The sequence below is a fragment of the Strongylocentrotus purpuratus genome, unplaced genomic scaffold (assembly GCF_000002235.5).
Source record: "Strongylocentrotus purpuratus isolate Spur 01 unplaced genomic scaffold, Spur_5.0 spur5_scaffold_6, whole genome shotgun sequence".
NCBI classification, from domain to species: domain Eukaryota; kingdom Metazoa; phylum Echinodermata; class Echinoidea; order Camarodonta; family Strongylocentrotidae; genus Strongylocentrotus; species Strongylocentrotus purpuratus.
The window spans coordinates 6,580,726-6,688,845 of record NW_022145612.1 but is presented as its reverse complement, the minus strand read 5'-3'; the positions used below and the strand labels follow the sequence as shown (position 1 = coordinate 6,688,845).

The 108,120-nt window shown below is 35.7% G+C and overlaps 1 protein-coding gene across 4 annotated transcripts; it reads right to left on the bottom strand.

Annotated features, from left to right (window-relative positions):
* Positions 1–21,205: 21,205 nt before the first annotated feature.
* On the bottom strand, positions 21,206–106,304 carry LOC580494 (diacylglycerol kinase beta). Of its 4 annotated transcripts, XM_011666197.2 has the most exons (24): positions 104,249–106,304; positions 82,600–82,676; positions 79,601–79,892; positions 67,198–67,362; positions 66,615–66,833; positions 60,440–60,489; positions 59,945–60,019; positions 59,235–59,354; positions 58,530–58,647; positions 57,789–57,877; positions 55,128–55,151; positions 52,649–52,699; positions 49,455–49,571; positions 48,140–48,238; positions 33,250–33,312; positions 32,027–32,149; positions 30,998–31,146; positions 29,974–30,059; positions 29,490–29,579; positions 28,431–28,591; positions 27,786–27,941; positions 26,722–26,950; positions 26,078–26,259; positions 21,206–25,564 (listed from the first exon to the last, which is right to left on the bottom strand). In XM_011666197.2, the coding sequence occupies exons 1-24, from the start codon at positions 104,499–104,501 to the stop codon at positions 25,433–25,435; spliced, it is 3,120 nt and encodes a 1,039-aa protein (XP_011664499.1). In that variant the 5' UTR covers positions 104,502–106,304; the 3' UTR covers positions 21,206–25,432. The 4 variants fall into 4 exon arrangements, with proteins under 4 accessions (XP_011664499.1, XP_011664501.1, XP_011664500.1 ...); XM_011666199.2 differs by lacking the exon at positions 33,250–33,312; XM_011666198.2 differs by lacking the exon at positions 55,128–55,151.
* Between the last annotated feature and the right edge of the window lie 1,816 nt (positions 106,305–108,120).

Genomic DNA, 108,120 nt, shown 5'->3' with positions numbered 1-108,120 from the left:
CCCAATTCAGCTAAACTATAAAAATCATACTCATTGAAACAGATGCCTATTTTGCATATCCATGAATATAATTATCATCCGTTTACCTTTATTGATACAATTTTGTTTTTCTTTCTTCAAATTTCTCCTTTTAGGCATGATCTATACTCATAAACATCCCGGATGTTTTCCGTTTTGAATTTTGATGGTATACCCTCAATAACACATAATTGTAACCATGAATTCACATTCAAAGTCAAATTCAAATAAGGCTGTATCAATAACTATCAAAGGTTGGTAACTGTGACAATATGAGACATATCTAATTAATAAATATACACGTTGGTTCATTATAGCTGTAGTCAAGATTATGTATTTATTTGAATGCATACCAATAAATGATGTTCTTTAATTTTGTCTTGTTCCATGACCCTTTTTTATACTAATATAATCATATTAATAAAACGGTTCTTTGATTATTGCCAAAATATGAAACATCATGTTATACACAGTAATAAATATAAGTCAAAGATTGTGCAATTATACCCTGCAATAAAATATTATGTACATGATTTTATTACATTGTCTTGTTTCGCACCCTTCATAATCATGTTGAAACTATGATAATAACAATTTAGGATTTTGTCAACTAATATGACACATCAAAATAATATAGCTATGAATTAAACCCCAGTCACACCGGCAAAGCGACTCCAAACAGGGGCGGGGGAAGGGGGAGGGGGAAGGGGGGGGGGGGGCAACATGATCCTAGGTCCGGTCTGTTGTTGGTCCGTGGTGCATATATGTTTTTCAGTTTTCTCATATTTTCTCATAACCTTTACTTGATACAAGAATACTGCGATGATAATGATAATCTGGAATCTCCGCAAAATGCGAAAAATTGAACAGCGTCGATTTTTTTTTCCCCCCTCCTTTTATGGTTGTTTCCATTTAAATTATAAAAAAAATTGAATTCGGCGTAATATTCACAATTGAATGACACACGCCCTTAAAACTAAACAACAACAACAACAAATAAGAATATCAATAAAACTGTACATGTCGTTATGAGTTAAAGATTACGTAAATGTACTCTACATCAAGATATTATGTAATTCATTATACTCCGTAAACTTTCATGGATACTAAATAGTATTCGACTATTGCCTAAATAAAAAAAAACATTATAGTAGAATTAAAGAAGTATAAATGCAGGTAGGAACGAGTTCTCCAATTACCATTTCCATTCATGGTTACAAGCATTGTTTACAGTCAAAGCAAAACAGTACTTTATTTTTTTTCTATGATAAAGTGATTTTATTCAATTTATTGGTCATAACAAAACATTATTAACAAACTTTTGATTTTCCTTTTCCATAAACGTATATTTGGAACATTTATGATAAATTCTTAGCAGTTTAAGTATTATAGTTATTATGTTGAATCATGCTAAAAAGCAAAATAGATTAGGGTAGATAATGTTAATTTCATGAAGGAAATGAAGGAGTTACAAAATTAGTATAAGATTTATAGACAAAATGTGCCAAAAATAAAATAGAATAAAATATTACAAGCATGAAATATCAATATTTTAAAGTTCTGATGGAGAAAATTAGACGGGGGAACAAATTGAATAGGTTGTTCATTGAATGAATCGCTTGATACATTGATAGTTTTGGCATATCGTTTTACAAGCTGGTACCTGACTAATAGTACGAGGGCGGACTGAAGTCTTCTCAAGATTTGTTGCTGGTACTATCAAACTACTAATTCGAATATTTAACTTAACATTTTGTGTTTTGTGTTTATACCAGTTCGTTCGTTCGTGTCTCCTTAGATCAAGATTAATGTATCTTGATCTTCGGAGTAGTTGCTACAACCGGCCGTATAACCGGTCTCTTTTTTATACCAGTATAACTTGCTATTTCCGTCATGGCTAAATTTAGATTTTTGGTAAAAGTATATCGGGCCGCCAATACTTATATTATTCAAAGTAAACAAATTAAATATATGTGTGTTTTCTCTTTTTATTTATCCCCTCTTGCAGACAGATTATCTTGACAGTTTCAAATATTGGGTGAGGGCTTGCCAGTTGACGTATGGATTCATATTTTATCTTACTTTAACGACAACGGTTGCTAATGGCGACCCTAACACATGGCAGACTTTTGCTGGACATATCAATAGTTTATATTTGTGGCTAGTCTGCAGCAGGCATTTTATTTTAATAAATTACAAATTAGCCATAAAGTAGATTTTCATTCTAATTATTATTTAATTTTTCTTTTCTTCAGTGTTTATTGATGATTTCTATTTTCTGTGAATGTAATGTTACATAATTCAACTTATATATATCTTTTTTTTTTAAATACATAATACGTTTGATTTAATCAAATTGATTTTAACTTTGATATTTGTCAGACCTTCACTGGGAAAATGCCACGTTCTTATTGCTTCATGTTATAAGTGCATTTTACAAAAACGGTTGTTGTTGTTATTTGTTGGTGTTTTTGGCGGTGATGTTTGGTCTTTCGTATATGGGACTCGTATGTAAAGGTCGGTGTTTTTATTTGATGCTAAAAAAAAAAAGCAATTTGATTTGTTTCATATGGAACATTGTTTGCCGGGGAGTGGGGAGGGGGGGGGGGGTAGCTGATGTCTCTTGCCCGAATATAACTTTGTTTCTTCTTTATTTTGCCATTCTCATGTATTGAATTACCATCAATGAAACCACATAAGATGTACAATTCCAAATAGACTACATTGCTACCCGAATATTGATTATTTCCAACTTTTGGGAGAGAGGGGGGGGGGGGGGGGGGCTGCAGCTCCAGACTTTCTGATTACATCGAATTACATAAGCCTAATTCAAAGTGAATGATCAAACTGAACTGCGACTCTATTGCATTGTTTATTATTTATATGCAAAAGGGTAGAAATAAAAGGTAAAAAGAAGAGAAACTACATTTTCATTCGTACCAATTTTATACGGATTTAATGTTTTACACTGCGTTGATGTATTGTATATATACCCAGGATATTTATTCTCACAACCATTAAAAATGTTAAATTTTTAAGCCAATTTGGGCTGTTCATTCACAATCTAAATCAAAACAAAATCTTGAATGAACATTGTTGTCTAATAAATTGACATAACAAAACATAACAAAAAACACCAACAAAGCGACAGGGCGCCCGCTGCGGCAAAGTATAGATGTTCGATTCATGTCACCCCGGTGTTTTATCTATTGTAACCGATAATCCCACCTAAATTCTCTTGTAAATCTCAGTCTATTATTTTTCTTCTCTTTCTTTCATTTTAGATATTTTATGAGTGCGTCTTCTCTTTCCTTTTCCCTCAATTTTGTTGGCATATCTTTCTTGTTGTTCAGTGTCAGCAAGACTATTCTTTTCTTTTCTATGATAAATTCCTTACCTTTTCCTTTTATTTGGGGTAATTAATTCGTCTTTGTTTCTCTCTCTCTCTCTCTCTCTCTCTCTCTCTCTCTCTCTCTTTCCCTTTTTTACTTCCCCCCCCCCCTCTCTCTCTCTATTTATCCTGTAATCTGTATCAAAATGCCCATGGCTTCTATTGTTTACAATGCATGGGCTATTTTCAATGTATTGATTTGGTGACATTTCAAAATATGATTAAAGTAGGGAAAGTGGGAGTGTTTTAGTGCTCTCTCACTTGACGAGAGAAAGATACCTGAAGGATAAGTGATTTTAAAAGATGTCATAATGTTTTTCTGTGAGTCTCCGTCTGGCAGTACACCGATAAGAAATTAGTCAATCATTGTATTTGGTTAATAATCAAATAACTCATTTATGAAGAAAAAAAGTGGATTAAAAAGAATTTTATGATGCGAGTACGAGCATAGGATATACAGTTCCCTTTATATGGAGTAAAAGGAAAAACATAATACTATCTTATTCCATTTTTATCCATCTTAGAGTGGAGCCTATACGCCCCCCCCCCCCCAATCTGGGCAGGATTCCGTTTTTTTTCCTTCAATTTCTGGATACGCCTTTGCATACTTATTCGATTTTCATATTTTACAAAATTGTGAACATAATATGTTCATGTCCACATACTAACGAATAATGAATATTGTGTGTAACGTTATACAAATCCAAGCATAAAGCCGATTGTAGGCCTATATCTACGTTCTGTACCCTAATCATCCATTTGTACCTTATACGTGCAAGAATTGTATATACATTAATGCACATTCACTGTTTCAAAGTTCTAACTCTTAAATTATACTTAATTTATTTAAAAGACATGTGAAGACTCATAATCTCATAATCGCTTCAACAGCATTATAGATCAAGAAAGTATCTACGTAATGTAAATGCCGATCAAACGTGCTTAAAGGAACACATTACGTTGCAATAACCAGGTTTAACAATCCTGTTGTGACCGAGTATATAGGGCAAAGGCAATATATGGCGAATTAACACCAAATAACAAATTGACGATTCAATACAAGACGAGAAAAAGAAGAAGAAGACAGAAGAAGAAAAAAGATCCTCATCTCCGTTAACAACCCGCGGACGCACATTATGGAGCAAGAAAAGGCGTTGTCCTGGCAACCATGACGTAGGTGAGGGCACATGTTGCATGCAAGAGACGTCTTAGTGAATTTTAAACGAATGGATCGAGAGCGTCTTCGACGGGAAAGGATTGATATGCTGAAGAAACAGAACGTTATGAAATGTTTTGATATCCATACATGTTGCAGAGTGAATGTAGGCCATCCCTTTCACTTTCATTTTGAACCTGATTTCTTTATTACTGTCAGTGCACTGGTCATCTTCATAATTTGGCAAAAAGATATTTCTTCCTTAAAATTGTAAGAAACGCGTTCATCAACTTCATCAGTAGCGTTTATGTTTATCATTAAGAATCATTGTCATCGGTAACCTTACCACCTTAGTCATTATATTCATCTTGTCTACAGTCATGAGCTCACTATCGTCACTACAAACGTCATTCTAATCATAACCCTTTAGAGATAATCGGGATGAAGTCCTCTCTGTTATTTAAAGGTCATTATTTTCCATTTTTGTCATCATCTAGTGCTACCAGTCATATCAACACAAGACCATCATAATTTTAATTACCACCATCATCATCATTATCATCATCATATTTACCACCACTACAATCATCATCATCATTGTCATCTTCTTCATCATCATCATCATCACCATCATCATCGCCGTCGTCGTCATCATCATCATCATCATCACAATCATCATCATCATCACCATCATCATCATCATCATCATCACCATCATCATCATCATCATCACCACCATCATCATCATCATCATCATCACCATCATCATCATCACCATCATCATCATCTTCATCATCATCATCATCACCACCATCATCATCATCATCATCATCATCACCATCATCATCATCACCATCATCATCATCTTCATCATCATCTTCATCCTCCACACTCCACATTTGATATAGTGCACTTCGCTAATAGTCTATTCTTGACATAGCGAAGAGCTGTCATCTCAACCTCGTTAATGTAGTGTGATGACATAAATGTTGTTTATTCTGATGCTGCTGCTGTTGTTGTTGATGTTGCCAAGATATACAAGTAATTCAAATTTATTTAAATAACATACTTAGGTACATTAACATAATGCAAGTGACACTAACATCCATTGCAAAATTTTTTTAAAATGCAAATAGACTTGACAGTTGACACTAATTTTATTTACATAGATATACTACTACTACATGTACTACTACTACTTCTACTACTACTACTACTACTACTACTACTACTACTACTACTTCAACTTCTACTACTACTACTACTACTTCAACTTCTACTACTACTTCTACTACTACTACTACTTCTACTACTACTACTACTACTACTACTACTACTACTACTACTACATGTACTACTACTACTACTACTACTACTACTACTACTACTACTACTAACACTACTTCTGTAATACTACTTTTACTACTACTATACTACTACTACTACTACTACTACTACTACTACTACTACTACTTCTACTACTACTTCAACTTCTACTACTACATGTACCTACTACTACTACTTCTGTTAATACTACTATTACTACTACTACTACTACTACTACTACTACTTCTACTACTACTACAACTAATACTACTTCTGTAATATTACTATTATTACTACTACTTATACCACTACTACCACAACTATACTCATTCTACTCTTCCTCTTCCTCCTCCTCCTCCCAGTTATACTACTGCTGCTGCTACAAATACTATACTACTACTACTACTACTACTGCTACCACCACTAACACAACTATGACTACCGATCATACTATACTGCTACTACTACTACTTACTACTTCTTCTACTATTACTGCCGCTGCTGGGGCAGCAATCTGTCTTACTTGTTGGTAAATGCATTCGATCGAGGGAAGGGGCGGGGCGGGGCGGGGGGCGGGGCGTGTCCCGTGTCTTATATATCTACGCCACTGCCTCCTCCCCTCCCATCATCCTCCTCCTACCACCACTATGACTAGTACCATCTTCCAACCAGCTATTACCTACATTACGGCAAATCGTACACTAAAGTTAGGAATCAGCTAAATTACCGCGTAGCAATTTTCACAGGAGCATGTGTCGTGCAAACCATGAGCTCAGTAGACCAAGATCGTCTTCTTAGAAATCCTTACTTAATACTAATAATAAACTCAAAGTGTATATACGGGAACAGGGCGGTGGATATGAATGTGTAATTGCTTAGCTGTTTGCCCACATTCACACCGTGCACATATTTGTATAATAATAATAACGATAGAAACACACATTTATGTTGTATATCGCTCTTTTTAAAAAATGTTTACTGTCTTGATTAACTGGCTTTGTCTTATTTTAAAACGTGAAACGACACCCTTGAAATTCTCTTCAATAACCCCGCCTCCTTGTATGCTCCCACAGTTTCCGCTTCCATACGTTGTCATGGCAACATATTACCAAGCTGTATCAATGTATACTTGGCGGAAGCTCGCATTGTGTAGTTTACTTCCTTCTCAATAAGTGATACAATTTTGAGGTTCTATGGTTATATGTGAATGAAGAAGTCAGCATCCACAATCAGGCGCGGATCCAGGATGTCTTAGGGGAGGGGCCCAACTTTTTTTTTTTTTGCTCCCGAATTTTTTTGGTCCTTGAAAATTAAAAATTTGCACCCCCAAAAAAGATAACAATCACGTGTTTTTACATATTTTTTTCTCAAGGGGAGGGGGGCCCGGCCCCCTGGATCCGCCACTGTCCACAATTAAACGGAAGAACATGCTGAAAGTCGTGCTGAGTGCAAAGAATATTGATATGAAAAGAATCTACGTAAGACATTGAACAAAATATGAAAGAAACAGATGAGATTCGTCTTTAAAGGGAAAATAGAGAAAGGCCAGTGTCTTTAATTGAGCAGATTATTCCATTGATGTATGAAGCGCCATGTTAAGTGCCAACCTCCCCATCCCAGCAATTTAACGATGTTTCTGTAACTACAGAAATCATCTCAACATGACACCATCGTCCCATTTTACTGCATTTGAATCTGAATTTATTAATTATAACACATCAAAATAATGACAGTATAATGAACAATCATACAATGCACAAAATAATACCGATATATGTATACATAACAGAAGAGTAATATTGATTGAATAGCAATGGTTTTAAAACGACATTTAGACATAGATCTGTATACTATTAAATTATCAAAGTTATACACGTAAAGATGTGTATTACCAATATTTAGGTGAAGTTGTTAATGGGAACTAGAAGTTAGCAGAAGTGCTAGTCGAGCGGGTTCCATTCTTTGGCAAGGTTTTTATATATTTTTAAAAAATATATATGAATGTTTAAAACGTGTATGTTTTGTATTTACATATATACCCCAAAAAAAGAAACACGGTACTCAAAACTGAACATTAATCCACCGGTTCCGTGACAACAAAAAGACCCCCCCCCCAAAAAAAAAAAAAAAAAAAAAAAAAAGAATGACGAACAGACAAAAGAAAGAAAGAAAAGAAGAAGAAGAACAACAACAACAAAAATATTAAAAAAACATAATAATAATAACAAGAAGAAGAAGAAGAAGAAAAAGAAAAAGTAGAAGAAAGTAGGTCCACTCAATAAGGTGAAGCTTACAGCTGAAAATGGCTATAAAATATAAAACAATAATATATTTTATAATTTTTGTCTCCAGCCAAATTACGGCGAGAAGAATGATATATTCCAGTATTGATTTCCTCCTGCTCTATCTTTTCGTGCTTTAAAAAAAAAATTGTTCACTCACTATTTTTTACCGGAGGAAAAGGACATGATGTCCTGGGATGTGGTGGTCTTGCCTTCAGCAACATCAACGGTTCCATCGCATTTCCTCAAACTTGTACCACTCGTTTCTTTTATTTTCTCGCTTCTACCATCGATCCCCTACTGGACTTCACTTGATATTAGGGTGCAACTCTTTTTTAAATTGTCAGGTATGATGTGCATAATATGGCAAATAATGCAAACCGCTTAATATTCTAAACCCATGTGATTGCGGGTGCATAATCGATGGCATGAGTAGGTGAAGGACTTTCGTTTTACTCCCTTGTTAGGGGCGGATGGGTGGTTTAGGGGCTCTGGATCCCCTTTATAGCTTGTCAGAGATATTTGGGGATTTTCCCCCTTCCCCTTCTTCTTCTTATTCATTCCTAAATCGTTAGACTCTTTTTTGTGGGGGGGGGGGGGGGGGGTGGAAGCGACGGGGTAATTTCCGGGGACAATTGTCCTCGGGGGGTAATTTTCCGGGGGGTTATTGTCCTAGGGGGTGATTGTCCCGCTTCTAATTGGTCGGGAGGTAATTGTCCAGGTTGTAGTTTTGTCCTATAGAACCACTTATATAACAGTTCGTGTGTGTGACAGACAGTGGGCTGGAAAAGAAATAATGATTTAAATAATTTGGACACGGAATTATAAACATGCCTGAGGGTCTAAAATGTAACAGAGAGAGAGAGAAAGGGGAGAGAGACAGGATAGAAAAGACGAGAGAGGAAAGAAAAAGAGAGAGTAAGAGGGAGAGAGAGAGAGAGAGAGAGAGAGAGAGATAGAGATCTATTCAAATCGTCCCATGCTATAACCAAGCCCAGGTTCTTTTTCGCAAGACACCACGAACAATAATAATACTTTCAGTAATTTAGTAAACATCGATACTACCAGGGGCATACGCAGGGGGGGGGGGGGGGGGTGTTTTGGGGGTTCAAACCCCCCCTTTGGTATTTTTATGTGTGTAAACCCCCCTAAAAAAAACTAAAACCCCCCCCCCTTTGTTTTTTTGTTTTTTTTTGTTTTTTTGTTTTTTAAATAAAATTAAAAAAAAAAAAAAAAAAAAAAAAATTATGCCCACGGCTAACGTTAAGTGACGACCTTACCCCCCCCCCAACGAAAAAATGTCAAATTTTAAAATTTCGAGACCAAAAAAAAAAGAAAAAAAAGTGTCCGCTTACCCCCCCCCCCCCCCCCCCCCACCCCCCCCCCCCCCCACTCCCCACTGAGCGACTTTTCGGCCGGCGCGATTTTCAAATTTTCGGGAGCAAAATATTTTGGGCCAGATTTTAAACCCCCCCCTTGAAAAAATCCTGCGTACGCCCCTGGATACTACTATAGAGCAAGGTGAAGGACGTTCTCTTAGTGACCTAGTGAATACAAAACACAGTGTTAAACATGTATCTCCATTTGTTCATTGCTTTGTTATTATCATTGCAAACAATTCGTTATTTAGGAAAGGTAACCAGATGGATGGCATAGAATAGACAATACCAATTAAAAATGTGTCGATGCCGCTAGAAATCTTGGCGTGCATGCAGCTAGACAAAAATCTTACAATGAAAGCTCAAATCAATGATATATGTAAAACCAGTTCGTTTGCTCTGCACAAAATAGGAAAAATCCGCCAATTCCTAACCAAAGAAGCTACTAAGCAGCTGGTTCATGCCCTGGTAATATCTCGAATAGATTTTGGTAATAGTTTACTTTATGCTCTTCCTGATGTTCACACCAATATATTACAAAGAATTCAAAACTCAGCAGCCAGACTAATCACTAGAACTAAACGCAGATACACCCATACTCAAACAATTGCACTGGCTGCCAGTTAAATCCCGTATTAATTATAAGATCCTTTAACTGACATATCAATGCATAAAAAGTACAGCCCCGTCTTACCTGCAAGATCTCATTGTACAATATACCCCTACAAAGAAAATTAAAATAGTAAATCCCTCCCTGTGACTCCAACTCTCCAAGCACTCAACAATATATTCTCGCTCTTTCAAAAATTCTTCAGCCGAATTGTGGAACAGCTTGCCTGATATTGCACAACTCTGATGAAGACCTATCTCTTCGTAAATTGTTAATTTCGTTCCAGCTGTTTAGTGACTTCTTTAGTTATAGCTGGTTATAGTATCATGTAGATATTTAATATTTAATATTTAATTTGATTTAATTTCCATTTTAAAAATTTGTATTTCCTGAATGTACAATCTATTACATAATAAGCTATATAGGAATTGTGTATCATTATTGTTGTTTGTAATTAATTATTTTCATGTATCAGACATAAATGTTCATTTCTTTTCCGCCCTAGCTCTATTTCCTTCTTTTTTAAGCGCATAGGGACTTTCTTTGTGCTAGTAATAATATACAAATAACGTTTATTATTATTATTATTATAATCATCTTTGAATCAATATTTCGAATATGGCAGTATATTGTGTTGAACACTTGTGTTAAAAGAAAAAAGTTGAAAAAATTAAAGGCGATATAAAAAAAAAATCCAAAGTAAAAACACAAAATCGTTTTCAAGTCTAATTGGCTGAACGCACCTCCCCCCAAAAAAACTAACAAATGTTTTATCATAGACGTAACAGAATTCTCCACCCTCTCTCGTCCTCTCTTTCTCTCCTCTCTCTGTCACTCTTTCTCTCTATATCTCCCAATTCATCCTTCTCCCTCTCTCTCTCCCTTAAGTCATCCTTCGATCTTGATTTGGGCACATCCAAAGAGAGAGAAAGAGAGAGAGAGAGAGAGAGAGAACAATCTAAATTCTTAGTTTATCGAGCAAGATTTCACACTTTAAAAATAGGATCACATTTCTCCCCGTAAACGTCAAATAAATTGGGGTCCAAACTGATTTTTAGAAGCAATGAATGACTGGCGCAGCTTGAGCCCAGTCATCAAGGAGGCACTGGGCATCATGGCAGGGGGGGGGGGTTGTGGTTCTATCGTGTTCTTCTTCTCATCCTCTTGCTGCTCCCTCTTTTATTTTCTTTCCTTTTATTTTTAGCCACTAATTTGATAGAAAAAGGTTGTGCCACGCCATGCCCCCATACCTACGCCACAGCAATGAATAAATAAAATCCCGTACTATTTGACAGATATTTTCTAGCCCTTTATACCTGGACAGATGGCAAATAATCAATTTAATCTCTCTAAATCGATCCAACTCTTATAATATCTAATCTAAAACTTGAAGAGTCAAGTTACCACTCTAATATCAAAACATACTCTTTATAGTGGAATAAGTTATAATAATATTTCTTAGAAACTCGATGAATATCAAAAAATCCATGAGGGGAAAATCCCTGATTGCATTTTCATAATATTAAAGGATGACTCGGGTTTTAGTCAAATTAGTAAATAGTTGTAATACTTCACCCAAAGGATCAAATGGATTTATTGAACTTACAGAAAATCGAGAAAAAGATTAAAAAAATACGTTAACGAGCGAATTGGTGTCTACAACATTAAAGTGTAATTTTGTAGTAAACTTCGGTTTGGTCGATAATAAACAACTTGTAAATTGCAATTGGTATCAAGCTTAATTTTTAACAGATCAGAGATATATTTTGGTGCAAATTTCATGAGATATTATACCAAAGCAAAAGTAATAATTAATCACTATTTCCACAACCACAGCCACACATACCATGACAAACTATAAACAATTAAGACAAAATTTGGCTGCCACTGAACCAACAACTACATAAACATACCACAAATAATACTCAACTAGTATTTCCACATGGCAACCACAATCATACATTCTATGTCAGTATTACAGACAAGGAGAGAATCCCAGCCCATGAAGGTGGTGCTACAATAATGGATGCCACGGCATCAACAACTGCAGAAAGTAATACCCAATCATAATTTCACACCACAACCACAACAAACATACATACCATGAAACCATTTAAAAACAACAGGGACAGAATGGGAAAGTCTACATGTACATTTTCGAGGTGTTGCCACAATAATCACTGCCTCTTAAGACTCCACCAACTGCAGAAACATACCATATGACTGTAATAACCAATCACTATTTCTACATCACACCCACAACCCAACATACCATGAAAACATAATCAACAACATGGACAGATCTCACTGAGGTGTTGCCACAATATTAATTACTACCACTGCACCATCGGCTGTAGTGGCATACCATAATAATCACATATTATCTCAACACCCACAGACACAACTGCAACTATGACAACACAACAAACAAGAACATTATAATGTGAAAGTTTACATTCATCCCACCAAGATGTTGTCAGAATAATGGCTGCCACTGCACTAACAACAGCAGTACCATACCACAAGCAGAAACAAACCCCAAGTAATAAGCAATCACAACTTCCATTACCCTAGCATCCATACCAAGGGCAGAGGGTGAAATTATATATGTTTACCGACCCACCAAAGTGTTGCCCGAATCCTTGCTGCAACAGCAACAAATCCAGTATCATACCACAACCACACATTCCAGGACAACATTACAAACAACAATAAGTGAATGCGAAGGTTTATTTCCCAGCCCACCAAGGTGTATATATTTCTATTTCTCATTCCATGACATACCTGTGTATGCATTGCATGTTTACTTAAAACACACAAGATTGAGCTTAACATCATAACCATCTCGTTTGTCTCAATTAATGTCAAGATAAAACACTAGAAGAATGACAACATCCAATCAACAATATATATTCCCACATTTGTATCTTCCTCCATTGACTTAGAAGCTACTTGCTCCTGTTAAACATATAGAAAATAAAACAATACAAAACATATTAATGAATTAAAAACACAAATATTTATACTTAAGAAGATAAGACCATTGGTTGCATTATCTTTTATCTCTCTTTCTCTCTCACTCTCTCTCTCGCTCTCTTGCTCTTAAAAACACCACTATGTAAATTGACATTGAGGAAAATAATTACACCCATGAAACGAGTTTCAGAAAAAGGAAACAGAACTAAAAGAATCATTACTAAATATTTGATATATCAAAAAATGATAGCTATTGATAGATAATATACCCATTCATATAAAACAATATCTACACACATCATTATCATGAATAAGAACAACAATAATATAGTAATTTTATAATGAACTATCTATGGAAGATTTGTGATCTTGTACAGTATTAGTTTTTCTTTCATTACATCTTCTCATCTCTCTCTCTCTCTCTCTCTCTCTCTCTTCCTCTCTGTGGGTTGACTTCTGCGAAAAATTAATATTCAGCAATGCAAAACACACAAAGGACACTTTCAAAAGAAAAATCCATAAACAATCTTATTTACACAATATATCTTGGTATATATACTTTTAAAGATAGACATATATTATCTATATTCCTATGTGATATATCTCCTCACTAATATCATATCGGATCTGATATTAAGGAGAGCTGAAGCTGTCATTCATATCCTAGTCTCTAAGCTAACTAAATTTATCACACCTGAAATATACTCTAGAAAATAGTCTACCAATAAAGGACAAATGTTATCCGAATAATCTAAGAATCTACATGCATCAACAAGGTCCATATCAAATACCTTTAGAACTAAACACATTCAAAAAAATATTCATGACAAATGCTATTTTACCCAAAGCAAATATTATTTGAAATGTAGCAAGGGATATACACATTAAAATGTAAAGAAATAATTATATTTTACAAGGCTAAAATTTCTCCATATTTTGAAAGATGAATGTTCATTTATGAATTCCTCAAGGATCAACTGAACTTAGTCATTGACATTGGAGAGCAAAGTCAGAGGAAAGTTAAAACAAAAAACAACACTTAGTGTAATATAAACAGTTTTAAAAGTACAGGATTAAGTTACAGGTACATATTATGCCCCTGATCTTGGGCATGTGGGTGGACTCACATACAAGTCTTACAGAGATTTGGTACAAAAAAAAAATCATATTGTTAGATTATGTGAAAACAAATCTACTGCTGAATAATACAAATATTACTTTACAAGCTACTAACAGCAACTTTCAAGGTTGAAGCTGATTCTATACCACCTTATTATAAAATTTCATTCAATTTCAAATACATATTAATGATCTAAGGTTCTGAGAATATTTTTTATGGATAAAACCAGCAAGAGAAGAGGGAACCATATGTTTGAAATAATGAAAGCTTGATCAAAGCATTTTGGTTTACCTCGTTGAGACCTTGTAATTCAGAGGCTGCAATTCTCTGATTTGTCTTTCAGCACACATTTTTTCTTTTTCTCATGTCGGGATGATATGCTTGAATCTTTTATAGTTAAGTAGTTTTTTTTTAGTAATTATTAGATGGTTGCATCTCCTTAGTCAATAAGGGGAGCTGAAATTCTGTGTTTGGCATAAGAAGATTCAAGATATGGAAATGTTATTGCTATGCACATGAATGCCCTGATAAAGATTACTCGTCCGTTTTGGAGCCAGAAGGGCACTAACTAATGTACTTTTACATGGAGTTAATGCCCTTCTGGCTCTGAACAGGTGACAATATGCCATGCTTCAATGCGTCTTGAATTGTTGACAAAACAAAATTCAGCAGGAAAATCATACTTCACAGTGTTTAGAGCTTTTTATAGACTAATGTCTCTTTGTAAAATATATCAACGCTTACCCCAAAATCAAACATCTAACTCACATTAAAACATCACCACACTTGACTCTTTTACATATCATTTCATACTTTGATGAGCTATTTTCTTTTTTTTTTACTGTAAAAATATGTGCAAGGTTTGCATGGTATAAATTATTTACTGTATCTTGCCCCATTTAGATTTTCCAATCTATGGTATAGTATAAAGTTGACATCATTACATATACATACAATACACACATTTTGACTCCAATATTGTCACATGGCTGGTAGATAGAAGAACCATTCTGCTAAAGGCATTAACGCATTATTAATGCACTATAGCATTAAGCAGAAGGTCATTAGCATCGGAATGCTTATAACTTATACATGCTTATTTGATATGAAACTACTCACTTCTCTGTTTTACGAGTCAATAAGAAGCAACCCCTGTCATGTTTAACAAATCGTCGCTGTTTTCACGAAGTGACGGTAGTGAAAAAAAATTGCATTCCCTTTGCGTTACGATTGTCCTCACTACCGTCACTTCGTGAAAACAAGGACGAAATATGGTACAATACGTATAGAGCAATCAAACCCTATTATAAGAAGCAAGTTAATCAGAAATTTTCTCTGCGGCATGCTCACATGCTAATGACCCTCTGCCAGTGGCATGACAACTTCCCTAATTTACAAACATTATTCTGCAATATAAACAACAAACAGCTCCTCAGATTTTCTATTTCTACATCAATCAACACAATGCCAAATGCCAATCTCACATATTTCTTATACTGTATAAACTATGTCGGTGGAGTTCAAACCATTTCATTGTAATGTTGTAATACACTAACTATCAATATTTTGAATCAATAATACACACAGTCAAAGAATAATTTCCTGAATAATGACAACTTGGATTCCTAACACCATACTGCATTACTGATATACCAGAAAGAAAATGTATAATGCTGGCAGACAACAAAAAACACAGACTTGGTTTCTCATTTTCTTACATCCTCACATTTTTGAAAAGGAAACATGCTTCATACTTAGTTTTAAAAACAATATTTGACCAAAGAGAACATTTGTAGGTGGGGTTGACAACTTAAAACAATCCCCTTTTCCCTTACACATATATGAGCTTAACCATTTGCATATATCCAAGATGATTTGACAATTGTCCAAAGCCAAAGTCTAATGCTTCTCATCAAACTGTGACCTGAAAAATAAACGAACCCTTCTAAACCTGAACAACTGACATTTCATAAATTGTCATGGAGAAAGGGAAAAGCGGATAGAGAATGGCAAGGAGAAAATGAAGAAGAAAAGAGAGAGGGGATATTACTGTTAGGACATGGTGGGCTATATTTATCCTTAACTCTATTGAGTCTGTCCTTATTGCAAAAGCTGTCTATTCATTGCTGCGTCTTAAATGTCATGGGGATTTGAAAAGGATAGAGAGGGGGAAATATTGAATAGAGCATTTGGGATTGAAAGCAATTGACTGATAGCTATTAAAAAAAAGAGAAGAGAGATAGAGAGGGGATTTGAGAAAACGTGGTGGGGGCTTGTTGGAAGATGGTCTGACCACTGCAGAAGTTGGCAATGGCAGAAGGAGTGGTGGAAGGTTCGCACCTTAAATGGAGGAGTGAAGGAAAGAGTATGTTAGAGAGATAGATAGATAAATAGATAGATACATACACACATACATACATATAGATAGAGAGAAAGAGAGAGAGAGAGAGAAAGAGAGAGAGAGAGAGAGAGTTGGACAGAAATAGAGAAATAGAGAGAGAGAGACAATGACAAGGAAAAAAGGGAAGGAAAGGGGGGGGGGGGAGGGGGAAGGGGGAGGGGGGTGGGGAGGGTGAGATATAGATTAATAGAAATATGTAGAAGAGACAGAGAAAAAACATCAAATAGAAGAAAAACTGTGAAGAAAAGATGATGTCAAAATGAAATGGGAGAAGAGGACAAAATAATATAAGGAAAATCAACTGATGATTTAACATTAATTTTAAGAGTTAAGACATAGACTAGAAAAACATGAAGAAACATGGATTGAGAATAATCAGAAGACCTAGGGTGTGAAAACAGGAGAAAGCCTGGATGAAAATGGAAACAAATAAACTGAGATAAAAAGAGAAGACAGAAAGAGAAACAAAATTCTGAAAGGGAAAACTACACTAAGATCAAGGGCAGGAAGGACAAGAACAGTAAAAAAGTAAAATTATGAAGAAAGCAAAGAAGGACAGAAACAAATAAAGGGAGAGAGAAACAAATAAGTGAGAAAGAGTGAGAGATGCTAAGTTAGCCAGAAGGAGCAAGGTTATGTTTCCCTTCATCTTTTTAATAAAATAAAAGAATCAGGGAAAACCCCAAATTACAACAAAACCCTCCATCCCAAATGACACCCCACAGCGGTAAGGGAGGACCAAGATATCACCTATAATAACTTGCAAACTTCTTCTTTTCCGTCATGTTTGGCAATAAACATAGCCTGAACACCATGACCTTTGGACAACCAAAGAGTGTTGTAAATAAAGAGCAGTCAGAGAGGTATCTCCGTCCCAGATAGGCGCGGCCGAACAATGCCCCTCTCTGCTGTTGAAATGTCAGTGGGACAAGCTCAATAGCTTCAAATGTCACTCATTGTGTCATCCTTGCCCTTTTATCTCTGACCAACATCAAGTTTTTGCTCCAAGAAAAAATAAGTATTATGCTTCTCTTGCCAGCAACAAAGGCACCCCTTTTCAATGTATCTTTTGAAAGGTGAGATGATATAATTCAGGGCGAGCATTGATCTGCCCTTTTCTTTTGAATTTGTCACGAGGGCGATATTAAAATGACATTAACTATAAATAGCAACCGTCATTTCAATCTTCAGCTGGGTTTGTCAATGATATGGAGGGGTCATAGAGGCAACAGATGTGATCTACTATTAAAAAAATTTATTTCATTTTCATTGAGCGGACTCATTTTTCACGTGTTTTGCAAACATGTGACAAAATTAGAATATTCTCATTCAGAACAATAACTTGATCTTCAGCTGTGTTAATCTATGATATGGACCGGTCATAGCGGCAACAGATGTGACCTCTTTTTAAAAGAATTTTTCATTTTCATTGAGCAGACTCATTATTCACTCGTTTTGCAAACATATGACAAAATTAAAATATTCTCATTTAGCGCAGTAACTTGATTCTCTTCTAAATGGGATGAATGTTTACCAACTCACTTTTTAATGTTAGGCATATCAGATTGACTTGCCTGCCTACATGTAGCAGACATACCAACTGAATGTACATGGGATGAGAACAGGTAAGCCTTTATCAGAAGCATTACTAATTTAAAATTTATCAGGGAACATTATAATTTCATACCAGATGAAACAATACTGCGAGGTTCTTCATGCTTTATATATCTTGAATGGAACACGATACAATACAGAAAGAGCACAAGAATATTGACATATTTTGATTGGACTAATGAGTGATTTTCTCCTTGTCTGCAGAGAGCCAGAAGGGCGTTAAATCATGTTTTACATTGAGCTAAAGCCCTTCTTACTCTAAGCAGTCAATATTCACTTGGTCCTTTGAGTTATCATCAAAACCTAATGATCAAGGTAGGGGAAGAGGATTAGTTTAATGAATAAAATTTTGTTTTCAAACTGTTGAAAACTCATTTTACTCAAAAAGTTACAGTAAAAATATATATATCTGTTTATTTCAATTATTGGTGCTTTGACATTCCTTACAGGTACTTAGGTCCTCATTAGGTAAAAAAAATTACTTAAAAGAAAAACAATCACCCATAAAAGTCAAGTTTATTTTTTCTGTTCACCCTCCCTTGCATATTTCAGAATGTTGTGGCAGTGATAATCTTTTGTTGATAAATTATCTATAACTCAATGAGTACTTTATGTCATAGGAGATCTTGAACACAAATCAGACAATTCAGGTAGCAGAAATGGAAGATCAAATCTTTTGATAGAAGAAACAAAGGAATACCACAGCTATGATTATACTCTGACTGACTCTGGAAGTAGGAACACTGACATATCTGTACAAAAACAGCTATAAAAATATACACTCTACACAAAATATTCTACTTAGACAATTCTGGAATAAAAATTTCTATTTATCAAGGAATGGAATAACTAGAGACTTAATGAAACCCACATTGTCTGACATTCTGTTTACCAAGTACGCGATCCCACTGGACATTGGTAAAAAGAGGATGATATTTCCTTGTTTGATCAATTTAACCAAAATATGGCACTCTATTCAATAAAGTAGAAGAGGTAGTAGCAGAAATGCATGATGTATCACCCTTTAAATCTCAGAAGAAGTTAGGGAAATTACCCTTCCTCTTACAGTATTGTTATCTCGTTCAAATGTATCATGAGAAAAAAGTTAGCTGGATAAAGTTAGATTTATCACTTTGTTTTCTCACAGAGGACAGGTGATGTAACGAGGACTTATTCAATGTGGGAATCTACATATGGTCTGTTGAGAGCCAGAAGGGTGTTAACACTGTGTTGAAGGTCATGAGGTAACAACCTTCTGGCTCCAAACAGACGACATTAGAAGCCAGAAATATGACTCCATAGCTTTTTGATTTAAATAGATGTGAGAAGAAATCAATCGGTTAGGAGTCACAAGGATGTTAAAGGTGATTTAAAGGTGAATTAAAGCTCATGAGTTAATGGCTTTCTGACTCCAAAGATAATGTTAAAAGCCATGAATATAGCTCTATGGCTTTTAACATGAATGGATGTGAGAATAAATCAATATTCCATCTGTTGAGTGCCAGAAGGGCATTAACTCTATGTTAAAGTATATGAGTTAATTCCTTTCTGGCTCTAAACAGACGATCAGATTGATAACATCAGTCTATCCATGGAAACATTATTTCTATGGAATGAACAAAGAGCTCAATCAAATAGACTAAAGCAAACACAGTGGGGGATCAAAATTGATGCATGAATACTCGACATGATTATTGATTTGCAATCTTTCTTTTATCTGCAAAAGTCGTTCATCCCAGATGAATAGATCATTACGTAGCTATCAATAGATCAGTGAAGTACATACAGATCATCATTAACCCTTTTACCACTCGGAGCTTTCCATCCCTCTACCTTATTAGCCTTCTCATGCCATGTGAGTCATCCTGTTACACGGACCATGAGAGAAATACTTCCATGGAACATATTTCAAACCAAATCTCAAAATTGAACTTTTACAAGTTTATCCACATTAACTTTTTTCTTACAGTTATAGGTATGGAATATTTTAAAGACCCCTCCAATTAGTCTCACATGTACTTGAGATATCTATATGCTAGAAAGTAATAATAATTATGACTTTTCATTTTCAATTTCATTTTCATTCTTTTTTTTTGGGGGGGGGGGGGGGGGGGGTTTCTGATGAACTTTGGAATCAAATAGCCATTTGAACGACTATTTATCATTTTGACATAATCGTGAAAGAAGTTGATATGTGTATCATTAATATATGAACAACATCCCTCATACTTTTAACAAAACTTGAGATCTATTCTTTAAAATGAAGAGTTTTAATTACAAGCATTTTTTTGTTATCTTTATCAATACACCTCTCTATGTGACCTCCCTAACAAATACCCTATATCACTTGCTGTCACTTGACAGTTAAAGAGACTACTTATTCACCCCATTGAAATGTAATTATACACCTGAGTACAAGGTATTCCAAGTGTGTCTTCCTGTCTGTTTTGAAGTATCATCTTCAATACTGCATTTACATTTTCCCTTGTGTTGAGCAAACATATCAGACCTATCATTCTCTTCATCAATCTCATTACAATTTTGCTTTTTAGTAATTCCTGCTTAAGGAGGGAGAATAAGAACATTTGCAACTGAGCAATTTGGACAGAATATATCTGTATAAAACACAACATCTTGGTTTGGCAAAGATCATCTAATACTCCTCAATGTAAAAGGGGTCCACATTTATGCTCAATACACATACACTCATATTCAAACCCACACTCACATCATAACTACATGTAGAAATAAAATTCACAGTAAAACATGACCAATGAGGGCGCTATTTGATAATGCTATTGATCAGGCCTGCATTCATAGAAATTCACATGCACCTTTGATGAGAATAAGATTTGAGGATATTAGACCTACAATTTCATATAACACTACAAATAATAATAAACAAGACTCCATGTTCATAACAGGTGGAAAGTACCCTTCATAAAAATATTCCATCATTTGTTTATTCTAGTCAAGATTTTGCTGTACATATTATCAATTAGACTCATGAAAACAGGCGATAAAAGATACCCAGGCTAAAAGTCACAATGAATTCAAACCTCAAGGTATCTGAGATAATTATTACATCGGTTGGAAATAAAGCGTAAAGCTCCATTCACACATAGCAGGGTAAACCCCCTTAAAAAACGCCATGGCAAAATACAAGGACATAATACGCTCACATGTTGTATATTGTTCATGTAATATGCAGACAAGTTGTATGTTGAGAGCCAAAAGGGCGTTAACCCTCTGTAAAAGTATGAGTTAATGCCCCCATGTTTTTTAGTGGAAGAATTAGAATGCTTTATAGGCCTTTATTGTGTAAAGCACCTTTTTCACCCTACATGCTATTAATTTACAGGTAGAATAGTTTATTTTGCCACAGCAGTTATTTGGAGGCAGTTTACCAAGTTGTGTGTGAACAGCGCCTCATGAAGCAAAGGTTCTTATTGTTACTATAAGGTGCCTTGTTCTTAATTTACACACACAAGTTTTTCTAAACCTTTTCTCAAAGAGGAAGACTATAATATAAAAACCCTTTCCCTACCTTCTCTCTCTCTCTCTCTCTCTCATTCATCTTTCTCATCACAGCATACAACTTCTTGGCAGTGATTTGAAGAAAGATGAAGGCAACCCAGTAAGAGGGAGGGAGAGAGAGAGAGAGAGAGAGAGAGAGCTCCAAACACAAATCATTTCATGTAAATAATATTTGTGGATTAAAGAATTCAAAATGGAGGACTCCCAATGCAACATATCCGGTACTCTTGACAGAACAGTCCATGGTTTGAGCTTTGTGAAAATCACCTACAATATATAATATAATTCACTTAAAGGAAATATCAGGTATCAAATCTTGTTCCCTTAATTTGAATGATTTCAATGATAAAGAGGAGAGGGAGAGAGAGAGAGAAAGGAGAGAAGGAGAAATTCATTGTGCTTAAACATCTCATACTAAAATGGCAGGGACCCGCTTACACCAGATGAAATATTGTTGTCTTCAAACTTAAGGATAACTAAAACCTATACTCAGCTTTGTTTACAAAATGATTTTGACTTCAAAGCCCAACACCAATTATACATAACATACAGTAAAGATTAAACAGAGTACAATTAGTTGTAGATGTTTTTAAAAGTATTAATTCAAATGATGGAACTATTGTTGTACCTTAAAAAAAAACCAAATTATACAAGGTAGTTTACATTCTGCTATCGTTATGTATATATAATCTTAAACTTAATCAACGCATCTAACCTAGAGATATTCAAATAAAACTTAAATGTTTGTATAAAGGCCATATTCAAACAGAGATTCTGAATTATTTTCTGAATAATATAAAATGATATGGACAGTGATATACATATATAGACTTTTCTTATTTGATATACACTACTACTATAGCTGCTAATATAATGGCATAATTGCTTGCTGAAACCTGCTCAGACAAATGCTTAAATAATAATGCTTTGAATTCTACAAAGCGGATAAACTGATATCAATTAAATATAAAATGGATATCATACAGAAAGCTCATAGTAACCAGGTATAATATCTAGCTCAATAAAAATACAACCATTATTCATTTTCTTTACGTCTTTCATATGTCTTGTGAATGATTTTAAATACATGTAACTATCAAATTTTGTTACCAATGCAATAACTTGGTGATGCAGACCATTAAAAAGATTTTCCGAAATAATTTAAAGAAATTAATGAAGCATAGAAGAACCTTTTCTCGTACGCAAAGACTCTGATTGTCAAAATATTAACAAGGCTATTCATAACAATACATATTAATGAAATTAAACAAAAAGTAAAGATTGTCTGAAAATTGCAACCTATCTGAACTAAGAATTGGAAACTAAAAATAGAAACCAAGTTGCACTGAAAAAAAGGCATAACTATTGTTGATTATAAATAAATTACAGGTACTTATCCAAGGTATTTTTAACTTTGATATTTAGATTAATAAATCTCATCAAATAAAAACAGGAACATCAATTAATCATTCGTTCAATGTGGATAAATACGAGTATAAAAGATTTGTAACAGAATTAAAAATGAAAAACAAAATACAAACTTTAAATTTATCAAGTGTAATCGGGTGAGTACAAATGAATCTATATAAATAATATGGCTAGCAACCCTCCACCGATAACCATATACAAATATTTCATTCGTGGGTGATACATGATATCAAAGAGCGGTATTACTTAAAAATCATCACAGCATGGATTTTATACAAAACAAATAAAAAGTAAGGAAACATACATATACTTTGAGTAAAACGTATTATCAATAAAAACCAAAACACATTTACATCCCTTTAGACATATGGAAAGACAAGTGACATATCTTACATAATTTCACACAGCAAATACCTCCACCATCATATATTCATACACATAGATTAAATAAACATCAATTGAAATACAATTTACAGTAATAAAATTTGTTATCAAATATATTTAAAACAGAATAAAAGGCTGTCAAAGTTAAAAATTTGTAAACTGATAAATATTACTTCAAATAATAAAAACTTGAAAAGCAGGGAACTTGCAGTCATATTTGACTTTAAACACTTTTAACAAAGTAAGAAAAACAGATTTTTTGCTATTCAAATTCATGTACCATTAGTTGGCACTTTGTGGATATGAGTTTATGGTGTTCACTTTTTATCATTCCCATAGCTGCCTTTTTAAAGGTTGATATTATTCTTCAAAAATTTGATCATATCTATTTTATGGACAACTTTTTCCTTCTTTTTAAAAATATAAATACTAAGCCCATTCTTTAAGCAGTTTCAGAAGGCGGAATTAATGATTGTTGGAACACAGTATTGTCATTTATTTTACACAAATTATTCAATTTGTTTTCATTGTGGTTGGATTTGCTCCTTCAGTAACTTGAATATTATTGTATAATGGATATACCCTAAAGGCCACATCCAGAATACATTTCACGTTTGTATTGTAATGTATTAAAAATGGTTCAGAACTAGATTTTGCAAAATAAATTGACCACTGTTTATCCTATGTAATAATTCACAACATATTAATAATGCATAACATTTTCTCTTCTGTACATATAGCAAGCACATTGTATACAAAATATTCATCAAAAGAAAAACATGATCTTACAAGATAAAAATAGAAAATAAGAAGTAACATGCATTATCATACAAACGCACATAGCTTCATTCACACCGTTAAAAGTCTGTTGCAGAAGACTAATTCAGATTATTATTCAAATAACATATCGTGCATGGAATGAACTCTCTCTTTGACACTTTAAAACCATTTTGTGTTCATCTGTTTGCATTGCACCTTCCATTTGATAAAATATCTTTATCTGCTATTCCAAACTTAATACCTTAGCCTAGTGGAATTCCTGACAACTTAAAGATTCTACTTGCATCCATTTCTGATGAGATTCTGAGATTTCCTATATTTTTCCATATCACAGCACCAACTATGTGTACTATCAGCACATATACCTATCAGTGCAAATACCAATCACTGATAAAAGATGCATTAAGAGGCTCATATAGTCTGCAGTGCTTGCTTGCCTCCAATTCCAACCCTCATCAGCTAATTATCTCTTCTTTACAATGAATAAGACTCTCTTATTCCTCTATTTCTTCTGTGAACATCCAGAATACATTTCATGAGTTCTGTGCCAGACAGCACTAATGTATTGTAGACTCCACCACCCAGACTCCTCATCTGAAATGTTTCATGCTCTGGAATACTACTTCTCAACCACAGGATGGAATGCAGATAGTCTCTCTTCCAAAGTTTGTTTGCGTAAGTATCTGTAACGTAATTCTGCACACCGATATCAGAGTCGTTTCCATCATGAACCCCATTTTTGCTTTTTAAACAACTCTATCACCACAACCATCATCATCATCATCATCATCATCACCACCAGCATCATCATCATCACTAGCATCATCAGCCATACAGGAGCAGCCATTTGATATGCAACTCTTCATCTCAGCTGGACTGCATCTTTACATCTTGTGGTATACTTGCACTCTCTCTCTCTCTCTCTCTCTCTCACTCGGGAATGGAAGGCAATATTTGAAGAGATTGGAGGAAGCGTTGGGGAGCTATCCTTACAGATCCAATCTTGGTGTCTTTTTGCATCTCCACAGTCTTATAGATGCACATCGCTACTCTCATCCACATCAATGCTCCCCTTGCCAAACAGTTTTCTGATCCCAGAGAAACTCTTCTTGGGTGGAGGTCCTTTCTGCATAGGTGTGCTGTTCTTGTGTGTTATCGATATCTGCAGAAAACATCAAATTCAATCAATAATGGTTATCCTGATTTGCAAAGAACATTTGAGCATCATTTCTAGAATTCAAACTAACTATCAAAAAGAATCATTCTTTTATCAAATTTCATCAAACCCGTCTCTAACAAAATATTGACCAACATATCGGTAAGCTTTGATCTATGTCATTTTTAAAACTTCACATATATGCAATTTTGCAAAAAGTGCTAAACTTTAATACATAAAATGTATTTCTTAAAAATTATTATCATTATCATCATCATCATTATCACCATCATCATCATTATTACTATTATTAACATCATTATTGGTATCATTATCATCAAATTTATTGCTATCATGATATTTATATGACTACGACTATTATTATTATCACTATCATCCCCGTTATTATCATTATTCCTACTAACACTATCATAATTATCTCTATTTAAATAATATTACTTTCATTACTATCATGATCATTACTACTATTAACACAACTCAGAATATGGTGATCCTAACCGTGCATGGAGGTTGAAGCCAAGGTTCTCCATCAATCTGCATTGGCACTCGTTTCCTTGTTCTGATGGTTACTGTCTGACATTGAGCTAACCTTCGACCTGATGACCTGATCCCCGCCTTGACTTGACCTACATGAAGTGAGCCCTCTAGGCCCACCACCTCCAACAGCTTGTCTCCTATCGCTACACAAAAAACAACAAAAATCAGGTAAATGGCAAATTACTTACCCTTTTATGCCTTTACATGTGGTTTGAACTGCCTAAATGTTGACTACTGCATCTGATATTATTTGGACAAGAAAAGCTTGTTTTTTCTTGTCCTTTCTTTTCAAAATTCAAAGCCATGGAATAGCATTTGAATTATTACCAAATGAGAAGAAGCAGCTGAATAGAGAACTTGTCTCATAAAATGTGATCTTAATGTTTTTCTACCGACTTAGTGGCACTTCATCATACAAATGTTCTCTTATATAATATCTCCCCACCCCTCCTCCTTTTCTTTAAATGGCATACTATGTCAACATGAGTTTACTCAATCAAATATCCACAAGTGAATTCTCCACCACTTTCTAAATCAAAAATGCAGCTAAAGCTTACTTATAGCCTGCAAAACATTACAGTATCTGAAAATTGATTCCCACTTACATTGCCTTGCAAACATGAGGTCAATGTTGGACTGCGTAAGACCCACGGTGGAATGGCTGTCACCATCTCGTTCTCGGTTTCTCTGGAGCTTCTTCTCCAGCTTGCGTTGTTTCTTCTTGCTGGGCGTGTCCCCCCAGAGGTTGGATCCTCCATAGATACTGGGGATGTTCATCACAGCGATGCCTTCCAGTGATGGGCCACTGGCGAGGTCTAAGGATACTCCATCACACTGGATTTAGAAATAATGCATTGGGTTAAGAATAATCACCATCTTAACTAAAATCATGCCATTCATTAATTCCTTTTTTTTTAAATTGAGTTATCTCCAGAAACATCCATCTCAAGACTCAAGTGAAGCAAATTTCAGGAGTGCCTAAGGTTTTTTAATGAAGCTTTTACTGGTATGCAGTGTTCATGTAAATTAATGCAGAAAGCAATCTCTCTCATCATAATATCAACCATTTTGTGCTCTCTGTATATTCATCAATGACAGGTAAAATACTGATTAGAGCAAATTCAAGTCCATTGGAATTGGAGAAGTAATTAGGCAATGATTTAAGTGGCTATATTTAGTCCATTGATTAGTGGAGAGCTATGTGTCAACCTCCTCATCTCGTAAAAATTAATTAGTTCTACACCTAAATGAACAAACAAAAACAACATATTAATGAAATCATTTTTGTATTCATTCAGTAATTTGTACAGTTATTAATTTGTACTAAATGAAGATTGACAATTGGTGCTTCATGATTTGAAGGAGTAAATAAGTCTGGTTTACCTTTGTCCAATTTCAATTCAATTCATTAGTTTTTCCTCTTTCAATTTTTCATATTTAAAATGATGGTACATTTTTACATATTTTCACATACCGGTATTAATGTACATATCGATGAATTTGCACAATACAATACATTAAAAAAACATGAAATTGAAAGAGAAGGAGGGCTGACTAAGAAGCAAAGTAAAAGTAATTAGTATAAATTATTATTTTATGAGAAAAAAACTTTCATGCATACAAGCCATAGATTACAAGATAACTCGAGGAGATAATGAGCCTAACTCACCATGATATCAATGTCTTCATGTAGGTTCTTGCAGGTTGAGGTGAACGTCTCTGAGGTACCAAACTCAAAGTACCACAGCTTGTTCTTCATTCGGCTGTTGAACTTCTCTGGATGCTTCTCCCTCATTGTGTGGAATCTGTGAGCGATCGATGCATCCTGAAAAAAAGAGCATCAAAACATTGTCTATTAAAGCCTAGAAATTGCATGTTTTGTTCATATTCTCTCTTCTTGGATTTTCAATGAAAAAAGGAAAATTGAGATCTCCTCCAGGTTTTTAAAATCTTTTCATCTCATCGTTTTTTTTAAGGGTCTTCCAGAATAAAATCACACTAACCATTTTCCCCCTTTAACTGGTCTGAGACTTGGCTTTGTTGAAAAAGAATATAACTGACACATATCAATATCCCACCTCACACCCAAAAAAAATGATCATAAATTGCCTAATAATCAAGAACATCTGGCCAATTCTCTTTAATATGTGGTCAGCCATTTTGTTTTAATAGAGTACAAAACAGATGCCAACTGGTGGTTAGGGTGATGGTTAGGGTGATGGTTATGTCTAGGATCTAAGTTAGTGTTTTTATTATTGTAGGACTGTAAAGCAACAGCTGCCACAGCATGTGTTGTAGAACCACGCCCACTTACCACTCCAATTGAAAAGTAGTTGTTGATGATGTTGTAGGGAACTGGATCTCCTTGCTCTGAAGTATCCGTTGTGCTAAATTCTATATGCCATCTATCTAATTCAACTGCGTCAGATACCTCAATGTCCTGCAGGATCTTTGGTAGACTACCGCCAGCATAACCTGATCAATAAAAATTAACAATCAGAAATATGGTGAGTCCATGATGTCTTAAAAGCTAATGGGTATGATGGAATTTCCCTTTCCTCAATGATAAAGGCCATCAAATGTGGTTACAATCATTCTGAAGTAAAGTATTTGAATTGTGCATGGATTTACCTAAAATTACAGAAATTTTGGAAAGAAAATTACTACAATTAGGTGTTTTTTAAAGAGATTTCTACATCTTTTATGTTTCTTTGTTTTTTAAGTGAAACCACTAAATGCACAGAGACAATAAAATAAGAATTATTTACAAATTTCGTCATTTTGTAATGAAATTTATTTTACTGTTTGTTTTGCTTGGATATTTGGCCATTCATAATCTTTTGATTAATCTAATACCTAAAAAGTAATATGTAACTTTAAAGTAATTCAGGGTACCTCTATTAGTTTTTACATATGATAATCTTGAATGTTTGAAGGTATAAAGATATGTTTTAATCTCAAGGTTTTGCATAATAACGGAGCACATATACCAATTTTCCTTGTACTATTTTCAGAAATGTTCAGAAAACAATCAAAATCACTTGATATGAAATGATATCATACCAAAATATTTGCTTTGTAAAACAATTGTTATTCTAATTAGTAGAATCACTTGACTCGAGGAAGGAAGTACTCAAGTGGGGAAATCAACCATTGTGCTCCTTGAAATACCCAAGTGAAAATATGCTTTCCCTTGCTATCAAAGAACAAATAATTACGTGGGAAAAATTTCAAAATTTTGCAAATGATTTTGTCTGAACAAGGCTTAAGAATGATTCTTAGCAAAAGTATTGCAGCAACAACACTTCTGATTGGCCATTAGAACGATACCGGTGTGTTAGTGACCAATCATGGATAAGATTAGAAAACTTACCTCCACCCCAATTGAGACACCTAGCTAGATCGTTGCCTGTACCTAAGGGAAGGATTGCTACTGAAGGCCTAGGTTCTATACACAGCTTATCTGAGAATCAAGCAAACAAACAAATACAAAAGTTGAATTTCATAATATTTTAAGTTAAGACACTTATGTATACCATTAACTTATACTTATCAAAGGATGGATTGCGTATCTGATTATACCAGAAGAGACATGCAAAAAGCACGATCAATGTTGAATTTAGCTTTAAGAATATATAATGAGTAAAACATAATAGTTAAAGACTTTCATGAAAACAACTCTACTTTTCATTATCTAGTGTGCACTGAAATCTTTTATCATACACATAATTACTTTAGGAATTACACAAATTTATCTTTTGCATGGTAGGCACAGTAGGAAAGAATGATGCACGGTCACGGGGTGTCACTTGACCAATTAGATTGCCTACATTCGTGAACCCGTTTGGTAAACTTACCTATACAATCTAATACCCATCCTACAGTACCATCACCACCACAACACAGAACTCGGAAGTCTGGTACGTCTTTGAAGAACTTTAACCTGAAGGAAAAATAAAAAATAAAATAAATATTTGGGATATAAAGTACACATGAATACCATTCTACTTGTTATTTCATTAGAACCATCACATAAAGATGAAATCATTGCAATTAACATGTTGACTATGACATCACTATTGCAATGGTTGATTAGTTTTCCTCATAATTATCAGCGCTTAAAAATTCATCAAAATATTGTTATTACCTTATTTGGTACGTCATGTATGCATCTTTCCTTTAATTTATCAATTCACCTTTCCAGCTTCTATTCTTTTCACAAACATGAATATGTAATATTAACGTATCATTCTTTCGCGATATGTAAGACCATGTATAGCCCTTGAATCTTCATCATCGTTGTCCTCTTTCATTTTGTATCCATGACAACATTCTCTTGCCTCTACCAGCTCGTTCCGCTGCTTTAGACCTCTTAATGTTTTAAATTCTGCTACTTTTTTAGGGCATTCTGCATTAATGTTTGTGCACACCTTAGCTTACTATTCTTTATTCATCAAATCATTTTTCCTTCTTTGCTATTTGCTTTTCTTCCTCCCTTCTTCTTCACCTCTCCCTTCCTTCTCTTTCTCTTCCTTCACCTATCTCCATTCCTTCATTAGCTAGTTAAAATTCTTTAACTCCATGCTTTTTTCTCTTTTCCCCTTCACCTTTCTCCTAATAATAATAATAGTAATAATAATAATAATAATAATAGCCTAATAGTCCACTCCAAATTTTATTAAACTGAAACAGAAATTCTTTTTGCCCAACTGATCGTGAGCCCGGCAGCCACTGAGCAGCGCCAGATCGACGTTGCTCCTTGTTTCCCTTACTTTTGCTACATTATTTCTAATGCTCTATCTCTTTGTATACCCTAAATGTCTGCTGTTTTTTCCCACTCCAGTCCCGATGCCCTCCCTGTCCCCTATTGTATGAACCTACCCTGCATTAGGTCCACCTTTGCCAAGATTATAGACCTGTCTGGGATTCAGAAGATACTGGAATTTTCTCATGATCCTTTCCCCTTGCCTGCCACCGCTCTTTGGATTCACAAACACTACAAGGGGATGAGTGCCGGGAAGAGGTGTGACCTAAAGAAACAAGAAAATATACAACCATGTCAATCAAACACATTTGATTACAATCTATGTTCCATTTCAATCTTTTCCCCCAAAGAATGGGCCATTAATTGCAGTCAAATTTTGATGTGCAATACTTCAAAACAATGTCGCATTCTTCGGATTGAGTTCCCAACACACAAAGACAAGGAAGGCGTACAACAATAGTTGCAAGCAAACTCTAGAAATTAAAAAGAAATAGAATTGTGGTTTTCACCCTGAAGCACCCCTGATATTTCATTTTTAATTCAGTTGGATTTCAAACCAAGTCTGCAAATTTTCTACCTTTGTGTACAAAAAGAGGATTTTCATAGATTTACTTTTTGATTTCAGAATACCACACGCAAGCAGTTAACTGTGCCAGCACCCCCTAGCTCAAGTTAGCAAGGGCATGGAAACACTTTTATGGTCAAAATCGTTTCAAGGAATTAAGGGTGCCCTTTTCATGAAGAATGCAAGATTAATTGATGTAAAGAGAAGTCATACAAACTACGGCTTCAATGCTTCTTGACATGATATTTAACTTATCTGACTAAAAGAGCGACATGATGGTGTTTCTTTAATTAATTGTGATCCTTCTACTTATATGGATTCCTTCTTTGGTGTAATATCATCACTATTGTGAACAGTAACTATAACCCCAACCAAGGTTTCTTTCTTCACAGTACAAGGCAAAATGAACAAGTTTCATTAAGTAATATTTCATTAATCAACATCTTGTACATAGAAACTCACAATACAGTACACAATATTTTTTAAACAAACTTGCTTCTACATAAATGCTTGAGTCCCCTAAGGACCTTTCTTTTTAAAAAGAAATCTTGATGACCTATGACCTTTAACATGACGTTACCTGTAACCCTTGACCTTCTATCGACATGGAGTCTGTCCTGCAGACACCCCTTCTTTGAGGACCTCCATCTGAAACGTCTTCTGAGGCATTACTATCTTTAGGTGTTAACGTGCTCCTCCTCTCCTGGAAAACAAGGACACAGACATGACAATGATAATTTAGCACTGTTACAATACAAAATGATTCTATTTTCTAGCACTCTGCTTAACGTAAAAGTATGTGTCGGTGTTTAGGAAAGGGGATGCGACTTGCGCCCTTCCGCCAACCACACAATGATATAAGCAAAGGCACTTAAATAATCTGACATCTCTCAATCTGGGGAAAAAATTACATAAATCAATGTAAATATATAATTTCAATGTGACGAACAATATGATATATTTGATCATAATTTATTAACTATGAATTAAAGCTTATCAATTACCTTTTGCATGTGTGGCCCATAAAAAAGTGGCCAAATTGTTGCATGCCACATAGCCATTTGGCTAGCGCACAAAGAAGGACCCACTGATGTGTTCCATCAGTGGTCAGTTCAGAAAGAGGAATTCAATTGATATGAGAAGATGAATCCAAGGCAAAGGAGAACAAAATCATCTCTTTTCCTATCTTCTCTTTCCTTTAATATTCAATTAACTTTTTTTTCCTTCTCCTCTTTCATGCCTTGAAAAATAACATGCCCCAATTTTCATTTCCATCTAAGGAAAAAATAGAAAAGATCTCTACAATAAAAGGGGAATGTGAGAAATAAACTCCAAGGATGGGTGAGGTAGGGGGAAATAGATGCAGGAGTGGTAGAATGTTTCAAATGAAACAAATTGCCAAGGACATATGATTAACAATGTACCTATGCTTTTAGTCAACTTCAAATTTACCGTGTGATGATTAACATAACTTCCTTGTTTGTCTCTTTAAAGGACAGAAAATGATGATGCCATTTAGGCATTTTATGAATTTAACATTGGAGACCATGGTCAAATAAAAGTTTATTAAAATAATTTCGTGCAATATCTTTATGAAAAGCTCATTGATTAAAACTGAATCAAATTATTTTGTTTTAACATTGTACAATCTATAGCCTACCTTCCATGAAATCATTCAAATAGCTTGTAATGATAATTTTACCTGTTTCCTGATAAAACACACTATCCTGAACATCTAGCTATTTTGCTATTATCAATTTTTTTGAATTTTGCTTGTTGATTTGTTGCAACACACTTGCTTACCTCTATACCTGTTGAAGGTTGTGGTTTACCATGCAATGATTTTCTGACGGAATTGACTCTTCCCTGAACGGTGGTGGTGGTGGTGGTGATGAAGGGATGGTAAGATAGATGAACGGCAAGCAAAACAGGCAGATAGGCACACAGGCAGACAGGCAGGCAGGCAAGATAGATAGAAGGGTGGAGGAATGAACGAGGGAGAGAAGGAAAGATTGGTGATGGTGGTAGTGAAGGTAGTGGTAGTCATCGTAGAGCAAGGCATATAAACACAGGCAAACATGCAGAATGGCATTCATCGAGATGGGGTTAAGGGTAAGGGGTAATAGAGGGAGAGGTAGAGGTGAAGGGGGAGAGGTAGGGTGAATGGGAGAGGTGGAATAAGGGTGAGGGGTAAATGGGAAATGAGGGGTAAGAATCAGGGGTGATGAGGGAAAGGGAGTGGTTGGTAAAGGGTGTGGTGCAGGAAGGGTGGGAGCAGGGTGGTGTGGTGTGGGGTAGGATGGGGCGTCAAGGTATAATTGTCATTGACAATTGGTTATGTAAGTTTTGTATATGAGAGATATAGAGAGTATTAATCATTCTTAATTGAATCCCAGCAGAGAGTTTACAATTTGATTCAGATTCACAAAATGACAAACAATTGGGAGGATTTAACAAAGAAATGAGATGATATAAGATGTTTGATATAAAATGAAAGTATTCACATTATCAAAACAAATGGTTCGAAGGGATAATATAAATTTGGTATAACCACAACATAACAAAAACAGGTTAGGAGTATTTTTCAGTTCATTTGAATTTAACAAGTACAGGACAGATGCCGGTAAAAACAACATAGTATACAAACATGATTCCGGATCAAACAGATAGTGAATATGATATAACGATTTGTTCATACACACAGGTTTAAAAGATGAATATAAGTATAGATTTTAATTGTTTATATGTCAGAACAAGATTTTTGTTTATAGATTGGGGTTGTAAAAAAAGCAGGATTGATTAGACATTTGGAGATGCATTCCGGGATAGGTTCAAAGGTCGTGGGATAAAAATAACAAAATAGGAGAAAGGTGGAGAAAAAAAGAAGAGAGAAATTATCCAAATGAAATAAATAAATGAGATAAGGTAGTTTTCATAAAACGATGGACTATTCTTGAAGTGGAGCATGCAGAGTATGATATAGTGATTAGATTAATTGGGTTATGAAAAGGAGTGGGGGACAGTAAAGTAGAGGGTTTTCATATACAGGTAGGTCGTGTTTTAAACAAATCTTGATCTATGCTTTATTACACTTAAAGGTCTATTCACATTGCTACTATGGTTCAGTATATCAGTGGGCTTGCATATACCATATTATGTAGGTGTATAACTAAGTATGTCCACAGGAGGGTTGAGCACTAAAACCAGTGCCACAAAGTAAAGTGGACAATAGAACCAGGGAAATGTTACAAAGAGGGGCATTTTCCTAAGATGACACAAGAATAATAACAAAAATAGAAATGGGATAAAGTTCACTGTACTCCATAAACACATAATACCCACATTAACAAAAAATAAATCACAAAAATAGAAAGTCATTCAACATACTATATTCAATTGCAATGAATATCATCTGCTGTCCTGCTTAGAGCCACAAAGTCGTTAACTCATAAACATTAGCTCATTTACAGAGGTAATAATAATACCCTTATGACTCTCAACAAATGGCATTTAAGTATCATACTTTTCACTATAAATAAAATATTTAAAAAATCTCCTTTTCATTAAATATCACAAATACTTTATATAGACCATGTGGTAAATGCTTCAATAGAAACCTTCTATTCAGATCATCTACAAAACTTCTTTTTTTTTAATTCCAAGAATTACATATATGTACAACAATATAAAGCTTTAACCAATGACAAAAAAAATGACATGAATAAATGAAGCAAACGTGACTTATGCATACAAGAGCACAGGTAGGAACCATAGAGGTCAAACATAATTATGACAACATCCCCCAATGACTCGACTTACTCTCATTCACAAATTCATCCCCACCATATTTAGGCATTACATAATTGGTGACTAATTAAAAGCGCTACTCTCTATTGATTGTTTCCTACCTATCGTATGCTTGTGTGTACTACAGGAGTCCTGCGTACTGGGATATCTAGAAGGTATGTGATCCCATGTGCGCTCAAGCGACTTTCGTTCTGCAAAATGTATTTTGTCAAACATGTACATTGTTGTCGGCTTCAAGCTTTAGTGGTCCACGGTCTAAATTTTCCTTACATTAAACATGATTTAAACCTTGGTCAGGTTTCACTGAATTAGTAGAAAATGGACTGTAGGGTTCAGGTTTGAGTTGTGCTTGGGTTACAGGGAAGGTTAGAATGAAAACCAAAACTTAGTTGCACGTACACCAGCTCAAACATCCTAATACTCCAAATCCACCCAAAACCAGTGGCCTAAATTATCCTTTAATCTGCTGTCTTCAGAAGCATGGAGTTTTGCTGGATATTCTTTCTGCATTATTTTCATGATTCTCCATGCACTTCAATTTTTATTTGAACAAACTGGAGTATAGTGAAAAGTTATCTTAATTTGTCAAGAGTCGAAACAAACCAGTTTTTGATTTACCATCTCATCTAATGAGTTTATGATTTTAGTGCATCACCACCATCTTGTCTGTTTGGACAAGGGCACTAAGTCGTACACTTGAACAGAGAGCTAACATCCTCCTGGCTCTAAATAGACGATATGATACTTAGTGCTGGATAGTGTATCAAATTAAGTCAAGAGAGCTTAGGGCCTAAACTTCAGAATATCTCTATATGTTACCATGGTGAGTGAGTATAATTGATATTTAAATGCCTTTCTTCAAAAGGTTTTGATTCCTTCTTTGATAAAAAAAACCAGGCCTCCTTTATTGAAAGCATAAATCAACAGGATTTTCAAATTCGCCAATACATGGTGTTACCGAGGACTCTCATAACCCAAGTCACACGGCAAAACAAGACTTCAAACCTAAGAATGAATTTGCCAGTCAGGGTAATATATGTTTGTGTATAGTCTGGTGTCAGTCACATTAGTGTAGCTGGGGTACGTCTAGAAAGTGAATCATGTTTGTATTGGTAATAGAAAATGAAACTACTCTTACAACAGAGGAAGTGTCTATTTATGTCCATGTGGTAATGAGTGGGGCTCTTTCACATGTGGTATACCAAGTCGATGGAACCGTCAAGGTCCTGCATTATTTGGATGAGGCAACAAATTTTCATCATATTTTCGTGGTATAGGGGAATTTATAACTTGTAGTATTTTGTCAAGATTTGTTACAGTATAGGAAGGTAGTATTTTTTCCTGTATAGAAAGGCGACTTGCGAAAAAAATGGTTGTATCTCAAAAGTTCTGAAAGAAAAAACTTTTTTTATTAAATGGAACCTGAGAATCTTATGTTTATCTATGTTTTCCCCTAATGTCACATGTACATGCACATTTATATGGATTAAAATCACAACAACAGCTAACCCAATCCTGGTCAACGACTTTCATGCATGAGACAACGGTGCGTAAGATCCTCAACCAAATGAATTTACAACCTAAGAATCCAGGATATAAAGATTAAGAAGCAGATATATGTAGGTCAATGTCACTCAATGAGAGTTATTCTGATTTGAAAATTAATCTCTACAAGCTATTGATCATTAACTTCAATCTATCTCTTTATATCTGAAAGATTTACAGTAGGTTTTACGGTTGTACCATGTAAGAGAGGGGGGGGGGGGGAAGGATTGGGGAGTCCTGAAAAGGACTGTCGGTAATATTTCTTTCTTGAGTGTGCGTGTAGTCCAGAAAAGAACTGTTGGTAATCTTTCTTGAGTTTAAAGTTATAAAGAGAACTCTAAGCCTACTGTAGATCCACTTCACCATGCAAGCCGATACTTATATAAGCAGCATGTGAAAGATTTGTCGATCATTGTCCGATAGTCTTCTCCTACAAAAAGTGATCAGTGACTTGTCTATCTCACCTAGCTATCTCACCTAGCTATCTCACCTATTTAGTAGTATCCCAAAATATCTGAGACAGGTGATATGTGCATATTGATTAATATGGATATCCTCTTAATGAAATGTTGATCCTTTATGTCTTTCCCAATTAACTACATTCCACTCACATCTAAAATTAATCATATTAATCCTATGATCATTCAACTGGCATAAGGTTATTTGGATTGGCTACCCAGTTTATACTTTAGTGATAATTGATGCATTATTAAGCCTTGTTCATATAAGATGTGGTAAACTGCCATCCAAAGAACAGCTTCTGCACAATAACGCCTGTTCAGATATGCATCTGAAAACCAAGAAGTTTTGTTCATTTAATGACGTTAAGTGTGATACGATTCACATTTCTGTATCTTATAACACAGAGCTAAGTGAATACGTGTAGGACATTTAATATGCGCAATTTCCATTGATTTACACGGCGATTCATCGCATCATATCTGACTGATCCATAATACCATTTTAAGGTGAAAGGCAAGTGGGATGGAAAAGGAAGCTGTACTCAAAAGGCAACTACATGTATTCATTTATCTACGTGTAATAAGATACAGAACATGTTGAGTGCACTTTGCTTATATATTTTTCTATAGCAGCACGTTGCTGTTGTTTTAAAAAATAAAGTTTACCACTTAAAGTATGAATGGGGCTTTCAAATCTTGACCACAACTCGGCCAACGAGAACTATCCAGTCTCCATTTTTCCTTTTTCACTGAGTATTGGTCGTGGTTTCTGGTCATATGGAGCAATCGAGTAGTGAAACAAGGAAGCTTAAAGTTCTTAATGGCTCCAAATCTGACGTAAAATGTAAACAGTCATATCAAATGTCAAATGAGTCTTTATGCTATTCCTCATAAACCAAATAGTTAGGGAAGTAAAAATATGACCTCATTTTACAATATCAGTCTTGGATTGAACTAAACCTTGCCAACCTGTAAATAAAATTCTTTTCAGCAGCATTAGGATAAAATTGAATAAAAGAAAGAGAAAGTTTCCATATAATATAAACTTAATAAGGCTCTCAAATCTGTGAATCTCTATCAAATTAAGCTCAGAAACTTATGTGGGTGCAATTGTTGTATATGCCATAACAAATAGTTGCTTCCGATTGGAACAAAGTAACTTGAATTTTTTTGATAGTTCATCCCTCAAAAGTAGAGATGTTATAAATATCAATCAGAAACCACAAGGGTTACACCATCACTGCATTGCAAATATCCTCTCCAGCTTTGACTTTCCAATATTTTATGACTAACAAAAAAAAACCATGATCAGGGAAATGATACAAATTTAAAAGAAAAAGTTAATGCCATTCAGAGGAAAGAGTATTATTTGACATTGATGTTACTGGTCATGACTTCACACAGGAATTCCTTCAAACACAGATATCCTGTTTTTGTTATTGCATACATCTCTGTCATATTAGATCTCATTACACACTCTGACAATGTTTTTGACCAAATTGTCTAAATATAGAAGAAAAGTTGGAAAATACTTTGAAGCATCAATTAGAAGAAAAAAATGATGAAATCAGGTCAATGGATGCCATAAGCAGAGGAAGACGATCCTAATTTGTTTTACAAGAGACAAACACGTGACAAACTTCTTTCCGGAAAGGGGCGGAGGGGGAGGGGGAGGGGAAGGGGAAGGGGGGGGGGATATTACTGCATCTCAGAAGTGTAGACTAGTACTTCTATTCTGCCACTAATTTTACACAGAAGCTTCAAAAACAATCTTTCACGAGCCAATCTTTTTCTTGGCAGAGAGTCTTCTAAACAGACGCAGAGATATCCAACTATCTTTTTATTATATTATATTTTATATCATATTATATTATTTATTTATATATCTATCTATTTTTCTGTTACTATCTATTTCAATGGACAAAAGGGTATAGTGTAGTTTTTTATAGTGGTCATTCAAATTGTCCAAAATACCAGGGGAAAAAAAGGATTGATACTATATTTGTTTCATCTCTTTGATACATGAAGAGTACCATACCAAATGTTTCTATTTTAAATCCAATTCCTATAATACAATCTTTTTATTTGCAAACTCTCGATATTTTCCACCACAAACGTACACTTCTCCCATTTACCTATTACTCCTACATTCAGTCCTTCTACTTTCACATGATTTCAGTACAACTATGTTACTTTATGCTATTTAACTCTGATTTCTTTCTAATTTGTGTTTCCATATGTTGCAATAAGCTATATTTCTTGTATGATTTATTGTTCAAATTCAATATATAATGTTATGCTATGGTATATATTACATTATGTGTTATTAATTTTGTTTGTAAACTTTTGTAATTTGGTTAAATGCCGCAATGAAAGTTTTATTTGAAATAAACCATTTTGAATGAATTGTATCCCCCTCTATTTTATTTGACAAAGCGCCCCTTGAATTATTTTAAATAGGTGGCTTCTCACCACCACAGAATAACCACTCTGAGAAATTCTACACTGATAGACCAGACTGGATAGGAAACCACTCAGACAAGCTCACTTGTATAACTCAAAAGTGACCTCACAACTAATACATCAATACAGACCAAAATCCTCGGAACATTTTTGCAAACAGGGCCATTTTGTGACTATACAGGTCATCTGTAGTAGCCTGAGCAAGTGACAGAATGATCCAACTCATGATATACATTCCCCCTCAAATATAGATATTCAACTGAACTTTAAAAATGTGTGAAAAATATCACAATGCATTATGAAAAGAAAACCATAGATATCATACATACAAGAACATCACCTTGAACAAGTTTTTATAAGAAAACACATAAGGCTAAGAAATTACAAAATCTTGAAATTCAATATTGAGTTGTTTTCAATTTGTCAATGCATTTGATTCCTATCGATATTGTTCCATGAACTGTAATATGATTAAAATTCCCATAAAATATAAAATTTAAAATGCTGTGCATTTATTACTCTGAGAAAGAGAATCACAGTTCCTTTGCTTTTGCTACAAAATTCAAAGTTCTATTGGACTTATTTGTACATATAAAAAAGTAGGAAATCATGTTTGAGTAGAAAAGACAAAAGAAAGAAAAAATAATAATGCATGTTTCACAAAGGCCTTATTCTGAAGTGTGAGCTCCATGTGCCCTACTTCAATGATGAAATATGACTTGTTTGCAGATTAGGAGCCAGGGATTTATATAGCAAGCTCCCTCCCCACCCCACCCCCTTGTAGAACTCTAATAGACTCCTCTAGCACCATTGAAACATACCTCTACTGGGACAAGACACGTTGAAATGGCTAGGTGAGGGGCAACCTGAAGATCGGAGGCACTCCACCTGTTGTCGCCATGCTCGCTAGCCCCACTGGGCGACTGGTTGCCCTCACTCACTACCGTCATGCTGCTTCCCAGAACCATTGAAACTGACTTTCTGTTTACTTCAAGCTCTGAATGTCTTATTGACAGTATATCCAGTTCAGTCAAATTTACAAGGTATAAGTTGTAAATCAATTTCTTTGCCTATGTGAGTGCGGCCTGGGTGAATGCGTATCTGAGCTTGATGTAACATTGACATCCATTACTGCAGATTTCTTGTAGCTAAGTTCTTACAGAAGTAATGCAGAAAAAAGGATTCACTCATTAGTACTCCACCCTCAAGTATGATCAAATTAGCGCATACAGTCACTGAAATTTCCATATGATGTCAGATAATATAATGTGAAGTTATTGAGTGATAACTACCAAAAATTATGCTTCAGAGGTGATCCATAAGAGCAGCTTGAAATGGTTTCTCTGTCATGATTGGAGAGCAAAAATAAAAGATCCTCAATCGTTATCTAAATCACGTTGTTTATCCGACGACCTCGACATGAATCTAGAAGTCATGTCTGTCTGGTGCATCCGTTGTTTGACATGGTTTGTGAAACAATGAAGATAATGCTCAATTAATCAACAGACCAACTGAACTCATGATGTCATAAGGCAACCCTGAAAACAATCCTCGGTCAAATTCATCTAAAAACTCCACAAAAACAGACAATTATGTAATTCAGGGCCTTCCCAAGTGCAGGCGTCATGTCTGAAATGCTTCTGTTACGTCTTTCTCTCTTTTGCTGACGACGATTCAGTACCGGTACAGTCATTCACAAACATACTGGTTGGAGGCAGCACTGCAGCAAAAGTGGAAGTGAAGCACCAGAGTTAGGCTCATATCGCAGACTCGAGTCAGCAGATCAAATTTGAGGTCACCGACCAGATTAGGGGTTTCAAAATACAATTATCACTTTAGATACTGCCATGATATGAAACCAATCCTACATCAACATACAATACAAACTTAACACTTCCTTTCCATTCTTAAACCACAAGTTTTGAGATATATTCATTTAGTCAAACCCAGGTCTGACGACTTGAGACTAGCAGAGAGAACAGGGCGGGCGAAAGTTTCCAAAGCCCTCCCTCTGTTTGGAGGATAGAGTAAATTTCCTGTTGGGACCAATATCCTGGTTTTCATTGATTGTAAAGGAAACCAGTACCAACACCACAACTTCCTGATTGAGCACATATTCTAGGCTCCAGACTTCACAACAAACACCTGTAAATTCCTTCCTGCAACTTGAGACAACTCCCCCCCCCCCCAAAAAAAAAAAAAAAAAAAAATCACAGGGATTGGATATAATTATCTTTGTGGACAAATTCACACATCAGAAATGTTATACACTTTTTTTTTTTTTAAATGGATTATGGTGACCACTTTCTTCAAAAGAAATGATGGAGATCCAAGCCATGTTTATTGGTAGCAGGAGCATCGCTTTGACAATTTTCAAATGGGGGGGGGGGGGGTGTTTAACATCACCCTACACCCTCTAGTGACATCATTCAAGTATTAATGCACTTAGTAATGTTAAATATATAATGGAGTAGAAAAGCAGCATGAACCTACTCATTTATACATGTTTTTATAGGAAGATTTTAAAAAAATAGATTGAAATAAATTAAAATTAAACTAGATGGAATTTTGACTGCGCGCAGTCAAAAATGATGCCTCCGCCATAGAGCAACTTTACAAACCAAAACGGAAGCAATTTTTAAAATTCAAGTTTGATTGTAATCCATCTGTCGGTTTTAATAATAATGCATTCACAAGCTATTTATAGTCGTACATAATGAGCCCCATGACCTTTGACCTGATGACCCTAAAATCTAATCAGTTAATTGGCTCTGCAAGATACATATATACATGTCTTGAGTTTGATAGTAATCTGTCTATTGGTTCTCATTATAATGCGATCACAAGCTATTTGTGCATACATAATGAGCCCTGTGACCTTTGACCTCGTGACCCCAAAATATAATCAGTTCATTGGCTCTGTTAGATACATACATGACCCAAGTTTGGCAGGAATCCATTGACCGGTTCTTGAGATAACGCGAACACGAGCTATTTTTGTAGACATAATGAGCCCTGTGACCTTTGACCTCGTGACCCCAAAATCTAATCAGTCCATTGGCTCTGTTAGATACATACATGATCCAAGTTTGGCACGAATCCATCGATCGGTTCTTGAGATAACGCGATCACAAGCTATTTTTGTATACATAATGAGCCCTGTGACCTTTGACCTCCGACCTCGTGACCCCAAAATCTAATCAGTTCATTGGCTCTGTTAGATACATATATGACCCAAGTTTGGCAGGAATCCATTGATCGGTTCTTGAGATATTGCGATCACAAGCTATTTTTGAATACATAATGAGCCCTGTGACCTTTGACCTTCGACCTCGTGACCCCAAAATCTAATCAGTTCATTGGCTCTGCAAGATACATACATGATCCAAGTTTAGAGAGAATCCATCAATTGGTTCTTGAGATAACGCGATCACGAGAACGGGACGTACGGACGTACGGACGGACGTACGTACGGACGGACGTACGGACGGACGGACAACCAGAAAACATAATGCCTCCGGCTACTTTGTAGCGGAGGCATAAAAATGATTCCATCCCCATTATCAAATAACTTAACAATACCACACCCTTAAGGAGATTAAATGATATTTTTTTTTATCACCCTTGTTATATTATATGGTTTATGTAGAAGTTCCACACTCTTGTGAGACCAGGAAGGGGATTTCCCCAAAGTGGTAATACAAAGACAGACTGCAATCATTGCCCAAGCTGCTTATTGATTATATTGTTCATATTTGTACTTTCATACACTATGAACCTATTATCGTTTGTATCTTTGTGTTATTATCTATATATAATATATAAGAATTGTATTCAGGAGTCATGCATTGCTATTCGTAATTTTTATGTTTGTTTGTACTCTCATAGTCCGAGAGGGGTCAAAGAGTAAAATTCTAATTCTAATTCTAATCTACCTACATGAAAAATGCAATATGATGAGATTTAGATAAATATAAAGTAATACATAGCTTTACTATTATTAGATTTAGTTTCTATTTACAAAGATTGTTAATTACCTTCTTTTTACTAGTTTTTTCTTTTAAATATAACTCTTGGAAACAAAATAAGCCTAGTACCTTCCATAAAGTTTTTTCTTTCACTTTCTCTTCTGTCTCTCTCTACATAATAAAATCTATAACATAAAAAACAACATTTCTGAGATCCTTCTAATAAGTTTTGAATAACACTTCTGCATTATCGAATGATATCTATATTCATATCCCATTCAATACCTCCTGATTTAATTTAACATAAATCCACATCAGACTTACTGAAGGTCAGGTAAAAGAAAATGATGCATCATGAAATAAGAATCAAGTTTAGATGACTTAAAAGTAGGCTAAATCAAATAAATCAAATAAGTTTCAAATTTACAAGAAGTTTAATCACTTGCCCTATTTTCTGAGATATCAATGAAATTATATATACAAGACGACTAACTGCCTGAATAGTGAGTTTCGGCAATATTGTATTTAACCATAAATCAATGATTTGATTGCTTACATTTATTTCTTAATTACTTCTGTATCAACACTGACGCATACTTGACGATGTGAATTAAAATTATTGTTCCTCTTACAACTCTGTTAAGAGTCAAAAGGGTGTCGACTCTTGTACCCTGACAAAAAGTTACACCCTTCAAAACAGATATGTCATTTCTCACAGTGTGTTTAGAATTTCCAATCATTTCCCCTTGCTAGAAATTATAACCCTAAAAAAAAACAGCAAATAAATCATAATATCAAGCTTACCATCCCTAATAAAAAGTATACAGCAAATATATGATATATCATTTATAACTGAACTGATATTGTAACTGCAGGGCAAGTTTAATACCTGTAATATGATATTATTTTTTTTAATAATAAATAAAACAAAACATTAGCCATGCCATGCCCTGTCTACATAACTGTCAATATTGACTAAAAAGATTTTTATTACATTTCCCAATACAGATCAGTCTTTTCTGTGACTCAAAAGAAAACCACTTGGCCTTGCACAGACTATTTAAAACACAAAGTCCTGTTATTAATTCAAGGACTGGTTCTAAAACTATCCTCCAAAACAGCACACCACACCATATTTAGTTAGATGGAAGCTAATCAAATGATGATGAAAATAAAAGGGATATTTTGCAATGTACATGTTTGCTGTCTACAATTTCCATGACCCTTGTAAAAATGAAAAGGCTATACATGTATACATTTCTTTTCAATTTTTCGGGGGTATTTTAGGAGTATTCAAATTAGACTAGCAGTATTATACACTGAAAAAGTCTTTGAAAACAACTTTTAATTTGATAATCCCATTAAATTTAAGAAAGAAATAACAAAAATGTTCAATTCCATTAATTTAATATTCTTATTAAATCAATATACAATTAGCATTGTGTTTTTTAAAAACTAAATTGGCATATTTTGTATGCAATTATAATGGTATGAATATCCATAAAATGTAATATGCACACATTGAATATATGAAAAAAGCAACTCAAAGTTTTACTGTTCAACTCCATAGTGTGTTAATTTTCCTAATAAATCAATACCCAATTACAGTTGTGTATTTGAAACTAAATTGGTATAATTTTGATGCAATTATATTTACGACCTGGGCTGGTAGAGTAGCAAGAATATACACAAATGGGATGACAACATAGAATTCCATACAGTGGTATTGTGATGTGTGTCACACACACACACCAAAAATCCTCATTTCTACGTAAATTCAACTCATTTACGTCATTGTAGCTCTATAGAAATAGTTCAGTCCATGCTTGGGTGATAGAACTCAAAAGCCCCCTAGAGCTATCAAATCTAACCCGGACTACGGTGAATAGATTTGATTTGGAAGGGTCACAATGGAATAATGAGATATTTTTGGATGCTTTGATCGGGCACTCATGGGCTTGACAACTCTGTAAAATATCCCACGCTAAGAGTTCCATGTGCATAGCCTCAATAGGGGAAAGAGAGCCAGAATTGTGGACTATTGCTTTCTGCTTTTTCATCATCTCTTCTACTTAATAATTTTATGAATCTCTAATTTCTTATACATCTTTCTCACAAATCTACAGTAAACAGCTTTTGTAATCACTCTTTGAATTGGGATTGAGACTACTTTCCTGACCTGCATTGACCTTCCATAAATACAACCATATACATAATGGCTCACACAAATATGACCTATGAAACTAAAACCAAGCACACAGTTCACCCCATCATGTATGAAAGAGCTTCAAAGAATGAAAATTGTATAAAAAGAACATCAACTCACCCACATGACTAAAAGTTTGCTGCTTTTCACAGCACAAATTACAACAACAAGAATTGATATACAAAGGAGGTAGACTGGGTAGACTGATAAGTCTAGCTTTGGAAGTCCATGAAGCAAATTCTAGGAATGCTGTTTGGGTGCTTAGAGACCACAGGCACGTCTGTTGCCAACTTGAATCACTTCAAAGAAAACACTGAAAGTAATTAAACGTTTCTTCTGAATTTCTGTCTTTGTTTGGAATCAAAGATGAACTGCCACACTGCAGAATCCTCTAACACAGAGATCAAGCATCTTCCAATTCCTGAGGTATGGTATACACTTCTGCAAGATGGGAGAGGACATCAAATTGCCCCTTTTCCAATGATTTTGTTGGGTGCAGATAAGCGATAGATGCTTAGAAAGATAACCAGCTAAGAAAATATTTGCTCAAACATCCCTGAATTGTTTGGTGCCAAAGACCGTATTTGTACAAGGTTATGTACCTGTTAGTACAGAATCCATAGGTATTCATTACAAAAATGGTTTATACAATAGGGATCTGGCTCCTTTCCAGCTCTCTATTTTGAATACAGCACCTCCGAAACAAGGTTTCTAGCTCTCTTTCAGCAGCAAAACAGAATAAAGCACATGCATCAGAAGCTGTATAAGATGAAACAATTAGGTCAAAGCGAAAGAGATGCAAACCTCACTCAGGAATCAATCTGGCTGGGTAATGATTTGGGCATCATTTGAGTTAGGACAGGCACCATATCGCGTGCTTTAGTCATGAATAGGTGTGCATGGTCTACTGAACAACCTCTGTTGAGCGCCCAAACAAGATTTCAAGTCAAGAAGTCCAAAAGTCCACAAACACAGACACAAACTGATGTCATGAAGGCAAACAATGTCGATGTGGTATCATCACGGACGAAAGAGACAAGTAGATCATCAAGATTCAGACAGATTAAATCACTAATGATTCATCATTGACTTCTCTTTTCATTTGTAGTCATTACTTCGTAGAGTTGAGCCATAAAGTCAAAGCCAGGGTTCATGATTCTAGGTACAGGGAAATGGTTCTCACCTTTTTTTAAACACGGATTTCTAGGTAAAATTTGGTGCTGAGAACAATGGCACCGCTGATTTAAAAAAATAGTTTTTATGCATTCAAGAACAAAAATGTTGACTAAAAATGTTTGTTTGGTGTAAAAAAAAAATAATATAAACAATACAATAAAAAAATGGTATAGGTTAAGACCCACAGAAGACCGAAGGGGCCTGGAAGTTGGTCTAAAAGGGCCCAAACAATCAGCTACTCCAGACTATCAAGAGGACTGCATAAGGATGTCTGCATCCTACATGGATTATTAGAAGCCTGTTTTTACATGTCCCCCCTATTATGATATAGATACCTAGAATATACAAACTCAATCTCAACAACAAATTTACCTGGCATTCTATAGGTTAACGGTAACGCATGGAACCTACATCGGACTCAGGTTCTGTGTGTGCCCTATTCTATGGAAGCGAGTGACATTGAGCCCCTTACATCAAGAACAAACCATGTTTTGGTGTTTGACACATTCTAATATTCCTGAAGAAATTTTTGTGTCAAAATTTATGAGGACAAAATCAAACCAATGAAAAAAAATTCAACCACAAATTCTTCAAAGTAATTATGTTTAGCCAAGGGCTAAATCCTGGTTTGGATAAGATGGGATAGGGTGGAAGGGTAGGAGAGAGATGTAATGTATAAAGCCAACCACAAATTTCTGGCTTACAAATGGAGAGAGAGAGAGGGGAGGGAGAGAGAAAGTGAGATAGAGAGAGAGAGAGAGGGAGAGAGACAGATGTAGAGAGAGGCTTTCAGAAGATTAGATTGGACTAATTTTCTTTCAGCTTATTCAAAATGATTCAAAGTGTAAGAACCCCAAAACCAAACCGTCATCATATGCTTAGCAATGCACACCATAACAAAACTAATCAGAATTTCAGTGATCTCAATTTAGGAAACAAAACTAAAAAACAGTTATTTTTCCTAAGAAATAAAGTGAGTAGAACAGAAATGATATGAAGGGTGATCATTCATGCTATGAAGTACCGGTATGTGACAAAATGGATTTTTGAAATGTGACTAAACTTACCAGAACTGCTGGGCAGATAGCCGTAGGAGGTAGAATGTGGTCTCGGAATTCTCCCATGTTACACTCTGGTTTGACGTGGGAGGCACATTTGTTATGGAGCTGATATTTTGGAACAATAAGGGAGAGAGAGAGGGAGAGAGGGAAAGATGGAGGAGAAAGAGGGAAGTAAAGAAAGAGAGAGAGAGAGAGAGAGAGAGGAAACAGATACGTTTACTGTGAGAAGTACACATATAATGTATCTCACACATATTCTTCATGCAATTCTTTAAAAAGTATCACGCATCAGTTCTGATTGACTCTTTGCTTTCATATATAAGCCAATCTATTGGCTCTTGGCCAATTGCCTTTTATCATGATTCATATGGCTATTCTCTAGTATTAACTTGTGTTAAATCATAAATTGCACTTTAAGATACTTGTTGATTCGAGAGTAGAAACAGAAACTGTGGTTATGCACTTCACAGAAATATAAAACCAAGTCATATTTCATTAAAACAAATAACCAGTTAACACAAGCATTACATTTCCACCTAATTATTTATTGAAGTCAATTCATCCTTTCCCAATATAGCTGCAAACTTTAGACTGATCATTCAACACTACAACTCATTAAAGTTGGTTGAATAGTACACTATCAGGCATTAATTTTTAAAGAATGTTTTAAGAATCAATTAGATATGTGAACAGCCCATTGGGAAGAGATTATTAGGGGAAATAGAGATGAAGTGCGTATCCATATCAACTGCTGAGAGCAAGAAGATGTTAACTCTGTGTCTTAAAAGTGAATGTGTCAATGTCCTTATGGTTCCTAGCCAACAATATAGAACATTACAATATCTTTACCTTATATAGCAAATAAGGCGAGTGGTAGAATCCATTTCTATTTACGATTTCATTTCCTCAATTTTTCATCCATAATCAATCTTGTAATAATCACGATATGAAGCTTCAAATGAAGTTTTTACGACTATGTATTACAAATGACATTGGCGTCCATATTGAAGGCACGGGATGCCTAATATTCGTAAAGAGCTAACATAATAATAGTGATTGTGTACGTGCTTCATACGACATTTCTAAGCACTTGACATGTAATGACTATTACTCAAGTCACTAGATTCAATGTAAGCTCCTCTACACATAGTGCAGCAGACTCTCCACTCCACTCGGGAGCAGTCTCTTCCAACACCTGGGTGGAGAGAAGCAATCAAGATAAAATGCCTTGCCTTTGGACATACATGTGCACGTGTTGTGGGGGTGGGACATGGATAAAAGAAGAAAAAGAAGAAAAAAGAGAGAGAGTTTTGTGTCTCACCGTTATCTTGCACCATCTGCAGTGAAGGCCAGTAATACCGTTGTAGCTCTTAATCGACTTCTTACACCGGTCACATTTACCCGGGCTGTTACCTTCTACCCAGTGATGGTTCATGATCTGTCAAAAAGACGTAAGAGCCAGCATGGGTGATTATGAGAAACAATATAAGGTCATAAAGAAGCTGTTAAAATAGTAGAGGTTTGACTGAAATAGGAGTAATTGCAAAGAAATGCATAGAAAAAGATAAGACATTAAAGAAAGATAAATACATGCCTGTTTACAATCCTTCAACAAAGGTAACAATGTTTAGAGACCATTGGGTCCATATACTCAAAAACCTGACAGAATAACCAAACACTCATTAAATTGAGTGAAACATTTCTAGCTGTCTTTTGGAGAACTGCTACTGAGTCTTGGGATGGTTACTACCAAAGGAAGGTATAGTTAAATTATGATCGACAATTCCAACAGGTTATATACAATATAAAATGCACACTTTATTATTTTAAAACCCTTTTTTCTTTTTGAATCATTGAAACATAACACTAACTTCACCTGACTTGATCAACATCTTTGAAAACATCTTCCCCCTCCAAATACTCAAAATGATTCAATAATATAAACGCAATGGTATTCATTTTGTATTCGCATCACAATGCTTAACATAGAGAAAACAGACAGAAGTTTACATTGGAAAGACAATTTAAATAAAAAGAACATACAGTACATTAAACAAAGATAAATAGATATAAGCTAGAACACAATACATGTAGAAACAGTAATGATGCATGCATCACTTTTTAAAGACAGAATTTCTAGCAATGACTACAATTCTGGCCAACTAATCAATAAAACAGGAATAAATACTGGTGAAAGTTTGTAGTGAAGCAGGAGTACTTCACATGAACACAATGTGAGATAAAAGGTCCTAATTTCCATAAAACCTAGAAAATTTGATAATTTCCCAGTTTCTTTTCTATCTGGTAAATATCCTTGGTTTTCCCCCTCTCATAAATCTTGAAAAAGGGGCTTGATCCTTTGTCAGTACCTAAAAAACAGCAAAGTACATGTTCTGCCCCCCCCCCCAAAAAAACCCCTCTTGATAACAATAATAAAAACAGATGACTCTTCCACTTCACAATGACCTCATGATCATCGTGTAGTAGTTTTAAGGGCTCTTCTTCTGCTTCTATACTTCAAACAATGATATAGCTCATTTCCTTAATGTACAAAGTACAAACAAAACTTAGGATAGTGAAAGTAGTTTTCACTCTCATGTTTGAGATCTATTCACAGTAAGGGAACGGGGGAATTCCCAGGACTAAACTATTCTTTCTCTTTAATGAGCTGATTTTGCACACAAGAGGGAGCCTATCCTTTTTACAGTACTGCTTGAATTAAGTTTTACATACTGTATGTATGAACTATACTCAATTTAATATTTAGAATTGAAAGAAAGAAAACAAATGAAAATTGAAATAGAAATTGAAATAGAAATTTAAAGAAAAAAATGAAATTGAAAATTGAAACGATACAATTTGTAGCACCATGAAAAGAGCATATACTGCCTTGACATTTAAAACAAAGTGTTGAAGGGTTTATCAGGATATCAAAGTTGGAATATCAGAGAACATAAATTATCTTTCTAAAATATAAAGCAGTTGGACATTGTTTTTCTAAACCAGGCTTTTGCACTGGGTGTACACAATTCAATTCACTCAATGCTCTAGCTCTTTTTTTAAACCCCATTCACATGATTTGATGTTTTTAAAACACATTTTCCCATTGTGTACAGTATAAGTTATCTCAGGTTAACAGTTCAATTCTGGAACAGCTGAAGTCCATAAATGGAACAAATGGTGTATATTCAGTCAACCTTTGTCACATGTTCACTGTGTATGTACCTTGTACACTAAACAATATGGCAAATAAGAATTTAATGCCTTTTCAATATACAAGACTTAGGTACGATCAAACACTCGCTAAGTGTTTTGTACCAATTTTTAGAGACAATATTGAAGCTAGGAAACATGACACACAAAAAAGAAAAATACTGTGGTGTACACGGCGAAAGGGCTTTAGCAGGGGCATTGTTGTGGACTAATCTATTAAGAAAAAAACCCTGTCAAATCCTTCTGCAAAGCTCAAAAGTATATACTGACATCACTGTTATTTTGACATGCATAGGGTAGCATGCTGCTATCACTTTGGTTATTACATATATCATGTGCTGACAGACAGAAGGACGTTAACTCACTTTGACACAGAGTTAACGCCCCTATGGCTCTCAACAGACAACCATCTTCATGATGACAGCAATAATTTATTTAAAAAAAGAATGTGCTGTCGTGCACAAAGAGGCCCAAACTATACTGGCTTAAACCTTGAAACACTGGTGGCAAAAGCCAATACTTTTATTTTGCCAGTTCTCAGCATGCAACACACAGAAATATCAAACAACAAAAATACAAAATCAACAATGCAAATATAGAATACACAACAGGAATACTCCTAAAATACCCTAATAACGAATGTACATACAAATACCACACATTAGATATCTTCCCTTCTTAACTGTCCAAACAAAATGTCTTGGACAGTATTGGGATTCACTAGCCCATGCAACTTCCACTTATTTTTTTCCACACAAAAGCTCAATCTTGTACATATATTTCACAAAATAAAACACAAGAAAATGACTAAACTTTTGAAAATATATGACCTTGTGGTATTGAAAATATAAAGAATGGCAAACAGATCACAAAGGTACATGATTTTATTCTGACTTTTTTTAATCTGGTAAAATATTAAAAATAATCATCACATGTATTTAATTTCAAGAACTTCTTTTCCATATTTTTTTTCCTAAGACAGCCAATTGTTAGAATTGATGAATATTTTGTCTTGTACCTGTATCACATTAATACAAACCTTGCTAAATCAATAACATCAGATCCTACTGCACAAGAAAATTATACATCAAATTAATTTATTTCATAGTTTCATTTAAAAATTACACTTCAACAGGACAATTTCATTTACTACATGAGTGTGAAAAAGAAGTGCAAGCAATTCTAAAGCATAATGAGGAAGGCTCTCTAATTTTATCACTGGGTACACCTGTACAAAAACACAACAAACTCCAAACAGACCTTCACGAAACATCGAGATATCTGAAACAAATGTTGACCTACCGGAACTTCTCCCCAAACCTCGGCGTCCTTGCGTGACAGATTTTTGGGTTGCTATATTAGAATATGAGTAGCAGAGAGCAGTGTGAGAGAAGTGATTGGGAAGGGAAATGAGAGAAAAAGAAGAATGAAAGGAGGAAAAATAGAGGGATGGGAAACAAAACAAAAAGATGAAGAGTGCATGAAAAGATCAACTACAGAATGATGTACTGGCTTCAAAGCTAGATTTTTTTAAAGCTGTTTTCTAAAAAAAAAAATCCTCAAGCTGATTTAAGAATATTCATTGAAGCTTAATGAAATGTTCCACTGTAATTGTCATCTAGTAGCAAGCTACCTGTTAAGCTTTCATTTTGTTCCTTATATGGAATAGTTTAGAGTTTTTAAAAAAACTAAAAAATCATGGTTTCTCTATACTTTTATAAACACTTTTCAGTTTCACATAAATTTCACATAAAAAGTTACATTAGAAAATGGAAATTATTTGAAAATACCAATCTTCAGAGCATATAATTTGTAGGCCAGATTTCTTTTTTAAATCACTGTGAATCTTGGCTTCATCTTTGGTAGCATACCAAAGCTATTCATTTGCAATTACATGAATAACTATAAATTAATATGTTACACATTTACAAATTAGATTTTTTGGGGGCCAAAAGGAAGTGTTTTTTTTTCTCCATTATAACACTGAATTTATTTGTTCTTGACATGAAATAAAAATAAAAATAGTTTTCCACATATCAACTGAACTTAAAACAGTTAATTATATCAGATGAAAATCAAGTTATCAACATCTAACAAAGCATTAATACGCAGAATATTAACTATCAAGCAAGAAATAAAGAGCACAATAAATACAATGTTAGAATAAGGCAAGTGCAATAATTATAATGATGTCTAGATTTGTGCATCATCAGTTGAAACCCCAAAGGGCACCGTCTTGACGAACCCTATCAAATATTCATAAGCTGAATGTCCTTTTGCTTCTGAACTAATGCAAATTTATGCAAATTTGTCGTCTGTTCGGAGCCAATAGGGTGTTACCTGGCTCCAAACAGACAATGCGTTAATGCATATTAGTGCTTAATACAGTTTTAGTGAAGTATGGTGGAGGGGAATAACAAAGGGAAAAAGAGTTCAGATATTTTTTGTTTTCTTGTTTGATGAAATAATAACATGATATGGTACAATATGATTCTGACGAGACAATAAAGACAAACAAACAATGAATGAATGAGTAAATAGATAAGCATGCAGATTAAAGGCAGCAGAAAAGATCACCATGTTAGAAACACAAATAATAATGGGTTAATTACCATGCAATCTTGTGCAATAACAATACGTAGAGATGATGGCCAAAATCCGTGACATGAAGACGAATGGGTGGGACTGTGATATAAATGGCAGTAGGGTGCATGTATATAAAAAATATTCATAAACAAATAAAAAACAAATAAACAAAATTATAAGGATTTTAATATGTGTACTTAGACAAAACATAGAAGCAGTAATATATATGCTGACGAGGAAATTTTGATTCATTAAAAAATATTCTGAATTAGTCAGTGGTGGGGTCAGTATTGTGTTGCAGTTGAAACAGTTGCTAGAGGGGGAGGGGGGGGGGGGTGAGTTATCTTCATAGAAACGCCAGTAAAACATTTTGTCATTCACATGTCTCCTTTTTAATCTCATGCTCCATGCTCATTCTGCATTTGTATTGATGATGCTGTTGTATAAAGCATTTGCATTATTTCTAATCAGAGGAGACTTAAAAGTTAGTGCAGCGTACATCACAAAAGCAGCAAGTTCAGTTAGTTGGATTAGATTTGCTACTAGTTTCATACCTAAATCCCAACTCTTTTTTGTAATTGTTGCTTTAATCCCAGAATTATAGTAAAATGTATTCATTTCGGTTTCCTACATGCCAAAATGTCTGATCTTTTACTGGAATAGTATTGGGGGGAAAATGAATATCTTAGATATGAAAATGTTGTCATCAATATCTTGATGGTTGGCATATTTAAAGCCCTGGACATGTTTTCGGTAATCAGGATGACAGTGTCCAATCAACTAAAGTTAATAATGATACTTGTTAGGCTTCCCATTCCTTTAACAAAAATTAAAATCGAAGAGGATTCATCATTAGCAGTGTGGTGATAACTTTCTTTCAATGAAATATCAGTCCCTCACCTCCTTTCTCACCTTCATTAATATTTTTCACAAATATTACTTTAACAAAAAGGTTTGATTAAAATTTGTTCATACATTAATACTACATATATATACAGCATGTTAGGCACTAATGGGATGAATTTGTCATTTTTAGAGAGCTATTTTTTCCCATTAAATTAACACTCTTTTCTAATCTCTCATGTGACAACAAGTATGACAATTGATTACATGATCATATTATTCTGTAGCAGGATACAATTGATGGCATATTCTTTTGAGATGTTAGTATGAGGATCTAAAAAACACAAACTACCTTTCCTAGTATGCTGCCACGATACTGTTTTTGGGGTGGAGGAAAAGAGTGCATGCAAGAAAACAACAGTCATGAGAGTAGAATAAAAATCTCTTACATTGGAATACATGGGTAATCTAAAGGTTTAGTCAAAGTTGAACTTTTAAATCGTTATCAGGTGCATATTCTACCTATAAAGTATATCAAGAACTTTATATTTTCAAAAGAATCCAAATAATGTTTTGAGATAAAATAACATTTATGAAGTAAAATGAAAACAACAAACCCATTCACCATTTAAAATAAGGTATTGTGAGGGAGGGAAGCAAAGTAAGAAGTTGGGTGAAGAAGAAAGAGTAAGAGGGAGAGAGATGGGTGGAAAGATGGACGAGCATATTTGGGTTCATATCTTTTGAATTTAATTTGGTCACACTGCACATTCAATATAAAAAGGTAAATCCTCTTTAATTACATTCCATATTATAGAAAACATAAAAAAGGAGCTTCATCTCAGCCAACATACAAAAAAACATTCCAAGAAATTCCAATTCACATCAGTCAAGTTGAAACATTATCCTAGCTCCTTGGGAAAAAAACACAGTGACAGCAAACAAAGAAAAGAGGAAAAATCATGCAAAACTGATCCTTATTCATTTTGTCATCAAAACTAACTTTAGAACCTTTATCAACCTATGAAGAAGAGATCTCCATATATATATATAGATTTCATCACAATCGAATTGACTACACTGTCTAAAAAAAAAAAAGGAATAATGTCTTCACGGCCTTGTTCAGATATGATGTGGCAAAACGCTGTGTTTTTTATGATGACATAAAGTGTAATAGCATAACGTGTCTTTATCTTATACCACAGAGCTCAGTGAATCATGCAGGACCTTTGTTGCACAGTTGCCATTCATTTACACGTTTAAAGAAAAAGCGGCGTTTTTTTGAGCATCGTATCTGAACGAGCCTTAAATCTAGACTGCACTACTTGTATCTACTTGCGCCTCTATATAGCCAGCAATGCCTCAGCGGTGCCTGTTGGTCCCCCATGATCCCCTTTTTCTTATGTTAAAATTGAGAGCTGATTTGATGAGATAACCACCTGCCAGTGACCATGCAGGGAGGTCTAATCTCTCCTGGCAAAACTAGTGCAGATAGGATTTAAGAGACAGTTGGACACTGCTTCAACCTCAACCAGTAATATGAAATCTTATCTTAACTGAACAACATTATTCTTCATTGTTTGCATAGATGCAGATGGTACATCATGATCACACAGTGACATACATGTACACATGTGAAATACAAGGTATTCATGCAGATGGGAAGAGGTGGTGGGTGGTAATGTCAAACATTTAGACACATATCAACCACTAAGTTCAGGTTTATTATAAGGGAAAAAGAAAGAAACAAGCATTCTTAGTACATGCCTTGTATTTTTCAGCAGATAACACACTAGAATTCCATCAATCAAGTTTTTGTTCATGCTCACAATCTTTAGATACATTTTCCTTCTACAGTATTAAAAGTGTAATTTCTAGGAGAAAGTAATATATCGTTGGTTTGGAGCCAGAAGGGCATTAACTCTATGTAAAATGATGAGTTAACTATCTTCTGGCTCCAAACAAAAGTACCAAGTTCTGTCCTTTTAAAACACATTTCAGCACAGTATGCAAATGAAAATGAATTTGGCTGAAAACTGGACATTAATATAACTTTGTATAAGGTTTCGAACACATTGCAAGTTTGCTCTATGTAAAAAGATTCATTTCAAATAAATTATACCCTTAACAGCTTTACATTTTTATCTTTGACTCAAGTTTGAATTGGGAAAGAACATTCACTGCATTTATCATCATGAAATATCATCTGTATGTTAAATAGTATGTTTTATCTCAATATAATTATTTTTTTACCTCTGATATTTTCAGGTGAAAATTTTGAAGGTAAGATACTTTTGTACTGAAATCAAAAGTTTTGCTCTCAAACATCAATGTCTTTAATTGAAGGATATTACAGTGAATTCATGGTAATAATTATCTTGTGAGCAAATCAATGTACAATATACTTCACTCTGAGCATGCAACACACTAAACATGGCATGCATTGATCAGGTTACATGTAGTGAAACAAGTGCATAACACACAAAGTACAATGATTCCTATAAAACAGAACATCATTGAAGAACACCTGTAAATTACTATTCAATTGAAAAAAAGTAGAAAAGTTATATGTGAATGTAAACAATGTGTAAAAAAAGGGTGTCTTGATTCCACTTATATACAGTATAAAAAATAAACTGCGGTTGTTAGGAGGAAGAACTCAGTAGGCTAATTAAGATATACTTTAAATTTCACATCAAGTAACCTGAATATTATCATCGTATTTGCTATCATGCACGCATCACTATTGATTGGTTTTTTAAAATGATTTGTGTATATTTTACTTTAAAAAATGTTTTGTTAATGTACAGAATCACATTTTGTATTTGTAACATAGGAAGACATATCTAAATAATCAAACGATATGAATGATTCTCCTTTTTCATATCTAGGGTGTCTTGACACCCCACTCCCCTCCCCCCCCCCCCCCCAAAAAAAAAATGAATATTCTCACCCCCCCCCCCTTTAATCATACAATTTTTGTTATATCCCAGGTCTCTTTAAGTATACTTACATTCGTTGTCCGTTTTGACTTGACATATGTACTAATGCAACAGGCTGGGGCACGTTGTACACAGCGTTCATGAACCGTGTATTTGCAGACTGTGACGATAAGAACAAAAAACAAAATACATAGGTATTCATGACAAAAAATGAACTGATTTCCTTTTACAATGGAGAGGTTTCAATTGAATTTGTATTTAATTCTTTCTAATTACACAACAATTTCATTGTTGTCATTTTACTTAAAGGCCTTCAGCAAGGATCCTGCTTAGGTACATATCTTTTCATTGTCCATTTCTATCTTGCCCCTAACAAATAAATGAATGACAATGGTGTTTCAAAATTTTCAGCAAGTCAATTCAATTCCTGATAGTTTATTGCATTAGGAATTGATCTTTGAATGCATTTCTTCTCGGCACAGAACAAGATATGCATCATCATTATTTTCACTCCTCTTCTTATTCCTTATTTGGTTTAGAGATGAAATTACTTACTTACTTTTAAATAATACACAATGTTTTCAAAATTGTATTGTAAACTGATGAAGATGATGGTGGCTTTGTCATGCTCCATAGCCAAGCTCTATTAATTATCTTGGGTACCCATTTACACCCAAGTGGAGAGAGGCAAACTTGACTTGCCAAAGACATTAGTGCGGGCTGAAACCTGTCCATAAGTACCACCTGCCTATTAAGACCACTTTTCTTTTCTCCCCTGAGCGGTCTTTATGGACAGGTTTCACTATACTTACATGTACATGATAGACCTTGTTTTCCAAACCCTACAAGGAGATTGAGGCAGAGGTTACAATAGGCTGGTTTGTTGTAGTGTTTTAACCTCCATACATGACTGCCATCATCTTTCACATTCTATAGGAATGAAGAGAGAAGGGGTCAAAGGTTAAAGGTGATGTCAACCTAGTCAAACAGCAAATGAAAGGCCATATCTATAAAATACCTATTTCAATTAAAACTTACTATTAGTCAGGAAAAGAATTAATTAATGCAAATTGGCAGAAAATATAACGACAAAAAAATGTTTAGAGGTTATCAATCTGCTTTAACAGCAAGAAATAGGTGGATGGATTTCCTATTTTCAATTCCTCTTCTTATTGTAAACTTTATCATAAAGGCCTGTGCTTTCCAAAAAGTAAGAAAACAGAATTTATTAAACACACATATTTAAGGATCCCAATAATTCATTAAATTTCAAAGCTACAAAATCCCAAATATGTCTGGAGTTTCCATTGGGGATATAATGTTACCTTGTTGCAAGGGTTTGAAACACATTTTTAGAGAATTTTTTTCAGGGTATTTATGAATGGCTGACACTGATGTTATGGGTAGTATTCTATACTTGCAGTGATATTGAAAGACAGAATATCTCATATAAAAAATATCTAAGAGTTTAATATGCAACATACAGGGATTCCCCATGCTTGCGACTGGATACTTACTGATTCAAGGCCAAGGAGAACTAAGAGAGGAATGGTTGTCATGCCGCCACGTATCCATTCTTCTAACGATACGGTCCCATCTGAATCAAAGTCAATCTCTATCATCATATCTTGTAAGATCTAATTGGAGAAAAAAATAACATGAATATTAGATAAAAACATGAAATCATTACATAAACATTAAATTGAATAAAAATATGAATACATTATACAGAAATAGGGATAATATAGGAGGAAAAAGAAGACACATATATGTTGGAGATGTGGGCGTACTGTATAAAATAATGTTTGTTTGTCATTGATTTTATTTTCCCCACAATAATATTTTTAAATGGGTCACAAGTCCTACTTCACCACTAAATCTAATTCAAGCACGTACCAAAAGTGTGATTTTTCCCAAAGGATGATACTCAGACTTTTCACTTATTTTATTCAAGGTGCAAAAAAAAAAAGGGTCTGCTTCATTGCTGGGCAATTGTGTCATGAATACTTTTCCAATATTGTTCCTACCCCCCCCCCCCCCCCATGTCCCTACTCACTCTAATTTATAGAACTTGTATTATCGTTCCTAGCGTTTGTGGATAACTTGGCCCACAATATTTGGCATACATGTAGTCAAAGTAGTTAATGGGTATGACTCACAAAGTCCCAGAGCACAATACCCTTCATCAACCTTCAAAGTTTAAAAACTTTGCTTAAATTATACTTACTGGTCTTAATTCAGTGACATCCCAGCCTAGATACTCAGCTACATGCATCATCTGGTTTACTATACAATCCAGCTCCTGTACACAAAATCAAAAGGAAAATAAAGGGGATGCTGTTTAATGGTATGTCACAAGTAATGACAATAATACTTTCATTTTCTTCATTATATTAGGCAGTTTTTAACTGCAATTTGTGTATCACTTATCATGCTTCAGAGAAGGCTGATTAATTAAAATAAATGTCTGTTTTCTAATGTAAAGTTTGATTCAAGTGAAATATGAATAAAATGATTTAATAATAATAATATTGGATTCTTATATAACGCAAACAAAGAGAGAGAGAGAAAGACATTATATTTGGAGAGAGAGAGAGAGAGAGAGAGAGAGAGAGAGAGAGAGAAAGATAGAGAGAGGATAGAAGTCAAAAATCAAAACTATAATAAGTGTCTAAAACAAACAGAAGAAGAACTTTAAAATCTCATAACTCCTTCAACTTACACTGCTGTCAAGGATACCATTGTCATCTGTGTCATAAAGCCTGAACATGACTGTAGAAAGAAAACAATAAAGAGAGACAAATAATTATTACCATTATTCAATGTTTGATTGATTTAAATGCCTTGGAACATATTGACAGATAATCAAAGCAATATCTCTTACATTTTTAATGCATGCCTTTAATGGGTTTTGACGCTGTAAAAATACTTTGCTGAACTGTATGCACTATAAAATTCATGACCTGCTGACTTTTTTAAGGCACGTTCACAGTTAAACAAAAACAACATTCATCTCCACTCTTCCACATATATTTTACTTTTAGACTAGAATAACACGTTTGGCATAACATGAGAGGGTGGGGGGAGAAAGACAACCAACAAACCCGTCGAAGGCAACATGACCTAATTTACAGATATTTTTGTTCCTGCATATTTTCCGTTTTTGGAATTAAGAAAGCCATTCAAGCTTTGATATGTAATCCTAAATTAAAAACAACATACTTTAGCCTTCTCTCATGTTTCAGTGCTGATTGCAGTTCTATCATTTGTTTACCGTAAACATTCTATTTTTGTCTTTTTTATTGCAAATATTTAGTTTTGATGAGACTATACTTCTCCTTACATCTAATGAAGAGCTCTACTCTTCTTACTACAATCATTGGTAACCACAACAACTTAACCTCCTTCCTCTATCTCCTAATCTTTCTTTCATTTAGATACATGTTTCATAAAACTGTTTTAAATCTTCATGATGTCCAGTAATTCTCCCTCCCAGTCACAAACCTAAAACAGCTTTCTTTCGGTTTTCCCAAGATAATTTAAAGGCTGTACATGGCAGCCTTCAACTTTTTCTATGGATACCCTTAAAGGGATTGTTTAACAATGTTAAATCAGAGATACACGGTCCTTCATGTTACCAGTGTCTGTGATATGGTGTAATATTGAAGCCCTAAAAAAAAAAAAATCAAGCTTCAAAATGATCAAGAAGTGCCTCAAAAAAATAAAAATCTTTGAGTAACAGGTTTTACCATACTCGTTTTCCCCAATAGACTGTAGTGTTATGAAAACCATTCAGTGAACGGTTTTTAAAAATTTGTAATTCCAATCATTAATATCTTGATAATCAGACAGGCGATTGGCTTGTAAAAGTCATGGAGTTCCTGACTGACCTAAAGGTTTATAATATAGTATTAATGACTGCTTTGAGAGAAATAGTTGTTTTATTACGCTCAAGGGAAGGTTAGAATTGTGCTATTCCCCGAGGCTTGCCGAGGGGAATAGCCCAATTGTAACCTCCCGAGAGCGTATGAAAACAACTATTTCTCGAATATTAAAGCAGTCATTAATACTTTTATATGCCGAAAAAAAATAGACTAAAAAATAAAAATAAAAAATAATTTACATTTTTGTCAAAGACGGGATTCGAACTCTTGCGTACAACAAGAGGTGTATCGAAAACCAACGCTTAGACCACTCGGCTATCGCGCGCCGTTAACATGCATGGCAGTTTTTTCCAATATATATACATTAAAATGGATTGAAAACGGCTCCGCGTGAGGGATGCTTCGCAAAAGCTCCATGAAACGGACCCTTCTTTTACTTTTGCAATGCATATTGGCACGAACTTAGATCAAGATCTATCGGCAGATGTTGTTTTTTTTTTGTTTTTGAGAGTTTATTTTCGTCTTCATGTCAACAATGCAAGATAAAATTGTCGGTAAGATCGATTGAGATTCAATTGTATTGAAATTGCCGACCAATTTTTCGCACACGTATGGTATCCTCCATCGCTCAAACCATTTTTTAACATGTAAACCTATGGGGTAACCATGGAGACTGACCTATTTTTTTAATAACCATGGTTATTAAAAATATTGAAATGTTTTAAGCATGGTTACCGGGAATTTTACAGGAACAGTTGAAGTTTATGAATGCAATTCGACCAATCAGATGGCTGGATTTCTTAAGTGAGGTATATAATTATCATTACAGCATGAGCTAAATCAAGGATTATTTCAAAAGGATCTAAGACAAAGTTAACAAATCCCTTTAATAGTCCCACTCTCATTTGTCTCCTGCTTTCTACTATAGGACTAGCCCACACAGCACCATGGCACGCAAATAGGGGGGGGGGATAAAAGACAAGAAAAAAATAGTGAGATATGATGAGCTAATCTGATGCAGATGCCCTGGGTTTTGATAGCTAAATTCCAGGCAGGTCACCGCTGAGGAAAGACTCATACCAGCCACATCCAAAAGGGAGAGGAGAAAATGATTGGAACAAGCGAGAGAAAGTAAGACAGAAAGACGGGAGAAAGTAAGACAGAAAGACGGGAGCAAGGAAGAAACTGTGATTGTTTTCCAGCTAAAGACCACCGATGTCTGGGAAACAGTGCGGAGATGATGGCGGTATCAAGAGATGATTATTGAGGAATTTAGTAAAGAGGAAGAAATGGATTTAAGCTATTAAGGATAATGGATATGGCTTTATTGAATTCATCAACCAATGTGATAAGATTTTCAGGATATAAAATTTATGATGGAAAAGATAATATGTGATAAAAGAATGACTATTATTTGCTATAGTGACTAAATGCTTTTTGATGCCTTGAAGCAAAATGCGTCAAAATATGCACTAAAAGTGGATTAAATGTGGAGGGTGGGGGGGGGGGGGTGAGGTCAATGTCATATTTCAGAATCTTGTTCAAATACTCCATAGGTAATGTTATTGGATGGGCGTGGGTGGGTGGGTTTTAATTTTTTTTGCTGGCACCCAGTAAATAAAGATCGCGTGCTCGACAAGCAGTAGATGGCAGGTTCAAATCTTGCTGATTTTTTCTGACTTGTTTTCAATTTCAAGATCGAGCACGCAATCTTTATTTACTGGTAGCACCCCCCCCCCCTTTTTCAATGTTTCATAATGTTTGTGTAATCTGCTCAACTGCATGCTCAGCCCCCTTTCAAACAAACCCTAGCCCGTGAATGACTTTAATGCTCATGTACTGCCACAAATATTCCTTCCAAACCCCTTCACTCTCTACATATTAAGTCAATACATTTAACAAGTGATTCAAAAGACAAATCTTAACAGTACCCATGTAGCTTCAATTTCCTTAAAGTATGTTACATGGCCAACACAGATATTGACTTTAATTTTCTTGGCGTCCAAGCCGGGCTAAATCAAATAAATAGATGCCGGTTCCTCCAAAAACAATTGCATAGGGAAGCAGTATGGATGCACGGTGGATATACTTAAGGGTGATGGATGTTCAAAAATAGATTGATGAGAAGGTTTACTATTGATTTTTATTTATCTCTCACTACTTCGGTCTCTCTGTCTCTGTCTCTCTGTCTCTCTGTCTCTCTGTCTGTCTGTATGTCTCTCTCTCTCTACGTCTCTCTCTCTCTATGTCTCTCTCTCTCTCTCTTTCTCTGTCTCTCTGTCTGTATGTCTGTGTGTCTCTCTCTCTCTAAGGCTGCGTTCATGCTTAAATTTTGAAGGCAGAATGAGCGATCTGAAACGCTCATCGTAAACGCTCATCGTGATCGCAGTTCAACGATGTAGTGTTCATGCTTACTTCTCCAGGCAATTCTCCTTGGGTGGCCTTCAGCTGGATTCGCAAACCTGTGTGCGCATGCTACGTAGACCCACTAGAGGTCAGTGCGTTGACCCCATTTAAACGCGTTTACAAATTGTAAACGCATCTTTTTGTGAGTTTACGATCGGCGATCGTGATCGCCGTTTTTCGGTGATTCTACAAAAGTGAGCATGAACGCAAGCGTGTTTTAAACTAAACGCGTAACAGATGCCTGATTCTGGCCGTCAAAATCAAGCATGAACGCGCCCTAAGTCTCTCTCTCTCTCTTTCTCTTTCTCTTTCTCTTATTCTGTCTACCCTAGCATCTACATTTGTGACCTACATTTGGGCCACCAATTATATATCAAAAGGTCTACTGCAAATTTAACTCTCTAAAGATTTTGAGCAAATGAGGGGATTTGATGAATGGTACACAATACATCAATGCATTTTTCAAACTATTTTTGATCATTCCTTTTTTACTCTGTAAACACAAAAATAAATATGTTAAAAGGGAATATCAAAAAAGTTCTTACATATTAAGAGAAAATTAATCAAATATGCTTCAGATCCCAGAGATAGCTTTACATATTTTTCAAAAATAGTTCCTCATGCTTAAAATCTCTTTAATTAAAAAACAAACAAACTATTAATCTCATTAAAACAATCACAAATAGCTCTGAAAAACAACCAGTAAGCATATCTATCTGGAGTGCTAAATGGGCCTCCCTACCACTCTGCAATCTTTTGTTTTAAAGAAATGGGTGATCCAAGAGAAAACAGGTATTTACACAACTTGAAAGCTGCTATGCTCTAAATACCTAAGGAAACTTCATTATGGGTCTATTTCTGATATCATCCTACTTCTTTATTGCTATATTTGGCTCCTCTATTGACCAATTCCAATCTCTCCCGAAAAGGTAAACAAAAGGGACAAGGCATCGATGATTGGTGGATAAATTGAAGAGAAGGAATGTGAAAACAAGATTGACGACATGCCCTGCTTTTTGCAGCAGCGTTGTGTAGGTGTGACGTATGGAGCGTCGCGCTTCAATCAAGGCTGGCGGATTTGTCGGGACTTAAGCGGACTGAAAATCGAGTCAATGTTGGATAGCATTACATCGGGCTGGATTTGGGTGGTGGGCTAATTTTGCTGTCATCAGCGTAATGAGGGGAGGAGATTGAGAAGAAGGTACGGCAAGAACAGGGAAGATGGAGGAGCTGATTAGGTTGGCAGAGATGTGGACATGTGTGTGAGGGAGGGAGTGAGGGAGGGGGAGAGAAAGAGAGAGTGGGGGTGGACAAGAGAGGTGATGGTAGATCAGTGTCTCTTGCAAGAGAAAGTGAAACAGAGACAGAAAGATGGAAGGATTGAGATGAAGAGAGATAATGGGAAATGGAGGGGAAAAACAGGCAAATGTGAAATATGAAGAGGGAGAGAGGGAGGGGTTGTTGGTGTGGGGGAGGATGGGAGAGAGAGAGAGAGAGAGAGAGAGAGAGAGAGAGAGAGAGAGAGAGAGTTGGACAGTGAGAAGATTAAGGCAGTTTATAATTGGAAGGGATGTGCACATTTATCAGTCAATTGGAGAGAGAGAGGGAGGGAGAGAGAGAGAGAGAGAGAGAGAAAGCATATAAAGCAAAAGAAGATTATTAGAGAGAGAAGGGAGGGGTAAGGTGAGGGACAAATAAAGAAAAAGTGAAGTAGATAGAGAGGAAAAAAAAAAAGAAAACACTTGGACAGAAATCAAAAGAACACAGAAAGCAAAAGAGAGAGAGAGAGAGAGAAAGAAAGAGAGAGAGAGAGAGAGAAAGAGAGAGAGAGAGAGAAAAGAGAGAGAGAGAGAGAAAGAAAGAGAGAGAGAGAGAGAGAGAGAGAGAGAGATGGAGGAAGGGACAGATGGTGACAGAAGGGAGACATAGCAGAAGAAAACCAAATAAACAAGATGAAGGTGACAGATGTGAGACAGGAATTAAACAATGGTAAATTAAACTAAAACAGGGGATGTAATGGATGATAAACAGAGATGATGAAATTCAAGAAATAATAAACAAAGACATCATCCAATGAAAAAAAGGCAGAGACAAATGTCAGGAAAATTGGATCAAAGAAATAAGATGGAAATGGAAAGAGCGAAGATATGTTAAACACTATGCATGATGAAGGAGAAAATATAATGAGAAAAGAGACCGAGATTCCGTCACATGCACAGCTAGCTTTTATGAAGTTGCAATTGTAGCATGCAGTGTGAACCGTGTAGTTATCTGCTAAGAGCCAAAAGGTAGGGCCTCATAATTTTTACATCTTTCTTGCTCCTGGAAAACAAATTATGAATATTAAAGCAATTCTACAGAGATTGCTAAAAAATATAAATATTGATCTCTTCCAGTCTGGGTGCAGAATGTCAGAACTATTTTGAAGGAAAACAAAGCACACTTAAAACCACTTTAACAATTCCTTTGTGGAATAGTAACGACTGACTGTCTTTTTCTCCTTGCCAAAGACGATAAGTATACATTCTAAAATATCTCTTTTGGCTCAATTATCTTGGAATGTCTACTCTGCTAATGGGGGACTCAGAATTAAAGTAGTGAACTCACATTCTAATTTATCCTCTGGTTTGCCGCCCTCTAGCAACGACAAGTAGCAGACGATGTCTTTCATGTAGACGACCTGGTTGGTGACATCTGGATGTGCGAGTGACCCCCGGGAGGCGGCCAATGCCCCTAGTGAGTCCGTGTCTTTGGTATTCTTTTTAGTCTTGCGCAGGGCGGTGAAGAGTGCTGTCTTTTTCCGCCTATTGTTCTCCATGGATTTCCCTGCAAAAGTTTTAGGGAGAAATGCAAAAACGTTTTATGTCAGAAATATGAAATCATTTGGAAAATACAAATATATTGAAAATCAAAAAATCTAAACTCAAAGCAAAGGAAAAACTGAGCAAAAGGCATCTTGATGACCACATTATGAATACTCTTGCTATTTCCAAAACATGCTACAAATTTGTCTACAAATGCCCATTAAAGTCTTTACATCAAAGTGCTACTTGCGTTTTCCTTTGAGCCAATTCCCTTTTGTTCAACAGTTAACACTAAATATCTTATACTATTGAATTGGACTAAATCCCATCACTTTTTCTATCTTCGATTTCTACAACTACATGTAATAAACACAATGCCCTCTGACCTTTCTTGATATCTCCATGATCATTAGTGGTTTGTTCGACCCTGAGTGCATCGGTGCGAATGGAATGACTTGAAGGGGTTCCGTTAGAGGCATTGGACTTCTTGGATGAACTCCGTGACTGGGTGGGGCTCCCTCTTGTGACAACCCCTGACTCCTGCCCATGACCTGGAAGAAAACAACAAAAATGTTGAGACATTTTAAACTAGAACCATGAATAAAAAATGTGCCCCCTGAAATCAAACAGTTGTATTATTTGTTCATACACAATCTTATCTTCTGTTGAGAGCTAAAAGGGCATCCTTCTGTCCCTTGATGCAGAGATAGAGGGGGTAAAAATCTTTTTCATTTCTCCACCATCAAAAAGAGGTTAGGTGAGACCACACAACTTCAATCTCAAAGTTAATGCAAAACTTTGGGCAGAATATGTCCAAAACAAACTTCATACCAAATGCAGCAAAATGAAGAAGAAAAAAGAATAGCCCCTGTTCCTATTGCCATATTACACACTCAGGATGAATTCTTCAATACATGTACGTGGCTAACATGATAAAAACAGACAATTAAGCATATTCATCAAATTAATAATAAAAGCAAATTCTATTTTTACATGACAAACCCTTCTTTGAACTTCTCTAAGCCATGACAATTCATTCATTTAACATAGAGGATATGTCTACTCTTTCCTTATCTTCCATACTCCATCCTATATGCACCAACCTTTCTAAATCCAAATGGATGACATTTAAAGGGTTAAGGGATATAGAGAGGAGGGTATGTCTTATTATTGTGTTCTTTCTGGCTTTGTTCAAACATGACACAGTAAACTGCTTCCTCAGATATACAGCCATGGAAGAAAAAGAAATTATGTGTAAAATGGCAACTAAGTGGGAGTGAACAAACAGTAGTTGTACACAGAGAAAGAGAGAGAGAAAGAAAGAGAGAGAGAAAGAAAGAGAGAGAAAGAGAGAGAGAAAGAAAGAGAGAGAGAAAGAAAGAGAGAGAGAGAGAAAGAAAGAGAGAGAAAGAGAGAGAGAGAGAGAAAGAGAAAGAGAGAAAGATTGGGGAGAGATGGAGATGAGGGGAGAGAAACAAGAATTATACCCCTCTGCTGTCTGCATAAGATATGAACTTGTTTCTTATCATCACATAAATGTACTCATTTCCATATGTGATATGTAAATGTTAAACGCACTGCACATATATCACTTGTTGGTCACAAGAGAGTGGAAGAGAAACAAGAATAAATGTAAAACACACTAAACTTATCTCATTTGTTGGTGATTGAAACACTTCTGAAGAGCAACAAAAACATTCATGCTAATCATAGAAAGGGCTTTGTTGACCTTCCTTATACAGGTCACTTGTGGCATTATTTTGCAGACAAATCTTATTCAAATTTATCATTATTATATGTTCATATTATTTTGCTGACGTGGTCTCTTTGAAGTGGTCTACCTGGTCACATGTGAACATGGCATCACTCTCCTCCAATCTTCCATCAAGGCTCTCAGGCAAAGCTGATGCCAGCCATCAAGAAGGACCAATATTACACACTCCTACCCGACACTCAAATTTGGTGAGCTTGGATTTAGGAGGCAGGGAGGCAGCGCTACCCATTGCGTGGGCTGTTACTGGCTTGGCCATCAGAGTACCATGTCCACGGCCCGTGCAGTGATTGACTAAATGCCCCCCTACCAAACGCCTGGTTGTCATCAATGTCCTCGACGATGCAAGAGCGTACTAGGAGGAGATAATGGACTTTAAAGATAAAGTTGGGTAGTGGTCATGTGATTGCATTATGAAACGCTATTGAGAAGGCTTGATCAGGTAGTACGTAAGAATAATTGTTTCTCATGAGTTTATGGAATCATCAAAATAATAACAGATTTGTTTAGTCTTGCCTGAAATCACATACAGTGAAAAGCATTGCACACGGATATGGGTAGCTGGGACTACATGCACTTTTACCATCAAATTTCAGACCTTATTTGTCAACATATAATTTTTTTAATCACTATGATATTCCGAGAGCACTCCTTTTAATGTAACATTACCACTTTGATATTATCCTAAACAGAAATAGAGAGATGGAGAGAGCTCAAGACCTATATTTTTTGTTTACCAAAACTCAAATTCTTCTTTAAATTCAAATTTACGGTAAAGTGATCAAGCCTAGTGAATGGAGGCTGCATCCTAAATGGTTTTAATGGATAGATAGATGGAGTTCTCCCATTTATTCTATGAATGGAGTAGATAATAAATTACATCCTATTCTGTCCTATACAACTACAGGATTTATGGAACACATCACTTCTTAATGCTTTAGAACGAGATACAGTTTCTTCAATCGTATACCTGGTACCCTTTTTAAACTGAAAATTCTATCTGGAAACCAATATATATAATGCATCTTCAAATGAACATTTTTACCAATCCACAAGCACTCGTAACATGAACACAAGGAACAGAGAGTGTCTTTTATGGCACATGATTAATGCAGCTGTATCTAATGTCCCATCCAACTGTTAATGTAGCCTTGCACCTTCCAAGGTGAAAACTACCATTTAAACAATGAAATAACATGAAAATATAGAATATTTATTTTAAAAATTGAATGCGTAAGGAAATGTATTGGGAATTTTAAAGCTAAGTGATGGAAATTGTCTACAGATGATTTGCCCCTCTTTTTTCTACAATCGTTTACTTTTTGCTTGTCAGACAGTTTAGGATAAAAAGGTTCACCTCAGCATTCAACATCCCCCCCCCCCCCCCATGTAAAAAACAAAACAAACTTGTTTGGGCCTGCAATATATTGCACGATTCATAATTAGAGTTTTGAGAATTATAACAATGCTTCTAACTTGATTGTGTGTTTATTGTATCAACATCCATGATCACTAAATCTAGGGCTTAGGCTTTGTTTTATATAAATGTTGCATTTATTTAAAACTAAGCAAAATCAATTAATCAAGTAAATAAATTGTGTCACATGTACCTACACGAAGACATACATGTACGTGATAAGAAAAGCAAAACTAAGGGGTTCTCAAAATTGATTAAATAATGTATAATGATTATTGTGGGGAAATGAGTGAGAAAGAGGATAACGCAAGATAGAGATGGTGAGAGGTGAGGGAGAGAGAGAGAGAAAGATGTAAAGACAAGAAAACTTAAGAGTAGAGAAAATAAAAGAGATGAAGACACCGAAATGAGGAAATTGAAAGAAAAATCTGGCAAAGAGGTTGCATAAGGTGTAAAAGCAATGTACGTCACCTTATTTAATTTGACAACTGATGAATGCAAACGTAGATTACATCGAATTATAGATCTCTTTTTTTATTGTCACAGAACCCTTTTAAGGAATCAAAAGTTCCATGTCACCCTAACTGCAAATTCATTATTTTGAAACACCCTGGCACTCATCAAATGCCATGTAAACATACGGACACATATGTTTTTAAAATTTGAGAGAGTAAGCAAAGTGAGTGGGCCAAAAATGACATTTCATATGTAGTTTAGAATACCATGAATTGCACCGCTAATCGATATTACAATAATGTAGGCGGTATATTGACTCATCAATGATATTTTAATCAAACATATATGGTTTGCTGAAAGCGAGTAGGTATTGATTTACATACTTTTACACAGAGTTTGATAAAGCTTTCTAGCTCTCAGTACAATATATTCCAATAAAGATAAGCATTGCGCCTACATATTTTCTGAATTCTCCCTCTTTTTTGTTAATTTGACTGCTTACGATGCAAGCTACATGCCACAATGTGCCTCTTAGCCCCTGGTACGCATGTGAGCAGACTGGAATTCTCAATTCCTCAATACAAATGTTACATGCGAACATTGAGCTGAGCAGGAAGGCTCTACAGGAGAAGAGATGAATTGAAAAAGAAGAAAGAAGACAAAAAAAGAAGACAAAAAAGGAAGACAAAAAAGGAAGACATGAAACAGTAGGATCGTATAGGGATGAATAAGGGGAGAGATAAAGAGAGGGAAAGTGAAAGAGAGAGTGAGAGAGTGAAGGGATATACAGAAATGAAGAGACATGGATGGAAACAGGGCAAAAAGAAATTTCAAAACTTGAAGAAGTTTATAAATCATTTAATAAATTGTAATTTGTTCATCAGAAAAATCAATTTAAAAAGGGGAACAGAAGGAATAGAAGCAGACATTTCTTATCGACAACCCAAAAGAGAAAACATCTACCTACGTGACTAACAAAAATTAATCATATTTGTTATCCCGGTCGGTTTTGAGAAAAGAACAAGAAAAGTCTCTCATTCTTTAGTAATTTCATTAATTCTTATAAAGTCTTATATCTCACTCATGATGTTGTGTGTGGTATGTTTAGAGCCAGAAGGGCATTAAGACTGTGTTAAAGTATATGAGCTAATGCCCGTTTGGCTCCAAACAGAAGAATAATACGCCTTATTTCTATTGGTGTGGTAAGAAGAGATAAGGTTAAGGAGGCTTGTGGTTATGTTGACGTCATAATTATCATCTCTCTGTGGCATGCCACAAGAGAGTGAACCTGCTATAGATAACAGAATATATTATAATATACTCTTAGTGAATTAATCAAAGTCAAAAAAGAAATGACAAATACCAAATGGATTTGATGAGAGACTTTACCACAATATGAAAGTTAAGATTAATAGTAAATTAGGGATTCTACCTTTAAGTCAATACAGAAAAGTTTGTTTCTTCATAATTATGTACATCTTTTATTGAATTTCATGATTGGCATTCATTTTCATTTCATTTCATTTCATTTTCATTTCTTTATTGTGTCCATAAAGGATAATTGTTTATACGCACATGAACAATCTTGCTTCAACATAAGAACATAGGAACAACATATAATTGACATTCATAGGGCCCTGTTTTAGTATACATTTGATATAATATACATGGTCATGATGAATATACATTTAAATACTCTTTCTTCTTCTTCTTCTTCTTCTCTCTTTCTTCTTACATACCCTCCATTTTTTAAAAATTCTTATGTGCTCTAATATGAAGTAGGTATTTTGTGTTAAAAATTATTTCTTGATATGGTATAACAGTAGGGGTACAACAGTAAAGTAAGTATACTAAAACAATATATATATTCGTGTAACATGTCAATGAGGGTATTTTGCATGGTTTTCACATTCTCTATTCTTTACTGGGTTTCATTAACTACTCTTATGGAAAGTGGAATGAATGAATTAATGCGGCGACTAGTTCTTGCTTTAACAGATCTCAATCTTCGTCCGCTTCTCAGGTGTATGTACTGGTCATTAAGGGGGTAGGTAAGATCAGACATAATGGATAGGGCCTTAGATACTACTCTTTCCTTACAGACTTCACCTAGGTCAACAGTATGGTTCATTATTTTGCTGGCTTGTTTTACAACCCTTCTCAGCTTGTGTTTGTCACTTTGCCTTGCATTGTTAAACCAGATAATGGAATCAAATGTAATAGTACTCTAAATTATCGACTGGTAAAAGAGAAACAAAATTCTGTCGTTCACATGAAAGTACTTTAACTTTCTAAGAAAATATAAGCGCTGGTTGCATTTTGTTAGTGTGCGCTTTGACTTCTCTTCCCAAGACAGCTCATTGTCGATTTCTGTACCTAGGTATCTATAACTGTCAACATTCTCAATGGTATCATCATTAAAGTATACAGGTCTATAAGACAGATCATAATCAATATTGTGGGGGGATTGGTTTGTATCATCTATTACAAGCCAGAAGATTGAATTCCCTTCTGGCTCTCAACAGACATATTAACATTGTTAGAGATGAATGCAGCAGTCAATCTTTAATTGTTTAAATCCCTTACTAAGAGGGGTGAAATGTAAAACTTTGCAACACAAACACATATAGTAACACTGATAGAGAATGATTCATATTGTAATAGCTTAGGATGACATGAAGATCTTTTTCAATCTTTAATGAATTTTTGGTATCAGAATAGAATGATCTAATTCCAAAGTTATTATAGGGGCAAACTTAAATTAAACACATCCCTAGATCTAAAATCACAGGAATACATGCAAATGATCATTAACTTTGACGTCCGGAGAGGATATATATATATTTGTTTTTGGTGACGAGGCATGAAACAGAGCTGACGTTGCAGGATAAAAGATGCAAGTGTGGAATAAATAAAATTTGAAAAGATAGAGGGATGACAATTTTGAGACCTTGAGTAAGATTTTGAGTAAGAAAATAAATATATGTACAGTATAAAAGAAAGTTGTACAAATATATATTGCTTATGCTTCATCACCCATCTATTTTCATTTGATATTTAATGTATTTTTGTATATTTACACTATTATTACCTTGATCTACGATGCTAAGCTGTAGATCCCTAGTGCATCAATTGCGTATAATTGTAAATAACTTTGGTAGAGGTGAAGATTATGAATTTTGCAGAGCAGAATAAAAATGATATGATTCCTAAGACAAAATTTGATTCAACTTTGTATCTACAAAAAAAAAAAGCTGGTTCATTATACCTTCCAGCATATCTTATTTGGACTGTCTGATAAGAAAGCACGGAAACTGATAAATATATCTTTCAGTACAATATGATAGGATGACGTCGCAGGATAAAAGACGTAAAAGGCTAAATAAATCAAAAAGAGGGATAACGATTTGAGACCTTGATCCGAGATCCTAATCATCAGGCAAGCGTCATGTGGATCAACATGGGGATTGGACCATGTGATGATGTCACACTCGTTAAGACGCCGAGCCTTAGATTCTCTACGCATCCACGCTGCGGACCAGCTAAAACCGTCGCAGCGCATTTAATCACTGCGCCGCTTTTAGCTGCAAACCCCAAAGGACGGCGCTTGTTGTCTCCGATTGGAGCAGGAGGGGTGGCGGCTATCTTAACGATACAAACACAGACGTCACGACTGCTTATCTTAGGGGCTTTCTTCTCTTACTTTTGGGAGAAACCAAATAGGGTTGGCATAAGCTCTTGCAGCTGATTGTGATCCTTTTTCTTCATTTCATATCCACCTTGCATGACAAGCGGTTCAGGTGAGAAATGTTACCAATCTAAGAGGAATGATTACATCAACATTATGTTCAATTCAATAAAAAGCTCTAATTTGGTTCATGTTAACAAACAGGTCTACAATCATTTTTGGCAGTCATTATCTACAAAGAGAATAATATACAGAGGTGCTGAAATTTAATCCATAAATTATTAGACAAAGAAAAAAAAGAGTACATCTTTCAGAATTGCATCCGTGGAAAAATTCACAAATCATTTCCTGAGAGTATTTTGTGGCTCTATCAACAGATAAAAATGCAGATATCCCAACAAGAGCATAAATTAGCACATAAAAAGAGCATAAAAAGTACATCTAGCATTCTTAGATCAGCTCAGATATCATATTCCTCCTATCCTTTAATGAGTAAAACAAGGGGCTTCCTTCATCACACATTAGCCATATTTTCCTGGATTTAAAAAACACACATTTTCTACAAGATTTACATTTCAATGTACATTTCATAGTGTGTTCAAGAAGACAGTTATCATGCAAACACAGGTAATGAGTTTGTTTGTGGTTCATCTACATCTATCTCCCTGGTATTTGGGCACTGCTGATTCCCCTTGTCGAGACATCCTTTGCTGGTAGGCATACAGTGTTTGCGTAAACGGTACATGCAGAACCCTAGCTGCCTCTAGGGTTCAGTGTGAATAAGTCTGGAACAAACATGCAGTATCTATGCTTGTAGATCAACTCTCAGTGTTCTGTTTTCACTTCTTTTCTTTTTGGATTCCTTCATAATCCTTACTTATTATTCTACATGGTATTTGTCACAAAATCTGCAAACATACTTGTGTACAAGTGTGAATAAATTGTATGCAGAGCATGCCATCTGAAAGGCTTAATCTTGTATCATTCTACACTGTTAATGCCCTTCTGGCTCTCAGTAGACAATAAGCTTCACAGAATATGTCCATGTTTACTCAGGTAGGCAATATTCTACTAATTCTTCATTATCTGCTAAGAGCTAGAATAGCTTTAAAACCTAATTAACACCCTTTTGGTTCTTAAAGGGACCTGGTAACTTTGTCTTGGATCCTTTCAAAAAATCCTTGATTTAGCTCATGCTGCAATGATAATTATAAACCTATAGGTCAGTCAGGAGCCCCATGAATTTTACAAGCTGATCACCTGTCTGATTATCAGGATATTTATGATTGAAAATCGAAATCAAATTTCAAACGGTTTTCATAACACTACAGTCCATTGGGGAAAACGAGTATGGTAAAACCGGTCACTCAAAGGATTTTACTTTTTTGAGGCACTTCTTGATCATTTTGAAGGGCACTTTTTCTAGGGCTTCAATATAACACCATATCACAGACACCGATAACATGTAGGGCCATGCATCTCAGATTTAACATTGTTAAACGATCCCTTTAACAGATATTACAACCTTTTGAGAAACTACTGTCCATTTGGTCTTTGAATACCGTAAGATTTCTTCTCCAAAAGCAAATTAATGATGATTAATGAGAGCTCCTTTAATACATCACAATATGATGATTGCTCCTTTAAGACATCACATCACCATCTAATACTGTCATAAAAAACTGGGATTTGACATCTCAAGTTGATGCTTCCATAATGAAGAAAATGTAAACATTGCAAGCCAGCCGAAAAAGCCAAGCTTTACAAATATAACAAGCAGCAGATACTCTTATCGCCCGCAAATTTGATAAACATCGGTGATGGAAGTTTAATCACAGCAATGACAAGCCATCATCGCTGTAGTACAAAGATGGTTGTGATGAAGTAAAGAGACAGGGACAGGGAAACTGATGCCTCGTTCATACATAACACTTTAGACTGCCTAAACCCATTTACTACTGAATTCTGTCTTTTCCCATTGGCTTGATATGGGAACCCAACCAGTTCCTGTAGGCAATAGGTTAAATTAACTACCTCTGAAAAATAAAATTATATATGTGTAGAGCACTTCACACTTTTTGTAAATCATAGAAGACAGATAAGAGAGTATATAATCTTATTAGAGGCCTTTGTTGTACATAACTTCTTCTTCCACTCAAACCCGCTATTGACTTTGACATAAAATGGTTTTTATTCTGCTGAGGCACATTTTTGAGATGGTATAATGCATTGTGTATGAACAAGGTTTGATGGGTCTATCTTGCATGTCTGTGTTTGGGGTTGATTCATTTTGTTTTTTTAATTTTATTTCTATATGAAGCAATCAGTTGAAAGTCTATGTAAAATGTAATAAATATAGTCCCTGCTCTGATTGAATAATTGCATGGAGGGGTATGCAGGTGGAGAAGAAGAAAGGATGGAAAGAGAAGAAGATGACATAGGGAGAGGGAAGGAGAGAGAGAGAGAGAGAGAGAGAGAGAGAGAGAGAGAGAGAGAGAGAGAGAGAGAGAGAGAGAGAGAGAGAGCAAGATAAATAACAAAATGATAAAGAATGGAATTACAGAAAATAATATAACATCATCATGTTGACTTAGTATCATATCAGAAAGGAAAAAAGGAGGAAAATAGATGAAAGAACATGAGCCATAAGAAAACACATTTATCAAAAATCCGCAATAACAAATGAAGAGACAGCAAGAGACATACAAGAGATGTATTGTTGTCATTGTATTAAAAGAGAGAGAGAGAGAAAAAAAAAAACCAAGCGAGAGAGAGAAAGGTGAAGGCAAACTGATCAATGTTAGTGGATGAGGCATAAAAGACAAAGTCAACCTCGCTTTCAGATTAGGTCAAAGAAATTCAGGTCATATATTGATTTAATGTTCCATTAAAGGCCAAAGGGAATATCACATTGTTTTTAGTTCCTCGCATTTCCCATCCATGACCCCGACATACTTCATCCCTTGAACATGAGTTTAGAATTCCCTTTCAGAGACATGGAATGTGAAGACAATAGAAAAGGGTATCTTGAGTAGAACAAAAAGAGACATGGTACAGAAGATGTGTGGTGTGAAGCTGTCTGATAGGAGGAACACAAGTGAGCTCATGGAAAGGTTGGGTCTGGAGAAAAATGTGGTGGAAGTGGTAAAGAGAAGTGGATTGAGATGGATACGTCATGTGATGAGAAGGGAAAATGATGAACCTGTGAAAAGAGCATGGTATCTGGAAGTGGGTGGCATAAGAGGACCAAACATTTCATGGTTAGATATGATGAAGAAAGGAAAGCACCAAAGTTGGGCTAAATGAAGAGGATACTCGAAGACAAAAAGTGGAGGGAGGGGGTGTCATCATGGTGTGAAAGTCAATAACCCTTTTATATAAAAGAGGGAAAATTATGACTTTAATAAATGAAGATGATGATGAGAAGCTGGAGTATTGTATGGTCAAGGGACCATATTTGTATGTTCATTTAAATAATCATATTGGGGAGGGGGGGGGGGGTGAATAAAAACCATTACAAGAGTAGAAAATATAGCTAAGCATAAAGTGAATGTTTTAAATTTGAGGAACAAACTACATAAACATATTAATGTTTTGGGGTACCAAACTTTTTACAAACAAAACCACAGAGGGAAAAATCACACAACTTAAAAAAACAAAACAATTAATACTTTATGGGATGAGAGAAAGGGGGATGCATTATAACTGAATCACTTGTTTTTCTGGATACCCTTGCACTTAGTCCGATGATTCACCTAACATGTCAATAAGAAAGGGACAGTGGGTTCTGTTGGTGGCGGTCTTCGCAAATGTCAGTAGGAAATTTGCGGCCGTGTAAGGGAGGTCGTTAATCTTATTTGTCTCCCCCTTAACCTTTTCATATCTAGGCAAGAACAATTAATTTCTCCACCAGGGGTTTTCTCTCCAGCCATTTGATACAAGATTAATCTTGCATTCTAAACTGATGAGCATGTGGGCAGGAGGTTGTGTAGTTCCACACGTAGCAACAAAAACTTTACTTCAATTAGTTTTCAGTTTTTATTAAAACAATCCATTGAGCAAAGCCGTGGTTTTGGAAGTTTTAATGGATACAGTACACACTCTTGAAGGAGCCGAGCTTACACAAGTTTCAAAATATCTCAAAGAGGGCTGAGCTAACAAAATGTGCAAATGTCAGCGGGGTTATTCATGACAAGGTTTGAATGATAAGCATTACAGGAGACTCAGAAAGTGAGTGGGTGGGTGGGTTGGTGGATGAGCTGAAGAAAGAAAGGACGAGGAACTTCTCTATATAATACTCTATGATTTGAAAAATAGTTGGAGAAAGGAATGGAAAAGTAGATGGAGGATGGAATAAGGAGAAGGCCTACAAAACAGTATAAAAAAGTTGAGAATCATGTCATCTTTCCATAGAATGAGATGATACAAATGATGACAACAACCCATCATCACATGGCAGGAACATCACATGTTGGGAGCCAAACAGGCACTAACTCGTTTAGCTTTACAAAGAGGCAATGCCCTTCTGCCTCTAAACAAACAGTTTAATGATGTTGTGGCCTAAAACACAGAAAAGGGGACAATCAACAAAAGACCAGCAAATATAAAATAAAAAGGAGGAAAGTATGAGATATCACGTAGACAGGTAACCGAGGTGCTTTGCAATAGCTGGAAGGAGTATTAGTTTGCTAGATGCACAAACATGTTTGAGCTGATTGCCTGATCTAATAAAAATCCCGTACTGTGGGTTGAATAAACTTGCTAGAATAATAACATGAGTCCTGCAAGATCCATTGGAATATGAGATATGCAGTACATATGTTCCATCTTTTTTTATGGCTATTTAGAACATTTCCCTTACAGAGAAGGTTGAGTTCTGGGAAGAGGTGAAAAGTAATTTGTGACCATTATCATTGTTATTATACAAGTATGGAAGAACATCAGATAAAAAATGTTCCCTGAAAAGCATGGCTCGTCAAAGCCTTAATATTTTGAATATGGCATGTAACAGGATAAAAATCTGGACAGATTTTTACGCCACATGTTCATGTAGTCCCATATACATATTTCTGTATACAGTGCTTGTAACTTTACAAGGACTGGGCCAAAGTTCTTATCATTTGATGATTTCAGAACCTTGCAGTACACACATATACTTATATGGTAGATGATCAATCTTTTCTGATCGATTCCACACCGTTTCTTTCACAATGCAATCGCATGACCAGAACTCAACGTTATCTTTAACAGTTCCAATAAAACAACTAAAGGGCATATTTCTATATCTTATTGTATATCTCCCTAAAATTCTGGATAACAAAATATGTCATTGTTATGTTTGTACATCTCAAGAAGTGATGGACAAGGTTATGGAAATCGCCTTACTTTGAATTTCTGAAAGTGTTTGTGATCTAGTTCATTGAATATACTCGTACTTCCACATACTCTTCCTCTTACCGTTTGTGAGCTCATTTCCTTCTGTGTTGTTGTTGCCGCCGCTCGTCTGCCCAGCGATTTCAATCGGCGAGCTGCTCCCTGTGATGGCGGCACACGCGGCGGTGGTGGTCACGGTAGCGACGGCACTGCCGACATCATAGATGGCGCCCCTCTCCTTCTCTCTACTTGTAGACCTGGACACGGAAGGTGTCTTCTTGACGAAGGAGAGGAAGAGGTGTCGACAGAGATCCTCTGGCATGTCAACGTCAAGGTAAGTCTCCATGAAGAGCTTGAAGCCTTCATAGTTGATGGGCTGAAGAGGATCCACAAATGAATAATGATAAATGACAATATTTATATTTATAAAAAAAACACACAAATCTATCTTAAAAGATGCAGAAGTGTGGCTTTGAGAGAATTTCTTCCTAGGAGATATTATCTAACTACACCTCTTGAAAAATGTACATGGACAAGAGCCCTGCTTCATAAAACATGGAATCAATGAGAAGTTACAATAACAGTTGTAAGCTACTGAAATCTGATCTGATTGGCTGAGAGCATATTTGTCATAGAAATTTAGCTTTTGTTATTGATAACAAGTTTTATGAAACAGGGACTGGGGCCCGTATTCAATTCAATACTTAGTACAAAATTTAAGCTTTTTACTAAGTATTTGGCTTACATAAAATACTTAGCCAATTTTGGTATTCAATTCACACTTTTGTGTAAGTATTTTACTTTCAATCTAAGCCAACTGCATACCAGACTTAAGCCAATTATTTGGTGGCCTTGATTGGCAGGCATATGGTTTTCTTACGCAGTATTATATCCCGTGCACAATTATATCAGCGCGCATTTATTGCAATGCATCAATTGCGCATTACTTTTGACTGACCGTGCGATGTCACAATGCTTATCAGTAAGTATTTTACTTAAATTTTGACTTATGTAAGTATAAGTCTATAATGCGATTTGAATACGAGATAAGTAAATTACTTAACATAGCCATTTACTTAGTAAATTTCTTACTTATGCTAAGTACTGAATTGAATACCGGCCCAGGTACCAAGTACAGCTGGGTAAAAGAGAGGTAATAATCTCTTGCAAAGACATGCCAGAGTTAGAGCTGGGATTTGAACTGTGAAATACTGATCCTCAGTCTTGAGACATACATGTACCCACTAGACCAACACACCTCCACTTCCAAGACAAGTACCTAATAAGATGACATGGTTGCTTGTAATATCCTCTTTATATGCCATTATCAATTTTTGAAACGTTATGACTAAATTCCATCGAGTACCACTCTGAAAGGAATGATCATGGGTAGCAGTATGGGGAATTGCAGGGTTTGTACATCTACAAGAGAAAATATCTGTGGCTGGACAGATTCACATGTCTTGAGCAGTACGACTTGTCCTTGTGTAATAAACCTTTGAACACATTTTTAGAAGGATATGTTGACAGCAGCCTAAAGTCTATATACATGTTTCCCTTTCTGTAACGAGAGTGGCTTTATTCCAAAATTTGTTTCAATCACACTAAAATTGCTAAGGCGCTCTCCAATTTGTTTCCAATATCTCAGGCGCAATTTCTTTCCCAACACCAAGTATTAATGTTAACTAGAAGCTCACCACAGCAAAGTACAAACATCAAGACACTTTTTTCATATAGAAATTAACATTATGATATCAAATCATAGTACCCTACGAAAATAGTTAATTTTTGTTTTCAATGTCTTAACAATGGCAACTTTTAGAGGAAAACATAAATTTGAAGACATTTTATTTGCAAAAAAAAATCTGTAGAAAAACATTCAAGAATACCCTCCATTTATTGTAGTTCCTCCAGCATATATATCTATTGATTAAAGCAAAAACTATATGGAGTCCATTGAAACAAGAAAGACCCAAAGCAAACACAACGTGGGAGCAAAATATTTGCGTAGACCGTTCTTATGACATTCTAGGATATTCCAATTGCGTCATTAGGAGAGCAATTTTGAAGTGTGATTAAAAATACATGGAGGCCATGGAGGCATCTTTATATGGAGAGAGGAAGAAAAGGAAGATTACTCTCCTGGGGATGGGCTTCCTTTCCTAATAAATACCACATTAACAAGTCTGATGAGAGTCAGTGTTTCATATTTCATTTGAAGTGCTTCATTCAGAAGCTCAATCATTGGGTGCCAGTTGTCATAAAGTGGGCATGACTGATGCAGAGGGGGACTGGTCTTTTTACGAGTTTAATTATAGTAAATCCATGCTGCAGTTTCTAAGCTGCAAATTTGTAATTGTTAGAAGGATGCATCATCCTGATAATCTTTTTATAAAATTTGCTTCCATTAAACAGGAAAGGACACTTTCAAATTAGCAAAAGGGTATTTTACAGATATTTCAAGCTTCAAACATGAAGTTAATGAAGATTTGCATTGGAGCACTCACACAATAACAGAATGCCAAATTAATCACTGGCCACTTCAAGCACCCTTTTAAGGGTAAAATAAATGGAAATTAAGAACATGGTGTAACGGTGTCTCTGCAACTATTTTTCATTTATGTCAACCCAGAGTGAATACCAAGCGTTTACTTCCTTCTGGCTCTGAGCAGATACAATCTCTCCTATGACGCTTCCTACCATCTATGGGTTAGGGAGTGTTGTCAAAATGTCCCCATTCCTAAGCAGAATGGCACTAAACTAACTGAATGTATATCAAGTAGTACAGTCAAATCTGTTTCTTAAGGCCACCCAACGGCAACACACACTGTTCCCACTGTAAACAGGTGGCCCTTCTAAACAGGTTCTTCAACATAACTTGTAACATTGATGACCACTATAGGCAGGTGGCTACTAGAACAAGATTGACCGTTTAGGGTTGCTATCTACCTTAGATCTGAAACCATTGCAGTGACTACACCGTCTGCTGAAAACCAGAAGGACATTAACTCCTATACACTCACATATAGTTAACACCCTTTTGACACTCAACAGACGAGTAATGATGGACCAATGAAACTCACCTGCTCGGGGTTGTATTTGGATAATACTCCATTTCCATGGAATTCTTCTAAAACATCTTTGAGTGTTTTCCTTGAATCTGTAAAATCAGGATGAGAAAAAGAAAAAGAAACATTCAAATAATCATCATCAGACAACATGACTGATATATAATATTTTAAGAGATATTAACTTGTATGTACTGCAAACGTACATCTCATTTCTTGCTTATCAAGATATTAAAAAATCAAACTGATTTTTGAGACATAATAGCAAGTGATATACACAAATACTTCACACACAAAAATCATTACATCTTTACATCTTTACACATATCCCCCACCCCCCAAAAAGAAGAAAAAATCAGTGTTCCTCATTACAAGCACATCTCTGCTTTTATTTTTCCTTTCAGATGACGTCAATTTTTTTCAATCACTATCTTTTAAATCTTTTTTCTTTTATCATATTCATTATCTTATTACACTATTCATGAAAACAGTACCACATACGTCACCTTATGCATAAAGTACACATAATAATTGTATATATTCATCTCGGTAGATGTTAGTAAGATACAACATCCATACATAATAATGTAACAATATAAATCCTTGCTGATTATATTTACATCAATTGTTTGCATTATAAAAACTTATAAATTTTGTGTATCATAATGTCAATAGAAAATGTAAATTTCAAATGTCTAACTTAATTATTGAAATGGAATCCACAATTTTGGATTATTTTCAACACACCAGTGCATACAAAGATGGATTAATGTCATTCGTTCCACCTCCACACAAACTGTTACAGATTTAATAATGAAATACTAAAATAAACGCTTCTATTTATCCTCATTTTGTTTCCACGGTCAAATACACCGAATAACCACTCTACAAACTTGTTTACTTGCTTATCTCGTCCGTTCCTAATTGGAGAGTAACGGCCATTTGTGTCAAGGTTATGGTCACCCTACATTAGTGAACAGCCAAAACAATTACAAAATAAGAACTGTATCTCCGTCTATTTTCTGGCTGATCAACTTGGCTGTTTTTTCTAGGGTGCTTTAGTCTCTTAGAAGCCTAATCTCTTGTGAAGGGAGATATGGTCTGCTGAAAGTCAAAAAGGCGTTACGTCCTGTCCTTCATCAGGAGTTAACGCCCTTCTGGTTCTCAATAGATGATAAAGTGTTTGCACTGATGAGCTATGGGAGCTTTAGTTTTAGCGAGTCCTTTGAGAAGAGATGACCACGTTACTAGGAACGTGCTTGTACATAAAAAAGAGCAACAGAACGCCCGTTTGGTGAGAGGTAGAGAGAGAGAGAGAGAAAGAGAGAGAGAGAGAGAAAGAGAGAGAGAGAGAAAGAAGGAGAGAGAGAGAGGGGAGTGGAAAGAGATGAAGAGTGAGATGGAGAGGGGGAAAGAGATGAACATTGAGAGACAAGGAAAAGAGGAAAAGAGGTAAAGAGGAAGAAAGAGAAAGAGAGAATTGGAGAGAGATAACAAAAGACATAAGAAAGGAAGAAAAAGAAAGAAAGACAGAGATATGAAAGGAGAAATGAACAGATGAATAGGCAGGGAGAGGGAGAGGGACAGAGAGCATGAGAGAGGATGGAGGAGAATACGACCTTCAACATTGATTCATGAGGGATGGATGGTAGAAGGAGATCTAGGCACTGATGATGTCAGCCCTGCTTGGAGTGAGGGATGGATGGTAGGAGGAGATCTAGGCACTGATGATGTCAGCCCTGCTTGGAGTGTGTGAAGCAAAGCACCTTGTGTCATGATGAAAATACTGAATTATTTATCTTCCCCATCATCAGCAACAGTTTGGCGTGGGAGTACCAAATGGAGATGGAGATAAGGAGGGAGATGGAGATAAGGAGGGAGAGAGGGAGGGATGGAGAGAAAGAGAGAGAGAGAGAGAGGGGGAAGCTAACACAGATGGGTCTCTGACGTATTTTACTGTAGAGTGTGTGTGTGTGTCATGGTGAAGCACCGAGACGGAATCGCAGAAATATGAAAACAAGAAGAGCGATGGAGAAAGGCTTTATGATGTCACAGGAATGCTAGTCAGATTTTAATGTTTCCCTTGCACCCTCGTTAATTTTTCTGTTTCATCAAATTTACTGAAAATGTCTTGCATGCTCTTCATATGGGAACATGACAGTTAGTTTGTACTTCAGTATGCACAAAGAGAGAATTCTCTCCCTATGACGACAGAAATAAATCTGAATTAACAGACAAGTTAGGACATGATTAAGTAATTAAACTGTGCACCGCTGTAGCTTTGGATCATTAAAAGGCATGTCAGATGCCATTACAAGTGTTGAAATACCTAATTACCATCAGCAAAGTTGACTCGATCTCTCGTTCTTCATCCAATTAATCTCACGTAATCAGATCAGCCTAACCTCAAATGAAAAGCCAACAGGCCAATAAGAGTCAAACCCCCTTTTCACAGTTTGCCAAACGCTTTTAGGCGAGGGGGTAAGAGCAAACAACGGCCTGAATAACGATCAACCATTCTGCAGGAAATTTAAAGTCACCTTTTTTTTCTTGCTTGCATGTTTTAGTCATTAGCTATTCATAATCAATTAATGGATTGTTGAGATGGGTTATAAGGTGACAGAGTTGCTGGTACACGTCATTAGAGGGTATATATATGGGCAAATAAAAGTTGTGATGTGATGTGGGCACAGCTTTAATCTACATAGCAACCATTTCAGATATAACATACATTATTGCCTGCATGTACATGCATGCAAACTTCATACATGTACATTTCTATATTTAATTGCCTGACTTTTCTAGCCCACCTATATACATGTAGTTGTATTTCTTGAACTTAATAATATTTTTTTGGTTTTTCTTTTACTTTTTGCACCCAATTTCAATGGATTTAGAATAACTATATTAGAATCCAGGAGTAAAATAGCGGATGGATCTATTTATATATATATACTTAGTATATAATTTCAAACATATCATACCATTCCTAGCTTTCATTGCAAATATTACAAATTCTTTAAATAAAGTTCTGTCAGTATAGAAATTATACTTTTTTGAATGACAGAGTAAAATTTTCTAGTAAAATGCACTTGATTTCAATGAATTTACAAATAAAATAATATGAATTGCATTATTGCTGAGTACCATGAAAGTACTATGAACTAAGGAAAAAGTGTAAAAACTTTTTTTTTTTTTTTTTTACCGGATCTGCAATATCAAAATGTTGCCTGAAAAGGCCAAATACCAGTAACTTCCTTGAGATACATTGCTTCTTATCTTAGAATCTTCTTTGATAAAGATGCTATATCACTTTATTAAATCTTATCTCTACTTCAAGAATGGCTAAATGTTCACACATGTTAAAACACTCCACATTACAACTGCTCCATGCGGATGTAATCATGTTTTATTAATTTCTCTGTTTCCAGCATAAGGACCCAATTTAATTAAGAGAGGGAATGCTCACTCTTTCACTTGCGTAATCTGATAATCATGACATTTCTGTATTTCCATTTTTAAATAACTTATCATTTTTCTAAAAAGTTGTACTCTTCAAAATCAGGGAAGGTGTGGGAGAGAGGAAAGATACATACACAAATAGGGAGAGATAGAGAGAGAGAGAGAGAGAGAGAGAGAGAGAGGGAGAGAAATATAGTATGTTTATATATATATATATATATATATATATATAAAGGGAGAGAAATTGACTGGAGAGAGAGAAAGAGAGACACGAGACACAGAGACATTGAGATCAATTTCATATCTTTTTACTATTCATAAATTGATTCTATAACCAACTATAAAGTAGAGGGCCAGAAGGGTGGCAACTCTGTCTAAAAGTATGAGCTTACACCCTTCTGGTTCTTTCCTTGACAGATAAACCATATTCCATGTGCTGTATGTACATGTACATGTGCACATTGGCCTTGTCTACTTACGCGGACACACAAACACCTAAAACCACTGACTGGTCTATTCAAAGATGGTTGAAATCTTATACTCTTGACATTTCCGTATTCTCGGGTAAGCAATCTCTGACCCTCTCATTCTTAACTGCGCCAATCATAATTATCTTCTTGATTTGCATATACGCTTAAGAAAAGTCATTCCCCCCTAACAACGACAACTTCAGCAGATGCACAATCTGCACAAGTTTACTTTATAGGACAAACAAATTGAATAAGTTCTCTATTTACTAAAGAATTCGTTATTCATTTAAGAGTTCCATTTTGTATCCTAAATATATCTCAGATTTTATATTATCTAAATTAAATAGGTATTTGTGAGGTATGAAATCAAAAGTTTTTAGTTGCAATTAAGAACTAAAAACTAAAAAACAATGAACATCTGTTTAATGACTAATATTTTATTTACCTTCATTCATGAACTTATAGCAAGTTTTCATAATAATTTCAAAATAGGGTTGTTTATTCATTAAGTATAACCAATATTCCTTTAAATACTTCAACATTTAGAAAAAATAAAAATATGATAATGAGATTTCTTGATGTCCTAGGCAGCATTATATGCCTTTAGATACACTATTATTAGTTGATGAAAATACATGAAAATTTAAACCAAGAGTCTGATCTGGAGGCTAGGATAAAAGGGACCCACCATTCTGATTAGGGGTGCTAATTTTAGAACGTGCAGATAAATTGGCATTCTCATTGATGCAGAACTGGGTTAATCCTTCCAGTATCTCTACCAATCCACTTCACAAACAGGAAGATGGATGAAACAGGGAGCAGAGAGAGGATGGAGGAGAGAGAGAAAGAGAAATATACTAAAACAGAATACAGAGGATGAAAGGATGGTAAGGGTAGGAGAAAATCTTCTATTAATACAATGTACAGAGATGAAGAAAATGAGATGACAGAAATGGGGAGCGAGAGAGGATGGAGGGGGAAAATTTAATTAAATAATTAAATGTTTTTAACTACTATATATCAATTAAAAGCTTAAAGCTTGTAGAGGTGTTGTGGTCTAGTGGATAAGTCACCCGGACTGCAGATCACAAGGTACAGGGTTCAAGTCCCGCCGCAGCACTAATGTCCTTTGGCAAGACGTTAATCTATATTTGCCACTCTCCACCCAGGTGTTAAATGGGTATACCCGGTAGGATGCGAAAGTTAATGTGGTTGGATGAGCAAGTGTGCGCTTGTAAAAAGGCGACTGGCCTGAATGATCCCTAGGGAGTGGAGAATGTGCATACATTGTGTGTGGTGAAGCCTGAATTTGATGACCGAGGTAATAATATATCTGTAAAGCACTTTTTAGACACATTGTTGTATCAATGTATTGGGCGCTATATAAAAGCAGAATATTATTAAATAAAATTCTACAAATACACCTTATTGAAGATGAAACCAAAAGAGAAGTGATAATAAAATAGCAAAACACACACAAAAAAGAAGGATAATTGACTATCTAGAGCAGGCCTTCTCAACTAGTTTATTAGAAGCGCCAAAACAAAAATTTATTGAGGTTGAAGTGCCAACCTGTATGTTTGGTGAATGCGAGGGAGCGTAGCGACCGAGCCGATACTGGGTGGGGTCCAGGGGCAAAGGCCCCGGAAGCTAGTGGATTTTAGGGCGTTCTTAAGGCCCAGATGTGGCATTTTTAACACCTTTTTGTTCCATAAAACATCAATCATAATTTCATATTGATGTGAAATAATTACTATAATTCCTGGCTAAAATCTACACTGGAAGTCAAGTTATATGTAGTTATTTTGGTGCAATAAACACGGAAAATGTCAAAATGAAGTGAAAATCAAACATACAAAATGGCTTGCTTACAGTTTGGGCTCAACTTCGACTGCGACTTTTTGATTTTGCTGAGTTTTTTATTTCGAAATATAATTTTTTAATTTGTTCTTTCTTTAATTTTTAATTTTTAAATTTTTTTTATTTATTTTTATTTATTTTTTGGAACAGCCGCGCGCCACTCTGACTGACCGCAAGCGCCACGAGTGGCGCGCGCGCCGCCAGTTGAGAAGGCCTGATCTAGAGATTCTTAAAACCTTTCAGTAAAAATATATTATTCGATGAACCTGCAATTAGTACCCTCTGAGCATGCTCTCCAAAACACAATGCAATTAATCAATAAACAAAGCTTTTCATTTTGCAAATAGAATATCATCGTGTGGATATTGGTTTCCTATAGAAATACCTGATAACCTTAAGCGAGAACAACCATCTCGTAGAACAGCTGCATTTGGAAGGCATCACCGTCTGCTTTTGATTAAATACGCTCCCAGACCGCAAATAGGGCGCAAACTGAATTACATCAACAAATAATATTTTGCCCCTCTGGCTGTGTCTCTGCCAGCTATATCATTTAGCAATCGGCTGTGTTCCTTTGCATTCTTTCTATCTTTCCCTTCCCTTCCCCTATCCCTATCTCTTTCTGTCTCATTGAACTTCATATTGTCCTGTGGACAACCAAATCATGTAGTAATCAGCTGTGTTCCTTTCCATTCTATCTATCTCTGTCTCTCCTCTATCCCCCGTAAAAATCTCTTCCCCTTCCCCCCTCTCTCTCTCTTTCTCTCCCTTCTAAACCTCTTTCTTTTCATCTTTCTCTCCCTCTTTCTATCTCATTAGATGTCATATTGTCCTGTGGACAACTACACCATTTAGTAATCAGCTGTGTTTCTTTCTATTCTTGTTATCTCTCCCTCTCCTCTACCTCCCTAATCTATCTTTCTCTCTCTCTCTCTCTCTCTCTCTCACGTATCCCTCCCCTATCTCTTTCTCTCTCTATATCTCTTTCTGTCTCTCTCTCTCTCTCACACTTTCCTTCGTTGGATACCAGGATATTGTCCCATGGACAAGCGGTGATGATGACATATGCGACTGAGCTTCGATCACCAGAGGTGTTACGAGATATGAATAAACGACAGGCGCTCCACGTCTCATTCTCTTTCAAATAGCCAAGCTGCGTGTCAAACTCAGTGTCTGAAACCACCTGTTTGAACAATAGGATTGTCCGGACGATAGTCAACTATTCCCCTTTAATGGATTGGGATAGCAGTTAATATTTCATTATGTTTGGTTGGACTTGGGCACTGGACATCTCTTGTTATCATCAATTTGATTTCAATGTACATGCAAACATGTAGAGGCATTTCAGATGGGTATCTTTATATCATTGGAATGACAGGTGAACAGCATTGATGAATTTTTTTGTGATCAATAAAACACCTTATTATGGTTATCAACTTTTTCATCAAATTACATTTATTAGAATAAGATAAATGACAAGATTGAATTTTAAATAGTGTGTGAAATGGGTAAAAAAACAAAAGAGAGAAGGGACCATTTTCAACGCAAACACGCTTAATCATATTCATGCAGAGACACATTGCCATAGGTAATGAGAAGAAAAACAACTGCACACGCTAACATAGAGCACCACTCGCTAAGACAAACAAGCGACGAGAATTCGGCATTTTAAGTAGTGGGTAATAGAGCCATTTCCTTACGTGGGTACCAACGACCTGCTATAACCTTATGGTGAAGATGAAAATAAGGTAGGGGGAGAATGTGGAGAGTCTCATGAAAGCTAGCTAAGGGAACAGAAGAAGAGTTCCCATATGGCTTCTAAAGGGAGAAATAGAGAGAGGGGGAGACACAGACAGAGAGAGACAGACAAACAGAAAAAAGGAAGCAATAGTGGTAGAGAGGTGAGGGTATAGAGAGGGAGAGGGGGAGTAGAGAGGGGGAGAGGCAGAGAGATAAAGCAAAAGATCAAGAGCGGGAGGGGAGATGCACAAGGAATAAAAGAAGAGAGAGGAGCGGGATAAAAAAGAACAAGACAAAGAAATAGAGAGAGAGAGAGAGAAAGAAGAGAAAGAGCGAGTTGACAAAGATGGAGGATGGAGATGAAGAAAAGCGATAGCGACTGGTGCCTTAATGGGCAAGATTTTCAATTCATATTTTATCACAAGCCTAGGAGCTGTAGAAGAGAAAGAGAAAGAGAGAGAGAGAGAGAGAGAGAGAGGGAGAGAAAGAGAGAGATGCAAACCTGAGACAAACCCCATGGGGCTGCATGGCCCTGAGTTTACAGCACCGAAAAAATAGTTCTCTGATTTGTCCAATAAGTAGATGTGCATTGAACGCTTGTGGGCCAGCGCAATCAGCAGTACACTATAACCAAAACAGATCACAGCTGTATATTGTTTGCATGCTTGTGTGTTCATGATGTGTGTTAAGGGAGAGTGTATGTGTGCTCATGCATCCGACATGTCTTGAGTTATATCTTATCGTTTCTTGTTTTACGCAATGGCTGGAAACTCCCAGGCATGAGTTTAATTTCAATCCCTCTCCTGTTGCTTCATACACCAATAGCATCTGATATATTCTATAGAACTTTCTTTAACCGAAAAATAATCCCAATTTGCATTTTTACTCATTTCCAAAATTATATATGTCTGTTTGGAGTCAGAATGTCATCCAATCTGTGTTAAATAATGTACATGAGTTAATACCTTCTGGTTCCAAATAAATGACATGTACAGTCTAATATGTTTGTAGCTAAAATACAAACATTACTTTAAATGAAATTTCCACTTCAATAATCATTCAATCTCTATCTTCAGAGTAAAAATATATTAAATATCAGTACTCATAATGCATCTATTAATCTGTGGATATAAAAAACGAGGATTTCTACCAGCAGTTAATGAGTCAAATTGATACCCTAACTGCAAATTTCTAAAGGAAAGAGGACAAAACGCCTCAAGGAAATTTAAGAAGAAAAGCTTAGAAAATGCAATCCTGTGTTATCATTTGATGCATAATGATTATTGACCCTCTCAAAGAAGAGATAAATACCCAAGAGAGAAGTTGGTAGAGAGAGAGAGAGAGAGAGAGAGAGAGAGAGAGAGAGAGAGAGAGGGGGAGAGGGGTGGAAGGAGGGGATGTGGGGGAGAAACAAAAAGTTACATTATCTCTCTGCTGTCTGCATAAGATATGAACTTAGTAATTATCATCACATTTCGTACAACTCATGAGACGATAGGATGTGGATTAAAGCAATAATGAAACTGATTATGATAGATGTTATAGTTTAGGTGAGCAAAATAATGATTGCTGCAGAAGCCTATTTCTTGAAATTTAGGATTAATAAGTAAATAGTAATAATACATACATGAAAGACTGTACATTAAATTAATTTAGTAGTGTTGAATCGCAAGGATTCAATATTTGCTATAATTCACATTACACCAAAAATACCATTACTTGATCTTAACTGATCAGGGTTCAAAATTAAAAGGACATTGACAAACTGGTATCAGTTTTGAAAGAAAGGTGATTTATAATATTTTATATGTTTCCACTGCCTTCCCAGATACAAAGGAAACAAAGGAAAAGTGGTAGTTAACTTATGCTAAATAGATACAGAAGAGTTTTTGAAAGTTATCAATAATTGTATTGCGTATGCTCTGAAGACGATTGCTCTGCAGAAAATTTCCTACACTAATCCTCTCCCTAATTTTAACCTTAATCCTGATTGGAACCAGAACCAGAACCCTATATCTTTGATGAAATAAAGCCCAGAGCATTTGTCGCTTGAGCAAATGGTGGATCACAGACCAATACATAGAGCAAACGTGTATAATGACAGTGAGTTATTGAGAGCTGCACTCATGTCTCTTAGACTTGACACTCCATGTGCTTTGCAATCTAGGGTACATAATGTGCTTTAATTTGAGATCCTAGGGTGTTCAGTTTGTGAAACACTGCTGCAACACATGAAGCCCCTTTGGACCTTATTGTGATTAAGAGGATGAGAGCGGATCATTTTGTCTCATTCTCGTCCAATTAGTGTTTAATCTCTGCAACCTGACCAGTAACAAGGGAGATCATTATAGCTACTTAATGACATGTCTATACCACCAGTCACTTCCAGGACGTCTAGCTGTTCCATGGCTGACCTACACAGATTAAATCCTCTGATTTCCTACACTTCAAGTAAATGGAGATCGTAGTAACTGCAAAGAGTTCCAAACAAGCTCTAGTATGTATATACAAATACATATAAAATTCTGCAAGGAAATACCTTTTCAAATATTCCTTAACTCCCTAGATAATTATTTTTTTAATGAAAGATCAATATTAAACCCTTCACAATGCAATACCCTCTTATCTCTTTGTTAAAATATTTTAATATGTTTATTATTCTTTGTAATCTGTTATTTAGTTGTTATATTCATCATACATTTTAATTGGATTATTTTGTTCTTTTTTTCCATCTTATCATTTGGTCTGTAATGAATTTTACAATTTCATAATTGTTCATATATTTATGAGGTTAATATCAGGGCCAAGACAGAAAACAGTAAAAATGCTGATCTTATGAACCCTGTATGAATATAATTGAATAAATAAATGAATGAATAAATAAATAAATTGACACCAAGGAATCATACACATGCATGATAATTCTGTGTTAATGATCTATTAAAATAAAAACAGAAAAAACATTAATATTTCATTCTATTTTGTAACAAAGGAGAAGAGTAATGAACAATGGCCTAACTATATTATAACATCACGGAAAACTTATTCCCAGCAGTTTCTGGAAGAATCCTAGCATCCTTTGGTTTAAACCATGACAAACAAGTCTGTTACTGATGGGGGAAAACCCTTGCAGTTACTGGTTAACTTTCAACACTCTGTTATTTCTTATCAAATATTTTTGAAAGGACATTAAAGGCACAGGAACATGTTCTCACTTGTCAGTTTAAACTGCATGAGCTAATAAATAACCAACATATAACACATGTTGAAAGGTCACGTTCAAGGAATGTTGAGTGTTGATATAATGCCAAGTTTTGATTTTTCTTCCTCTCTCAATATGTAAATCAAGTGGTAGCATGCAATATTGCCACAAAAATCCTCAAGATATATGAATTTATATTTCTATGAGACATATGGTATATAGACTATCAAATATAGTAGCATAGGAGCAGGAGGAGGAGAATATTAAGAGAATATTAAGAAAAAATAAGGATGAGAATGTGTAGACCAGAAACTAAAGAGGTATGATATAAAAAGCCTAAAAGAAAAAAAGAAGGATCAGTTAAAGTTAATAAAAGAGTAGCAAAGCAAAAGTATAACTACACGAAAAATACAGAAGATAAAGCAAATGAAATGTTGAGCAAAAAGATAGCAGCTGATTTCGCCAGAATTCCAGGGACTACCACCATCACAACTCTCCAAAACATCTTTTCTTGACCCAATTATGTGACTATGCTGAAAACAATTCTCCACATGGGCTCACTTTTACAATCAAATCTCTGAAATGCATTATTAGATTACAAAATTGAAGAACTGAACAAACGCAGCTACACCCCAATACATGTTAACCTTGTTATTCAATTATAAATTGCCACAGAAACCATTTGTTGTATCTACATCTCAACTTACAGGAGCATCATGAATCTGTTTTTATGTTTCATTCTATTTTTTTTCTTCTTGTTTTTAGCTAAAACATCCCAGAAAGCAGAGGGATTTGATCACATATGCTACTTTAAATTTGTATTAGACAAATAAGGTGGCAACAAAACATAAAATGACATTAGTAATGACATTGTTTATTTAATGTGAGAACTCAAAGAGTGAAATTCTTATTTATTAATTAAAGATATTCTTAATACCTCAATGATTTAAAAGCAATTGTGCAAAAAGATCTACACATACATCCTTAATTCGTTATCCATCTATGATAATAAATCACTAAACTGATGGACCAACAGGTAGACTCACTGTATAGTACTTTCTCATCAAATAACAAATCATTAATGATACGAGTGAGACAAATTTCAATTAAATCAGAAATGATTATAACTGAAAAAAGTAGCCTAAACATTCATTCCGTTTGTTTTCTTCATCAGAATTTAAAGTGGCTGACTTTGGTTGAAATAATTTTTTGTCATGTACTGGAGGAATAACCTTTAACAGTGAGTGGGGATGGAGGAGCTTAATTTATCTTATTTTGTTGAACAAGCTAGAGTTATTCTGCAAGTATCACTCTCTAAGACTGGTGGGAATGCTCAATGATTCATGGAGGTAAATTTTCAATTGCATGATGGCGGCAAAATATTGTCCGGATAGAAATAAATAACGAGAGAGAGAGAGAGACAAAACAGAAAATAGAGAAAGAGATTGATAGGGACAGGAGAGAGGAGGGGATAGACACAAGAGGTAGTGATATGTGTGTGTGTGGGTGTGAGTGTGAGAGAGAGAAAGAGAGAGAGAAAGAGAGGGAGAGAGAGAGAGAGATAACTAGTGCCTTCCATGCGCAGGTCACTGTCCTGCCATAGACCGTGTTGTGAAAAGACGAGTAGGCACGAATCAATATTATGAGGTAGACCATGGGGAATACAGTATGACCAACAAGGGCATGGGATGGGGGCTGCATGGAGGAAAGGTATGTTATCGTGAGAGACATAGAAGATACATAGATGGTATGATAAAGAGTGAGATGAGGGGGAGGTTATGCGGGGATAAATTATTTTTTAATCACATGAATGTGGGCTGGTAGAGATGGAGAGAGAAAGATAGGGGAAAAAACTTATGAGGTAGACCATGGGGAATAAAGTATGATCAACTAGGGCATGGGAAAGTGTGGGGGGGGGAGAAATAGAATGTTATCATGTGAGAGCTAGGAGATACATTGATGGTATGATACACAGAGAGAGAGAGATAATAAGGGGGCATGAGGAAGAGAGAGGAAGAGAGGGGAAGAGAGAGGGATAAAGATCATGAGGTAGACAGTATGATCAACTTTGGTATTGGTAAGGGACAGGAGAGAAGGCACGTCATATGCTATGAAATTTTAAAGGTGGCTAACCACCCCAAATACCAACATGCTATTGCATTCATACCTAATATATCGCATCAATATTATACTACAATGCATGCATTCAGCTAATCACATACATTGAGTGTTCAGAGTCAAAAGGGAGTTAACTCTGTGTTAAATCCCTTCTAGCTCTCAACAGGTTATACATTCCGAATCACCCCACATGTTATCTGCCCTATACCTTTACACCACACACAGATCCATCAAACGCATCATTCTGCAACTGGTGTCCCTAAGATCTAGATACACTCTTGAGGAAAATGATCGTCCAGTAAACACAAAATCCTAAAGCTATTATTCCATCTTGACTGATTTTTTGCAGACACTGTCTATGACTACGTTAACACGGTACCGTCATAGTTTCAAACTTCAAGCTTCCAAAACCTCAAAGTTATAAACAACTACGGTATCTATTAAAGTTGATTACAAGCTGGCGTAACCTCAAAGTTAATCGCGTCACCATGGCACAAAAATTCAAGTGAGGACCCCCCCCCCCATGCTTGTAGTTATCGCGCTCACCTTAAGAACTTTTTTGGTTTGTATTTTTTAGTTAACTTAAAATTTCGTAATTACAAGTGCATCTGAGCGGTCTCTAAGTACAGGATAACTTTTAAAATTTATAACCATGACCTTAACTTCAAGATAATAGACTGCCATGTGAACCTTAACTTCAAGATAATAGATTGCCGTGTGAACCTTAACTTCAAGATAATAGATTGATGTGTGAACCTTAACTTCAAGATAATAGACTGCTATGTGAACCTTAACTTTGAGATAATAGACTGCCGTGTGAACCTTTCATACATCTACAAGTACAAGATGGTGTGGAGTGTGAGAGTAGCAAGGTCTTATGCCCGCAAGCAATTCTTCACAGATCTCATGTATTCGTCCCTGACCTTCTATGTAGCTAGCTATTGGTTTGCACTTTATATTACTTTTGTTAAAGGTACATGTAGTTTGTTGCAGAGATATGAAAGGTAATAAACGGTTTTAGATAAAAGTTAAGGGGTCAAGTTTGTATATTATTATCCAGTAGTTTCTTCTTCTTCTTCTTCAAAATAATCTGCCTCCTTCACTGCTGAAGATTCTTGCAGATGTGTGCGAGTGCATGTGTGTTGCGACATGGGGATGTCCAGGTGTGCAGGTGAGAGGTGTATATATACATATATATACATAGTAAAAAAAAAAAAAACATTGCCGGAATTTACTTTCCCCCGGTCTTTAGTTGTCGCTGGAAGGCTTCCACTGATGGAGCCAGGACAACCTCAAGAGGGAGAGCGTTCCACTGTCGAACAGTGCGAGGAAAGAAGGAGTGAATATGTTGCTCTGTTCGTGACTGCATGACACGATAACAGTAAGGACGAGACGATCTTGTAGTTCTTAAGACTGTTGCCGGTTGGATGTAGTGGTGGATGTCAAAGTCAACCAAAGAGTAGTTTCCCTATCTGTTCCCATTTCCTTAATCAGTATCATCACCTGGTCATCGGTTTGGAGCCAGAAGGGCAAGAAATACTGCATAAAAGTTGCTGCTTGCATTGCTTGAGTTAATTAAGGGTTTTGAAAGGTTTTGAAGGTTTAAGTCATGTCATTTTACACAGAGTCAATTACACATCTAGCTCCAAAATGACAATATATGATTTATTCACAACAACCTATGAGGGTAGAATATAAGCCTACATGTAAGCAACAAACAGTTTGTTCAGGAATTCCTGCATCTTTAAGAAAGCACATATCGTATAATTTAATGAGTTAAAGCCCTATTGATTTCAGCAGATGAAGCAAAGTGTCTATTTTAATGATTTATCTTCTTTATCTATAAGGAAGTATATTTTCTTAGTTTTACAATTTTTGATAGAATATAATCTTTAAAAAAAAAAAAAAAGTATCATCAAAACAATAATACCATCCCTTTATTTCCTTGAAAAACAATATCATGGACTGTGGAAAATTGGACAGTTTACGAGGCCAGTGTTGCAGATTCAATTTTTCAATACAAAACATTTCTCACATCTCTGAAAATTCCAGTTCCTCCTTTGATATTGATTACAAGAATGTTGAGGTACAGTTGCCAATTTGTAATGGAGAATGCCCGGCGGGAAAAACTTTTCCGATTAATCAATGTTTGGTCTGAAAGGCCGAATGTGGGGTAGGAAAAGGCAAGGACAAGGCAGAATTTGTTACTGTCTTACTGTCAGATTCAGATTTTTGTTAAGACAGATCAAATGTTTTTTGTGTTATTTTCCCCATTGTACTTAAATTATTTCTTTCTATTACTAATTCTAGTGCTTATTAATATTCCTTTCTGGCTTTGTAGTTTGTACTGCACAGAAATGAGCTCTGCTAAAACAGATTGAGATTGGTTTCATACAAATCACAGGTACACTGGCTATATCTTTCGCACCTGATATGAATATTTCTTTCTTTGCTGTGGCTTTATTTTTTGGAATTTTCCTTGATTAGGAAGGAGTCTCAACAAAAAAAGTTCAATCCTTAAATAAATCTATACAATACATGCAAGGACAACCAGCATAGTCTCTGGAAGTTAAAGTCAAAAGTAGTGTAGCAAAGTCAAAAGAAAAACCTACAGGAAAGCAATGTTCAACTTGCAGCAAGACTATGTGGTATGGCCCTACACTGATGGCACTGTCTACAACACTTAAACATGTGTACCAGACAAATACATGCCCACGAATACAAAAACAGACAAAATTGATCATCAACCCGTTTAGAGAATGCACAGATTGAAATTCCAGCTACTTCATTAAACTTTTGTCTTTTCACCATGGCTATTCCTATCTAGCCAGGCTCTAAAATTAGTTCCTGTCCTTCCCCCGTATGTCACTCTCTGGCCGGGCGTAGAGGCTGGCTTTCAAGCTCTGCGTCACTGTTTATCGGCTCTGCCTGCCCTATCACCCATAATGGAATGCTATAAACACAAGGCAATTGATCTCTAGCCCCGGAATGCCTTCTTCTACATAATGTGTTTTTCTGAATGTCACAGTCAGGCTAAATTTAGAGAACAGAGGAGAAGGGAGGAAAGCGGGTAAAAAGAGAATGGTTGAAAAGATGATTGCCTGTGTGACCTTTTCCAGTAGGTCAGCCGAGGGTCGTTCTCATACTGCCAGTTTGAAGCTCAAGTGGTATGTGGGCAGAAAAAGTAAAAAACACTTTCCAATCGCAATATGAGCAACATGATAGTGGGAGTCAAATGTTCAAGATTGATTAGATTTTTAATAACTTACACACGTCTATCACCTACGCAATTCATGCTATGATTGTTCTAAGTGCACTTGTGGATATGACGTTTCATGTGATACAAATAAAAACAGAAGCCTATTCAAATGCCCACACAATAGCTGCAATATTTATTATAACTTAAAGGTACTACGTCCCATTTTCAGGCCAAAAAAATGAAAAGGTTAAATTCCAACGGCATTTGAAAGACAATACTAATTTAGAACTTCCCTAAAAATAAAGGGGGGGCTTGAAAATGTCTTAAAGGAGGAAATAACGACTATTAGTTATCGAGTCGACTTAAGAGCTATAGAGCCGGTAAGTAATAGTCTGATTTTTCAGACCATTGTACCAAATGGTTGTACGTTTTATGCTGCGCAAAGATTCAATCAGTTTAATTTTGGCCATTACAAGAAGTGGGTTATTGATGTAGACAAATGCTCATGTACCCTCTGCAGCTCATTCTATGTATGTTATTACCAAAGATGAAAAAAGCCAGTCAGTCACTCAATAGTGTCTGACAGTGAAGTCTAGCAAGTAAACGGGTTTCCTTGCATAATTTGAATATTAGGACACTGCTCAAGTTTAAATTTCACAGATAGGACATACATAACATATTCATAATTCCTGCAAAGTTCTACAGAATTTGATGTTGGCTGCAAAAGGGACATAGTATCTTTAAAGGGTAGAACTACATTCTCCTTACTTACAAATAGAATTCAAGAACAATAATGTAGTGTAAGAATTTTTCATCATTAAAATGAAATATAATGTAAAAAAGGTACATGGTTGTTCTTTATTCCATATCATCTGTTGAAAGCCACAAGGGCATAATTATTTTGATGGTACATTAAATAATACAACTTCATTTCCTTCAGGCTTTGAGTACAAGATATGATCTTCCCCAATTAAACCACATAAATCCAAAAATAAAACTAGATGAAACAGAACATTTGAACTTCCGGGAGCATGCAGCTTGTTCTGCGATAGGAAATGACAAAAAAAGTATTGTCTGTTTGGAGCAAAAACAACATTAACCCTATGTTAACACCCTCCTAACTCTGAACAGACAATAATATCATGATTGAATATAAGACTAAACAAGACAGTTCCCTGATAATAGCGTCTTCAGGAAAAAAGACCAGAAAAATAAGAAACAGGAAAGAAAGGAACTAAAGTACAACTACAATTGCAATTAAGCTGCCTACGCAGTCATTAAAAATAAAAAAACTGTTTATTCCCATAACACAACCAGGATGCATTCAGCAGGTGCGATAAGAGATTAAATATACATAATATGACATTTAAAATGCAGCAAAACATTACAGCTCGGTTCAGAGTGACCCCGGTATCGTTCTTTACATGATTTGCACACAATTTTCACATCAATGCATGCTGTTTAAGTTTTCAAAATGATTTACCAGTGATATCACCATTATCCAAATGGTACGAGTCTGGCTGCATCTTGTATGCTTGTCTTGGTACATTTAGATCTGACAAATCTGTTCTTGTTCAGTTAATGCCAATGCTCCTTATTATAAACACATTTGATGAAGAATACGGGTTTATGTGAGTGATTAAGCAAAAATATATGATGCAGATGATGCTTATTGTGAGTAAGAGTCATATCATTTTTAACTTAATTTCAATTATTTACTTTGTACATCCAATTTGCTTTGCTATTGTTTCAGGGAATAAATATTAATACTTTTGTTATCCCTCCACTTTATTTGATTGTCAAGGTATCATTTGTAAGCTTTTATTTCAACAAAAGAAATGAAATAGCTTTAATGAACAAAGACATAACATCCTTTATTAAATTTGTTTAGTTTCCACTACGTCTATTAACAATGTTCTACTTCCATTTGTGCTGTTGAATCAAGGTTGTTTGGCACGATATATTCCCCGGCATCCATGGGCATTGTTTACCCGGGAGTGATGCTTAAATTGATCGGTGTCAAGACCAAGAAGGTCAGGGGTCCCGTGTAAACTGCGAATTCCAGTGAAGGAAAATGCAGAAGCGGGACATACGGCTTCGGGGGATTAGATGTGACACGCTTCAACAACATTAAGGTGCCAGCATTGGTCTTGAAAGGACAAGGCTGAGAGAGAGAGAGAGAGAGAGAGAGAGAGAGAGAGAGAGAGATTCAATAATGATGTAGACAAGGGAGAGATTGGATGGAGGGAGTGTGGGCAAAAGAGAAGAGATTGATAAAGAGAAAATTGCATAAGAAAAAAAGAAAAGTAGACAAGAGAATGGCAAACAAAGATGACTTAGAGTTTCCCCTTGAGTCATACATTGAATGATACAGTGTTGTTTAAAGGTAGAGTAGGAGAAATATGATAAAGAGAGGATTTAGCAATGAGGAAAGACAAAAGAAAGAAATAAGATGAGAGATAGACAAAAAATATAAGGGGAGAAGGCAAAAGAAAAGACTAAAAACTTATCTTTTACGTTGAATGATCAAGTTTAGGAAGGTAAGGGGAAGGTGAAGAATGATAGAATAAGCAATTTGGAAAAGGATTAGAAAGAACAAGCAGGGAGCAAGAGAGACTTTAAAATCTGTTCAATACGGATATGAAAGCGATGACTCGATTATTACTTTGAATAATGAAGTTTTGCTTGAAATAGATTGACAGAAGCTACGATACGTCATATCTATTCCGACAAGATGACATAATTTAATAAAGGACAAAATAAGTTTAAATACAGCTTGTTTTTTTTTTCATAGATACTTTGTGATGTCACCCCAACATATAGGTTAATTTTCTATCAAAACTGAAATGTTTGCTACATTAACCCACATTTTGGTTATGACTTCCTTTCAGAATTAGGTCACTTCCGGCTACATCTCTGACACCATGCAGTCACTCCTCTTTGACCGCTACTCGTTATGAAAGGAAACCAGGAACCCAGTAATATGCAATTATGCATGCTACTCCAGATATCTGTCAAATACATGTATACTCAGTATTCTTAATGTGGGAAGCCTATAGAGGTACAGTAGTAGAAGTAGTTGTAATAGTAGTTGTAGAAGTTGTAGAAGTAGTAGAAGTAGTAGAAGTAGTAGAAGTAGTAGCAGTAGCAGTAGCAGCAGTAGTAGTACTAGTACTACTACTACTACTACTACTAGTAGTAGTAGTAGTAGCAGCAGTAGCAGTAGCAGCAGTAGTAGTAGTAGTAGTAGTAGTAGTAGTAGTAGTAGTACTACTACTACTACTACTGCTACTACTAGTAGTAGATTAAAAGTAGTAAAAGTAGTAAAAGTAGTAGAAGTAGCAGTAGCAGCAGTAGTAGGAGTAATAGCAGCAGTAGTAGGAGTAGTAGTAGTAGCAGTAGTAGTAGTAGTAGTAGAAGTAGCAGTAGTAGTAGCAGTAGAAGTAATAGTAGTAGTAGTAGCAGCAGCAGCAGTAGTATAACCACACACATACAAACAATATAGCACTATATATCCACAACATATCCGGACATAGCCTATTTTTGCTGGTAGGATAATACACTAAATTGCCTAACTTGAATGTCAATGACATGCAATTGACTTCATTCTACCCACTTTCCAGCATTCTCTGAGTCAGACCACAGTATTTAATGCATGGAAAGCCACTAAATCTGAGATAATCTGGCCACTGATTCAGACTGATCACTCGCTATATACATTAACCTGTCCTCGTTCCAAATCATTCATAAACTATCGGAGTGATTATGATGAAATATGCTAAATGGGTATTTCCCCCTGCTTCACCAAACTACCAATTTTCTGAATATCAATGGAATTCAGCGACGATTTTCATGGTATGATGGCATGCTTTTAGCAATCAGGTTGGTTTCGCTTGAGCCTATGTAGTAAATAATTCATAGGGTAATTGAAAGGGATAACGATATACACTCGGGACAAAGGGGATTTACATGATGGATCAGGAATGAGATTTCTAAAACAATGTTCTCTTTACTTTTAGTCTTTCAGCTTTTTCACACTCATCCAATCATTCATACAATTTGAAGTGACTTTTTCAGATACTGAGTTTCTAATCTTTCAACAGTATCATTTACATCCATACAGAAGTTTGGAATATTTAACAAAAAACTGCCACTAGTACCTTGCAAAAAGGTTTTTTTCTAAAGTCGATAGGTTTTGTTTGCCCCTCCCCCTCACTCATTAATGGTTATGTGAACATATGTAAACACATAAACGGGTTTGCAAAACCAGCTACAAAATCAGTCCAAAACCGGCATAAAATACATGTTTGAGAAAATTCTGCAATTGGTTTTGGGGCTCATTTGTGGGAATTTATCCTGAAGCTCTGTATACACACCAAAATTGCACGTAGGCCTACAGTCTCAATACGTAATTGAACCACTCCAATGAGAAATTACATGAACATTTTCCAGATAAGGAGGATAGGCATGTACCTATAGATTAATGGAACCAAATATTTGCTTAAAGGAATTTAGAACTTAATGAGTCATAATTAGAGAATGATGTTTATGTAGATAGTTCATTTTTTCAATGAAAAAAATAGGGAAAGAAAAATAGCCATGTGACTTGCAATCTGTGATAAATGAGGCTGAGTTTTATATCAATGATTTACACTGAAATTTTGACAGAAGCTAGAGCAAGCTCACATGACATGAAAACACATCATATTGAAAGCGAGGATATAATGGCTCATTAAAAATACAAGAAGGTACACATTATTTTGATCCTCTGGCTATAAATACAGGCAGAGTTTTAGTTTCAATGGAGGCAATATTCTTTATGTGTGATTAATTCTTTGCTCATGTTGACATCAAACATCATTAGCGATGCAAGAGGGGGAGGCAGTAGGGGGCACTTCCTCGTTTAGCATTTTCAAGTGAAAATGGGGAGGAAATATTTTTGTCAGTCTTTCAGTACTACACTTCTTTTTTTAAGGAGTTGGGGATACAAGAATTACCCCCCCCCCCCTCCCCCCAAGGAATAGCTGACAATGGAAAAAACAAACATAAACATATCCAAGAAAAATGCTTGGGTAAATATGTACTTTAATTTGGCAAACAGGCTTATCATGGCTGTATGTATACATATAAGTATACCTGACAATTAACAGCCCTGCAATTTTCATGCAGTAACATGTTATCACGGAATGGAATTGTATGCACCACCCAATGAAGCTATGATCGCCATTTCTCTCAATATGACATCACACAATTAACAGCTAATCACGATTAGAGAATGAATCATTAAAAGGGTTATTATATAAAGCGAGTCCCTAATATGACAGTCAATTGGGATATTTCCCCATTATATGATACCTACTCTTATCATTTGCAACGAGAACGTTATTATATTGCTCTGTTCATTTTGCAGGCATAACATTAGGACATAACACAAACCCTATAAACCAAATACAACTTTACACGCCTGCACTTCCTGTTTAGCGGATGGTAATATACCAAAGCCATAAAATATCCTTTGGTATTTTCAGTAGCCCTTCCTCGTAACTGTTCTTCACCGAAAACAAGTTAGGAATATTTTGAAAAGAAGTGTATAAAATTGCGACTTATACTGACCTACCATGACGATATCCACTACATCCTGAGCTTGGCCCTGCAGCGCCATCACAAGGGCCGAGGTACAAGGCACAAAAAGGGGTTTCGAAATCCTATTATCCTTTTCCTTTTTCTGCCGGCCTCGTTTGGAGTTGCGAAAGAGACGGTACTTCCAGCTCGGTCGCTCTTTCTTGGAGTTCTGTCTCTTTTGGTCCGTTTGGCCGAGGGAGGCATAGGACTGAGAGAAAGGCCATGTTCCCTTACAAGCAGGCATCTTGGCAGTAGGGTTTTTCACAGCAAGATGGAATGCTCACGATAAATGTCAAATTATGACGGAGAGTGTGTTCGAATGAGTAATGATAAAGAAATGTGCTGGCAGTGTAGCTTGTTGGTGAGATTGAGAGCATGAAATTCTGAATTTTTTTTCTTCTTAAAACAAAATTCCACTGAGAATATATAAAACATCTGCTCGTCTTTTGGCAATCCAGTGATGAACCCTCATCTAAACAAAAATAAAGGAGTTTAAAAAAAATAAAGGCTATGCAAAAAGTGAAGTACAGAGGGGAAAATATATTCACACCACAGAATGGAAGACGGAATAGTGGTTGTTTTTTCACAGAAATTGGCGTGCTACCTCACATCGCCATTTTTGAGGATTCTCCAAACACAAGCAGAGAGATTTGAAGTGCGGCCTAAGTTGGTTGGCTTGTTGATGTATGGCAGGCATGTGCGATTCATGAGCGCTGTTAACTGTCTCTAACCACGCACAACAAGCAAAATGAGAAGATTTTGTTGGTCAGTCTACGGGGGACGATAGCGGGGGTGGGGAAGGGGAGAGAGACGGAGAGAGGGGATGCACCTGCGATATTAGGGAATCCACTTATTGCGAGTCGTTAGATTGCCATCCTTCCTGGGCAGCAGCGTTGTAATTTACAAGATTGCAGAATTATTCCCTCTGAACTGCAGATGGTGCTTCGCAAATGAGAATGGAAAAAAAACATCCACCGCTATTAAAATAAACGCAAGTTGAAGTGCTTACATACACTGTAAAAGGATCCCCTTTCCAGCTCTATCCTGCTCTCTTATCTTTTCAAATTTGTTTTAAGGTAAGAGCCTGTATTGAAGGTAATATTTCCTGCTATTTATTCACTAAACAACAAGATGATCAACTGCTCTGCTCTGATGCACTATTCCATTCAAAATTACAAATAACTTGTAGCTCTCCAGTAAGCAGCTGTTATGTACTTGATCAACAAATGTGGGAGCCTTCATCACTTTTTTTCCCAGGTTTTTCTTGATCTTCTCCTCTCTTCTCCTTCGCTGAGATGTTTCTACTGAGGTGGTCAGGCTAGCAGTGACAGAGATGTGTGTAGCAGCGACACACTCAAACACACCAGATCGTTGAGTGGCTAGCTGGCTGGCTGGCTGGCTAGCTGGCTGGCATGCATCGGAATGAACAGCACTGTTTGTATATACTGCAGGTAGCCTGCGTTTGCCCTGACTAACGACCAAGCAAAGCCACAGAAAGGTGTCTAATAATATTCAAGCTATTGTTTGTCTAGGAAGTGAATTTGGAAAGCTCTTCCGTTGATTTCACATAAATCCTTCCTTTTTCGTCGAATTCAGTCTGGTTTTAAAGTCCTTCAGAATTGTTTTTGTGATGCTGTCCTTCAATGTTCTGGTTCAATTGGATCCTAATACTTTCCCTTTGTTGAATAAATAGAAATTGGAAGAAGAAATTGTTCCAAGGAAGGAATAAAAGAGCTGCACATTTCTGGCTGCTAGCTTGATACAAGGTTAAAGAAGAAGTAGTAAATAGAACCTGCAAAGCTTTGATGCCCCTGGCTGAGCTCTCCAGAGAGAGTGAGGGAGACTTTTGCTATAACCACTCCCTCCAATCCAATTTGACTTTTAAGTTATGAAAAATAAGCAATATGAGACATATGTCAAAGGTAGCAGACAACTGTTGCGATGTTAATGCACCCTAAACATCAGCCCACACAAATCACAAACTATTTGGAAGAGAGAGAGAGACCGTAAACATCAGCCCACACAGTAACTCAGAAAATCACAAACTATGTAGGAGAGAGAGAGTGAGAGAGAGAGAGAGAGAGAAAGAGAGAAAGAGAGTAGGAGTTTCTTTTTCTAGTTGGAGGTTTCACACTCTCTAACGTTAACCAATTGTTCTAATGAATATGCCAAAATAAGAGGCAATGTAAATCAACCAAATACAAGGTTAAAAGTTCAAAATGACGGGCTCCAAACTTAAAGGTTGAACAAAATTTACCAGAGACAACAACTTGAAAGTTGAAGGAATAAGAGGAATGCTAATATTGATGTTTAAAAAAATCCTGGTTAGAATGAGCTTTCCAATTGCACAAAAAAAGTTTCTCAGCTTGATTTCATCCACTGAAGCAATTGCACACATAGACTTTAAAATCCATCATAGAAGTAGAAGCTGTATATATGCGCTTGGCAAGGACAGCTAATGACGTGACCACAAAGATTGAGTTTCAGAGCACTTGCGGTACAGTTGAGCATTAGTAAGTGTATCATGCACTAAATATAAAGAGCCCGCTTTAAAAGCCAGTAGCCTGTATGATTCCAGGTAACGTGCAATCTCAAGATGGGAGATAGTCGCAAACGGGAAGGTGAGCCCGAGAGAGGGAGAGAGAGAGAGAGAGAGAGAGAGAGAAGGGGGAGATAAGAGGGAGGAGATGTAGAAGACAGAATGATGGATCCAGAGTCTTCCTCAAACCTCCCTGAAGAGAAATGTTTCGTCTTAACAAGGTATGAATCCTCCCACCGAGTGTGTTTGCCCAGTGTTATCGCATGTTGCTAATGTGATAATATGAGCATGGTCTCTCTTGGCCTAAACACACAAACTGTTGAATGCTGCCCACTACATGTGAGCAAGCGAGCACCGCACATCCAATGCCAGGGCCCTTCTGTCCTGCAAATTTGCTCAGACTCTGAGAGAGAGAGAGAGAGAGAGAGAGAGAGAGAGAGAGAGAGACTCGCGAGTTGTCACTATATAATACCCACTTGCTCGATGTGGAAGTTAGACGAGTTTCTTCTTCGATCACTTCCCTGGTACGACACGTTACACACGTGTATACCTGTGTGTGCCCGGTACTAATATCCTTGACGCAGGATATATGAGGGTAGATCGCTTTTCACGTTTGCTCAAAAACAAAATCGATACAATCCTGAAAACTGACACGCCACTACAGCTGAGATGGAGAAAGCCCAGCGAGGCAAAGTCACACATCTGCTACCAGTGGCAACACCGATCCTAGCATTCATGTTCTTATCAAAAGAGGTACTCAAGCATAGCACTTCCTGATGAATGACACATTGATTAGGACAACCAGAAATGGGCGATGGTTATTAAAAGCTGGGTTCTTATCAGGTCATAATGGCAAATCCCTGCCATTAAAAGCCTGAAATATTATACGTAGGGGTGGCTCCACAAAAGAGTAGAGGTAGTGGTATAGGTGCGGGGAGTGTTCAGCCTACTTCCTGTACGTAATAGCAATCCTAGTATATATCCTTAGTTTGAATGTCAGAACCGATATGACCTCGATAGAACTTTAAACCAATGGTAGACAGAGGAAGAGAAATAGATCAGACAGTATCTCAGCGATGAAAGTAAGCTAAGCATATATATGTCTGTGTTTGGCTTCAAGACAGGTTTCTGTAGAAATTAATTTCAAGCTCAATATGGTTCCTCCTTCAGCCTTGCAAACAATGTTTCAGGCATTTAGATTTCATCACAGGCCGAGATCACACATATTAGTTAAATATGCAACCCTTTTTTCTCCTAGGGTATGGGTAATAGTCCATGACATACTTAAAAATAAATGGATTTAATTGAGAAGGCAAAATTCCAA

Excerpts from the sequence above, each read along its gene's own strand:
- LOC580494 (XM_011666197.2), bottom strand. The coding sequence starts at position 104,501 with ATGCCTGCTTGTAAGGGAACATGGCCTTTCTCTCAGTCCTATGCCTCC. Across the intron at positions 48,239-49,454 it reads GCAGATGGTGCAAGATAACG|CTCCATAACAAATGTGCCTC; the intron begins GTGAGACACAAA and ends CCAAAATATCAG. Across the intron at positions 29,580-29,973 it reads ATGGGTATTAGATTGTATAG|ATAAGCTGTGTATAGAACCT; the intron begins GTAAGTTTACCA and ends CTTGATTCTCAG.